Below are 144,179 nucleotides of genomic sequence, written 5' to 3' on the forward strand. Positions count from 1 at the left end.
CTGGGTAGATACCAAGGAACATGATTGCTAGATTGTACGGTAAGACTATGTTTAACTCTGTAAGAATCTGCCAGACTGTCTTCCAAAGTGGCTGTACCATTTTGCATCTTACCAGTGATGATAGTTCCTCCTCACATCTTCATAGCATTTGGCTGGTTGTGTTTTGGATTTCAGCTATTCCAATAGATATGTAATGGTATCTCATTGTTTAGATGTTGAATATGTTCTCACATGCTTTTGTGCCATCTGTATGTCTACTTGGTGAGATATCTGTTCTGATCCTTTGCCCATTTTAAAATTGGGTTTTTCTATTGTTAAGTTTAAAGAGTTCTTTGTATAGTTTGAATAGAAGTTTTCTATTGAATATGTTTTGCAAACATGTTTTCCAGTCTGTGGCTTGTCTTTACATTATCTTAACTATCTTTTGCAGAGCAAAAGTTTTTAATTTTAATGAAGTACAACTTACCAGTTTTCTTTCATGGGTTGTGGTTTTGGTGCTGCATCTAAAAAGTAACTGCCAAACCCAGAATCACCTAGATGTTCTGTTATGTTGCTTTCTAAGAATCGTATAGCTTTGTGTTTCATATTTATGTCTATGATCCATTTTAAATTACTTTTTGTGAAAGGTGTAAGATGTGTCTGGATTCTTCTTCTTATTATTTTTTTTGCAAGTGTATCTCCCGTTGTTCCAGCACCATTTATTCAAAATTTGAATTGCCTTTTTCCTTTGTTAAATACTAGTTGACTGTATTTGTGTGGATCTATTTCTGGACTCTATTTTGTTCCATAGATCTATTTCTCTATTCTTTTGAGAATACTACAATATACTACGCTGTCTTTTTTTTTGTTTTGAGACAGAGTCTCACTCTATTACCCAGGCTGAAGTGCAGTGGTGTGATCTTAGTTCATTGCAACCTCTGCCTCCCAAGTTCAAGTGATTCTCCCCGGGTTTAAGCGATTCTTCTGCCTCAGCCTCCTGAGTAGCTGGGATTACAGGCGTGTGCCACCACGCTCAGCAAATTTTTGTATTTTTAGTAGAGATGGGTTTCACCATGTTGGCCAGGCTGGTCTCAAACTCCTGACCTCAGGTGATCCACCCACCTCGGCCTCCCAAAGTGCTGAGATTACAGGTGTGAGCCACCGTGCCCTGCCAGATTTAGGCATAATTTTCTACAAGAAACATTAGCATGTGTGTTCCTTCCACTTTGGGGAGAAATCATAAATATACTAATACTTTCACAATTCATATAGTATCTCTTGTATTTTTGTATAAATTGTATTTTTTATTAAGCAGTTGACATTTTAAGAATTTTAAAACTATGTAACTGTAAAATAATTTAATTGAAAATTATGTTGCAAACTGCACTAGCTTGTAATGGTAAATAAGAGTCCGTTAACAAGTAGAAGAAAAAAAAAAAACTATTAGGTACCTGAGAACAAAAGTAACAAAAAATGTACAGGATCCATGGATTAAAATTAATGGAGAAATGAATCATATTCATAAATGAGAAAAGATTAATATAAAGGCCTCAATTTTCCCTGAACTAATCGGTACATATAATGCAATTCCAGTTAAAATCTCAAAACGGTTTTTTTACTGAACTTGTTAAAATGACATTGAAATTCATATCAAAACTTAAGATCCAAGAAAAGTGCTGTAACTGGGGAGAGGAGGATGGGGACAAGTAAGATTAGGGAATATATTGGGAGGACCAACCCTACGAGGATGTATTGTATATCGGTTTAGGTATGGGCAAATAAACTACTAGAACATAATAAAGTCCCCGAACAAAGCCCACACACATATGAGAACTTTGTATATAACAAAAGTAGCATTAAAAATTAGTGAGAAAGTCCAGACTGATCAATGAACAGTAGTGGTACAGTTGCTTTTTGTATGAGAAAAAAATTTTGATGCCTCCCTCTTATTATGCATAAAAATTAATTTGGGGAAGATTAAAAACCTAAATGTTAAAAGCAAAACTTTAAAAATGTGCAAGAAATATCAATTATCAACCTAATCTACGGATTCAATTCTAATCACCCCAAGTTATGTTGTGGATATCAGCAAACCAGTTCTAATGTTTACATGCAAAGCCACAAAAGCCAGAATAGCCAATACAATATTAAAGAAAAATAAAGTCAGAAAACAGACTTGAAGACAGTATAGCTGGGTGCAGTGGCTCATGCCTGTAATCCCAGCACATTGGGAAGCTGAGGCAGGAGGTTCGCTTGAGCCCAGGAGTTCAAGGCCAGCCTGGGCAACACAGTGAGACCTCATCTCTCCAAAAAAAAAAATTAGCCAGGTGTGATGGTGCACACCTGTAGTCACAGCTACTCCGAGGCTGAGACAGGAGGATTGCCTAAGCCCAAGAGATTGAGGCTGCAGTGAGCCATGATGAAGTTACTGCACTCAAGCCTGGGCAACAGAATGAGACCTTGCCTAAAAAAAGAAAAAAAACAGTATATGTTCCAGTAATCAAGACAGTGTAGTATTGAGGCCAAGGCGAGTGGGTCATTTGGGGTCAGTAGTTTGAGACCAGCCTGGCCAACATGGTGAAACCCATCTCTACTAAAAATACAAAAATATGCTGGGCGTGGTGGCACACGCCTGTAATCCCAGCTACTTGGGAGGCTGAGGCAGGAGAATCGCTTAAACCCGGGAGGCGGAGGTTGCAGTGGGCCGAGATCGTGCCATTGCACTCCAGCCTGGACGACAGAGTGAGGCTCCGTCTCAAAAAAAACAAAAACAAAAACAAAAAACAAAAAAAACCCCACTAAATTTGAAAAATGTTAAATCAACTTCTTTGCTGTATTATAAAGCTCCATTTCCACCCCTCTTTTTAGTTTAGGAAGTTTACCGTTATCGGTGAAGTAATTATTTTGTGAATTACAAAGGTAAGTAGGTTCTTTCTGAACAATCAGGATATAAACTTAATGCTAGTGAAGTAATTAAACATTTTGAATGTTAATTAAACTCAGTCCAGTTAAGGGTTTTATTTACTACTAACAAACGTATTCACCATGTACTAAGTGCTGCAGGGAATCCCAGCCCGTTTTCCTCCATCAAAAAGGAAAATTAGGAGGCCCCAATACTTTACTTGTAGATTTTCCAGTTTCTACCATTCCCTGTAAGGCACTGAGAAGCAAGATTTCAAGGCCCACTCGGGGTACCCTGGCATGGACATCGAGTCGTTCTAGTGCTGAGCTTCAAAACTATTCCTTTCCTTCCCTTTCTTCTTCATACCAGACTCTAACCTGTTCTCCCTAGCTTCGAATTATTCTCTGTATGGTCGAACATCTTACTCCACAAATAACTTCTGAAGTGATGCAGTTGTCTTACCCAAATACCTGAACTCAGCTTGTCCCGATTACTGCGATCCCGTCTACTGCTAATGGGGAATATAGTTAACCCAACTAGTATGAGGTCCCCAGTACACAGCAGCTCCAAGATCAAGGCGACCGAGTAACACTGCTTGCCTAGACCCAGGCCAAGTTCGGAGAGTGATCCTGGGGTTATTTTAGAACGTGTCCCTTGCTTCCCAGAAAAATTCAGTCGTTAACTCGAGTCTGGATGCCCACGACCATTCGGATAAGGTGAGCTAAAGCTTCAATGCCTTGAGGGGCTTGGCAGGGCTCGGGCTCATCCAGGAGAAGCAGCCCCGCTTTCCAGACTAGCAGTTCCCAGGGATGGGTGTGTGCTAATCGCAGGCCAACAAGCCCAGCGCGGTACAGCGGTCCCATTGTGACGGGAGGCGAGAAACCCCGCCTCGGCCCCTGACGCAGCGCAGGCCCCGCCCCGCGCGTGACGCCAGCGTCAGGCCAGCCCCGGCATGCTCCGCGGCCGCCCGCGGTCCAGCGCCGACAACGGGAATTTTCCCCGAGAGCGGGCCGGGCTCAGTTCAGCTGCTGTCCAGACCCGGATCGGCGACAGTGCCGCCTCCAGACGTTCTCCTGCCGCTCGCCCGCCCGTCCCAGCGCCCCCAGCCCTCCCGCGAGGGCGCCCCGGGACGGAAGGATCCACCAGTCTGTCGGCGCCCGCCGTTCTCGTGGTCGCCGTCGCCGTCGTCGTGGTGGTAGTCTCCGCCGTCGCCTGGGCCATGGCCAATTACATCCACGTCCCTCCCGGCTCCCCGGAGGTGCCCAAGCTGAACGTCACCGTTCAGGATCAGGAGGAGCATCGGTGCCGGGAGGGGGCCCTGAGCCTCCTGCAACACCTGCGGCCTCACTGGGACCCCCAGGAGGTGACCCTGCAGGTAACGCCCACACCTCACCTCTGGGTCTCTTATGCCCCTCACGCGGCTCTGGGGGTCCTCACCACAATCGCCTCTGTCCCACGATGACCGAGGAGGACCTAGGGCAACATCTCCTTAAGTCTATTGGGAAGTGACCCTGTATTTCCCCTCACACCTAGGAAGGTCACTCCCCCTTCCCGTCGCAGTTGCTCTTTGAGAGTGACCTGAGGGTACATTTTCTCTTTCTAGAAGCGGCTGCGTAAGTGACGGACCCATCCACAGGGGAAGATTCCTGTTCATAGTTGCCCCTCCTCCCACTCCCCAGTCCACGGTCACTGCAAAATGAACCTTTCCACTCCCCTTGCACGGGGTCCTCGTCTACCTCCTCCCCTCCCACCAGTAATGCAGTCATTAATCCTCTCTGATCTTTTCCTTCCTCTCCCCTCCCCCTGCGCTGTGCTTTCATTGATGCCTCACACTGCGTTTTGTCTTCCCAAACCCTCGGATTGGCGAGCGTACTCTATTCCCAAAGTAATGACCACGACCAGGCATCGCTAGGTCGGTTCTTAGGTAGCACCACACACATTGTTTTGTTTGAGTCGATATTTCTGAATTATTAAAGTCGTCTTAGTGAAATTAATACCTGATACTAGAAGGAACAGTGGCTTGTGACTTTCCTTTTCGTGAGACACCGTGTTGATAGATAAGAGAAAAAATTGGGAGGAAAAAAATCCCTGAGACGCTAGGAGTTTTCTAATAAGTTGGAAGTTATGATTTCCACTACGTGATTATTTTTGAATACTAATTTGTTTTTAGCTTTAGTTTCAGGAACTAGATACGAAAATAGATCTCTTTCTCCTTTTCCCTTGCAAACAAAAAAAAAAACCCAGTAATTTTCAAGATTGGGATATTTGGGATTTGTTCTAAATCTGAGCAATAATATAAGAACGTTCATTTGAATTAGCCAAATCATCTGCCTCGTTTTGATGACTAATTTATTCACCAATATTTGTTGATTTATTTGCTAAATTCTTTGCTAAACTAGCCAGCCACCCATACAAAGATGAATAAAACATGAGCAGTGCCTAGGGCCCAGAATAGTTCCAGACACTTGGGTTTTCATGTGTTAGTTTCAGTTCTTATTACCTAGAAGAGTTTTTAAGCAGATTAAAAGGACCCGTCTATTTTGGAAAAGAAAATTGTTAGACAACAAATTTTGAAATTTAAGGGAGTATTTGTTAGCCGAGTATATAGGAAATAGTGAATCCAAAGTGATTTTTATGTCATTTAAAAAATATATTTCCTTTAAAGGAAATGTGTCTTCCAAATTGAAATTCAGTACTTGTTTAGTTTATCAATTTATTTGTATTTTATTATATAAGGCTCTAAAATTTATTAAGATGATTCATTTTCTGGCAGTCACTTATACATAAAACATTATTAATTAAAAAGTGCTACTTCCTGGTAAACTCTAGTGTTGGCAGATAAGTTGCTTTTAAGCAGTGACTTTAAAGTTTAAAGCTTTGAAGACTGGAATTTCCTTTGATGTATTTGTCTGTAGAATAGTAATGATAGCTACTGTGGGGTTAGGTAAATTGTATTTTTTTATCTTAGTCACCCAAACAACCATATTAGGTAGGCACTATCATTTTAGGTGAAACTCAGTGAAGTAAGCCAGGATGTAGGTAAAAAAGGGCAAAATGTAGTGACATTAAACTGTTTTTGCTTGTTGGAAAGTAACTATGTGTGATTAAATCTTGATTTCTTGTAGCAACTTTTAACCTAAAGACCTTTGGGTTTATAATCCGAATTTTTAATATTTATAAGTGCAGGTAAATACTACCATTTATTTTTCCCTAAGATGATTATTAGTTAGAAATACATTCCGTCCATGTGCAAGCAAAGCTTTGGTCTAGAAGCTGTCCTGAAAGCATCTGCTAAGCTGAATTGATGATTATTCACCTTTCAACTCAGCAGATCTGGCTCCTTGCATTCTAGGTCATTACAAACCCTACTTTCATAATGGTTCACAATTTCTTTAGTAAATCTCAATGGAAATATTTTCTTTTGAGATTTTATTGTATTTCCCTTGAAATAGATAAAAATCATACCTCACATTTCAGAGGAAGTATGTATTATATAGTCAACAGAATATAATGTAATTTTAGAGCAGTCAAGTATCAGTAATTTAGCCTGTTTTTTTTTCTCAGTTTTTTTCTAACATTTTTGTATGTTTAAGATATACTTTAAATGTACTTTAGAAACTTACTGTAGTAATACTTATCTGGTGATTGATTATTCCTGCAAGCTGAACTATCCAGAGCATATCAGAAAATAAAAAGAAAAAAACAAGCTAAAAAAGACTTACTAGAGTGAAAATTATAGAAGGCCCAGTCTTTGCTCAGAACTTGTAGGCAGATGGAATAATATATCTCATTTTAGACAGAATTCCTGTTCTTACTAGATTAAAAGAATAAATTATAAAGGAGATGGTGAGGTTTTCAGAGTATAGTAGCAGAATAGGCAGAGTAAATCTAAAACAACAATACGGCCACAGTGCTTTGTATTTAATAATCCTTTACTGTTTATGAAGCACTTTCACATACAGTCTCCCAACTATCCTGTGAGGTAGATGTAGACGGCACTGTTAATATGTATTATATAGTTAATGAAACTGAATTTGCCATTTACAAATGGCAGATCTGAGATGATAAACCATCTTTATTGTTCTTTGACCAAGAGTTTTGTTTGTATATTATGATTTAAGCAGGGAAGGTGCTTCTGTATAAAATTAATTTCTCTAAAGCTTTGGCTCATAAAAAGATTCTGCTTTAGAGTTCCCTTGAACATAAATTTGCCTTGCTTTTTTCATATGTGACACCATTTTAGGAAAAAGGGATCACTTCAGCTTTCCTTCACGAATGACTTTTGTTGTGTAACAACTCTCTAACTTATGTGAAGATTTGGATTTTTGATTTTTATACTTTGGATCGTCATTGTATAAAGGAATAAAGAATCAAGTCAGATCTCAGGTCCATAATAATTCTCAACGGACTCTTAAAATTGTTTTTCATTTTCTGAAGAGCTGATGAATTAGTGTTTGGAATATTCCAGTTATGCTGTCTCAGGGTCTTTCTGTTTGCAGTATTAAGCAATGTTGTTTTTCTCACTAACTTGTCACTGTGAATTTTTCCATTACTTGGGACTTATAGTAGATAATGGCAAAGGCTTCATTGGTAGGAATTAATACCGTAATTATTATTTAACATTACAAAACTAATATATTTATTCCTTTATTGGGTCTAAATGAGATTGCTTGCTATATGGTACCTTATAGCAACTTAGCTTTTCAATAACAGTATGTTACAGTGCTCAAGAGCATGGAGTTTGAACACAGTGCTAGTTTTGAGTCCAGATTCTGTACTTTACTAGCTTGGTCAAATCATTAAACTTCCTGTCTCAGTATCCTAAGCTGTAAAATTGATCCAGTAGTTATCCCTACCTCAATGGGTTATTGTGAGAGTAAAGTAAATGCTGTCTTTCATGATAATTATTATTGCTGCTGAGCACCTACTATATATTGGATACTTGAATCAAAAAACAAATATTTGCTCTTTGAAATTCCTAGTCCGATGGGGAAGACAAATAAGAAAATTATAACAACGTAATGTTTATGGAATGAACATTCAAATTTAGTTCACATGCAAAGATTACCCAAGAAGTTTAAAAAATGTACTGTTCTTTCTGCTTTACTACAGGTTTTTGCATGTTATTGAATGCATGTTTTAAAAAATCTTTTCTTTTTTTTAAGCATATGTATTCTATCATGGAAATTAATCTTTGTGTTAGGTTGTGTAGCTACACAGCAGTTTTCATATCCTTCCTCTTTCTAACAGTGTCGGAGGTAGTTAACTAAATAATCTATTAAAAATCTGTAACTCCTCTTAATATTGATAGTTAATATTTTATATTGGTCTTTGTTTTAAAGGGAGGAGAAAAAGCCAGATCTATACAATTGCTGTATTAAGTTCTGTCTCCATTAGTGTTCTAATATAATAATTGATTTTCTTTTCTGTTTTTAAAAAGATGAGTTTGTTCCTTTAAGCAGTAGCTTCTGAAAAGTCTTAGGTAAGCTAATATATTAAGTTACGGCTAATTTTTTAATATATTAAAAAAGTAAACAATGTATTGGTTTACTTTCCCTAAGATTATAGGAAATCTTGAGTCCTGTAGATACAAATAAGGAGTCATAGTTTATATTCAGTGTAACTTTTAGTATTAGTGGTTATATCCAGTTTCCTGTTTCCTATTCCCTCCCTGTCTTCAGCATTTTAGAATAATAAAGTATATAATGTTTAATAGACGCCCACCAAAAACATGAAATGTTTGTTAGGCTCCCATGTATTTTATTAAGATGTGACTATGAAGTCAGGAGCCTGAAGTGCTAGTTTGTTTTCATGTATAATAGCCATGTAACTTGGACTACGGAAACTGCGTCACGTCTTTTTGGGGACTGAGCATAATGTGGAAAGAGGATGGTTTTTGAATATTATTTTCAGCCATTTGCAACCTTTGGCAAGTTTTAAAGTCTCCATAAAATGGTAAAACCTTGGAAAATAGTCATGAGAATTCACTGAAATACCTACAATTACGCATCACATGTTTTGCTACTATGTTCCTCCACCTCACATTTCCAATTCTCCCATCCCAACTGAGAGAATTGTGAGCTCCTAAAATTCAGTAATTCTGACATGTGTCTTTTGTACTAGGTGTAATGCTAGTTTTCAGTAAGAGTCCTTGTACAACTAACTGTAGCACAAGGTAGGCATAGAAGAATGTAGTACAGAAGGCTTCATAGAGGTGGGGGTACCTGAGCTAAGCTTTGAAGGGTAGATGAGATCAGATTGAAAGGGGAAACATTTCTGAGCAAGGAAAACTATCTCACAAAGGCAATGAAGCTAGACTTTGAGTAGCTTACTCATCATTTAGGACGTCATGGGAAGCCACTGGATATTTTTCTTTTTGTATTTTATTTTATTTTATTTTTTTTGAGACAGAGTCTCGCTGTAGCCCAGGCTGGAGTGCAGTGGTGTGATCTCAGCTCACTGCAACCTCCATTTCCCGGGTTCAAGTGATTCTCGTGCCTCAGCCACCCAAGTAGGTTGGATTACAGATATGCGCCATCACGCTCAGCTAATTTTTGTATTTTTAGTAGAGTCGGGGTTTCACCATATTGGCCAGGCTGGTCTCGAATGCCTGACCTCAAGTGATCCACTCACCTCGGCCTCCCAAAATGCTGGGATTACAGGCATGAGCCACCGCACCTGGCCTGGATATTTTTAAGCAGGTAAATTATATCACGTATTAGAGAAGTGACAGGCAACAATGTAGAGAAGGGTTGTTTGAGGGAAATGTTTTAAACTGGGAAATAAGTGATCATTCAGGACATTGGTTTTGAAACTAGTGGTTACCATACATTAATAGGATGCCAAATCAGTATAGTGTCTTGAGACCACTACAGTTTAAAAAGATGAGTTAGAGTAAGTTATGGTAGAGGATACATCAGACAGAGCCTTGCAAGTAGTAAGGTAAGTACTCTTTTTTTTTTTTTTTTTTTTTTGAGATGGAGTTTTGCTCTTGTTGCCCAGGCTGGAGTGCAGTGGCGTGATCTCGGCTCACCGCAACCTCCGCCTCCCAGGTTCAAGCGATTCTCCTGCCTCAGCCTCCCGAGTAGCCGGGATTACGGGTGCCTGCCACCACGCCCAGCTAATTTTTGTATTTTTAGTAGAGACGGGGTTTCTTCATGTTGGTCAGGCTGGTCTCAAACTCCTGACCTCAGGTGATCCACCTTCCTCGACCTCCCAAAGTGCTGGGATTACAGGTGTGAGCCACTGCACCCGGTGGTAAGTATTCTTTTGTGAAGCGTGCTTTAGTTTTATACAAAAGTGTCTATGTACATATTATATCAAATGATAAATATATTTCTTCCTGTGTATTGCATTTAAAAAGTTTGAGAAAATAATTTGAAAGAGACTGTTGTGTTAGTCCAGACAAGAGGTGCTGGGGCCCAGATTAGGACAGATGAGATGGAAATAAGGTACAGATTTCACATTTCAGAAAATAAATGTGCAGGACTTGTCAATTGATTACAGGTTAGGGAAGAAAGAAGATTAAGGGTGTTTTTTGTAGGGGAAGGAGTGGATGACAAAGATAGGGAAGCAGTAGAAGACCTTTATTTAAGAAATCAGAGGTTATATTTCTCTTTATTTTGTTTTCTAAGGAGTTATTTTACTCTTTGGTATACCAGATTGGCTATAAATACATTTTTAACATTCTTTTAAAAATTGTAAAAAACAGCAAACATATAGAAAAATGGATGAATCATAAATTGTTGTAAAACATATACCCACCCCAACCCAGGAAAAGAAAATTAATTTCCAGCAACCGTGTCTTCATTTTCCTTCATAGTCTTGATCTCTCCCTCCCTCTAGTGGTAACCATAATAGCAGATTTTTTTTTTCCAATTAACAAAATAGAATGTTTTGAATTAGTTCTGTTTTGAAAGTAAGTACTCTGGGAAAATAATAAGTGCATGAAGGTCTTTGTACAGGAAACCATATGTACATGAAATAATTTAGTTTTACTAAAAGGTTGTACCACAATATTATATTAAAACTGAATAGGAGAAAAAAATCAGTTTCCTATCATCAATATTCTATTTACAATCGTTTTATTTTTATTACCTTCTACTTCTCCTAAACATCTTTTACATAGTTGCAATCATCTATATAATTTTATATTCTTTTTTCACTAGCCGTTTATAAACATTTTCCCATGTTTGAATGGTATTGACTAATTTTTGATAGTCACAAACCTAATATTTGATGATCATGTTAAGCATAATGTGACTTAGTTATTATTTATTATTTTTGAAATTTTTACTTTTTTTTTAAGAGATGGGGTCTCATACTATCATCCAGGCTAGAGTGCAGTGATGCTATCATAGCTCACTGCAGCCTTGTACTCCTGAGCTCACGCGATCCCTTCTACATCAGCGTCCAGAGTACCTGAGACTAAAGGTGCATGCCACCATGCCTGCCTAATTTTTAAATTTTTTGTAGTGATGTGGTCTTGCCGTGTTACCAGGCTGGTCTTGAACTCCTGGCCTCAAGTGATCCTCTTGCCTCAGCCTCCCAAAGTGCTGGGATTACAGGTGTGAGCCACTGTGCCTTGTATCAGTGTTTTTCCTCTTTTTGAATTTTATTTAATGGCATCATAAGAAATATGTGTTTTTTTAAAATTTTGGTTTGGCATATGCCCAGATTTTGAGAGATTTATTCATGTGTATATAGTTGTAGTTCTTTTCCATGACTGACTAGCATTCCATTTTAAGAATATACCTCAATTTATTTGTCTCCTACTGTTAATGGACACTTGGGTTGTTTTCATGTTTTGGCTATCACAAATTATGCTTCTTACAATTATACTTTTTTTGAACATGAATATCCATTTCTGTTAAGTGGATACCTAGAAGTAGAATTTCTGAGTCATCTAGTTTGTGTATTTTCAGCTTTGTTAGACACTTTCAGTTTTCTGAAGTGAGTGTCCCGGTTTATATTCCTAACAGCATTATGTGAGAGTTTCAGTTATGGTATATCTTTACCAGTAATTGCTATTGTCTGTCTTTCTTTTTTTCTTTCAACATGTTGGCCAGGCTGGTCTTGAACTCCTGGCCTCAAGCAATCCACCCGCCTTGGCCTCCCAAAGTGCTGGGATTACAGGCGCGAGCCACCACGCCCGGCCTATTCTTTTCTTTTGGTCTATTTTGTCCGTTACCGCAGCAGCACCACTCTGTGTGGATTACTCTCAGTCATTGCTACAGGACTTGGTATTTGACGTAGTTATTATAGGCTTTGGTGTAGGACTCCAGCTTTGTTCGTTTTTAAGATTGCCTTGACTATTCTTGACTTTTTAAGTTGCCATATAAGTTGTAGACTCAATTTTGGGATTCCCACAAAAGAAACTGGATAGGATTTTGATTATATTTTGTGGAATCAATAGATAAATTTGGGGAGAAGTGAATTCTTTTAACAATACTGAATCTTAAAATAAATTTTTAATTTCTCTCAAACTTTTGAAGTTTTCACTGTGGAGATCTCACATGTTTTGATTTATCCCTAGGTATTCATGCTTTTTGATATTATTGTAAAGGGTATCATTTAAAAAATTACTTTGTTGTTGGTATATAGGATTATAGTTAATTGTTGTATACTGAATTTTTTTCACACACTCTAAAGGTTTTTACGTAGATTATTTTGCATTGTCTCTATGTATAATCTGAAAATAATACATATTGCTGTCTCTCCTTCTGTCTTTTTGTCTTACTGCACTAGTAAGGACCTCTCTAACACACTTGAAAAAGAAGATAAAAGGTGATAGTGGTCATCCTTTATTTCCCAATCTTAGAACATTTTCAATAATTTATTGTTAGGTATGATATATGCTATAGATTTTCTTTAATGACTCTACCAGATTAAGCAAGTTTCTTTTTATTCTTAGTTTGTTAAGTATTTTCATCATGAATGATGAATTTGGCCAAATGTTTTTTCTGCATTTCATGATGATTATAAGACTTTTCTTAATTTTTCTCTTATTGAGGTGAATTACTTTGATTGAAAAAAAATTTGAATGCTAAGTAACCTTTGCATTCCTGGAGCAAACCCTATTTGGTTGTATATATTCTCTTTTTTATTATTGTATCAATTGCTAATATTTTGATTAGGATTTTTGCAGCTCTGCTTATGAAAGAGATTGGTCTGTAATTTTCCTTTCTTATAATGTCCTTGACAAGTTTTCGTACCAAGTTCGGAGGTGTTTCTTCTTTTTCTATTTTTGTAAGAGTTGCTTTTAATAATACATGTTTAAGATCTGTAGTGAAGTTCATTTCTTTATCATTTGTGTTGCTTTATTGTCTTCATACATTTTGCTAAGAAGTTATCAACTGTAGTAATCTTTTCAAAGACCAATTTTTGTTTTGAGGCAGGGTCTCACTCTGTTGCCCAGGATTGAGTGCAGTGGTGCGATCATGGCCCACTACAGCCTCGACCAGGTGCTCGCCCCATGCCCGGCTAATTTTTGTATTTATTTATTTATTTAATTTAATTAATTTATTTTTTTGTAGAGATGGGATTTCATCATGTTGCCCAGGCTGGTCTTGAACTCCTGAGTTCAGGTAATCTGCTCACCTTGGCCTCCCAAAGTGTTGGGATTACAGGCATGAGCCATCACATCTGGCCCAAATAACTTATTTGGCCCAAATAACTTATTTGGCCCAAATAATTTTGACTGTTGAGTTTTTCTATTTTATTGATAGTTTTGTCCTTCAGTATTTCCTTCCTAATCCTTTTTTGAAGGTTAATTGGCTGTTATTTTTCTAGCTTCTTGAGCTGGAAGCACTAATTTTTTGCCTTTTAAATTTCTATTATTCATTACATGTCTTTGTAAGTATCCACAAGTCTTGACATGTGTTGGAAAAGGCGGTCTCATGCACACAGCCTTTCCACCCCTTCTCACCAAATAAAAATGGGCCTTGGGCCTGAAACACTTTCTTACCAAGAGATAGAGTCCTCACAGCCTGTGCTGGACCTGTCACTCTGTGTGAAATATTTTTCCCTGTTTTACACTCAGTGTTTCTTCCTTTGCTCTGCTTCAGCATGTGTGTCATATGTCACCTGGCTTACCTACAGTATCTCCCCATTGGGGAGGGGATGGAGGGACGGGGTTGGTCGGCTGTAGCCCAAGAGGGGTGTGTGTAGACCAGTTGTTGGCATCAGCTGCTGGGAGGAACTTGCTCACCATGGGATACCAACACCTATTACTGAAGCTGATCTTGCTTTGTCTCCTCTCTGTGTGAGTAAAGCATTGTTCCATGCAGTGCTTGACTGTGCATCGTGTTTTCTTTGGTGACTATAATACCAAGATACAATGAACAGAAGTTCTAAGACTTCTACTCCTGATATTAGGTGACAGATACCACTCTTGACAATATGTGTTTATTATCATTCAGTTCAAAATGTTTTCTAATTGCCATTGTGGTAGTTTTTTCTTTATCTCACCCATTTTACATGTTTATTTGATTTATTTCCAATGAGTTGATGCATATTTAATTTTTTAAAAAAATTGTTATAAAAACATAAAAATTTATTATCTTAACCGGTTTTATTTGATGTGTGTGTTATTGATATCTAGCTCATATCCACTGTAGTTTGAGATGATACTCTAAGTGATTTTCATCCTTTGATATTTGTTGAGGCTTGCCTTATAATGAAGCCCATAGTCAATTTTGGTAATATTTTGTGTAGTCTTGAAAAGAATGTATGTTCTTGGCCGGGCACAGCCCAGAACTTTGGGAGCCTGAGGTGGGCAGACTGTTTGACTCCAGGAATTCAAGATTAGCCTGGCCAACATGGCAAAACCCTGTCTCTACAAAAAAATGCAAAAAATTAGTGGTGATGCACGCCTTAGTCCCAGCTACTCGGGTGGCTGAGGTGGGAGGATTGCTTCAGCCTGGGAGGTTGAGGCTGCAGTGAGCTGTGATTGTGTCACTGCACTGCAGCCTGGGTGAACAGAGTGGGACCCTCTCTCAAAAAAAGGTAAGAAAAAGAATATTCTGTTGTTGAGTATAGTGTTCTGTGTATGTCAGTTAAGTTGAATTTTTAATTTTGTTGTTTAGAGCTCTTATTACATAATGATTTTTCTCTGCTAAAAAAAAATGAGGTCTTGGAAAAAAATAGTGTCATCTATAAGCATTAAAAAATTAAAAATGAGGTCTTGAATGGTGTGATCAAATTTCCTACATTTATTATGGGATTTGTTTAATTCTGTAAATTTTTGCTCTATATCTTTTGAAGCTGTATTGTTGGATGCATGCACATTTAGAATTTTTATATCTTCTTGGTGGATCAATCCCTTAGTCATTATAAAATGTCCCTCATCTTTAATAATGTTACATTAAGGTCTATTTTATTTGACGTGAGATAGCTACCTCAGCTTTCTTCTCTATGTCTTTTGTAAGCAGCATATAGAGTTGTCCTTTCATATCCATGGCTTCTGCATCCATGGATTCAAGCAACTGCAGATTGAAAATATTGAGAAAAAAAAGATGGTTGTTTCTGTACTGAACACGTGCAGATATTTTTTCTTGTCATTATTCCTTAATACAGTATAACAACTATTTACATAACGTCTACATTGTATTAGGTATTATAAGTAATCTAGTGATGATTTAAAGTATATGGCAGAATATAAATGGGTTATGTGCAAATACTACATCATTCTATATAACAGGCTTTCAGAACGTGTAAAATAATATGAACAAAAAAATTTAAAACAAAATATAACAGGCTTGAGCGTTTGTAGATTTTGGCATTGTTGTGGGGGTGGGATCCTGGACCAAATCCCCCTCGGATACCAAGGGGATACAGTGGGGCCATTTGCAGATCCTCTAGAGTGCTCTCTCCTTTCTATCTCCCTGTCTTTCCGCTTTAATACTCTGTCCTGCATACTCTAGCTGTTTTGACATCCTCCGATGTTCAGTTTATCTCAATTAATGAAGTCCACACAAGCTCCATCTGGGTTCTCTTTCCCTTTGCTGGGACCTGAGAATTCTCTCAAGACATTAAGCTGGGGCAGTCATAGAGTTCATGTTGTATGTTTCCCATCTCTCAGGGATCACTGTTCTCTCTAAAGTCCATTGTCTTAAAAATTGTCATTTCTTATGTTTTGTGTGGTTTTTATTTGTGGGAGAGGGGTTGTTTCAAGTAAAAGGGTGAAATCCTGTCCCCATTACTTTGCCTTGGCCAAGAGTGAAAGTGGCCCATTAGAAGATTTTTATCAGTGATGTTCAACCTTTTCTATAGGGTTAGAATTCTTTGTTCAAGTAAAATCTTATCCCCAAGTGTCATGTATATGTGAAATAAATGAGGGCAAGATGGTGGTAGTGTAGTATATGTGCACATGTGCCTTTGTATGTGTTGGGGTTATAGCAGAGCTTTTTTGCTCACTTGGATTCCTATTCCCATTCCCTGTGGGCTTTATAGCCCAAGTTGAAAGTCACTAATATAGAGAGTACAAATAGGTATATAAAAAAGTAAGCAAATGAGAAAATAAGCCAGTTATTAGTTAAAGAGGAAACAAACTATCCAGGAAATGAAATTTACAGTATATCTCATGTTGGGGTTTGGAAGGATGTGTACAAAATAGTGTAATTGAAGACTGATAAAATAAAAAATCTAATATACTTATATTGGGTAAAGGAAGATAGGAGAAGTGACAGAGACAGCGAGAGAGAGTGTTTATGTGTGAAGGAAATAAGAAAGGTCAGTCTTATAAGAAGTCTCAGATAATGTGTAGACTTTACAGAAAAGCAGTTTAAGAATGGTATTTAAAAATAAGGAATTAAATAGCATGAGAGTTGAAAAGTAGTTTAGGGGGAGGTCTACTGTTGATTGATAAAAATAAAAATTACAAAAAAAAGCAGATGGTAGGTTTGGAAGTGGAAATAATTGAATACAAAATTCTCTTGCAAGAAATTTGGCAGAGAAGGGAAGGAGAAAGAAGTTGGCCTCTAGAAGTGGGTGGGCTACATGGCCACATAATCTATTTTTCCATCTCAAAACACTTGGACCTTTGGACCTTTTAACTTTTTTCCCCCTTTTTAACCTGTCTTTAAGGTGGGTTTTTTTTTTTTTTTTTTTTTGAGACGGAGTCTTGCTCTGTCTTCCAGGCTGGAGTGCAGTGGAGTGATCTTGGCTCACCGCAACCTTTGCCTCCTGGGTTTAAGTGATTCTCCTGCCTCAGCCTCCCGAGTAGGCGGAATTACAGGCATGCAACACCACACCCAGCTAATTTTTGTATTTTTAGTAGAGACAGTGTTTCACCATATTGACCAGGCTGGTCTTGAACTCCTGACCTCAAGTGATCAGCCTGCTTCGGCCTTCTAAAGTGCTGGGATCACAGGCATGAGCCATTATGTCTGGCCTGTCTTTAAGTTTTATCATTTATTTGTTTTGGAATCTGCTAGCAAGTGAATCTTACATACTTGTGCTATATTATATTATGTAATTCTCTAATAGACACTCTAGAATTTCTCATTGATGCTTTTATATTTTGTAATTCTCTAATAGAAGCTCTAGAGTTCCTCACTTATGCTTTGATTAGTTGTATCATGCAAGTTAAAAACTATAATTTGTAACATACTCAAATTGAGAGAATAAAATATTCATATATTATCCAGAATCCATATTTGCTTCATTTGTTTTTTAACCCCTTTAAAGTATTTTAAAGCAAGTCTCAGTCAGACCTTGTCATTGTCTTTGTGTATTTCAGTATAAATTTGTAAACATAAAAAGTTGTTTTTTTTGCATGATCACAGCACCATTATAACACTGAGCAAAATTAGCAGTAATGTCTAAGTACTGTTTAATACCCAGTTCATAATAAAATTTTACCTCAAAAAGTATTTTTATACATATTTGTTTGAGTTAGGAAACAAACTAGATCCATGCGTTTGTATAAGTTTCATAAGCCTCTTTAAACTAGACTGTATGCTATTGACTATTGGTGGGGCGTTTGTGTAAAAAGACCTACATTCTGGATTTGTATATTTTTTGTTGTTCTTCTTTGTGGTGTTTTTTTTTTTTTTTAATTTTTAATTTAATTTTTTTTTAGAGAAACGGGGTTTCACCACGTTGGCCAGGGTTGTCTTGAACTCCTGACCCCAAGTGATCCTCCTGGCTCCCAAAGGGTTGGGATTATAGGCATGAGCCACCGTGGCCAGCCATGTGGTGTTTCTTTAACCCGTATATTTTCTTAAGCATAGGAAGATCTGGCCAGGCGCTGTGGCTCACACATGTAATCCTAGTACTTTGGGAGGCCGAGGCGGGTGGATCACCTGAGATCAGGAGTTCTAGACCAGCCTGGCCAACATGGCGAAACCCAGTCTCTACTAAAAATACAAAAATTAGCCGGGCGTAGTGGCAGGCACCTGTAATCCCAGCTACTTGGGAGGCTGAGGCAGGAGAGTCACTTGAACCTGGGGGGCGGAGATTGCAGTGAGCTGAGATCGTGCCACTTCACTCCAACGTGGGCAAAGGAGTGAGACTCTGTCAAAAAAAAAAAAAAAGGAAGATCTAGAACTTGATTAGATTTCAAATCATGGGTAGTGCAGTGTATTTCATATTGCATCACATCAGAAGGTATAACATGTCAGGTTGTTTCGTGAAATCAGGAGGTGACAGATGACTCCTACCGTTATAAAGTTACCTATCAATCTTTCATCTAATGGTTTTATTCATTGAAGATTGTTTCCTGAATACTTTTTCTGTTGTATCTTCCACATTTGTCAACTGGAGTTCTTTGGTAGATAACTTTCTCTCATTAATTAGAGCGGTTTGGATATTATGAAATATGTTTTGTAGAAAATGTAGGATAAATGCTTAATTCTATTTTAATTGCCAATTTTCAGAGTAACAGTGATAACTTCACCAATATTAAGCAATTAAAAAGTAGACTCTTGGGGTGTTTGGAATTTGTTAAAGGGTAAGTTTAAATTGTATTTTTAACCAATATAGATGTTGTTTTTAAAAATCATGTGATGAGGTAAGGCAGAAAACAAATTGAGAATCCATTATTAATTTCCCTAGTGTTTAAAGCTGTGAATATTTAAACTAAAGATTAGAAGTGATTAGTAGCTAAATTTACTAGCTTAGTAGTATACATTTTAGGGATTAAAGTTTAACAGGATATAATTCGTCATGCAAAACCAAACGCATATAGGGTAGTACTAACTTGAGAGGGTAATGTTGAATGGCATTTCTAACTAAATTGAAAGCCTTTTTTTTTTTTAAGATGTGAAAGAGAATTTGCCCAGAAATGATATTTAACATTTAGCTATTTGGATTTAAGCTACTTTTAGAGACATATTGAAATTGTTGTTTTTAAATATTATTTAACATATATTTTGGTCTTAATTATTATTTTATAATTTCATCATTACTGTGCTGTTTTATATTGAAATTTAAATGTATCATTGGCTACATTTACAAGCTTACTGTGTGCCAAGCACTGTTCTGAGTACTTTTATGCATATTAACTTACTGATCTTCAGAACAATGCAAGAAGTAGATTCTAATATGCTGATTTTATATATGAGATAGAGACACACAGGGTAAGTGACTTGCCTAAGGTTACTTGGTTTGTATGTAACAAAGCTGGGATTCAAACTCAGACTCTGGCTCTGTAGCTCATCCTCTCAACTACTACTATCTGAAATACTTGACAAATAGTGCAGGATAAACCCCATTAAAAGGAGCTCACTAAGATTTATATTTTGTCTCTACTGAGGTGGAATTTTATATTTCTAGTATATATTTAATATAGTATACATAGCTAGAGTGTGTATAGTGTATTTTAATAGTATATTTTAGATGGTTCAGTACATTGAGTTACTTGTGGTTTATATATGAGGTGGGAACAATGCAAAAGTAAGAAGTATTACCTGTACATCTTTAAACTGAAGTCATTGTTCTCCAGCCAGAGACCAGTAGAAACTCAGATGTAGCTGAAGAAATTGGGTTTATTACTCACTGCAGTAAGGGAGAACTATATTGAGAATGGTGGGGATTTGTCTGGTGGAGGGTTTGTCTGGATTTGGGGGAGGGTTCGAGGTAACGGTATTCTCTGGATTGGATGGTGTCAGGAAGGAAGTGGGACAAGTCTATGACTTACGGGTATCTTAATAGTACCTAGAAGGCTGAAAAAATGAAGCAGGGCCAAAGTTTGACTGGAAAAGAGCAGCAGTCACTCATATTAGCCAGGATAAGGAGGTATTTGGTAATTTTTGTCATTTGGACAAAGTTCCTATTTTTTTCTACCTTCAGACATGATTACAGAGTGGTTTTGTTGTTTTCTTGATCCATTATGATCACAGAGTAACCCTGTCTAATGTTGAATGTTGATGTTCTGTAAAACTGTTTATGTTCAGCATGACTTCAAGGCCTAGTGAGTGCCAGGCCATTGTTTTGCTACTTATTTTTTCCACTAGTAAACCAGGTTCATTGCTGTAAAAATACAAGTTAGTAAACATACATAAGCCAAAAGAAAAAAGGTTAAATTACTTATATAGAAACAAGAAAATAAAGAAACAAGATTTAAACTACCTAGTATCTTTGTATACAAATAAATATTTATACATAAAATATTTTGATAAATGGGATTATATTATTCACATATCTTTTTATTCTAGCGGTTTCTTTGCCTATCATTTAATTTCCAATTAGGTAGCTGCTGCAATACAGAAAGTTAGGGCTAGGGTCATTGGAGTCGTGACACTGTGTCATCTTTATAAATGTTTAATTAGTGTTCAGTAATCTGTATTGAGTAATCATATTTGTCTCCAGCCCTTAAATGCACACATCTTTTTATGTTTGTACAAATAAATGTATAATATAGCATGGTCAATTTAGGGATATGTTTGATCATTATAGGCAAGAATAAGAGAATGCAATTTTTATAAGCTAGATGAAGACATTAATGTTGGTAACTATACGAGTTCTAGTGTTTAAGTATTAAGTACCTACTATTTGCTGTGAAGATTCAGAAAATGGAGATGATGATTTCTGGAGTTTGAGGAGCCTAGAGTTTCTTTCATTATGAGCATTTCACAATGTTAAAAGGTTTCTCGATCTTTATTGCCGTATTTGAAATATTTTATCTATGACATATGAAGAAGTTACAGAACAGCATGTGTGAATTGATAGTGGCATTGTGATAAGAAATAACATGTTTTTCAATGCAGATTTTAATAAAATTATGGTTATGATAAAAAATAGTCGTTTTAAGTATATATTCTTCCTGACAGTGTCTTTCATACAGTCTTTTTGAAATCTCGGTGGCAGGCAACACTAGTATGCACATTTTAAAAAAATGGGGATATTCAAAATAAGTCCCTTTATACTAGTTCATGAAGTTTTACTGCATTATGTGAATAAAGGTAACAGCTAAGCCCTATATATAATAAAAACCATTATATAAACACTGGTTAGTTGTATATTATTAATAGTTTCAGTAAATACTTTCACATCTTTTTTCATATGTCATTTAATATCATATCAATCTAATTGAAATAGAAATATTTACCCTCTTTCTTAAGCATTAGTTAAATGTATATACATACTTTTAAAACTTCTGTTCTTTTTTCCTATTCTTGCCCCATTGACATGAAAAAAATGTTCTGAATTCTTGCTTTCGCTTTCCTCTTTTCTCCCTTTGTTCCACTTGGGAGCCTTCCAAAGTTGTGAATTATAATGGAAGTGAAGTGTTAGTTCTAGTGTCAGATTAATACAGAGGAAAATGAAAATTACAATTTTTAATAGACTTTTATAACTAGTATTGCTAATCACCTGTTTCCTTTTGAAATACACCTTCTGTGCTCAGATCTTAAAAAGGATTTGAAGTACTTGACTTAAAGGTCTTGACAAGCCCCAAAAGTCTCATTTTAAAAATACCATAGAAATCTCTACTTACCTCTTTTTTCTTCCTGTAAGGTTGCGTTTTTGTTTATAGCCGAAGTGGCTAAATTATAATAGTCAAAACTGTTATACTCTGAGTGTATAACACAGTGTTTAATGCATGTTATGTTAGAAAATCTTTAAAATTAATATATAAAATTGAGTTTTTGGTAAGTTGGAGATTTGCCATAATAGATTGTATTTGTATATTTATTAACAAATCTATGAATGTTGTTAAGGACTTCTATAAGTAATGAACCATACTAGGAATAGGGCAGTGTTCCCATTCTCAGAGACTTTCCAATCTGTTGGACATAAGAGAGATTCCCTGTATGTGTACACACACACACACACACACACACACGTGCAAAGATTGTGATACAAGGCAGACTGTGAGAAATGGCAAGTATCAAAAAAGTTATATAGAAATATTGAAGACAGAATGGATAATTAACACTTTGGCTCAAGGAAGGCATGTTATAATGAATTAAGGGCGACATGTTAACATTGGTGGTCCTCTTTGTTTAAATATAGAATTTAAATTATAGATATTAGATAAAATTGTATTCAAAGATGGTTCTTTTATGTGAAGAAGTTGGTGTTTTCTTTAATTAGTATTTACCTCATGATTTTCAATTTATCTTCTGTTCTCTAAAGATAGGTAATTGCTTTTTTTTCCCATTTTTTTTTTTTTTTTTTAATTTTTGGCAGCTCTTCACAGATGGAATCACAAATAAACTTATTGGCTGTTACGTGGGAAACACCATGGAGGATGTAGTCCTGGTGAGAATTTATGGCAATAAGACTGAGTTATTAGTCGATCGAGATGAGGAAGTAAAGAGTTTTCGAGTGTTGCAGGCTCATGGGTGTGCACCACAACTCTACTGTACCTTCAATAATGGACTATGCTATGAATTTATACAAGGAGAAGCATTGGATCCAAAGCATGTCTGCAACCCAGCCATTTTCAGGTACATTTTCTTTTCTGAATTTTTCCTTTTGAAAAATGTGGGCATTTAAGTGCATTAAGGAAATATTTTTTAAAATTGCGTTGTCTTTGAGCAACTATTTGGTTAACTTAGAAACTTTCTTTAGCTGGGGTTTTTGTTTTTGTTCTTGTTTTCCCTAAAAAGAAAGAAGTAAATTTCTTTATATTTGCAGTTTATCATCATTGACTCTTTGCAAAGGAAAAACTACAAGAGCTTTTGGATTAACCGGCTGCAGAGGGTCAAGGCTTCTGCTTAGTTTTTTCTAGTTAGTGTTTGAGTTGAAGTGTTATACATTTCTTACTGCCAGTTGCTTATTACTTAATTGTTCATGTTTTCAGAGTTCTTGCCTATTAAAATTTTATTGATTTGGTTAACAATTATTTGTTCTTTAAGTTGTTCATTATTTAATTTAATATATTATGTTTTCTATAAAGAATAACGTCACATATGCTTGATCATTTTTCCAAAATTGCCAACTTTAAAAATTCTCTTTCTGCTCTTGAAAACTCTAGAAAATGTTCTGGATTTGAAAATAGCATTCATAGGTTAGACCAGCAGTTCGCAACCATTTTGGTCTCAAGACCTCTTTATAGCTCTTTGAGGCTGAGAGCCCAAAGAGCTTTGTTTTAATATTTGATTAATGTTTATCAATATTTACCATATTAGATATTAAAACAAATTTTTTAGAATACAAGAATATCAAGTACATGTCCTGTTAGCTATCATTGTGATGAAATTATCACATATCATGTAACCTCTTGAAAAGTACACTGTACACTTGTGAGAGAGTGAGAGTGAGAAAGGTAAATAATGTCTTGTGAAAATAGTTTCAACTTTACAAAGCTCCTGAAAGGATTTTTTTTTTTTTTTTTTTGAGACGGAGTCTTGCTCTGTCACCCAGGCTGGAGTGCAGTAGCCCGATCTCGGCTCACTGCAAGCTCCGCCTCCCGGGTTCACGCCATTCTCCTGCCTCAGCCTCTCCGAGTAGCTGGGACTACAGGCGCCCGCCACCACGCCCGGCTAATTTTTTGTATTTTTAGTAGAGACGGGGTTTCACTGTGGTCTCGATCTCCTGACCTCGTGATCCGCCCGCCTCGGCCTCCCAAAGTGCTGGGATTATAAGCGTGAGCCACCGCGCCCGGCCCCTGAAAGGATTTTGAATGGCCAGGGGCTCCCTGGATCGTAGGTTAAGACTTGCTAAGTTAATACACTGACAAAAATGGAATGTACCAGTATCACTTACCTATTGTAAACCTATATCAAATAATATATTAAAATATTTTGTCATAGAAATCTGTTCAAACCCTAATTTTTAGCCATCACATATATTTTCTTCTTTTACATGAGTCTAGTCTTTAGATGTATTAAAAGATTCTGATTAATACATTTGTGTTTACTGTGTGTCAATTGTTTCGTGGTCTTAGGCTTGCATATATTTATAAATCCTCAATCTTGTTCACAGTGGTTGACAAATACCTATATAACAGCATTAAAAATTAATAGATGCATAAATTGGATCCCCCCAAAGCTGGGTTTGTATATATACAAAAACATATTTCATGAAGTTCCTAGAGAAGGACCACATGAGTTGCCTTGTAACTAAAGCAGAGAGTAAAACATGATTGATCTATTTCAGTAAACTCAAATAGAAAAAGTAAAATAATTATAGTTTTTGATCAAGAACAGTGAAGGTTTGTCAAGGCTGACTTTGGTATTTGATACAATGTTATAAACATGTTTTCAGTAAAAATATCCTTTTCTATACTTTTTGGTTAGATCTACTTACTTATTATTTCTTTCCAAAATGCCAAAGCCTTTATTTTTTCTCTACTTAGATCTTTTTAAAAATATATTTTTTATTGATATATCATAGTTGTACATATTTTTGTGGTACATGTGATATTTTGATACATGAATATACTGTATAATGATCAAGTTAGAGTAATTGGTGTATCTATCATCTCAAACATTTTTCTTTGTGTTGGGACATTACAGTTCTTCTTTTCTAGCTATTTTGAAATATGCAATAAATTATTGTTAACTATAATTTCCTTGCTGTATTATTGAATGCTAGAACTTATTCCTTTGATTTAGCTGTACTTTCATACCCATTAACCAACTTCTTTTCATTGCTCCCCTTCCTAGATTTACTCAGAATATGTGTAAGTGATACTCATGTAGGCATATACACATTTCATAAAAAGAATATACTGTGTTAGAAACCAAACATCAATACTCTGAATTCTTTGACAGCTGACTTGTAATAAGTGATACATTGAATTGCCCCACAATTTTGCAGAGGAGAAGCAGAGTGGAGGCTGAGAAAGTAAGCAAAAGAAGATGACACTGAAGAACCCTGTATGATAGGATATTGTTAGTTGGCCTTATGAATAGTAACATTTGCTATTTAATTTGTTTTGCTGTTAAATTTATTTCAGATTGTATTCTAATTCCTATGGCATTTCTTATTGTTAAGCAGGTCTTAGTCACTATAAAACAGAAAATACGAAAAGAAAAGCTAAGGGAGGGAAAAGCAAGTTTTGATTAACAAAACATCTGAATTACACATGATTTTAAATAGGAGTGTGGTTTTATTGTTTTCAAATATGTACAGTGAAATACTTCTAAAATACCAAGTAAGCAAATCAGTAGATGATGGTCTGGAGCCCCAAGAAGAGGTTAAAGATGTAAATTTGGGATGATGTGCTTATTTAGCCCCTTTTAAATGAATTTTATATTCTATGGTTAAAAAGAATCTTTGATTTTAATTTAATAGGGACTTATTGACAATTTGGGGTTAGTTGTCACATTTTGATTAATCCTTATGAGCTTTAATGTTTGAATATAATCATAAACTTTTAAGACACTATTGATTGTTAGGTCAGCCTAATAATATGCATGCAGTGATCTGGACTGATTAATCAGTAAATGTTGATTAGCGCTTTAGATCAAAGTCGACAGTACTTCCTTGAATTGGCTCATTCAACCATAGCTGTATGCTTATATTATGATTATGACGAAGGTATCTCATTTGAATGCAAAAGGCTTATGTTTATGTTTGGACTAGTCTGGGGGAGGAAGAAGAATCTAAACTGTCCTTGCTGTCTTAGTAATTTACCATTTGTGACACAGTAACCTTGGGGGAAATATGACCTAAATATTGTACAAAGAAGAACAGAAAAGGCTTTCAGAGAAAGTACAGGTAGTAGATTTTGAGCGTACATAGGAAATTAGTATGTTTCACTGTGATCACATTTGAACTGAACTTTAAAGGACAAGACAGCCTGTAGGAGGTGAGGAATGGTATAGGTAAAGACAATGAGCTGTAGTGCCTGACGGGTAATTCCACTTATGGAAATTTATCATTCTCTGTTTTATTTGAACTTTTTTGTAGCAATCAGTTATTACGGACACCTTCAGAAAATTTTGTAAAATTCAAAACTGTTTAGAAATTTTTTCAAATTTCTCATCAGATATTTCTTAGAAATTTGCCTCTTGTCAAGAACCTGGCTGAAGTTTAATGACAAACCACCCAGTGACAGACATAATGGAAGAAATGCAGTTTCAAATCAATTGTTTCAAGTTTATCGAAGAGCATACTGAGGGTACTGTAGTGGAACTGGCACCTTGTGGGTTGTGTGCATGTAAAATTGGTAGTGTTTTCTTTTGGAAATCAAAAGGACAATATATAATAACTCAAAAGAAAGTTACATGCTATATTTCTGGCAGCAACAATTAGAAGTCTCTTATATTCAGATATAACTAAGGTACCTCAACACAAAGGAGAATTATGCTACTGTTGAAATGTAACTTTTTGACTATTGTCTAATACAGGCAAAATGGCCGATGCAGGGCCAACAGGAAAAAATCAGCTTAAAAAATAGCTTAACTGTGGCTACAATTAGGCAGTAATTTGCTCATGCAAAAACTCAAAGGGGATATATAAAAATGAAATACTATGGGATGGTAAGATTAAAGATTATTTTTCAGTTTCAAAATATTTTTGTTATTGTTAGAATATATTAAATTTTTTAAAAGCTTTCAAGAGAAGTAACAATTAGTGTTAGTGAATATTTGAGGAATTCTCTGAAGCCTTGAGGGTTTGAAACATTTGGCTTTAATGAGTGTGGAATTTTAAAGCTGCATTTGACTTGATGTTGCTGTAGTAAAACCTCGCTTACTGAGACAAGGTAGGAGAAGGACCAATATATGATAGTGAAAATCAGATATCTTTTAAAGAGTTTTAATTACCTTATATATACAAAACATAAATTAATGGTTATTAAATAATGCTAAGTTATCTGAAAGAAGAGATTTTCCTTTTAAAGATTTTAGTTTTTTAGTGCATTTTTGATTCACAACAAAACTGAGGGGAAGGTACAGAGATTTCCCAGATCCCCTCCTTCCTCCACAGATAACCTCCCCCATTATCAATATCAGAGTGGTACTTTTGTTATAATACATACACCTATATTGATACACCATTATCACCCAAAGTCCACAGTTTACATTAGCGTACACTCTTGGTGATGTACATTCTGTGGGTTTGGGCAAATATATAATGCATGTATCCACTGTTAGTAGTATCATACAGAGGAGTTTCATTTTCTAAAAAAATCCTCTGTGCTCTGCCTATTCATCCCTCTTTTCCCCTTAACCAGTGGCAACCACTGATCTTTTTACTGCTTCCACAGTTTTGCCTTTTTGAGAATGTCATATATTTAGAGTCATTTAATTAAGTAGCCTCATTAGATTGGCTTCTTTGACTTATACTTCCATGTCTTTTTATGGCTTATTGGCAGATGTGTTTTTAGGGTGCTGAATAATGTTTCATTGGATATACACCAAATCTATTTTGTTCATTCAACTGCTGAAGGACATTTTGGTTGCTTCCAAGTTTTAGCAATTATGAATTAAGCTGCTATAAGAATCCCTGTGCAGATTTTAATGTAGACATAACAAATTTTTAACTCCTTTGGGTAAATGCTGACGAGCATGATTGCTGGATTGTATGGTAAGAGTATGTTTAGTTTTGTAATAAACTGCCGAACTGTTTCCCAGAATGGCTGTGCCATTTTACATTTCCACTAGCAATGAATGAGAGTTGCTGTTGCTCCACATCCTCACCAGCATTTGGTGTTGTAAGTGTTTTGGATTTTGGCCATTCTAATAGATGTATAGTGGTATCTTATTGTTTTTGTTTGCATTTCCCTGATATGTGATATGGAATATCTTTTCATATGCTTATTTACCCATCTGTGTATCTTTGATGAAATGTCTGATAAGGTATTTGGTCCATTTTTAAATTGGGTTGTTTGTGTTCTTATTGCTGAATTTTAAGAGCTATTTGTGTATTTTGGATAATAATCCATTACTGGATACGGGTTTTGCAAATATTTTCTTCCAGTCTGTGCTTTATCTTTTTATTCTCTTGACAGTGTCTTTTGCAGGGGAGAAAGTTTAAATTTTAATGAAGTCCAGCTTATCTGTTCTTCCTTTCATGGATCATGCCTTTGGTGTCATTTTTAAAAAGTCAATTTATTGAAAAGTCTATCTTTTCTCCATTATATTTCCTTTGCTCCTTTTCAAAAATCAGTTGACTGATTTATGTGGGTTTATTTCTGGGTTCTCTATTCTGTTTCTTCATCTGTTTGTCTAATCTTTTGCAGATGTCACACTCCCTTAATAACTATAGCTTTATAGTAAGTCTTGAAATCAGGTAGCATTAGTCCTCCAACTTGTTCTTCTCTTTCAATATTGTGTTGGCTATTCTGGGCCTTTTGCTTCTCCCTATAAACTTCATTTTTTACATTTTAAAATTGACTTTTTAAGAATTAATTTTTAATTGACAAATAGTAATTGTGTATATTTGGGATACAGTATACATGTAAACTTTAGAATCAGTTTTTCAATATCACAAAATAACTTGCTGGAATTTTGATAGGAATTGCACTGAATCTGTGTATCAAATTGGGAAGAACTGACATCTTGGCAGTATTGAGTCTTTTTATCCGTGAACATGGAATATCTCTTATTTAGTTATTTGGTTTATCAGAGTTTTATAGTCTTCCTCATATAGATCTTGTACATAGTTTGTTAGATTTATACCTAAGGATTTTATTTTTGGGGGTGCTACTATAAAAGGAGTGCATTTTATTTTCAGTTTTCACTTATTCATTACTGGTATGTAGGAAAGCAATTGACTTTCATATTTTTTTTATCCTGCAAGCTTGCTATAATTGCTTATTCCGGGAGGTTTTTTTGGTCCATTCTTTTGGATTTTCTCCATAGAAAATCATGTTGTTTGTGAACAAAGACAGTTTTATTTTTTTCTTACCTCTTATTTTTTTTCTTGTCTTAATGCGTTAGCTAGGACTTTCAGTACAGTGTTTAAGAAGGATTGGTGAAAAATGATGTTCTTTCTTTATTCCTGATCTTAATGGGAAATCTTCAAATTACTTGTCATTAAGTAGGATGTTAGCTGTAGTTTTTTTGTAGATATTCTTTATCAGATTGAAGATATTCTCTCTTTATTCCTAGTTTGCTGAGTTTTTATGAGTGCTAGATTTCGCAAAATGCTTTTTCTCACATGTCGATAGGTTCATGTGATTTTTCTTTTTTAGTCTGTTAATGTAATGGATTACATTAATTAATTTCAAATATTGACCCAGCCTTGTATACCTGAGATAATCCCACTTGGTCACAGTGTATAACTTCTTTTTATATATTGTTGGATTTGATTTGCTTATGTTTTGTGTCAGCAAATATATTATATAAAAAATAAACATTTAAAAATAATCTTTTAAATAAATAGGAAATATAAAAATATACCGTTTTCTGTTGTATATAATATTTGCTGATAGAAAACAATTGAGGTATACTTGATTAAGTGTTTTTAAGAACTCTTTTCTTTTTCAATGAGCATTTTGTTTAGTTAATAAAAATTTGATTTGTTTATAGTTGTTCTGAAAAAATTTGATTATGGTAAATACTACATAAAATTTACCATTGAAGCAGCATTTTTATCTGGGGTAATACCTGAGGTTGGTTGTCCCACAACTACAGAAAACTAGGATGCAGACAACCAGAGTGAGGTTAAGAGCGGAAGTTTAATAGGCAAAAGAAAGAGAAGAGCTCTCTGTGCAGAGAGGGGTCAGAGAAAATGGGTTGCCAGTTCTGTGGTGAAATGCACAGGGTTTTATAGATTAACTTGAGGAGGCAGTGTTTGATTTGCAGAGGGCACGAAAGATTGGTCGGACCAGGCGTGCCTTTTGCATAAAGCGTGTAGAAGCTGGTGGCCCCACTTTAATCTTTTATTATGCGGATGGTTCTCTACTTGGCCAGTGCCATATTGCCTGCTTCTTTTACTGGACACATGGTGACAAAGAAAAGGGAAGATGGAGGCTCCATTTTGAACATACCTGGCTTCCAGGTAGCCCTTTTCTATTGGCACAGCTGCCAGCATTCACTCATGCAAGCTTCTAGCTTGCTTATATATATCTGCAGCTTGAATTTTCAGGCTGCTCTTTGTTAGAAGTGATTTGGGGGCTGCTTTCTATTAAAAGGGAGCCCTTACTGAGAACTCCTTTACCCTCACTATCTGCCTAAATAATTTCTTTCTGGCTCCAGTGTCACCATCTTAACCATTTTTTAAAACGTACAGCTCAATAGTGTTATTGCATTCACATGGTTGTGCAACTAATTTCCTAAAATTTTTTTTTATCTTGTAAAACTATAATTCTATCCTTTTTTTTTTTTTTTTTTTTTTGAGACAGAGCCTCGCCATGTCACCCAGGCTGGCGTGCAGTGGTGCCATCTTGGCTCACTGCAACCTCTGCCTCCCAGGTTCAAGCGATTCTCCTGCATCAGCCTCCCGAGTAGCTGGGACTACAGGTGCCCACCACCTTGCCCTGCCAATTTTTGTATTTTTTAGTAGAGACAGGTTTCACCATGTTGGCCAGGCTGGTCTCGAACTCTAGACCTCGGGTGATCTGCCCACCTCGGCCTCCCAAAGTGCTGGGATTACAGGCATGAGCCACCACGCCTGGCCAATTCTATGCTTTTTAAACAACAAATCTTCCTTCCTTCCTCTAGTCCCTGGCAACCATCATCTACTTTCTATCCCTAGGAATTTGACTACTTAGGTACATCATGTTAGTGGAATCATGTAATATTTGTCTTTTTGTGACTGGCTTATTTCACTTAGCATGAACATGTCAAGGTTCACCTTTGTTGTATAGCATGTGTCAGAATTTGTTTTTCTTTCAAGGCTTAATAATATTCCTTTGTATTTATATACTACATTTTGTTTATTCATCCATGGATGTATACTTGGGCTATAGTCACTTTTGGCTATTGTGAATAATGTTGCTGTGAACATGGATATGTAAATATGTTTTTGATACCCTGCTTTCAGTTCTTTTGAATGAATGCCCAGAAGTGGAATTGCTAGATCATAATGGTAATTCTGGTTTTAATTATTTGAGGAACCGCCATACTGCTTTCTGTAATAGCTTCACCATTTTATATTCCCATCAACACTGCACAAGGGCACCAATTTCTTTACATTCTTACCAACAGTTATTTTATTTTTGTAGTAACCATTCTAATGGATATGAGGTGATATCACATTGTGCTTTTGAATTACATTTGCCTGATGAGTAGTAATGTTGAACATACGCTTATTGACCATTTGTTTACTTTTTCTAGAGAAACACCTATTCAAGTCCTTTGCCTATTTTCTCATGGGGTTGTTATTTTTTGTTGTTGAGTTGTGGGAGTTTGTTGTATGTTCTGAATATTAACTCCTTGTTAAATATATGATTTCCAAATATTTCATCTCATTCTGCAGGTTGCTTTTTCAGTCTGTTGATTGTGTCCTTTGGTGCGTAGTTTTTAATTTTGATGCGGTAGAGTTTATTTTTACTTTTGTTGCCTGTGCTTTTGGTGTCATATCCAAGAAATCATTGCCAAGTATCCAGTGTCATGAAGCTTTCCCCCTATGTTTTCTCATGAGAGTTTTAATAGTTTTAGTTCTTACATTTAGATCTTTGGTCCATCTTGAGTTAGTTTTCGTATATGGTGTAAGGAAACGGTCCAGCTTCATTCTTTTGGATGTGGATATCTAGTTTTCCCGGTGCATTTTGTTGTCCTTTTCCTCATTGTTCTTCTCTTCCCATTGTTGTCCTTTCCTCATTTAAGGTTCTTGGCACCCTTGTTGAATACTGTTTGTATAATTCTGGGTTTGTTTCTGGGTTCTCTGCTCTATTCCATTTATCTGTATGTTTTTCTTTGTGACAGCACCACAATATTTTGATTACAGTAGCTTTGTGTAATAAGTTTTGAAATCAGGAAGTGAAAGACTTCCAACTTTGCTCTTCTTTTTCAATGTTATTTTAGCTACTCGGGTCCCTTGAGAGTCCATGAATTTTAGGATAGCTTTTTCTTTTTCTGCAAAAATTGCCTTTGGGATTTTGATAGGGATTGCACTGAATCTGTGGATCACTTTTGGTGGTATTGACATATTAACAATACTGTTTTCCAATCCATGAACATGGGGTGTCTTTCTGTTTATTTGTGTATTTAACTTTTTTCAGCAATGTTTTATTATTTTCAGTTTACAAGTCTTTCACCTCCTCAATTACGGTTATTCCTGAGTATGTATTTCTTTTCGATGCTATTGTAAATGGAATTGTTTTCTTAATTTCCTTTCTAGATTGTTCATTGTTAGCGTAGAAGTGCAACTGATTTTTGCGTGTTGATTTTCTGTTCTGCAACTTTGCTGAATTCGATTTTTAGTAAAAAACTAAATTTTCTTAAAATCATTCTTTACAAATTTCATGCTTTGTTCAATCCTTATTTATCAAAAATTTTAGATGAGTATGGAACTTGTAATTAGGCCATGGTTAATTTTTTAAATCTCTTCACAAAGTCTAGTTTTTAAGTATATAGGTGGCTGCCATGGTTACAATTGAAGTATACTTATTTCCATGAGAAGATTTGTGTTGTAAATGAACTTCCTTCCTTTCTGCTATGATCTGAATATTTGTGTCCCCTCAAAAACCTTTTGTTCAGACCTGATTCCAGTGAAATAGTATTAAGAGGTGTGTCCCTTTGGCAGTATTAGTCATGGGGGTGGAGCGCTCATGAATGGCATTAATGCCCTTATAAAAGAGGCCCAAAGAAATTTGCTTGCCCCTTCTACCATGTGAAAATGCAGCAAGATGGTTCCATCTGTGAGGAACAGAACTGTGAGAAAGAAATTTATGTCATTTATAAGCTACCTTGTTTATGGCATTTTTGTTAAAGCAGCCTGAAAGGACTAAGACACTTTACATGTTAATTTTGTTATATAAAAGATAAAAAAGACCAGTAATTCTGAGACCGGTAGATACTGGCTTGAATTCTGGAGTGTGAGAAAAAGATGATGTGGCCTTATTATCAAAGAATCGACAGTATTTTAAATGGATGCTCATTTGGTTTTTGTATAAGAAAACATTACTTTTGTTACAATTATTAGTACATGAGGTTATTAAAAATCCAAAATAGATTTTAATCCACCTGACAATAAACCTAATAGTGGAAGACTTCTCTGGTCTTATGGTGAATTTTGTAAATGTATTCCAGGTCTGTTGCTAAGATAACTGACTCTAATTTAGAAAATACCTGTTAAGTACCTCCTCTAAGTTCTGACCACAAGAACAGATCAGAGAATAAGACATAGTCTTTGTCCCTTGAAGGATATCTTAGTGGTTGTATTTATCAATTGTATTAATAAAGCAATCTTTATTATTATTATTGCTATTCTCTTTTGAATTGTATAGGAAGATGCTGACTAACATTTTAAATAACAACAATATATCATCTTATGTGGCAGATGTTTTAAAATTATATAAAAGTAATTCTCATTTTATCTAATTTTAGAAATTTGTTCAAAGGAATAATTGTATTTGATACATTTTTAATAAAAATCACTGTAGTTGGAAAAATTTTACCTCTGTCACTCCATGACTTGTGTGCATTTAATCTTTCTATTGTCACTTGTAGAAAGTTTTTGTTTTTGAAACGTGGTTTCACTCTTGTTGCCCAGGTTGGAGTACAATGGTGAGATCTCAGCTCACTGAACCTCCGCCTTGGGTTCAAGTGATTCTCCTGCCTCAGCCTCTCTAGTAGCTGGGATTACAGGTGTGTGCCATCACGTCTGACTAATTTTTTTTATTTTTAGTAGCGGTGGGGTTTCACCATGTTGGCTAGGCTGGTCTCGAACTCCTTACCTCAGGTGATTCACCCACCTTGGCCTCCCAAAGTGCTGGGATTACAGGCGTGAGCCACCACGCCTGGCCAACTTGTAGCAAGTTAGTGTGAAATGGGAAGTTAGTCTGTAGGATATTTGGGGTTTTTTATTTTTATTTTTTATTTTTTTATTTTTTATTTTTATTTTTTTGAGATGGAGTCTCGCTCTTGTTGCCCAGGCTGGAGTGCAGTGGCATGATATCAGCTCACTACAACCTCCACCTCCTGGGTTCAAGCAATTCTTCTGCCTCAGCCTCCTGAGTAGCTGGGATTACAGGCATGTACCACCACACCAGGCTACTTTTTGTACTTTTAGTAGAGACAGGGTTTCGCCATGTTGGCCAGGCTGGTCTCAAACTCCTGACCTCAGGTGATCAGCCTGCCTCGGCCTCCGAAAGTGCTGGGATTACAGGCGTGAGCCACCATGCCTAGCCTCTAGGATAGTTGTATATGAATCTGAATGTGAAGTTCATATTGTCATTATTGAATTTTAAAGTTTAAATAGATCAAATTTTTTGTAGATGTTAATTTTTTTTTCCTGGTGTTTGGGGACATATGACATTAGATCTGAAAGATAACTTCAAAACTATATAACAGGCCAAATATTTTGCTTTTCTTGTAAGGAACCCAAAAACCAGATGAATTATTTGTTTAAGTTCACAATGCAAATACAGTGGCAAAGTCACAATGACAACCCAACTAATTTTGTGCAGCGTTATAGGGGTATTCGATAGTGATACAACTTGGCCTTTGCATCACATTATCAGTTCAAATCCTAGCTTAGCTCGTTAGGTACCTTCTTGCTAGAAAAGGCAAGACTTTCAAAATTAGTTAATACTTCTCTTCTAACTGCTATTGATGTTCAACAAATTTCATTAACCTGTAAATGCCCCTTGGAGTTGTGGCCATACTGTTTTATTCATTTTTTAAGTATTTACAGTAGAATTGTCATTTCAGTTACTATAAGCTAAGTAACTGGAAAGCTTCTAAGATTACATTTTTTTAATACACAGAAAATTCAAGTAATTTAAAAACTGCTTTAGATTCATCTTGAAATATATATTTGCTCTGGAATGACCATATTGCAGCATGATTCTCATGAACTTCAAAATACTTTATTTCAAAAACAACTTGAGGCAGCAAAAGTATTATAGTTGTCTGACTTTATCCATCTGATGTGCAGGGCCTCCTTGTCTTCTGATCTCAGTAAGCTTACACTGATTGTTTCAGATCAGAAGAGCAGAAACGGCTTAGTTCTAAAGAGACTGTTTGGAAAACATTTCCAAATAACTGCAGCACTTGGATGACTACTTCCCTAAGTTTTGCTTATTCACTGAAAGCAGAACTACTGTGCCGAGCCCTTCAGTGACATGGGCCTTCTGCTCTCCCAGACGTTTGCCTCTCTTCATACCTGTTCTGAATCCAGCATGGAGCAGACGAGAAGTCATGGAGTTCTGACAGTTCCAGCACGTGTGTCCCCTTTACAAAGGGAAAAATTATGTTTTGTGAGAGACCCCAAATCAGAGTCTCATATAAACCCTGGGGTAAAACTATTAAAATGACATTATTGTTCATTTATTTTAAAAAACCACAGCAAATAAAATGTGTTAGAGTTAAATACATGTGACCCCCTCCTAAATCATCTGTTTCATTTCAGTAAATATTTCTAAGATATAATATTGTGTTGACATAGATCGCCCCTTGTGTTTCTTGTAACACAGATTGCATCTTTCTTTGAGCTTTTTATTTCCCCCTCTTTGAAGTTTTAAAACCAGTTTTAACTGGCTTACTGTGTGTGTGTGTGTGTGTGTATGTCTGTGTGTGCATGTGTGTACGTGCATGCATTTGCACTTTCCTTTGTTTTGATTTTATCACCACCTGGCCTTTTCATCAAGTTGCCTGGTGCTTAAGTACCACAGTTCATCTGGGCTTAGCTTTCTGTGTATATATGAGACTGACGTAAAAATAGATTTGTTTTCTGTATTCTTGTGGACATGAGTGTATGGTCTTAGGGAGGGTCATTCAAAATGACTTAGTTTGTAAAAATAAATGTTTATTTACTCATTTGTTTGAGAGGTATGAACCAAAGTACACTTATGTAAAAAGGTTATGGATTTTAATATTTTAATGTATTAGATTGAAGATGAGGCTAATACTGTTGCTTGAGGATGATAATTTGACAATTTACAGTGACATAAAGGAGAAAGAATTTATTGATACTTGTAATTGAGAATACTGAGTTCAAACATGGGGTAAATCCAGGGACTGTAACAATGTCATTAGGAATATCACTTTATTCTGTTTATTCTTTTACCTTTTTTTTCTTTTTCTCACAAACTTTCCTTAGGACTATCCATAATAATAATCAGTAGGTTTCTCTAACTGGTTTAACCACCCCAAGGGGAAAATTTTCTTAATTTTCTAATAGCTTCAAACAAAGTTGATAGCTTCAACAAAATTAGGATTAAGTCTCTGGCTTAACTTGGGTAATATGTGCTGAACCAGTCACTGTGGCCTGAATGATAGAATGCTCTGAGCAAGTCAGGGTCATATGTTCACTTAATACTGAAGTGAGTGATGCACATGGGATGCAGTTAGGATTGAGATCAACTCTGTAATAATGACATGAACTAAAAGTAAGAGGGATAGAAGTTTCTCCAAAGGAAAATCAGGACTCTTTAGTTACTAGGAATGAGATAAAAACAAGAATATTCACAATAGTATAGAAATGTAATAATAAAAATGTGTTATTTAAGGATTGATACAACTAGATTCTCTATGGGCCTTACTTAAGTGGTTTTCAAATGTTTTTGCATATTAAAATCACTTGGGAAGGTTTTAAATATCTCAGTGTCCTGGCTGCACACCAGGCCAGTTAAATCAGAGTTTCGTTAGTACCTAAGCCTGTATAATTTGTTTTGAAGTTCCTTAGGAAAATCGTGCTAACAAGAACTAGGTAGACAGAGCTGGTAGAGTCAAGGTTCAAAAAGAGGGATTTCAGGGGACAGAGAAGTTCACATGGGAGAAGCAGGATCCAATGGAGAGAACAGAGGGGCTTCAAAGAGAGACAGAAAGAAGGACCTCCAGCCTAGGAGGTACATTTCAAAAGAAGCCTGGGACTCCAATCTACTTTCAGAGAGTACACTCAATCTTAAGTATCAGAGTTCTTGCCAGCTTCAATGGATGTTCAGTGGTTCAGGAATCTGACTCACCAGTGGATCCCTATTAATCAGTCAGAGGTGAATTCAAAGGTGCAAACATAGGGTCCTGGGTCCAGTGATGAATCTGATTCTGAGTCACAGCACCATAACTGTTAAAGAAAAAATTATTCAGTGATACTTGTTAAAGCATGATAAGGCTGAGTTTCTTCAGAATCATTGAGATATAGGTATAGGGACCACAGCAGTGGGATTTTGGAATTGGAGAAGAGAGACTGGGCCCAACTCCAAATACAGTATGAGCAAGTGGGAACATATACCCAAGGAGCAGGGTCAGGGTTGGCGGATAGCAAATTAAGAGTAATATCAGAGTAAGGGGTTTCTGGGTAAAACAACCTAATGGTTCTTGCTGAAGATGGCCAGAGTAATCAGAGTAATTAATTTGGGGAATGGTGAAGGATAAGGAACCTGATCAGATATCAAGGGTGGGGATACTCTTGCTAAACTGACTCAGCAGGGTTCTTGCTAAAACTGGTTTTTACAAGAGAGAGCACAGGTAGGTCTACAAGAAGATTCAGGAGACTGACTAAAGTTTCATCAAGAATCTTTGTCAGGAGACATGACCTTTATGATACTTAAGTTTTTCTTTTTATGCGGTTTTGTTTTAAACAGGCTAATAGCTCGTCAGCTTGCTAAAATCCATGCTATTCATGCACACAATGGCTGGATCCCCAAATCTAATCTTTGGCTAAAGATGGGAAAGTATTTCTCTCTCATTCCCACAGGATTTGCAGATGAAGACATTAATAAAAGGTAAAATTATTTTTACATTTGAAATTATGTTTTACATTGCTTTGCTCTATGATAGGGTTTCAAAGGTAATTGTAAAGTTTCATTGTATAAAATCTGGTTTTCTTTCTTTGCATTGAAGTAAAATAAGCATTGATTCTTTGGCTGTCAGATAGCACTACAGAAATAACTGCCTCTGCATCCCCCTCAATGTCCCCTCCCAAAAAATATGCCCTACAACAGCAAGGGGCAGAGGTGGAAGTAGGGGAACACCACTTAAAAATAAAGAGGTAGGTGGTAATGGTGAAGCAAGATTTTTCTTGACTTTTTAAGGTACTGCAGAGTTGAGAGACAAGTCTAGTATTATATAGAATAAGAGCACAAGAGCCTAGAGCCCAACTGAGATTAAATCTCAGTCCTGCTAGTTAACATTTCTGTTGTGTAACTCACTCAACTAGGGAACTTAACCTAACTGTTTTCTTATCTATAAAATGGAAATTACAATAGCAGTATATTAGCCATATAGAGTTTTTGTGAGGATTGAGATAGTATATGTAAAGTTCTTTAAAACAGTGCCTGGTCATCACTTATGTGTTGAGGTAGCTGCTGTTTTAAAAATTACTATTGTTATTCAAAGAAGGTTATTTGGGTTATATTTTTTCCCTAGGCTCTCCAAGGTATACTTTAAATCCTTGAGGTTAATGATTCTTTGGAAAAGCTGGAGGTGTACTATGGTAAATAATAGGAGGAAAACCCTTGCCCCAATAGAAAATAATACAACTAGAACATAAAACACAATTAAAATATTAAATAGATTTTATGTTTCTTTTATTCCATTTTGTTTGTTCATGATTATAAGTTTTATAATCCTTTGAATCCCACAATTTTCATTTGACACTACCTTTAAAAAAAACAAACAAACAAAAAAAACACCGCATTTTTGACCAGTCATACCATTTTGAAAAGAGCATTATGAGGATTACTTATGGAAGTTGTATGTAGAGAAGAATACAGTAGTGGGGAAAATATAGGTAGAAACCACCTGAACAGGCAAATTAAGTAATGTAAAAAGAATCTGTATTATACTGTTAATGGAGAAGCAAGGAGTAATTTGAGAGACTTTGGAGAAAGAATCAAGAGGTCATGACTTAAAGTATTAAGGGAAGGAGGGAAGGAGTATAGCCGTTTTGTAAGCCTGATTGGTGTTATTGAGGAATTAGTGGTAGTAGCCCAATTTTGTTTCCTTTGATTTTTTAATCAAATTAATACAAGTATAGATAATAATCGATATAGATGAGGATAGGACAAAAAGCTTCGATTTCTAGTCCAGCTTACCATGCTGTCTCCCACCCTTCACAGTCTCACTACTGTGTGGCAATTTCTATAATAGTTCTGTTTTTAACATAACTGGATTATATAAGGATAACTTTACTTTTTATCAACTGTAGACAGTAATCTTTTGACTTTTCTGAGAATTTAGATTTATATTGCATTCACCCTTTCAATCTTGAAGTACGTATTTTTAATTTTTAAAATAGTTTTTGTAACTTTAAATAATATACTTAAACCTCTGTTTATTAAATGCTTTGTGTCTTAGTTTTGTCATCTATAAAATTGACATAAATGTAAATTACTTAGAATAGTACTTAGTAATTGTTAGGTATTACCTATATATATTACTTAGAAACCCAAGTTTTTAGTGAGTTTTTTGACTTTTGTCCTACATTATAATTACTGCTCAGTTTCTTTTATTCATATCTAAACTTACTATATAGGTTTTCTTTATTCTAACTTTTGAAATAGAATAATTGGTCTGTTGTTTGAATTCAGCAGTATGTGCGATTAAATTGAAGGGATTTATTCAAAATAGATTTTAATCCTTAATCAAACTTGAAAAAAAAGTCACACAAGATATAACTCTTCTTTTAAAACTAAAAGGTTCCTAAGTGATATCCCAAGCTCTCAGATTCTCCAGGAAGAGATGACTTGGATGAAGGAGATTCTTTCCAACCTGGGCTCACCTGTTGTGCTTTGCCATAATGACCTATTGTGTAAGAATATAATCTACAATGAGAAACAAGGTAGGTATTTGACCTTAGCAGTAAGTAAAATTGATTTCTTTCATGTTCTTAATGGTCATTTTATCTCTATATCAATAAAATAAATTTAAATGCAAGGAGTAAGATCGTGCATGAAACCTTTAAAGATTTTCTTTTAGTTTATCAAGTTAAGGTAAATGTGAAATTTAGGATATATATTCTTTTTATATTTGTATAAAATATATTTTTTAGAATTGGTTAGAAACAGTTTGTGATTTCTGTGGGATTTTAAAATATAAAATGATGAAATGATTTGTTTATAAATTTAATTGCAAAACTTACTTGGTTATTCATGAGTTGAACACGTACCTGCTTGTAACGGGGGATATGGAAAATCAACAAATTGACATTAAATTGCTTTATAAATAGAAAAATTGTCTCACAGTGTTGGGAAGGACAACAGTATTAAAAACAAATGTGTCTCCAGGTTTCTTATTATCTAGTTATTATGTTGATTTGTTAGACATTTTGATACTAAGGAGAGAGCTACAGATAGAGGAGAAATTATTTGTAGTTGCTCAAATTTATATCTACTAAAGTAATCAAGAAACCTTGGTAAATAATTTCAACATTTTTTGAGGTAGACTGATACTTTTTGGTGAAATGTTTTTGTGTTCATATTTGTACACTGTATTCAATTTCTGTTTTCATATTTAAGAACCACTTGGTTGTATTATATTACTGGGTAAAGTGGTTTGAGGTTTGGTTGCTAAATGATAGATGCCCTTCAATGCTAAATTGAAATTCAAAAATAAAATTTTGGTTGAAGGATTCTTACTAACTTAAAAAATGTTTTTGAAACTGTGTTTTCATTTTATAGGAAACTAGTTTTTTTCCCTTTTTTTTTTTTTCTTTTTTGAGACAGAGTTTCGCTCTTGTCACCCAGGCTGGAGTGCAATGGCATAATCTCAGCTCACTGCAACTTCCGCCTCCCAAGTTCGAGTGATTCTCCTGCCTCAGCCTCCTGAATAGTTGGGATTACAGGTGCACATCACCATGCTCGGCTAGTTTTTGTCTCTCTTTTTTTTTTTTTAGAAGAGATAAGAGTTTCGCCATGTTGGCCAGGCTGGTGTCGAACTCCTGGCCTCAGGTGATCCGCCCACCTCGGCCTCCCAAAGTGCTGGGATTACAGGCGTGAGCCACCGCGCCCGGCCTTCCCTTTTTTTTTTTTTTTTAAGTGACTGGATCTCAGTATGTCACCCAGGCCTGGAATGCAATGGTGTAATCATGGCTCACTGCAGCTTCAACTCCTGGGCTCAAGCAGTCCTCCTGTCCCAGTCCCCTGAGTAGCTGCCACCATGCTTGACTAATTTCAAAATTTGTTTTTGTGGAGATGGAATCTTGCTCTGTTGCCCAGGCTGGTTTTGAATTTGTGGCCTCAAGTGGTCCTCCTGCCTTGGCCTCCTAAAGTGCTGGGATTACTGGCATGAGCCACTGTGCCTGGCCTGGAAACCAGTTTTTGAAGATAGTTATTACAGTTGGAAGAGCCGATTTTGAATCAAAATTGTGCTGTTGTAAATATACTAAAGCCTAAGAATTCACATTAGCATGGTCATAATTATATTAAATTACTGTTTATGACCCTTCTTAGAGTGTAAGGCGGGACTATTCAAATACAAAGGTTGATAGATATAGCTGACTTTCACTTTAAGAATACCAAAGGTACACTGTCAAGAGTGGTAGGCTTAAGCACATATTGCCAAAAATATATTTGAGAATTTTTTATGTTTGATATTTCAATGTCGATTAGAGATTCTATTTTTCAAAAACATACTGAGCTAACATTTTTGTTTTGAATCATCTTGAAATGCTTGTGTGGAATGATTTTAAAAATTTCGAGTGTACCCTAAAACATTAAGTACTTGACAGTGTCCTTGAATGTCTTATTGTCTGTTATATATAATTATCATAGTACATATGCACTAGATTATATACTGGTAACCAAATCTCAATGCCATTTGTGAGACTAGAGCATTAGTTACGCATTAAAGCAGTGTATGAGCTTGTAAATTCAGTGCAGGACCTAATAACACATTTTATATAATGGAATTTCAAGTGAGGGACTTCATCTTACATTTGAAGTGGACACTCAGCTTTATTTTTAACTGCAAGTTGATCAAAGAGAATCTGTTATTTCCTTTAGAATATAATTTTAAACTTTCATATTTTTATTTTTGTAAGTTTCTTTTGCATATTCATTTCACAGAACAAAACTTGTTTATAAAACCAAAAAATAAGGGACCAAAAAAATCAGATTACTTTGTCTTGGGTATTAAAAAATACATTTTCACTTTTTATTTAAATGGTCACTTATCTCTAAACTGTTGATCAGTTATGTGAAAAGTTCCCATGTTTTCACATAAAATCTTTATTCAGTTTGGCTTTAAGAATGCAAGGTTGTCATTTGTTTTTGTGCCAAGTTACTTGAATCATACTTTTGTGTCTAATTTTCCTTTCACAGAAAAATTTTACAGCTGTACAGATGAACTATTTTGATACATTTTTTAGAATTTGCCTTTTTTATTGAAGTCTAGTTTGTATCATTTGTTTTTTCTTTGTCTTTGTGGTTATGTATGTGTCTTAGTTACAGAAATGTTCTGTTTTTTTTTTTTCTCTCCTTACCAGTGGTTTTATAATGTTCATTAGGAAGGCTAGTTTTGATCTCATGGTATCCGTTTAAAAAAGTAATTTCTATGTGATTAGTTCAAACATAAGCATTAAGAAATATGGTTAGAATGTTCAAATAAAAATCTAAAACTAAAGTATGACAAGAACCTTACTTAACCTAGTCTTTAGTATTACGTTTCAAATTAGGAGCTAATGGTTTTAAGGTAATTTAACTATATGACATATTTCAGTGTTTACTATAAGTAGAAGATGCCATGCCTTATACTTAAAAAGTATGGATTATATTATTTAATAAATTTAATAGTCAAAAATAGTCAATATTGAGTAAATTTAATATGCAAACTAGTTATGTTTGCATTTAATATGCATATAATGTAATATGCATATAATATAACTAGTAGATATGTTTGCATATTAAATGCAGGCATATAACTAGTAGATATAGGACTTACTTAACAGATATGACATGACGATTCAGTTCACTAAAAGTGGAACTTTTAGTTTCTATCTTAACTATAACTTGAGAGATTAATTTAGATTAATTTAGAATTAAAATGTGTATGTATATGGATATATGTATAAGTAACATATTTATTCACAAGGCACACATACTATGAGCACCCTGCAATTTGTAGGCATTTTTACATGTGAATGTTATTGGAACTGATAGGCATCACAGGAAGAAATTTTATGTATTTGAGATTGTAGCATAGCATTAACACTTATGGCAGCAATTTTGGAAAGGTTAATTAAATATACAGACTGCAGTTATTTACCTTCTTTTGTTGCCTTATTATAGCATATAAATGCCATGTTGAGTCTTTTGAGATTAAGATAATTTCCATATAGAATAAATGATTAAGCTGCATATTCACAAACATGTTTGATTTGTTATTACTTCTTAAGTCATTCATATGACTTGAGCTCCAGGTTTCATTATTGTGTACCCAACTTTGAGATACCAATAGATAAAACTTAATAGGATGAAAGCCAAGGGACTGGCCTTGAAATCATCAAGCTCAGTATTTGTCTGCAGTATGTTTCAGACCCTTAATTTCTCAGAAGTACAAATTTTAGGCAAATTTCTTAAATTTATACTGGATTATCTTGATGTCTCTGCGTATATGTTTAAACCATAGTAACTTAGATTTTGTACTAGAAAATCTCTAACTCTTAAAAGCAGATACATTTATAGCTTAGTTACTACCAAGAGAAGTCAGAAAGAATATAGATTTTGGAACTAAGCACATTTGAGTTTAGATCCCTACCCAATTACTTACAGAAATAAGTAGTATTAGACATATTTTATCTCTTTATGTCTTTATGTCAACACAGACTGTTCTTGACAATTTACATCAGAATCACCTATGGTACTTGGGAAAAAATTTGGATTTCTGGGCCCCACCCATGACCAATTATACAGTAATTTTTATAGATAGGCTTAGAAATTTTGTGTTTAACAGATTTTGAGGCAGTTTTTGTACTATTGATAGTCTAGAACTTTAGTTTGCTTTATTTGTAACTTAGAGACAATATCTACTTCAGATGGATGCTAACAAGATTTTAGATCATGCATATAAAATATATAGCACTGGACCAAGGACTTACCAGCTCTTAGTTGTAGCTATTACACTAACAGGGGTTGGCAAACATTTTCTATAAGGGGCTATGTAGTACAACTTTTAGGCATTGTGGGCTAGATAGTCTCCATTGCAACTTTTCAGCTGTATGTTGAGGCATGAACACAGCCATAGACAATACATACCTAAATGAGTGTAGCTGTGTTCCAATAAAACTTTATTTCCAAAAATAGGTGGTGGGTTGGATTTGGGCTGAAGGTACGTGGTTCACCAATCCTGTATTATGTTTATAGCATTTGTTTTACAAAATGTATCTGATTCTGAAAAAATGAAAAATGGTTACTATAGGCTAGAAGGTAGGTAGTTAAGTCCTGTAACTACTAGTAGGTAGTTACAGGGCTTAATTAACAGATAGATATGATGTGACAATTCAGTTTGTCTTTAAGTGCAACTTTCAGTTTCTATCTTAACTATAACTTGAGAGATTAATTTAGAATTACAAATGTGTGTGTATATATATATGGGTATATGTATACATAACATATTTATACACAAGGCACACATACTGTGAGCACCCTGCAGTTTGTAGGCATTTTTACATGCGAATGTTATTGGAACTGATAGGCATCACAGGAAGAAATTTTGCCTCTACCTGCTCTCACCATGTCAGTTGACAGGACTCAGGACATGGGAGAAGAGTGAGCTTCCTTTCTGAAGTTGATGGTAGCTGTCAAGATTTTTGAAAAGTTAGTGCCAGGAATTAGGTGATTGGTAAGCAGCGGCCCATTCCTTGCCTTCAGTGAAATGACATCCTAAAAAGGTAAGAAAAGAATACTTAATGATACGGTGATAGAATTTGATATATAATAAGGAAACCAAAGCAGCAGTTCTTGCTCCAGAACTATAGGAATTATCAGTCATCTTTTAAATCAATCATTAATTTAATAGACTTTATATTAAGTAGAACAAATTGTAATATTGCCTATGACTAACTTCAAATCTAATATTTTAATTTCAACTAATCATTTAATTACTGACGTCAAGAAATTACTAAAGCTGTTGAGATTTCTATCTCATGTCTTGATGCTCTCTCAGAATGTTTATTGGTCTCATGACTTTTGGTGACTTTCATTTCTCCTCCTGTCCCCCATTTCTTCATAAAAGCTCATGTAAATACCTAATATTTAACTTTAAATTTCAGTAATGGCAATCATTGTTTATTTTCTCTGTCAGCAAAATACAAGAAGCTGATTTACAGCTATTTAAGGAAATACAAATGAGTGGAAGAAAAGGAAAGCTTTTTCTGGGAATTAAAGAGTAAATCAGGTTTTGTTTTATTTTGCTTTGTTTTAAGAGTTCTATACAATATAAATAGAAGATGGGTGAGTCCCCGTAGTCACTTGTTTGGCTCTAAATCTTATCCACTCTATTATTACTCCTGAGAAAGCTTTGTAGTTGTCATGTTATTCATGTTTTAATGACTGAGAAGAGTTTTTTCATTGGTAGTTAAAAATATAAATAAATACAAATTGATTTTTGTGTTTGGTAAACTATGTTTTCTAGGGTGGTGTTTTTAAATGTAGTTTAATCCTTAACTCTGTTTTAATTTGTATTCTCAACCACTAGTTAGCAGAAAATAAAATATCTGTAAGTCAGATAATAAAAAACTTAAATGAACTGTAAAAACCTGAAGTTATTAAGAAAGAGTGACCTAATATAGGTACTAGTTTGTTTGTTTTTTTTTCATTCATGCATTCTGGCCCACTGTGTTCAGTCTTGTACTTGAATAAAAATGTCAGAAACACCACACTTTTTTCTTCAGTTTTTCATGCTTTTTTGTCTTTTCCCCTCCCCCAGCAAATGTGTTATTGTGTGTCAGCATTTTCTGCAAACTTCTGTTTTTTTCTACTAGCATTTAAATATTTCCTGTATCCTAGGGATTGCTCTGTGGATTGCAGGATGAAAGAGGAAAGGGACCCTACTGCCCCTCCAGGAGGCTGTGTATCTTGTAGCGGAGGAGTCCAGTCACTGAACAGATACTTACATTTAGAATGATGAGTGCTCTGGTGAAGGGGTACAGAGTGCTACAGGACACCAGCGTGAGGACTGAAGGGAAAGTGTTTCAGACGAGAATACTCCCTGTCTTTTTCTGTATAAAATAGAAAACATTTTGCTAACAATAGTAGGATTATAGTTACTTTTCGTATTGTTCTCTTCGAACCTGCCTAACATTGCAGAGCAAGTAGGGTGAGTTGGAAAGATTTTTCAGGTTCTCATATTGACTATTTTGCTTTGCATTTTTATTCCTTTCTCCTAACAACAAAATAAAGGAATTCAGACAAACATGTCATGTGATAATTATATAGCCTTGGGTAATACATTATTATTTTTTGGTTTTAAAGTACTTTAAAAATTGGCAGACTGTTTTTAGTATACTAAGATTTGAACAGTTTAACCAATAGTGTGGGGATTTGATTACTCTGATAAAGATATGCAAGAAATAAAGTAATAAAAGACAAAATGTAGGTTTGGAAAATTTAAATTGTAGTTTTATCCATGAATCATATACGTTACCCATTATGTGCTTGTCATTGTGATAATTACATAAAGATAAATAAAATAACACTCCTAGCCCTTAAAGTAGTGGTTCTTTACTTTTTAAAGGTCAGGGGTCCCTTGAGAATCTGAAAAATTGAGAATCTCTTCCTAAGAAAGTGCACATACACATAAAATTTTAGGGAATATTCTAATTGTCTTTTCATCCTTGAAACCCCAATTAAAAATTCATGTCTTAAAGAACTGACAAGATGATCATGCTATATGAGCTAGTTAATTATTAATGCTGATGTGGATATTCGTTTAAATAAAGGGAAATTTTAGAAATCAGAAGTTAAATTTATAGAAGGAAAAAATGTATTTTCTGTTGTTAGGAAAGCATTTTCCAGTAATTTGATTTTTCTGGCACCCTAACTAAGGGAAGTTGGCTTTTTAAATTTTACTTTGTTGCAGAAGATTAAATTTAAGGTTGAGTTCCACTTTGTTTGCAATAGTTTGAAAAAGAATAGTTAATGCAGATTTTTTTTTAAATTTTTTTCCTTTTAAGCTTTGTGTCTTGTACAATGTGAGTTTGCCAAATTTTCTTCATCTGCTACAGATTAGGTATGCCATTGTTGCTGCCATGTGGCGGCGCACCCCGTGCTTCTTAAACGCACTGACTGGAGGTTTATCGCATCACTTGTTCACATGCACGGAGCCTGGTAACAGCCTCATCTGTATCTTGTTAGCTTCATTTTCTTATTTTTAAAATTTCATTATTTATAAACTCAACATAGCTTTTAAAAATAAAGGCTAGTTTTAATTAATTAATGTTACTACAAAAAGTCATTGCTAAAATTTTCATAGTGAAACAGATTTTAACTTTTGTTAAAATGTGCTATGCTTTAATTAAATTGTATTTACTCTACAAGCAGGCATGTTTTACCTGCCATTTTAACTGTATTTGCCAAATTCTAAATATAATTTTGAAAATTGAAATTGAAGCTTATGTTTATGTGGCAAAAGTAAGCTTCAGGACTGGGCTGTGTATTTTTATTGGCATGTAACAGTTAATATGAGCTCTACAAGACTTTGTTTTTAAAGAGCTAAAGCTATCAACAGCTGCAGATTTAAAACATTATATATTAAAACTGTTAGGTTAGCTCAGTTGTACAACTTAGTGAATCTTGTATCCTGAGTTTCTGAAGGCTGGTGGATAGATATCTCCGAAATCATTGTGTTTTATTCTTTTTATTGATAGTTTTGTATAGGGAATTCATCTTATTCTCTTTTAAAATAACTATTTTCCTCTAATTTATTTCTATTACTTATCGTACATAAATTTTAAAATAACAAAAATAAAAGAAAAAAGTCACTTGTCTATCACCTGTTAATAGTTTAAACATTTTGGTTTATTTCCATTCATCCTTCCCCCCATGCATTATTTACATATATATTTTTTCTCTGTAGGCATATTTTAATTTGGATCACATTTTACTTCTTAGTATCTCCTTTTCATATGACATTTGTAATTTCCCTGGTCATTATTTTTGAAAATGAGATTTCTTCATGGTTTTATTTCATTTTATTTTCATGCCTGTGAGTATTTTATCATGATGGTTGTCTTCACTCTCCTACTCCCAATGATTCCTAGAAAAGAAACTTTAAAACATGTTTCTACTTCCCATTCTGCAGTTTAGTAAAATGATTTGGTTAACTCTAAGACTTTTCGTGGAATAATGTTCTGTGAATTCAAGTATACAAGGCAGGAGGATCACTTCAGGCCAGGAGTTCAATACCAGCCTGGGCAACATAGCAAGACCCCGTCTCTACAAAAAACAAAAAGAGAAAAAAATATATAATACTTGAGGTAGTTGAATTGCCATGATTTATTGTCACCAATATTTTTAAATCTTATATTTATTATAATAATACACATTACATTTTAATAACTGGGTTATAACATTGATTATTCTCACTTATTTTATTCTAGATGTGACATATTTAAGTAAGTTTAGAATTATATATTAAATACAATTATATTAAAAAAATTTTTGCTTTTATGTAAAACACTATTTGCCATGACATTTTTTGTCATATAATTTTGTTTTTCTTTGTGTTTGAATATGATCAAATACTTCCCAAAATTGAACTTACAAATGTATATCAACGTATTATAATTCAAAAGCTGTTCTTATTTGGGAAATAAATAACAATGTGTAAAGACCGAGAATTTGTTCTCCTACCTAAGCCTGATGATTAAAAGACAGTGTAACTATGCAGATGTTAAACATTTTCTATATTCTTACAGCCATCTCTGTTCATATATCCATTTTAACTCCACGCCCCTGTAAGCCTTTGAGTTGTGATCCCTGGTGAAGACAGTGACCCACATTGATATATATATTTTTTAAGGTTTCTCTCTCTCTGTTTTGCTTTTTCTCTTGAATATAGAACCTATATCTTTGTTAAGGCAAATCCTTTATAATATTCATTACTCAAAAGTTAAAAGTTCCTGAGTAGTAGTATGAAAGAACTAGATTATCTTTGGAGAGTTGTAATGACATGCCTATATATGGAGCAGTAATTTAGAATAGGCATCTATTTAGCTTATGTGAAAATTTCTCACATTTATAAACGTTAAAAGAAACCATACTTTTGCTTTTTATAAGGTAAAACCACTACCTTAATGCTGCTCAGATATGGAAACCTTAGTTAGGTAGTATTACAGGAAAGTATAAGCGTATGATAGCAACTAACTTCTTGTTAGTGATCTTACATTGCTCAGCAAGTATAGCATTATTGCAAGATTTACAGAATTCAGGTCTTTAAAAGTTTATATTTTCCATATGTAGACAAGCTTGTCAGTTTACTGTTGGAGTATCATGGATAAAGTTTTTGTTAAAATTACACAGATTATTAGCAATTTCCAAAGATAAAAATTATGTTTCTAATTAAACTTGAATTTTTAAGTAACTGATGCCCCCATGTGGCAAAAGATGTATTTTGCTTTTGCTTAAACTTGGAGAATGACTGTCTTTTCATTTTTCTTTAAAAAAGTGGGCATTAGTGTTTACAAAGAAGCTGTTGACCAAGAGACATAATTTGAATTTTGTAAAGCTCATTGCCATAAAATTCACAGCCCCTTACCCTGTATTGTCTCAGAAGTGCATGTAATCAAGCACGTACAATGAGACAAAATATTGGAAGCTATTTAATTACAAATAGCATAGGGATTTTCTGATCTTATATGTGATTTCTTAATGTCTTTGTTTTTGTGTCTCACATAGGTGATGTACAGTTCATTGATTATGAATATTCTGGATACAACTACCTGGCATATGATATTGGAAATCATTTCAATGAATTTGCAGGTATAACTAATGGAGTAACTTATTTAGCTTTGAAACGATATTTTCAGAATATTTTATTCTTTTTTTAAAGTAGATAAACCGTGAGCAGGAGCAACGTTTTCCCACGTGTTGTGGACCGTTTTTCTTTGCTTTTGTTTGTCACTGGCGGAAAGCAGAGATGACCAAAATTTCTTCCTTAATTGCTATCAGAAAGTAATAGATAGGAGAAAAATAATGATTGTGGCTTCTGTTGAGACCAGACATAGCATAAGGTGCTTCATAAATCTTACCTCATTTTTTTCTCCACAGCAGCCCTACAAGGTAATACTTCCAGTTTACCTATCAGGAAAGAAATTCACCAAGGTCACAGTAAAATAGAGAGAACTAAGATTTGAAGCTAATTTTTAAGCATTTAAAAAGCCTTTACTGTTTCCATTGTAAACTGAGGCTTTTGGAATATTAGTTCACTAAAAAGTTCAATAACCTTTTTTGACTTTGTGTATGAATATTGAAAAGTTGCTCATTTTTACCCCTATTAATTTATAATTACTTAAATTAAAATTACTAGTTTTTTAAATGTAAGTGGGAAGAATTTAAAATCCATTTTATCACTGTTTATTTAGAAACGTGAAATGCTCTAAAAACTAAAGATTAGAACATAACCCTGAATGGCTTATATCTAGTAGGAATTTTTTATTGTTGAATTTATATTTGTATAAATTTATGTATTTATATATTTTTATATACTTCAGGTTACCAGACTGGGAAATACTCTGGGAAAAAATTTTAATTTGATGTTTCCAGTTGTTTTGGACTACCAAGCTTATTATATACGTATAAGCTGTACATATTTTTACGTATCTCATCTATGGAAGGGGAGCTAGCTGTGCATATAATAAAATATTACCATGTTAGTAATATAGACGGTCACTGCTGTGGATATGAAATAGAAAGCTCCAGTGATTTTCTAATGATTTGGTGGACAAAAAAAGTGAGCTAAACCTTGTGAGTTAGGGAGAGGTTGGATGTGCAAACTAAAGAGAAGGAAAGGGGAAAAAACTTTAAGATGAACTACTTACTTTTATAGGATATAAAATTCATGAAGGAGACTACAAAGATATAGGACTAGTGAGGTAGATTTAGACCAACTTCTAAAGAACCTTGGATGACAAAATAGTATGAACTTTGTCTTCCTGGTTAGTATTTTCCAAACTATAGATCATGAAATTAAATTTGTGGGGTAATGACTTTTTTTTTTTTTTTTTGCAAGGAATGGAAAAGAGAAACAAAATCTCAGAGTTGGAAAATGTTGTTGGGATAAATACTGTTTTGTGAAATTTAGTATCAGCTGGTTCTGTGTATAAGGTCTCAAAGAAAATGTATTCTTGGTTGCAGTGAGCCGAAATCATGCCACTGCACTCCAGCCTGGGTGACTGAATGAGATTCCGTCTCCAAAAAAAAAAGTATTCTTACCATGAGTCATGGTTTAAAAAGTTTTATAGCCACACTTTGAGGTAGTGCTCCAAATGTCAGCATGCTTAAGAATTTCCTGGGTTGCTTCCTAAAATGCATAGTTTGGGTTTGTGATGCACCTGGTTCAAGCTACACACTTTGAGGAAAAATTGAAGCTATGAGAATTGATTTGGTGATCAACAGTAATGTGCCTTAGCGTTTAAGCCGAAATACAGAATGATCGGTTTATTATTTTAATAAATGCTATTTACTTAACATGCAGTATTCCAGCCAAAATGGAACTTTTCATTTTTTATGAAAAAATGGTGGTTTTAGGGATTATTAAGGTATGCAGAAGAGTTTCTGTTTTAAAATTTTTGAGCGTATTTTTTTTTTCTTCTAAAGGTGTGAGTGATGTAGACTATAGTCTGTATCCAGATAGAGAACTACAGAGTCAGTGGCTGCGTGCTTACCTTGAAGCCTACAAAGAATTTAAGGGCTTTGGGACTGAAGTTACTGAAAAGGAGGTAGAAATACTCTTCATTCAAGTCAATCAGTTTGCATTGGTAAGTTTAAATGTACACAATTAATGAAAGGTTCTTACTGTAATTTAAAATGCTTCTAAATTTTCGTCATCTTAGACAATTTCCTATTTTAAGTTTTGTGAATTTTGTTCAAAATAATGAAAATACATGACCATTTACAGTATGCATTACCCCATTGCATTGGTTTTAAGGACAAAAATTTTGTTTCATTTCCTGCTATATCTCCACCCCCTAGAACAATGCCTGGCCATATGATAGGTACTCAGTAATTATTTGTTTAATGAGTAGATTCTTATTAGGGTTAGGATTGATGCATAAAACAATTTCTTAGTCTATTCCTTTCTTTACATCAAAGTCAAATTTTACAGAAGAGGAGCTTTTCCACAACACATTTTATGGTTAGATCTTATGTGATAAAAGTAGGTTGGAAGAACCTGTAGGATTATGTTTTTTATGACTTATCCAGTGTTTTGTCTTCTTGACCTTCATTTGATAAGCAGTTATTTCCAGCTTTATTGGTGTCTTAAAGCTTTATTATTAAGACCTACTTCTCTTTACATGCATTTATATTTTAAAAATTAGCTCATTATCTTTTGAGAATAGTATGATACATTAGAATGATCTTCCACTAAGGTGTTAGATAATTAAATGGAATAATAAGCCAAAGCTATTTTAGCTGCTGCTTTTTAGTTTTAATATAATTTTGTATAGTTGACATGGGAAATACTTGTTATGTTGTCTGTACAGATAGACCCTAGTGGTATACAGGTATACCATTTTTATAGTCTTAAAAGTACCATATGCCCAGAGTTACTCAGAATACATCCCAAGTAAGAAGGTGTCCTGAAATGTTCCTTTACCTGCTGTTCTTTTATCTATTTTCAGTACAATTACTGGTTCAATTAATGACATGCTCTACAGCTGGTCCTAGGAGGCCTGCTTTTCTATTTATTGTATTTAAGCATGATCTTAGAGAATGTAGGGTTTTCTTTCTCATTCGGTGATTTAATGAATTTCAGAATCAACCTAATATTCCATTTATGCACTGAATTAGTTAATTTCCACGTAAAGTACACATAGCTCATCAATTCTTAACCATCAATCCCATTGTTTGCTATTAGAAAGCTGACTTGGATTTCCTTGCAAACTTTTGATGACATTTAACATTTTTGGAGGATACTGTGACTGTATCCGTACATGGCATTGAAAAATACCTTTGCTTCTGATTTGATCAATTGTTTATAAATATTCGTCAATCAGATACTAAGTACTTATTGTTATTCTAGGTCAGTAGATTGGAAAAATAAAAAAAAAAAATGCATTCTTTTAAATGCTTGTAATTTAGAAGGCCAAATAAGATGTACAGAATAATTCTTTTGGTGGTAAAAGTTGACACTCATTTCTTTTTAAATTGATTTTATTTTAATATTTACTTTTATTTTTATTTTGAGACAGTCTTTGCTCTGTCATCCAGGCCTGGAGTATACTGATATGATCACAGCTCATTGCAGTCTCAACCTCCCGGGCTTAAGCAGTCCTCCCACTTGAGCCTGCCGAGTAGCAAGCGTCACCATGCCTGGCTAATTTTTTAATTTTTTTGTGGAGATGAGGTCTCTCTATATTGCCCAGGCTGGTCTTGATCTCCTGGGCCTAAGTGATTCTTCCCGGCTCAGCCTCCCAAAGTGCTGGGAATTTATAGGTATGAGCCATCATGCCAGACCTATTTTTTATTAGATACAAGGTCTTGCTCTGTCATGCAGGCTGGAATGCAGTGGTACGATCATAGCTCACTGCAACCTCAAACTCCTGAGCACAAGGGGTTCTCCCAACTCAGCCTCCCAAGTAGCTAGGACTACAGGTACACGCCACCATGCCTGGCTGATTTTTTAAAACTTTTTGGAGAGACAAGGTCTTGTTATGTTGCTCAGGCTGGCCTTGAACTCCTGGCTTCATGCAGTCCTCCAGCCTCAGCCTCCCAGGGTATTGGGACTACAGGCATGAGCCCTATGCCCAGCCATAACACCCATTTTGGTGTAAAATTATTAGTAAATTGGAATTAGAAGGAAACTTACTTACTCTGATTTAAAATGAAAAAGAATATCTTCATGAAATGAACAACAGATATATTAATAAATGTCATACATTCAGTAGAAGGTCTGATTGAAAAAAAGATAAAGTACAATTAATAGAGGCATAAAACTTCAGTACCTTTTAAATAACATTTCTGAATAATTTAATATGTCCTCTGAACTTACATATACTAAGTTTTTTCATAAGGGCATATAGTAAGTGTTATACTCTGGGATTCTGATACCAATTTCTAGTTCTTCCTCATTAAGAAACATTAAAAGCCCTTTATTTATTTCAATTAAAAAATTTTTTTATTATTATACTTTAAGTTCTGGGGTACATATGCAGAACGTGCAGGTTTGTTACACAGGTATGCATGTGCCATGGTGGTTTGCTGCACCCATCAACCTGTCATGCACATTAGGTATTTCTTCTAATGCTTTCCCTTCCCTAGCCCCCCACCCACTGACAGGCCCCGGTGTGTGATGTTCCCCTCCCTGTGTCCATGTGCTCTCATTATTCAACTCCCACTTATGAGTGAGAAAATGTGGTGTTTGGTTTTCTGTCCTGTGTTAGTTTGTTGAGAATGATGGTTTCCAGCTTCATCCATGTTCTGCAAAGGACATGAACTCATCCTTTTTGATGGCTGCTTAGTATTCCATGGTGTATATGTGCCACATTTTCTTTATCCAGTCCATCATTGATGGGCATTTCGGTTGGTTCCAGGTCTTTGCTATTGTGAATAGTGCCTCAATAAACATACGTGTGCATGTGTCTTTATATTAGAATGATTTGTAATCCTTTGGGTATATACCCAGTAATGGGATTCCTGGGTCAAATGGTATTTCTGGTTCTGGATTCTTGAGGAATTGCCACACTGTCTTCCACAATGGTTGAACTAATTTACACTCCCACCAAGACCGTAAAAGCATTTCTGTTTCTCCACATCCTCTGCAGCATCTGTTGTTTTCTGACTTTTTAATGATCACCATTTTAACTGGCATGAAATGGTATCTATCTCATTGTGGTTTTGATTTGCATTTCTCTAATGACCAGTGATGATGAGCTTTTTTTCATATGTTTGTTGACTGTATAAATGTCCTCTTTTGAGAAGCATCTGTTCATATCCTTTGCCTACGTTTTGATGGGGTTGTTTTTTTCTTTTAAATTTAAGTTCCTTGTAGATTCTGGATATTAGCCCTTTGTCAGATGGATAGATTGCAAAAATTTTCTCCCATTCTGTAGGTTGCCTGTTCACTCTGATGATAGTTTCTTTTGCTGTGCAGAAGCTCTTTAGTTTAATTAGATCCTATTACAGCTTTGGCTTTGGTTTTGGCTTTGGTTGCCAAAACCAAATTTAATGAATTTCAGAATCAACCTAATATTCCATTGCTTTTGGTGTTTGTAGTCATGAAGTCTTTGCCCGTGCCTGTGTCCTGAATGGTATTGCCTAGGTTTTCTTCTAGGGTTTTTATGGTTTTAGGTCTTATGTTTAAGTCTTTAATCCATCTTGAGTTAATTTTTGTATAAGGTGTAAGGAAGGGTCCAGTTTCAGTTTTCTGCATATGGCTAGCCAGTTTTCCCAACACCATTTATTAAATAGGGAATTTTTTCCCCATTGCTTGTTTTTCTCAGGTTTGTCAAAGATCAGATGGTTGTAGATGTGTGGTGTTATTTCTGAGGCCTCTGTTCTGTTCCATTGATCTATATATCTGTTTTGGTAGCAGTACTATGCTGTTTTGATTACTGTAGCCTTGTAGTATAGTTTGAAGTCAGGTAGCATGATGCCTCCAGCTTTGTTCTTTTTGCTTAGGATTGTCTTGGCTATGCAGGGTCTTTTTTGGTTCCATATGAAATTTAAAGTAGTTTTCTGTAATTCTGTGAAGAAAGTCAATGGAAGCTTGATGGGAATAGCATTGAATCTATAAATTACTTTGGGCACTATTGCCATTTTCACGATGTTTATTCTTCCTATTCATGAGCATGGAATGTTTTTCCCTTTATGCATGTCCTCTTATTTCGTTGATCAGTGGTTTGTAATTCTCCTTGAAGAGGTCTTTCACATCCCTTGTTCGTTGTATTCCTGGGCATTTAATTCTCTTTGCAGCAATTGTGAATGGGAGTTCACTTATGATTTGGCTCTCTGTCTGTTATTGGTGTATAGGAATGCTTGTGATTTTTGTAAATTGATTTTTTTTTCCTGAGACTTTGCTGAAGTTGCTTTTCAGCTTAAGGAAATTTTGAAAAGCCCTTTATTTATCAAGTCAGTTTTTGTTTTGATTCCTGTTCTTATTTTATCAGAATTTTGCTGATTGTCTGTTGTGTGCTTTTCCTGCCCTTCTGGGATGTCACAACTTTCTTGCATCAGGGCCTCTGTTGCTATCTTCTTTGGACATATCTTCTTTTCTTTTTCAAGACTTTCTGTAGCTTCTTTTTAGCTAGCCATTTACCTTCCTTTCTTACCAACTCTTAATTTCCTCCGACTGTTTATTAAGTATGTGCTTCTCACATCTCAAGCATTTGAATGAATCAATAATTGTGATTGCAATGTGAAATAAAAGGAACCCCTCAGTCTTACTCCCTTATCCTTCATGCATTTCTCAGACACCGCAATCTGCCTTTTCCCTCACTACTATAAAAAGGAAATCAGGTAAGGCTTACCAATCGTGACATAATTGCCAAGTCCAATGTGAATTTTTCAGTCCTTATCTTACTTGATCTGTCAGTAGCATTTGACAGTATTTACCATTGATTTAAAAAATGTTCTCTTGTTGACTTTTGTGATAGTTTTACGTATGGTGAAAATAAGGAAATGATCAAAGTCTGGTTTCATGAATTACACACTTTATTGCCATACAAAGATTATTTTTTCCCCTTAGGTTCACAATGCTTAAAGAGAGGAAGAACAACCTGAACAAATCTCACAGGGAATATACTCAATAGATGAGGAACATTAACTACATAATGAGTGAGTTCCAAATTGTTAAGAGTCTAGTCCAATTAGGATGAAAGCAGGAGAGGATTGAGCGGTACCTTTTTACGATTAGTTTCTCGGGCTTGACCAACATAGGAGAGATCCATGAAAACACTTGAAGTTCCTGGACACAAGAAGTTGGACGTCAGTGTTGTCATGACGAGACTTCAAAGCTCCAAGGCCTAGAGAGGCCTGAACTCTGCTTTTGGAGAAGTAGCTGACAGAGTGCAGTCTGTCACAGACTAAGTGTTCAGAGTGTCAAACTGTTAGGTTTATATGTATTTTGAAGTCCACTAGTTAAGGTCAGTTATTCACATGGGGTCCGATAAAGTGTAATGTAACATTCCCAAGAAGAGAAGGAGTTCACCCCAAGTACTCACATATGGAGTTTGTATTAGCGTTCTCCAGAGGGACAGAACTAATAGGATATGTGTATATGTGGAAGGAAGTTTATTAGGGAGAATTGGCTCACCTGATCACAAGGTGAAGTCTCACAATAGGCCGTCTGCACGCTGAGGAAGAAAGAAGCCAGTAGTGGCTCAGTACAAGTTTGCAAGCCTCAAAACCAGAAGAGCCGACAGTGCTGCCTTCCATCTGTGGCCAAAGGCCCAGGAGCCCCCTGGCAAACCACTGGCGTAAGTCCAAGTGTCCAAATGCTGAAGAACTTGGATTCTGATGTCCAAGGGCAGGAGGAGCAGGAGAAAGCATCCAACATGGGGAAAAAGAAGGAAGCCAGAAAACCCAGCAAGCAAAGTTATTCTACCTTCTTCTGCCTGCTTTGTTTTTGCCATGCTAGCAGCCAATTGGATGATACCAGCCCACATTGAGGGTGGGTCTTCCTCTCCCAGTCCACAGACTCAAATGTCATCTCCTCTGGCAACACCCTCACAGACACACCCAGAAACAATACTTTCCTAGCCAACTAGGCGTCCCTCAATCCAATCAAGTTGACACCTAATATTAACCATCATAGGGTCTGATGAGACTTCGCATTCTCCTAGGGAGTGGGAGTAGTTGCATTTTACACATGCAATCTGATAGTTCTCATATTCGTGTTTTTTTTTTTTTTTGATATGGAGTCTCTATAGCCCAGCCTTGAGTGCAGTGGCGCAATCTTGGCTCACTGCAACCTCTGCCTCCTGGGTTCAAGCAGTTCTCTGGCCTCAGTAGCTAGGAGTACAGACGTTTGCTGCCACACCCAGCTGATTTTTGTATTTTTGGTAAAGACGGGGTTTCACCATATCAGCTAGGCTGGTTTCGAACTCCTGACCTCAAATGATTCACCCACCTCGGCCTCCCCGAGTGTTGGGATTACAGGTGTGAGCCACCTCACTTGGCCATATTCTTGAAGGGTGGGGGAATACATCATTTTAAAGCTGTGTGACAAATTCTCTTTTTGTACTGTCTTGCTCAGTCTCTTAATCTGGCTCCTCTTTCCTCCTCTTCTCCCAGCCCTCTTACATTTTAACAGTATTCCCTAGTGTTCTGATTTGGGTCTACCCCTTCCAAGTTCTGTTCTTGGTTCCTAAAATGTTCTTGATTTCAGCCCCTTCTCCTTTTATTTTCGACTTTTGATTGAGGACTGAATCTCTTACCAACATTAGCCTTTACTGGTCTCTTTGCCTTCAGTTTTTTGTTGTTGTTGTTGTTTTGTTTTTCCTGTCTTTAATTTATTCTGCATATTTAAAAAGTGATCCTTTCTAGTAATTAGAATTTAATTAATTAGATTGTGTCACTTTTCTATTTTATGGCTCCCTGTGACCTACAGAATGAAATCCAAATGACAGCATCTGCAAACTCTTATTTCCCACTACTTCACACCTCCTACTTCGGCTCTAGCAGAGTCATTTTGTGCTGGTATACTCCATGATGTTTCATGTCTGTGTACTTAGAAGCTTATTCCTTCTACCTGGAATGCCCTTTTCCCTGCATCTCTTGGCAGATTTCTCTTATTCCTTATGGATGTGTCTTAAGTGCTGTTTCCTTCTTAGATAGTTTATGAAGCTGCTTTGATAAAAAGAAAAGCAGATCTGAATAATAAGATCAGGGTATACATGTTTTGAAATATTATAAATGGTTAGTAAATGTTGATTGCTCAGGCCATGATACAGACTTCTAAAGATTATAAGACTTCACTTGTCATTGATTGTTTAATGTTGAGATGGTGGCAAACAAAAGTAGGTATATGCATTATAAAACCAAACAGAGTATACGTAATGGCTTTGTGGAGCTTTTCTTTTTTTTCCCGCCATTATATGCATACTGGGGATTTATTTTAGTTATTTATTTACCATATAAAGCTTTGAATATTTCTTTGCAACAGGAGTAAGTAGTCTAGAAATTAAAATACCCTTTAACAGAGAGACTTCCATATCCATAACTTCCAAATGTGAAAGAGATAGTATAGTTACAGAATTTATTATTTTTTTGGATGTACTTGTATTATGGGGGAATGCAAATGATGAATGGGCTGTTTTCTGCCTTTGTTTCTCATCCATTTAGAATCTACTGTTATATATTAATTTATCACTTTTCCCCCTATAAAAATGGTTGCCTACACAAATGAGATTTCAGTGAGGTTTTATGGATAATGCTTCTCTAGTGTAGAATCATTTAGTTAATTTATATAAGTATATGAATAAAAACTGATTGAGAAATATAGTTACCATCTCTGCTTGACAGTGGTGAGAAGAGCTAAGTTGGTATGTTTTTAAAATGCAGAATGATTCTTGATTTCTCAGTCTTTTCCACTACAGAGCAAATTTAGTAGGAAGAAGAGATTAGGATACCATCTATAGGTGATTTTATATCAGCGTAAAATATGCAAGGCGATTTAGACTAGTGGTTCTCAAATTTTTCAATCTTAGGACCCCTTCCTACTTAAAATGTTTTTGAAGACCTCTACAAGCTTCTGTTTTTGTGAAATAATTAACAGTATTTACCATATTAGAAGTCAAAATTCAAACATTTAAGTGTATATATATATATATATATATTTAAAATAAACTCATTACATTAACGCAAATACCATAAATAGAATAAGTATTTTTCAAAACAAAAAACAATTTAGTGAGAAGAATGGCATTATTTTACACTTCTGCAAATTTCTTTTATGTCTGGTTTAATAGAATACAGCGGGATTCCCGTATCTGCTTCTGCATTACATCTTTTGTGATGAATTGTTTCATTTCAAGTATATGAAAAAAAGTTTCACACATGCATGTTGGGAAAGAGGAGTATTTTGCCTTTTCAGATAATTGTGGATATTATTTTTTGATACTAGACCAAAACTCAACAAGTGATAGTTTCTTAAAGGTTAGTTGCCATGAATAATCTGAATGTATCAATTAACTTTTTACTCTATTACATTAAAATCTACTGGTTTATCTTGCACATTGAATGATTCTTTTACCTGTATGTGATTTTATAATTTTAACTTATTAGTTATTTGGAAAATAATTGATTCATTGAGTTGTATAGATCTTCCAAATGTTGACACATCTCATTATAAGATAGCTAAAGATCACATGTGTTGATATCACCACGAGTGTCATCAGAAAAACTTATAGTACTATATTGAGAAGCTGTTAAGCTCACAGAATCACATACAACTTTTCTCATGTTCTAATTTTAGGGTGAAAACTTGAATTTTATCATTGGCAACAAATACTGTCAGTTATTTTCACTGAAATGACAAGTTATCTTTTTTATAGTTGAGAAAATGTCTGCCAAATACCCAAGTCTGATAACTCTAGTTTGATAACTCTAGTTTGTATATTAGTCATTTTTTTGAAGTAAAAATTGTGTTCCATTAAAAATGTGCACATTCAACTCAAAAGTCAGTTACCCAAGTGTTTTTCCTGAGACAACCATTGTACTTTGGATATGCAGTAGACATGCTTTATGTGTGCTGCCTATTTCCTCCCACAGAATACTAGAGCATGTACTCCAGGGTAGAGATTTAATAAAATTAATAGTTTTAATGGCTTCCCAAAGGACATTCTTTAGTGATATTGGCTTTTTACTGTTACTGTGTGTTGGTGAAGCATAAGACTATTACACTAGTGTGATTTGCTACCACTGCCTTGACTTAAGGTAATAGTAGTTTCACCCTCACTGCTTTTGAACCATTGGTGCAAATGTTAACATAGTCAAAAAGGCACGTAACATATCAGTGTAATTATGAAAGTAATTTCGGGCCTCCGAAACCTCCCATGGATTCATCGACCACTTTAAGAACCTCTGACGTAGACTTTGACAAGAAGGAAGTCCTCTAATTTCATAATTTCATTTCTCAATACCTGATATGCTTTTTTAGATAGAAGACCATTTTTGAAAATTTTTATCATTTTTAATCATTCTGGTTTCATATAGTAAGAATAGCTAGCATTCTATTGAATGTTTGTTATATGCCAGGTATAGGTACTATTTTGACCTACATTTTACAGATGAGGAAATTAAGGCACTACGTTAAGTGCTTAAAGCCACATGCCAGAGCCCAGCTTGTTTTTTTAACTTTTATGCTTCATGTGCAAGTGACTTTAGTTGTTTAGTCTTTGCTACATTGTTTATTCTTTTCTATCCCTATATCAGGTAAGAAATTATATTCCTGTTCTTTTTTTTTTTTTTTTAAGAGACAGGGTCTCACTCTGTTGCCCAAGCTGGAGTGCAGTGGCATGCTCCTCACTGCAGCCTTGAACTCCTGAGCTCTAGCGATCACCAGCCTCCTGAATAGCTGAATAGTTAGTGGTATTTTTTTGAGGAAGCCAAAAACAAAATGCAGTGTGCTTTTTAAATAGAGATCTTTAGGTTGAAAATTTTTTTTTTTCATATATTATTTCCTTTAGTCTTTAAAAGAATCCTGTGTAGAATACAGAATGGCTAATATTCCCATCTTGTAAATGATAGATCTGACACTAAAGTTTGTGACTTATTAAAGGTTGCAAAGGTACTCAGAGATAGAGTCTGGACTGGAACCTCTACATCTTGTAATTCAAATTAAGAATTCTTTTTGGTATACTGTGCTGCTAGACCTTGGTATTTTTAAATGCCAGGGTTTGTTGAATACTTTTTTGTTAGAGCCCCTTTGTTACTGTTGCTGTAATGAATTTAGCTGAAACAAAAACCTTGTCTTTAATACTTTTTCTACTTAGAATATTTCTAGTTAGAATATAGTATTTCTGGGGAAGTGAAATCTTGTTCAGATTTTAAAATATTACCATGTTTAACTGAAAATAGATTGTAAAGCACACATAATTATTTTACAGTTACTAAATACATGCTAATTTCCCTGTAAGTCCAAAACCCATATTTTTCCTGACATAAGTTGTGTTACTTTATGTTGTGGTCTGTTATGCAGAATTAAGCCAATAAGATCATTTTCAGATGTTTGTCACCCTTAGAACATTTTTCACATTTAAATATATTTATTGCTGGTGAGATTTGGATTTTCTTTTGTGTTTATATTTTTATGTCAAGAAACAAAGGCCTTTGATATACTAATGTGTAAGCCTGTTAGCAATTATAACCATTAAAAACACTAACATCTATCAGTGCTGATGGTAAACTTTGCTTTATAAATAAGCACGTCACAAGAACTGGCCTCTGTTTTTCAAGTGATTATAATTTACCATAACCTCCTTTGGTGTTGACGAAAGTGATCTGTAGCCATCTAGTAGGTGTAGACGTCAGTAGGATCTAGGTTTTATATGCTTTATATAAAAAGAACAGCAAGAAAGTGTGGTGCATGGAGTTGATTTAGAGGATAGAATTAGCAATTAATGTGTGTTTTACAGAGAAATTCATTATCATAATTTTTTATTTCTCCTTCCTTCTTTTAAGGCTTCTCATTTCTTTTGGGGATTGTGGGCTTTGATTCAAGCCAAATACTCCACTATTGAGTTCGATTTCCTTGGGTAAGTTAAATTTTATTATATGATTACATTGGTCTCTGCTTTTGTTTGGATTAACATTTAGAATTCACAGGGAATATTGTAGTTATTTGCAATCAATTATAAAAGTTGTATACATTTAGTAATTGGTCTGTGAAGAAATTGCTATAAGCTGTTAAGTGCTCACAGGATTAGAAACGTGTCCAGTAGGTGGTGCAATAAACTAAAAATATGTCCTTTGAAAATCTTAAACTTTAAGAAAACCAGCTTAGAGGACTGAGTGAAAATAAGGGAAGCACCAAGTTTTTCAGCTTTGACTAATTTTTTTGTTGTTCTCTTTTCTCACTAGGTATGCAATTGTTCGTTTTAACCAATACTTTAAAATGAAGCCTGAGGTTACTGCATTAAAAGTGCCTGAGTAAAGAAGAGATTTAATTATTTTCCAGTAGCTGAGCAATGCTTGTGAATCTTTTCTTAAGAAATCCCAAAAAGCCAATGTTAGTTAAAATTCTGTTATTTCATTTGGTTATCTTGCTTTATAAATTATGCCTCTAAACAATCAAATCTATTTTTGAAATAGACTGAATGATGTCAAGAAATATACCTACTGCTATCCGTATGTGGTGGATTAGAAATGTGTTAAATCTGCAAAAGGTATAAAGATGTCGGTTTAAGCATTTCTTTGATAATTTAACCTATGTTGTATGTGAATTATTTATTATAAACTTAACACGATTCTGTGACTGTTTTTCTGTTTCATGTTCGTTGAGTGTAAGCAATGAAAATGTCCCAAATACATTTTTTTAAGTTTTACTTTAATAAGATTAATTTCAGTAAACATTCTAGTTGTTCAATGTAACCTTTTTATCTTGATGCATTGTTAGTAAAATGAATCATTTACTCTTGAAATGCCAGTCATTGACTGATGTAGATAATTTAGGATTTTCATATAAAAATGTCTGTTTAGGAAGGTGAAATACATTCACTGTCTCTGTTGGTGGTACATCTTGTTGAATTCAATATTGGAAAGTATTTCTTTTTGAGGTAATATAACTTAGAATTAAATCCCTGTTTCTCTATGTAGTCTGGCAGTATAAATATAAATATTTACCATATAATCTTGGAATAAGTATGAGTTAATGTTACCAAAATCTGTATTAAATAATGTTTTCAAATGCTAAATACGGTCAAGTTACTATTTTCAGTTTTAAAAATTTTATAGTATCAAATTGTTTCTAACCAAAAATTTCCTTTTACTTCTAGAGATGCTTTATGTTTTTGATTATTAAATAGTCACTAGTATTGCTAATTTTTGAAACAAATATACAAAATTTATCATATGTAGAAATAAGAAAATATTGTTTAGGTTAATTATTTTTTACCTATCCAGAGTCATTCCTTAGATTTCAGTTTCATGTTTTAGTTTCATGTTTCATTCCTTACATTTTAGTTTCATGTTTTAGTTTGATTCTATGTTTTTAGACTGATAGCAAATGATTACTTGATACATGTAAGTTCAGCGTTATATGTTGAGGCAGTTATATAATTAAATAAGGAACACTTAGGGCATTGATCTTGTACACTTAAAATCTGACAAATGACAAAATGTGAATTAAGCATAAATAGTCATGGCAGGAGGGCTTTTGTGTATTTCTCTTGTTTTTGTTTAACTGTATTTTTAATTTTGTTTGGTTGTAAGAGGGAGGTAATTATTGTATGGAAAGAAGTTAGATCTTTCAGATAGATAAATAGGCTTCAGGTTTTGAAGTCTGCTGTGTGTAGTTGAGCAGTCATGGTTAACTTTGCTTAGAAAATTAGTCTGACAAGCTTTGCACTTCGGTCACATAAGTGCCCATGTACAAAGTTGGCTTACTGGATCTGCATATTCAAAATATGCAACTACAAATTTGTCCTCTGAGAAATCTTCTGAGGAGTCTAATGTATTCCAAATGGCTTAATATTCTCAGACAAATGCTTTAAAATACTTGGATTATCTCAAGATTTTTGAAGCTAATAAAGTAAATAGAAACACAGGCCATTTTAAATGGTAAATTCTAGTTACATAAGTAGAATCTTAAAATATGTTTGTATCTATAACAGTGTTAGACCAGATTTGGTTTCTACCTCCCCAATGTTATAAATGTTCACTTTTGTTTTTATAAACCATATTACTGTAAGATCAATAGAACTTTGCCTAGTTGATTAAGTGAATGGAACCAATTAAACAACTAGTAGCTTTTTATAATGTTAGTGTGAACTTGAAGAATTGTTTTTGGTGGAATTTTTGTCTATGGTTAGAACATTTTCATAAAACAGATAAAGAATGTGTAATACTCTTGATTTTTTTTTTTTTTTTTTTTTGCTTTCTGCCTTCTAAAGTGCAACAGTATATATCTTGTAGAACTGTGAGAGGAGAGAAGATAATTTTTCTACCTTACTCCATATTCTTACTTCAAACTATTTTGAATAGAGGTTCACTGAGCCATTGCTGATAGACTGTGCATAGCTATTAGCTGTCACACTATTGTAGGTTTTTTGGAGAGATTCATAGGGAAGTGAATGTAACCAGGAATAAAGGCTCTCACTTTAGCTCTCGGCATATGCAGTGGATCTTGGGAACAAAATAAGATATTTAATCTATTTTCCCTACTCTGGCTAGATTTTGGTTGTTGTGATGCTCCTACTTCATGTATAGATTTTTGGGATTGTGGTGCAGGCTAATAATAGGGTTCAGAATTGCTTCCCTTTTATATCGATCATGTAAGGGATTCTAAAGGAGGGTAAATCTCAAAGTGCTCTAAAATCATCCCTCTAAAATTTGTCCTGTGGTGTGCTGAGATGTCTGTTGCCTTTTTGTGTTAAGCTAAGGAACTTGAATGCCTTACCTAATAACTCAACTAGTAGTAAGCTCATTTTGTAAATAAGAAAATGGCTGTAAGAAGTGGCATTCATGTATATTCAATGTTAGTCAATAGACCATAGTGGCCTGGATGCTTTAACAAGCAAAATTCTGCAACTTTTTTTCGTTTTTTTCCCCTTCATACTTGTATGATCTCACCTGACCAGTGATTTCTTTTCCTCCTAACCCCATGCTACCACCATTTTCTGGAAATCAAAGAGATGTGGTAGTAAATCATACAATACACATGATCATCTGAGATCAATATGAGCACAAAACTCATCAAGTAGGTCTGCCTGGAATGTATATAAAATAATGTAAATAAAAATTTGTAAATTAGTGTGAATTGTATCTTGCATATGAGATTGTGTATTGTTTTGCATTCTCTTCCCTTTTGTAGAAATTTTTCTGTAAGGAAATGATTCAGCTTGTTGGTTTTAGAGTAAAAATAGCCAACAGTTATGGCTACACAGTGAGATCACAGGAACTGGAAATAGGGTTTGTCGGCTTTGGTTCAATGTCAGTACTTCTTTATTTAGCCTCTCAGTGCTTAATAAGACTTTTCTTTATTTTTTAGTTAGCCGTTAGGTTTTGTGAGGTTAGATTCCTGGAAGCAGTGAATTTATACACTGTTACATTAATAGAGCTCCATTCTTTGAGTTATGATTCCAAGCTAAAGGAAATTAAAAATGTAATTTAATAATTACCTATTTTTAGGGTTGTTGATTTTTTTCTACAAAAAGCCTTGAAATTTTAGATATCCCAATGTGAATCTAAGTTCCATATATACAGAAATTAGACAAATGATAAGTCTTTAGTTCAACTTAAGCATATCTCAAATGACTTCTCTAAATTTAAAGTTGATCATGATAGGATCATAAAAGACAGAAAAGACATAAGTAATCTTGTAATGACAATTATTTCCATTTTTGCTGAACTAAAAATATTTAACTTCATAAATATATGTTACTACAGCTTCCAGATTTAAAGAAAAAAAGTTTCCCCCAAACACTCTCAATTAAAAGTTAGAACCCTCCACTTTTAAAATTATACAAATATTTCTTTTTTACATTACACAGAAGCCGCCTGTACCATTTTACGAATTTCATAATATAAGTGAAAATACTGTCATTTCGATTTTCTGCTTTAAATTGCTTTTAATAAGCATTCCAAAGTGACACAGACTTAAGCTTTTAATCAATCAGTCATTCAGTTGATAGACAAAGTTAGCGATGCTTTATGCCAGGAAACTTGTTGACAGTAACTTGTGCGACTTTATGCAGAAGACAAATGCTAGTAATTATTATGCACAGAGGAAAAATAATTTTAAGTATGTGGTAAAGCAGCTTCATCTTTCAAAATTGATTTGCTCTGGTTTTTCTTTAGTCCATTAGGTTGCAGAATGTCCTTTTACTGGGAATTTAGTTGTGTATTAAGATAACCTGTTTTCAGTTCTTTTTGAAAAGAAGACATTATTAGTTATATTGAACCACCTTATTTTAAAATTTTTAACTTTCATATACCACTTGTGTGATTCCAGTGTCACGTCTTGGGTTTGATGTTGTTGGACAGAAAAGTGTATCAATTATTTTAAATGAATTTTTTCCCCATGTTTGAGGCTTAGTCTGTAAATGTGTTGCTGTAACAGAAAATACTTGGGTATGCATTACTTGAATACTTGAAAACTGAAATTAATAAGATGTATTACATAATGAATTAGATTTTTCTGAACAGTTTTTACACTGAAAATCTTCATTTCTGAATTGCAATTTGAAATGGAATGAAGGCCTGAATTATTTGGGTAGAAAAAATTATGATAGTGCTTATAAGAACTGTAAACTCTTTTAAACTCTTTTGTGTTTGACGCATCAAACTTCAAGTTTTTTATAAGTTTCTCTCCTGAAATTTTCTTTCTCTTCTGTACTTTATGCACTTACTATACTACTGATGTAATAAACGGGCAGGGTTAAAAATATTGTATCTGTATTCATTGTGAATCCTATAGCTTTTCTAGTTAACAAAAAATCGCTTTCTAAAATACTCTTAATCCCATTGTTTTGGTTAACATCTTACCCGTTTGTGGTATTTCAAATGCCATTAATCATTTTAGTACAACACCTATGTTTATAAAAATTTGAAACATTACATATTGTGTTTGAAACTGATTAGTGAAGAGTAAGAAAAAAACTAGCCAACAGAATTGTAGGTGATGCATTAGTTAAATTTCAAAACTCAAAATAAAGGAACTTTCAGAGATCTGTTGAAATCCAGTGGTATCCCTGTAAATTAGCTCCTGTGACTGGAAAAGACCCCAAAAAGGCAGTGGAGGAGATTAGTGTTCACTTGCTGTGGTTGTGGTGTGCTGCTACTTAATTATAGGTAGTGACACACTGAAATTCTTACTGTCCAATAATCCGAAGTAGTTTCCTGTATTTATCTGTACTAAATTGACTATAAATTGAGTCTGCAAAGGAAACTTTTTGACTCTACTGTATTTAGGAGCCTTTGTACAGCTTGGTCAAATCTCCATGATATGAAGTATTTGAGTTTTAAAATATACTGTTATTAAAAGGAAAAAGACATGGCCATTATTCCATGTGCTTAAATGATAATTTCCTTATTCAGTTTCAGAAGAAAAAGAATGAAATTGGGTAACTGTCATTGCGTTAGCTGTATGTTGAATTGGGAAATTGTGGCATAAAGCTTAAATTCGTGTTTCTCAAATGTGAACCATAGTAGTATAATGCTGCTTTGTATATAATGTAAGTGCTACAAATAGTCTCAGCACTGAAAAATGTATTGATACCTCTTAAATGAATGCAACTTTTGATGTAGGTGTTTTGATATGCCTCAGAAAATATCTGAGTGTCTGAGAATTTGTTAATCTGTTTGGTAATGAAGATACTTCCTGTTTTTTTTGTTTCATATTTTCATGTTTAAAATTTAAGTTTTACATTTTTACTACTGGTTAATTTAAATAAAATTTGTTCTGTGGATAAAATGAGGTTGGCAGTGAAGAAAATTAAAAACAGCCTCATTCATGTAACTGGTTAAGTAAAAATACGTTTTCACTATGTGTTCATAAACTTTTAATGAAGCTGTTTGTCTTTCAGTTCAAATATAAGTGATGTTTAGGCTTTATTTCTGTTAATAAGGCTTTTTACCATTGATTAAATGAAGGAATGTATCTTTTTGAAGAGATTTATATTCTGTAAATAAAAATTGGTTGTAACAATAAAGTTGAGTTCTAACTACAGTGTATTCATAAATTTTATTGTTACTTCAACTTATTGTTGAGGTTTTCCTTGTGAATATCTGCAAACAAGACTTTCCAAAGTTAGTGTATAAATGTATATGTGGAGTGATTCTTTAAATTCTAGTTTTTTGTTTTTTTAGTTTTATATAGATTAAAAAGTTTTGAAAAAATGTTTACTTTTGGAAAAATTTGATTGAGATGAGACTATGGAATTTACATAACTTATAAACATTTCTGTTTACCTAGTTTAAAAATTCATTATTCTTCTAACTATTATGCTTTGTGTCTTCACTATTCTTTGGAACCAGAGTTGGGAAACATAGAGGAATAAAGACACTGTCTGAGACGTAGCATCTTATGGTCTAGGCAGGGATTATCCATTTAAACAACAAACTCTTAAAATTATCAGATAGTGTGATAGATGATCTCTGCCTTCAGGTAATGTTTATTTGCCATGAGGATCAGTTGTCCATAACAAAAATAGTCACTAATTTGTCTTTGTGTGTGTGGTTTTGGTGGAATGTTTTCCAGTTTGGGTTTGTCTGAGACTTTCTGATGATTAGTTTGCAGTTATGTATCCCCAACTGGGGATAATATCAACAAGTTCCTCATCTCACATACGATACCTTAACAAGTGATATGTCCTTGTTAAGGTATCACATGTGAGATGAGGAACTTGTTGACGTTAACTTTGACCACCTGGTTAAAGTATTGTTCTGTGTCTTCACTGTATATTTCCCCCTTGCAACAAATAGGCAATCTGTGGGAAAGTGCTTTAGATTGAGTATTTTGTTCCCCTACAAACATCCCGTTTTCCTCCCCTGATTTAGCAATACTTGATGATTCTTACCCAATCCAGTCTTTATTATGATGATTGTAAGATGGTGTTTTAAAAATATTGCTATGTTCTCCTTTTCTCAGCATTTTACTGAAAGGAATTGTCCTCTTATTGGCATCTATCTACCTACCTACCTGCCTATCAATCATCTATCATCTGTTTGTATTTTAAGTATAGACTCGTAGATTTCTGTTTTATTCTGTGCATTATAATCTGCTATTAATACTGTATTTATTCGTGTTGTTGTTAAAATTGTCTGAGATTGGTCTTGAGGGAGCCCCTCAAATCTGGTTCCTTTTGCTATGCTCCCAACATGTTTTGAGCACTTACTTTCTGGCAAAAGAAGTCATTCTAGATTCATCTTGTACCTTTTCTGCCTCAGCCCTGGAATCAGCCATTTCTCCAAAGAACCTAAAGGTTCCATGTAGGAGGAATGGTGTTTAGAAACTAAGATCTGAGATCTTGGTGTGCTTATTGGCTCCTGAGATATTACTGATCCATCCTAGGTTCTTTTGGCTGGCAGAGCAAGAAAGCGCACGCACACACACATTTATGTACAAATCTCTTTTTTAGAGATTGTGAGTTCATACTGTTACCTCCAATTTCTACACTTGATCTTAGCCAAAAGGTCAAGTTATACCTCCAGCTTCTAACTAGAATTTTTCCTTGCCTCTCATTCATATTTGTTTCTCCCTTTACCCACTATGATTACATTTGTGTGTGTTTTTAAGAATTCCACATAATTGATGTGCTTGTTTAGAATGTGTCACATTGTGTCCGAAATTGGTGGGTTCTTGGTCTCACTGACTTCAAGAATGAAGCCACGGACCCTCGCGGTGAGTGTTACAGTTCTTAAAGATGGTGTGTCCGGGGTTTGTTCCTTCTGATGTTCGGATGTGTTTGGAGTTTCTTCCTTCTGGTGAGTTCGTGGTCTCACCAGCTTCAGGAGTGAAGCAGCAGACCTTCCTGCTGAGTGTTACAGCTCATAAACGCAGTGCTGACCCAAAGAGTGAGCAGCAGCAAGATTTATTGCAAAAAGTGAAAGCACAAAGCTTCCACAGTGGGGAAAGGGAGCCAAGCAGGTTGTGGTTGCTGGCTCAGGCAGCCTGCTTTTATTCTCATATCTGACTCCACCCACATCCTGCTGATTGGCCCATTTTACAGAGAGCTGATTGGTCCGCTTTGCCAGGGTGCCGACTGGTGTGTTTATAAACCTTGAGCTAGACACGGAGTGCTCATTGATGTATTTACAATCCTTTAGCTAGACACAAAAGTTCTCCAAGTCCCCACTAGATTAGCTAGACACAGCACCAATTGGTGCGTTTACAAACTTTGAGCTAGACACGGAGTGCTGATTGGTGCATTTACAAACCTTGAGCTAGACACAAAGTGCTGATTGGTGCATTTACAAACCTTTAGCTAGACATAAAAGTTCTCGAAGTCCCCACCCAACTCCGGAGCCCAGCTGGCTTTGCCTAGTGGATCCCTCGCTGGGGCTGCCGGCGGAGCTGCCCTCCAGTCCTATGGTGCACGGCCACACTCTTCAGCCCTTGGGCGGTGGCTGGGACCGGGCACCGTGGAGCAGGGGGCGGCGCCTGTCGGGGAGGCTCGGGCTGCGCGGGAGCCCATGGGGGTTGGGGAGAGACGGGCATGGCGGACGGCAGGTCCGGAGCCCTGCCCTGCGGGGAGGCGGCTGGAGGCCCAGTGAGAATTTGAGCATGGCACAGGAAGGCCGGCAGTGCTGGGGGACCCAGCATACCCTCCACAGCTGCTGGCCCAGGTGCTAAGCTCCTCACTGCCCGGGGCTGGCGGCGCTGGCCAGCCTCTCCGAGTGTGGAGCCGCTGAGCCCACACCCACCTGGAACTTGCGCTGGCCTGCGAGGGCCACGCGGGCCACGCACGGCCTCGGTTCCCACCTGTGCTTCTCCTTCCACACCTCCCTGCAAGCAGAGGGAGCCAGCTCCGGCCAGCCCAGAGAGGGGTTCCCACAGTGCAGCAGCTGAAAGGCTCCTTAAGCGTGGCCAGAGTGGGCACTGAGACCAAGGAGGCGCCGAGAGCGAGCTAGGGCTGCCAGCATGCTGTCACCTCTCAATATGAGAGTGTATAAGGTGTACAAATTACTCGTTTTTGTAAACTTTAATCATTTGATTAAAGTGGTATCTGCTGGATTCCTCCCAATTCTGCCTCTCCCTCATCCCTCCTTTTTTCCCCCCGTTTTTCCCTTTTAATTAATATCCTGTGTGCGTGTGTTGAGGGGGATACTTTGAAACTATGCAAATCTTTTGCCATTAATTTTAGCATCCATTGGTGGGTTTTGTTTGAAACAATTAGGTGTTTGTCTAACATTGATTTTCTATTTCCCTCTTCTACATTTGGAAATGGGAATTTTGCTGGAATGAGGAGTGATACCTTTTTTTACACTTATTTACTTAACTATATCAGTAAGGACTCAGATACTTAATTCACTGGCCTATAATCCACTACAGTAATTTTTTTGGCCAAGTTTTTGATCGAAAAATAATTTTATTGCTCAAGTTTTTCGTTTTGGCAATTGGGAACTTTTTCAACTTGGCTTCTGTATCCTTTCAACATGCCTATGGTACAGGAATTGAGAAGAAATTACTGATGCAGATAGTGAGGGTATGGAAGTCCTCAGTAAGGTTTTCCTTTTAACCTGGTGGCTCACGCCTGTAATCCTAGTACTTTGGGAGGCCAAGGTGGGTGGATTGCCTGAGCTCAGGAGTTCGAGACCAGCCTGGGCAACACAGTGAAACCTTATATCTACTAAAATACAAAAAAATTAGCCAAGTGTGGCGGTGTATGTTTGTAGTTCCAGCTACTCGGGAGGCTGAGGCAGGAGAATTGCTTGAATCCAGGAGGCGGAAGTTGCGGTGAGCTGAGACTGGGCCGCTGCTCTCCAGCTTGGGCAACAGAGCAAGACTCTGTCTCAAAAAAAAGAAAAGGCAAGCAGCCCCAAATCATTTTCCCTTCTAACAAAGAGCAGCCTGTAAAATTGAGCTGCAGACATAGATGCCGGCAGTTGTGCCAATCATGTTCAAATCATGTTCAGAATGGCGGTCGGTCTTCCCTTCTTTGCCAGCCATGTGTACAGTAAGGAGCAGATAAGATGGTGCCGGCCAAGGGGAAAGTTCATTTGCTTAATAAGCTTAGGGTGGGGCGTCCAGCTTTCCCAGGCAATATGATGGAACCAATCTATTAGCCCAATCTGTGAGCCCTACATAAATCAGACACTGCCTCCTCAAGCCAGTTTTATAAAATCCAGACATAGGTGGTTGGCTGGCCTTTTCCTCTCCAAAGTCCCTTCTCTCTCACTAGATAGCTGTTTTCCTTTCTCTTTCTTTTGCCTATTAAACCTCTGCTCCTAACCTCCTTCTGTATGTCTGTGTCCGAAATTTTTATGGCAGGAGATGACAAACCCCAGGTATTTACCCCAGACAATGTAGCCACTTTATCTACATAATTATTTTATGTATTTATTATTTCTTAACCTCTAGCACTTGCAATGTAAGCCTACATAATTTTTTGAGCACTTCTTTTTCTAACAACATGAGGTGTTTCAGGCTCATCTTGTACCTTCCCTGCCCCAACCCTCAATTCAACTATTTCTTCAAGGAGTTCTGATCTCTCTCTTTTTTTTTCTATTTATTAGAGAATGGTATTTAGAAACCAAGACTGGGTGCCAGGTGTGCTTATTACTACTGAGTTCTTCCTACTTCTTTTTTTTTTTTTTTTTTTGAGATGGAGTCTTGCTCTGTCACCAGGCCGGAGTGCAGTGGTGTGATCTCAGCTCACTGCATCCCCCACCCCCCAGGTTCAAGCAATTCTCCTGCCTCAGCCTCCTGAGTAGCTGGGAGTACAGGCATACGCCACCACACCCAGCTAATTTTTCTATTTTTAATAGAGATGGGGTTTCACCCTGTTGGCCAGGATGGTCTTGATCTCTTGATTTTGTGATCCACCCGCCTCAGCTTCCCAAAGTGCTGGGATTACAGGTGTGAGCCACCACGCCTGGTCTGAGTTCTTGCTACTTCTACATTCCATCAGTGGACATTTAGAAAATAAATATGCGTAGACTGATATACACACACATGCCTCTATACTTTTTCATCCATGTTTGTAACTTTTTATTTTGAACTCATTTCAAATACACAGAAAAGTCACAAGAATCATTTAGTGAACTATTTTTTCCCATGTCCTCCAATAAGTATTTGTTTTATCATTTTCTCTCTACATCTATATTTTTGTGAATTATTTGAGAGCAAATTGCACACATAAATTTCCTTTATTCCTCAATTCTTGTATTTTCTAAAAACACTATTTTGACCCCCATTGTTTCTGATGAGCAGTTGATCATTCAAATGAATGTCACTCTGTATATAGTGTGTTATTTTTTAGTGACTACTTTCAAGATTTTCTTTTTTTTTTTTGAGACAGAGTCTCGCTGTCACCCAGGCTGGAGTGCAGTGGCGCGATCTCGGCTCACTGCAGGCTCCGCCCCCTAGGGTTCACGCCATTCTCCTGCGTCAGCCTCCCGAGTAGCTGGGACTACAGGTGCCCGCCACCTCGCCCAGCTAATTTTTTGTATTTTTAGTAGAGACGGGGTTTCACTGTGTTAGCCAGGATGGTCTCAATCTCCTGACCTCCTGATCTGCCCTCGTCGGCCTCCCAAAGTGCTGGGATTACAGGCGTGAGCCACCGCGCCTGGCCAAGATTTTCTTTTTTCATTTGGTTTTCAGTAATTTGATTATGGTATGCTTTGGTGCAATTTACTTTGTATTTATTATCTTGCTTGGGTTTTGAACCACTTGGATCTATAAATTTATGTCTTTTATGAAATTTGGGAAATGTCATTCTCATTTTTTTGTCCCTATGATACGTTAAAGTTTGATATGTTGAAGTTCCTGATCGTTATGTGATTCTGTCAATTTCACCTTGTATCTCTTGTAGTTTCTGCTTCATATAGGTTGTTGCTGTGTTATTTGGTGCATAAATAGACATAATAGATGTTCATTGTAAATTGTGGCTTTTACCATTGTGAGGTTTCACTCTTCATCTCGTTTAATAGTTTTTGGTCTGAATTCTACTTTGACATTAGGATCATAACCCTCCTTTCTTATTTCTAATTACCTGGTTTATATTTGTTCATCCCTTTAACTTTTTTGAGTTACTGTTTTAATGTGTCTCTTATATACAATATATAATTGGATTTTAGCCTATGAGTCAATTTGAAAATCTTTTCATGTTAATGTACCCATTCATATTTTTTGCATGACTGATATGTTTGGACTCAACTCTGGCCATGTTAGTCTGTGTTAAAATTACTATGTATTGTTAAGATTTGTTATTTTTTCTGTATCTAGTTTGTCTTTTTTGTTATTTTGCTATTTGTATTCAGGAAGGTTTGTATTTTTGTTCCAGTGGTTTTCTTTATATAATTTTTATAGGGGCCTTTTCTCTTATTTAGCTTTTCCTGTCTTGCCTGTCAGTTTTAAATTCTATCCTCTGACTCCAACTTATTTATTGAACAGTCAGTGATGTTACTCTACTTCTCTCTCTCTCTTTTCTTCTCCCATTTTATTTAATTAACATTCTTTGAATGTTAGAACATATAACATTTCCATACAGTCAAATAATGTCCCTATCCTTGTTTGATTCTTACCTCTACAATTATATACATTAAATTCATTTTTTATTGTTGTTATTCATACTTTTCTTCTAATGCTCTTGACCAGGTTAACTCTTACTCTGTTAAAACTTTTAAAAACTGTTTTGGAGGTAAGACTTTCAGAGAGCCATCTTTCTGCTTCGTCAGCTGTCTCTTTTGCCCCCATCCCCTTCTCAGTGCAGTGCTGTAGGAACACATTCCACAAAGACACAAAGATAGGATTTGATTTTGGAAAGAGATAAAAACTGGAAATAATTGTCCAGAATAGTTTTTTTCTGAGTTGATATGATGCTCTCAAATCTGCTGCATTGAAGAACCTATACTTCAGTACTTTGGAAGTTGTGAATTCATTTTTTTTAACCACATATTTCTACATGGTTTGGTTTTAATTTATTTAGTTGAGCCTGAATTGAGGGAAGTATTTAAATACTTTGTAAACTGCCATTGATTTCCTAGAGGTGACTAGAATTCAGTCTTCTTAGAATCTAGCATCCCAGCAGCTTTTGAAGTCCCACCAGTGTGTAGTCTTAAAAATGTGTGTCCAGCCGGGCGCGGTGGCTCACGCTTGTAATCCCAGCACTTTGGGAGGCCGAGGCGGGCGGATCACGAGGTCAGGAGGTCGAGACCAAGGTGAAACCCCGTCTCTACTAAAAAAAAATACAAAAAATTAGCGGGGCGTGATGGAGGGCGCCTGTAGTCCCAGCTACTCGGTGAGGCTGAGGCAGGAGAATGGCGTGAACCCGGGAGGCGGAGCTTGCAGTGAGCCGAGATTGCGCCACTGCACTCCAGCCTGGGTGACAGAGCATGACTCCGTCTCAAAAAAAAAAAAAAAAAAAAAAAAATGTGTGTCCATAACATTGAAACAAGCTTTAAACGATTTTCTCTCTCTAGATGAGTTTCAGCCAAAGCCTATAATTGTTTTTCTCAGACTATTGCATAAAAGTCAATAAAACCCAAGCCAAGCATTATTGACTTTTGATACCAAAACTTTATTTTTAAAAATGGCTGTCATTAAGATTTGGCGGTTGCATTGCTTTATCTCCTCTGACCCCTTCTGTCAATGAGATTATCACAAAAGAAGAATCAGCCTAAAACTCTTCTTTGACATATCAGGTATTTTTACTGTATTATTTTAATTCAACACAACATCATGAATCAAACATTCTGGTTTCTACTGCGATTTCTCTAGTTGGTTTTCTCAACTATATTATGATTCTTAATAGTTGAAAAATTATTTAGACTTATAAAAATATATATTCGGTAATCAGTTGATAAGGATTGCCATTTTAATCTTCTTACCACATTTCAAGAAGCTAACTAAAACTGTTCTCTTTTTTTTCTAGTTTTGTAACACTTGGAAAGAATTTAAAATGTTATTGTGCTTCTTGCAGGTTTTCTTTTTTCTTTTCCACATGGAAACAGAAGGCTGTGTAGGTGCCTTGTAAAAGTCTGTCTTGGTGACATCCCTAACAAGAACCTAAAGCAATCTTGCTAAAAAATATTTCTGAGTTACAGCTTTGAAATATTCTAAAACAGAAAATTCATTAACTAGGAAGAAAATGTAACCATTTGACCACATTTGCCAGTGAATTTCCTTCCTTGGTTAGAGGAGGAGAATTCTTTGTCTTAAATTACCTGGTAATTTTATTGACAATATCAGCTCATTTACCTTTGCAATACAAATGAAGGATGAGAGGGGGGTTGCTAATTGCACCAGTCTTTGTAAAGTTTGAATGGAGTTTAGTTTTTCTCTTGTTTATCCTTGTCAACCCTGAGTATCTCACTGGAGACAGAAAGTAGAGGTAAAGTGTTACATAGTAGAAAGGCCCTGTTCAGGTGGCAAGAAGTCCCATTAATGACCATGGGTTTTCTGGGCTTCATATTCCCATTTATAAAATGATCAGATTAAATAAGATTACCTCTAGAGTCTGTTCTATTTCTAAAATGCTAAGATATGGTAACCGAAATGTTACCAGAAAGGGATCCCAATCCGGAGCCCAAGAGAGTGTTCTTGGACCTCACGCAAGAAGGAATTTGAGGTGAGTCTATAAAGTGAAAGCAAGTTTATTAAGAAAGTAAGAGAATAAAGAATGGTTATTTCACAGGCAGAGCAGTGGTATAGGCCGCCTGACTGAGTATATAGACAGTTATTTCTCGATCATATGCTAAACAAGGGGTGGATTATTCATGAGTTTTCTGGAAAAGAGGTGGGCAATTACCACAACTGAGGGTTCCTCTTGCTTTTAGACCACACGCGATAACTTCTGGACATTGCCATGGCATTTGTAAACTGTCATGGCACTGGTGGGAGTATCTCTTAGCATGCTAATACATTATAATTAGCGTATAATGAGCAGTGAGGATGACCAGAGGTCACTTTTGTTGCCATCTTGGGTTTGGTGGGTTTTAGCTGGCTTCCTTTTCGCTTGGTGTTTTAGCAGCAAGGTCTTTGTGAACTGTATCTTGTGCTGACCTCCTAACTCATCCTGTGACTAAGAATGCCTAACCTCCTGGGAATGTAGCCCAGTAGATCTCAGCCTTGTTTTACCCAGCCCCTATTCAAGATGGAGTCACTCTGGTTCAAACACCTCTGACAAAAATACTTCTAAAAATCTTTAATACAGAAATTGAGATCTTCTAATATTTTTCTATTACTGTGGTATATCACTTCTTTCCCTTTGTGCACCCTGCTTAAAATTTCAACTCACTCAGAAGATACAGGAGCTGACTGTCCCTGTAGCTCTGCTGTATCGGAACACTGCCTACCTTAAGGAAAGAACTTTGGCGGTCTCAGGCTTTGAATTTTATTTCCTGTAGTTTTTTCTCTCTGAAATCTTATATAGGCTTTTCCTGAGTAAGGGTCATTTTCACTTAGCTTTTTGATGGTATAATGGACTGAATGTTTGTGTCCCCCCTCTAAGTTCAAATGTTGAAGCCCTAACCCTCCTTGTGGCTGTACTTGGAGATGGGAGCCTCTTAGGAAGCAATTAAGGTTGGATGAGGTCCTAAGGGTGGAGCCCTGATAGGATTAGCATCTGTATAAAAAGAGACACCTGAGAGCTTCGCCTACACGCTTCCCCACTGAGGGAAGACCGTGTGACTACACAACAGGAAGGTGATTGTTTGCAAGCCAGGAAGAGAGACCTCACCAGAAACCAAATTGGCGGGCACCTTGATCATGGACTCCTGGGCTCCAGAACTGTAGGAAAATACATTTGTGTTGTGGAAGCCACCCGGCCCATGGTATTTCGTTATGGCAGCCTGAGCAGAGGTGGTAGCTATGTGGACTGTTTTTGGACTTCTCTATTGTAAGTACCTGAGGGAAATGTGTGTATGTTGAGGGTGGTGTTTAGGGATGCAGTAGAAAAATATTTTACAAAGTACTTCCCTTTCTTTCTTGCTTTAGCTGAGAACAGTGTTTCTCCTGAGGATACCACTTAGTCACAGTCCCCAAAGGCTGTTCATTCTTTCATTAATCATTTTTCTAGGGCTCAGAGGCTTGTGGATATTTTCTTAGCCTCCCACTGCTATCTCTTGCCAATGAACACTTGCCCTATGCGAAGTTCATGAGATATGGCTATGTCACACCCGACTTGTCTTTCCTATTGGTCATTTCCTATTCTGGTCGCTCTTTCTTCCTCATGAAGAGCTTTAGTATCTCTGAATCCCATTCTCCCACTGCTGCTGTCACCACAGGCAGCTTACTTGAGAATGACCCCTCCAGCAACTCAGGCTGAAAGCGCCTGGGCCTCTTCAAATTTTAGTATTATTCATTTCCATTTTATCTCAACATCCCATGTGGATAGTCATAATCTGTGCCTAACTCCTGACCTGAAAAATGCATCACCACTGAAATGTAAAAACTAATATTAATCTTTGGCTATGCTTTTCTGTTCATCCAGCGTTTTTCTTTTTTTTTTTCTTTTCACTTCACCTTTTCTTTTACCTTGTAAAACCTCCAGACTTTGGACCGTATTCATTTCTGTCCAAATATCCCCCTTTTGGCCTATTATTATCTAGGCTAGACTCCTGCCAGCGTCTTTTTTTTTTTTTTTTTTTTTTTTTTGAGACGGAGTCTCGCTCTGTCGCCCAGGCTGGAGTGCAGTGGCACAATCTCGGCTCACTGCAAGCTCTGCCTCCCGGGTTCAGGCCATTCTCCTGCCTCAGCCTCTCCGAGTAGCTGGGACTACAGGCGCCCGCCACCACGCCCGGCTAATTTTTTTTGTATTTTTAGTAGAGACGGGGTTTCACTGTGGTCTCGATCTCCTGACCTCGTGATCTGCCTGCCTCGGCCTCCCAAAGTGCTGGGATTACAAGCGTGAGCCACCTGCCAGCGTCTTTAACTACTGGCCATCACCATTTTTCTCTCACCAATATCCAGCCAATTCTTAGACTTGGATATATCCAACCACTCCTGCCTCTGGGGCTGGCCCTGCCCCGTGACAATTTTGCTAGTTGATGCTGTTGTACCCGAGCGAGTTAGAAAAATGCCACACTTTGAGACGAATTAAGAGTCCTTTATTAGCTGGCGACCGAGAGACGGCTAACGCTCAAAATTCTCTCGGCCCCGAGGAAGGGGCTTGATTAACTTTTATAACTTGGTTTAGGAAGGAGAGGTGGGGGGGGTCTAGTTGAAACAATTTTACACAAGTATAGCAGTCAAAAAGTTAAAAGGATAAATGGCTACAGGAGAGTAAACAGTTCCAGGTGCAGGGGCTTTAAGACTATTACAAGGTGATAGACCCAGGGCTTTGGGCGTTATCAATCGGACAAATTCCTGGCACCTGCGGATATAGCTTGCCGCAGTATCTTATCAGTTAATTGCATTCTTGGATGTGCTGGGAGTCAGCTTGTACAAGTTAAGTCCTTGAGGAAGGGGCTGCCAGTGAAAGCCAAGATGGAGTCTGTCTGGCTCTCTTAGCTAAGGGAGAGTCAATTCAGGTGGAAACAAGGCTAGGTGATTAAAGGAAAGGGAGAGTCTAAAAACAGAGTTAGTAAAAACCGGGTTGGGCACTACAATGCTCCCAAATTCCAGAGTCTCCATTGTAGACTGCACCTTTAAGAGCAATTGACTTCAGGAGTAGAGCTGAGTTAATCATACTCTTCTGTTAAAGCCATGTTAACATTGTTTGTCCTTGCAAAGCACTTCTAGTCAGTTTTCTCTCTAATTTATTAATTCATTTCCCTTTTACCCATGCCTTCCACTCTTATTCCACTGCTCCTAATAAGCAGCCATTTTATTGTATATATTTTTAAATTTGAATGTAGTTTTACAATATGTGTATAATTTTATGGCCATTTAAATTCACATAACATTAGTTTAGTCATTGCATTCTTATTCTCACTTTTTTCACCAAGCACTATATTTTCAAGATGAATTTTTGTAGCTCTGTGAATATGTATTTCTAAGGTATTGTTTCTGTTAGCTGCACAACTATTTAGTTTCCATGGAAAACATTTCACCTGTCCTTTCTCCCAGTGATGGACACTCAGCTTGCCTGTAACTTTTGACACCACAAACAATAATGTATGTCCTCATCGTATATCTCCTAATGGACATAAGTTATAATTTTACTGGGACATAATTTTTTTATTATCATTGTATAATGTTACTAAATATATCTGTTATCATTATTTCATAAGGAATGTACCACATAACAATGTTTTGGTTAACGATGGACAACGTATATAATGGTGGTCCCATAAGATTATAATGGAGCTGAAACATTCGTATGGCTTAGTCTGGATAATCTTGACCCTGTGTAGGCCTAGGCTAATGTGTGTGTTTGTGTTTTAGTTTTTAACAAAAAAGTTAAAAAAAATTTTTTAAGTAGAAAAAAACATATAGAATAAGGATATAAAGAAAAAATATTTGTGTACAATTGCACAATATGATTGTGTTTTAAGTATTATAAAAGAGTCAAAAAGTTAAAAGAATTAAAAAGGTTATTCTGTAAAAACGTTACACTAGGCTAAAGTTAATTTATGATTGAAGAAAGAAATATATTTTAAAATACATTTAGTGTAGCCTAAGTCTACAGTGTTTATAAAGTCTACAGCAGTATACAGTAATGTCATAGGCCTTCATATTCACTCACCACTCATTCACTGACACCCAGAATGACTTCCAGTCCTGAAAGCTCCATTCATGGAAAGTACCTTATACAGGTGTATTACTTTGTATCTTTTGTGCCATATTTTTACTGTAGGTTTTTATGTTTAGATATATATACAGATACCACTGTGTTCCAATTGTCTACGGTATTCAGTATAGTAACCTGCTGTACATGTTTGTAATCCAAGAGCAATAGGCTGTACCACATAGCCTAGGTGTGTAGTAGGCCGTGTCATCTAGGTTTCTGTAGTTACACTTTATGATGTGCACACAATGATGAGATTGCCTAACAGCACATTTCTCAGTACGTATCCTCGTAGTTAAGCAACACGTGACCTACTTTCACTAACGATGAACTAGGATGGTGTGCTAGTGGATTGAAATCCACTGGTGTAGTGTGATTATTCAGGAATTTGAAATGAATAAGGGGAATGATAAATATAAAGATAATTGAATTGTTGTTATAAATTGCACTGATAACCTGTACGTGGATGAAGAAAAGCTGAGGTCAATTAGCAAACAATTGAAAACTAAATAACAGCTGGTCTCTTTGGTAACTTACAATGAATTTATTGAGTTGATGGTACTCTCTTGGGATATGCAATGTAATATTCTGGTAAGGGCTCCAGGGGATGATGCAAACTTGCTACAAGGGAAAAAAATGATGGCCCACATGAATGAGGCTGAAATTCCCGAATTGCCATAACATACATTAGAAAAAGATACATATAATATTGTATATATAAGGCCAGAAGACACATCAGAAGGTTATGTTTTATAGGGAGGCACAGAGGACACATCATTCACCAAGGCCATCAGGAATAAGCTGATGAAAGAGCCACCAGCCAGGAGGTTCAGTGACAGTTCTCTGTAAGCCAGTGCTGTAGGTAGCAGAGGCTATCACAGAACTTTTCTCATTGGTAGCATTGGAAATGATAGTGCCCTGAAGCGTAGAGGCCAGATGGTGGTGCTTAACTGCCAGAAATGAGGGGTCATGATTATCAACACAATCAACAAGCTTGAAGTAACAGCCTAGGGAGCTTGACCAGTTGAGAATTATGGAGACTATTATCACCATTAGTTGTGAGCACATAGAGCCCCCGCAGTGGTCCCCGTGCTTTGCTGTACTATCTTGGTAATTTTAAAAGTCTCTTTATGGTACTGTGACCAGCTGAGATTGGGACTGCCATCCAGGTGGGATGCTCAAGACGAGCAGACCAAGACCCTCGTGAGTTCTGGTTCTCATTTCTCCCTTTTGACCCACTAAACTGCATGGGGAGTCAACCATATGCCAAGGCTTTGTTAACATCATCATGATGTGTCATAATATAGTCCAAATAGATCTAGACCATCTGGATACCCCAGAAATCATCATACCAATCCATTACATCAGCGACATCCTGCTGATCAGGCAGGATGAACAAGAGGTAGCTAACATGCTAGAGGCCTTGGCAAAACACATATGTGAAAATCCTTAAGATTTAGGGACCTGCGACTTAAAAAAATCAGGGGTTCAGTGGTGAAGATCATGCTGGGACATCCCCTCCAAAGTAAAAGACAAAGTGTTTTATATTGCATCTTTGCCTACAAAGAAGAAATCATAGTGCCTAGGAAATCTCTTTGAATTGCAGAGGCAACATATCCTACACCTAGGAATACTGTTTCACCCCATATTGTTAATGATATGGAAGACCGTCAGATTTGAGTGGGGCTTGGAGCTGATAAGATCTTTTCAACAAGTCAAGGCTATGGTGAAAGTAGCCTGGCCACTTAAACTATACGGTTGGTAGCCCGTATGGATGTTGGAGATATCAATGGTGGAAAAAGATGTAATACGGAATTTCTCCCAGTGGAGGAATGTCAAATCAGGCCCCTTAGGCTTTGGAGTAGTCTTGCCATCTGCAGCATAGAATTAATTGCCTTCTGAAAAATAGCTGTTGGTGTGCTACTGGACCCCAAATAATCAAGAGATGGAGCACTTGATTATGGGCCCCCAATTATTATGCATCTTGAACTGGCCATCATAATCTGGATTCTGTTGGTCCTACCAGATTAAAAACTCAGATGGGCCCAGTGGCAATTCATTTTAAATTTAAAATAGGAAATTGGGGACTAGACATGAACAGGACAGAAGATAAAAGCAGGTTGAATGGGTGGTTAACCCATCCCCCCATGCTGTTCATCATATTGGCACCATCACCCCTCCCCAACTTTATATATGGGAGGTCTTACGTGACCAGCTGAAGGTAAAGGAGAAAGCCTGGGCTTGCTTTATAAACAGGTGGCTTCATACAAGCGTAAGCTGGATGTGGATAGTAGTTGAATTACTGCTTCACTCAGGATGGTCTTGAACGACAGTAGTGAAGGAAAATATTCCCAGTGGACAGAGTTTTGGGTGGTTTATTAGGCTATCCAGTTTGTGTGGAAGGAGGTTATGTTATACAAGGACTCATGGGCAATGATGAGCTGGTCAGAGATGGAAGGAAAGAAGATGTGAAGGTTAGTGACAAGATCTGGGAGAGAGACATAGAGTTAGACATACGGGAGTAGGCACAAAGTTTAAGGATCTTTCTGTCATACACTAACATGCCCCAAACACGGAATCCACCGTGGACGAGCCACTAAACAACTAAGTAGACAAAACGGCTTGGCCATTTCATATTAGCCAGCTTTCATCAGTGGCCACCCTAGGGCTAACATGATGAGCACATGAATGAAGTGGACACGTTAGCAGGGATGGAGGCTATTTGTAGGCTCTATTTGAGTTCCTACCTACCAAGCCTCATCTGCTGCCTCTGAAGCTCTGACCAGTTAAAAATAGAAGGCAAACTGAGCCCCTCATAAGGCACAATTCCTCTTTCATAGGTGTTACTCCCTGATAAACTTTTGTACTCTCTACCCCTTTTCAGACTCTGCTTCCCAGAGAACACCACCTGGGACAACACATATTTCTCAAGAAGACATTTTCTGCTGCGTTTTTCCCAAAAACGTGATACTTCTAAAACCACTGTCTGACCCTCGTACCCCTCTCTCCCTAGCATTTGATCTTGCCTCTAATTTCACAATCAATTAAAATGTCCCATTGCATTCCATCCTCAAAACTAAAAATATTATGGATCCTCCTCATCTACTTTTCTTCAACCTCAGAAGTAAAAATGCTCTTTAGCCCATTCAATACTAGTGACTTCCTTTGTGTCCTCTCTTCCTTGTTCAATTATTTTCCTCTTAATAATGTTCCCCATAAAACAGGAAATGCAAATGTCTCTTCTTAAAACAAACATAAAAATAAATATTTTCCATTACCTGCACCCTTTTCAACATCATAGCTGAAGTTCATGAAAACTCAGTGTACTCTTGGTATCTCCATTTGTTTATCTTCAGCAAAGATCTGTTATGGTTTTAGTGAATTTTTTTGGTCTGAACAAAATAATTCTCCACACAACTATTTTATATTTATTTATATTTATTCTAATGAGACCAGAGGTTGTGTTAAATATTTAATTTGTAAATCAGTCAGTGGAAGTTTTTTGATGAAATCTAAACGCAAATTTCTAAGCACTTGGAAAGAATCAATCTGTCCTCTAGTTAGGGGAGAGGAAGTCCAAGGCTGGAGGTGTAGATCCAGATAGAGGGGTGGGCGTATGGCATAGATATTCTTCTTGTGCTACTTCCACAGATATCCTTCTTTTCTCCATGAAGAAGGGAAGTCTTTAGTATTCTCCAAGTCCCTGTAGTAAGAGTGGAGGTCTAGTGGTGGGGTGGGGTGGGGCAACAAAAGGAAGAAGGGTTATGTGAATAGTGTGACCCATAATATTGACAGATATCACCTCTTCCCCCTACCTCCCTCCTCTCCAAATAATTTCCATTCACTGACATTGACCTCAAGTACATATTGATTTGAGGACTTGACACTAAGGCACATATAACCAATTGGCTTAACCTTCTGTAAAACTCCATAGGTCTTTCTGTTATTAAGATTCAGATGCTTTTTTAAATTCAGGTGAGCTTCCTATAGTCTCCTGGCTTGATGGCCTTAGGGACTTAGCAGCCTCCTTTCTTTTCTTCTTCCTCTTCTCTTAAAAATGTGACCTTTATTACCTCCTTCTCCCCCTTATTATTACAAAAGTGATACTTGTTCACTGGAGAAAAATCAAACTACAGAGAAACCAAAAATTAAATTATTTATAACCCTATTTTCATTTTGGTATAAGTATTTTCCAGCCTTTCATTATGCTGGCTGTTTGTGTATGAATGTCGTGTACGTACATAAGTTTATTGCATTAGGCCATGAGAGAAATGAACGCACATGCACATACAGATGCATACTAAAAAACTGACCACAGTTGTTTTATAACTTTTTTTTGCTTTTCAGAAAAATGTTCATTTCATTTTTAATAGCTGCCTGAGTTTTATTATACGTTATACCATGATTAACTTTGGTAAGTGCCTATTCTGGACATTTTAGGTTTTAGTTTTTTTTTTCATCATATTAACACTGCTGTGAAAAACAGTATTATATTCAAATATTTGTGCCCATTGTCAATTTCACTTCCTACAAGTGTAATTATGGGTCAAATGATATGCATATTTTTTATATATTTTGTTGTACTTACTTCTGAAAGACTTAAACAAATTTTTACTCTTACCTGAACTTTGAGAACCCTTGCTAACAGTAGCTAATCATCATTAAAAAATACCTGCCCAATGTGCTAAGCCACAAATGGTATCTCCTTCTTTTTTTTTTTTTTTTTTCTGAGAGAGTTTTGCTCTTTCACCCAGGCTGGAGTGCAGTGGCACAATCTCAGCTCACTGTAACGTCTGCCTCCCAGGCTCAAGCAATTCTCATGCCTCAGCCTCCCTAGTAGCTGGGATTATAGATGTGCACCACCACACCCAACTAATTTTTTGTATTTTTAGTAGAGATGGGGTTTTACCACGTTAGCCAGGCTGGTCTCAAACTCCTGGTCTCATGTTGATCTGCCTGCCTAGGCCTCTCAAAGTGTTGGGATTACAGGCGTGAGCCACTGCGCCCGGTCGGGTATCACCTTTTCTTCATTAAAGCTCTGGCCACCTGTATCTTGTGGAGATCAAATTCCTTCAAACAACGGCAGAGTAGAAGGCAGCCAATCTTCCTTATATACCCATGCCTTACTGGGCACTGTGCTTGGTTCTGGGACTGCTGAAATAAATACGGCACAGTTCAGTCTCTACCCTGCATTGGAGTTTTGGGAGCTGGGGGTCGGGGTTTATAGAGAGACCAGTAAATGCATCATTACAATACAGGGAGTTAAGTGTAATCGTGTGGGAATGCTGTGGGAATACTCGGTCGGGGAGTGAGCCGAGTCATGAGTGTTAAGTCTGAGTTAAGACTAATCAAGATTAGGAGTTAACCAGGCATAAAAGTTGGTTTTCAGACAGGGATACAGCTTGTACCAACACAAGGAAGTAGGTAGTATGCGGTGGCCTAGTTGGGAACAGCAAGGCCTGGTTTGACTGCAGCAGCCTGTGTAAGTTGGGGGAACAGCAGTGAATGATCCTAGAAAGCAGCAGGAGTTGTATTAAGAAGTTGGCTGTTAGCATTTAGTATTCTTTTCTTGTGGGTGTTAAGAAGTGCTGGAAGATACTAAGTGGAAAGTCACATGATCCCATGTGCATTTTGGAGAAGTCACTGGTGCAGTGTGGAGGGTCAGTTGGAGGGGCTCAGGACTGGAAGTAGAGGGGCTTGCTAGGAGTCTAGTGCATCAATCCATGCCAGAGATGAGGACTGCAGGGGCTCACACAGAAGGAGAGGACAGGAGGGTGAATTTAAAAGATAATACGGGAAAATGGTAACAGCATTTGGGTTACTTGGACTGTTGAGTATAAGAAAGATAGAATGTCCTGGCTTGGATCATCTGGCTGAATAGCGGGGCCATTACAGCCATAGATTCCTTTTGGTTCGACAGTCTGATCCTTTCCTGTCTTACGGTGCCACATTATATGACTATATTATGCTGCTTTGTCACATGCTGTAAGAAAAGTAACTGCTATGGAGTTGAGAAGGTACGAGAAAGGTGAGTAGAATGCTCAAAAATATAAGAGTCAGAAATTATAAGATCAGTCAGGCAGGAGATACAATGGTAAAGGGCGACAGAGCAAGACTTCATTTCGAAAAAAATACCATAAAGCCAAAGGCAAGAAAGTATTAAGTATTTTTAGTAGAGACAGGGTTTCACCATGTTGACCAGGATGGTCTCGATTTCTTGACCTCATGATCCGCCCACCTCGGCCTCCCAAAGTGCTAGGATTAGAGGCGTGAGCCACCACGTGGTGATGGGCACCTGTAGTCCTAGCTGCTTGGGAGGCTGAGGCAGGAAAATCGCTTGAACCTGGGAGGTGGAGGTGGCAGTGAGTGGAGATCATGCCACTGCACTCCAGCCTGCTGACAGAGCAAGACTCCATCTCAAAAAAAAAAAAAAAGAAAAAAAAAGAAATCATTAAGTATTTGTACAAGGTGAATAAGAATTTGTTAATTGTTAATTAAAAAATTCTTTGTTAATTTGTTAATAAAGTCTTGAAATACCAAATTGGAAGCTAACCCTGAATATATAAAGGGAGAAATTTGGGACAATGAAGCATAGAAATATTAAGACCTTGTAACAAGTGGGGGTAGAGTCTGAAAATATTAGAAGAGTCAAAAAAGTTTATATCACAAATGAGAAATCTCCAATCTGAAGCTTAGACATGGCCTTTAACTAAATTACACCTGGTTCAAGCATAGGGACGATACCCCCACAAATGCCTACAGGTGTGAAAAAACATCATCGTTTGAGTATTTCGAGGCAATATCCTAAAAGACCACAAGGTGGTAATGTAATTTCACGTCTGTTTTTGAGTCTTTAAATTTGTGTTGCTTTCACTCTTATAGTACCCTCTTTTTCTGTTCGTGTTTATGCCTTTATCTCTCTGTGTTTTGTCTTTTACATTTTTCTGCTGTTGTCTAATTTATGTATCCCTCTTTTGAAACTTTTTCTCTCCGTCACTTCTCATGTTATCTCCTTAACTGGCCATCACCAGAACTAGTGGAATTTTTCCATTATTCACTGAATAGAATTTAGTTTTGTCACTACATTAAACAGAATTTATTACAGAAAAATTAAAACCTATATGAAAGTGCACAGAATAGTATAATAAATCTTTTGAACCTATCATAAGAACCAATCACAGCCTTCACCATAGGTCAATCATCCAGATCGAAGGTCATAAGTTCATGGCCCCTCTTATTTCCCCTGTATTCCACTCACTTTCCTGCTTCATATTTTATCTGGAAGGAAGTTCCAGTTCAGTAACAAGTCCATCTGTAAATATGTCTGTATATGTCTGTCATTCGTGAGGATTCTTGAACCTAATCATGATGCCAGTATTGCTCCTAAAGCTAGTAACAATTTCTTAGTATCACAAAATCCAGTTAATGTTCCAATTTCCAACTGCCCCTTAATGTCAATTAAAAATAATTTTATAATGTGTCCATCGGAATCAGCATTCAAATGCAGTTCAATCTGTGGTTGGTTTGTTTTTCTCTTAATATTTTTTATTCTACAGGTTTCCACTTTCTGTCTCTTTTTTTCAACTTGCAATTTATTTGTTGAGGGAACGGTTATTTTTCTGTAGTTTCCTTCTGTCTGGATTTTTCTGATTGCTGTCAACTTTTAAAATGGGTAGTGAAGCATTTTGTAATTTTCCAAAAAAACTTAAGATGAAGCTAACAACTTGCTTTCTTTGTTCCTGTTGCTGGGCTTCTGAACATTGCAGAAAAAAAAATTATATACCTGTACAATTTGTGGCACTAGTATTTAGCCTCAGGTGAACTATCAGTATGGGTTAGATCATCATTTTTCTTGCCTTTAATAAATTTTATATTTTTCTGTTTCAAACATTTACCATGCTTTTAAAACTCTGAGGTGCATTTTGTTTTTCTATCTCCTCCTGCACCATACTCCATCTTTTCTCATTATCTTAGATTGACTTCACTGGTCCTGGCATTCTGGTCTCACTATTTTAAACGAATTCCTTGTCTGAATCTTAGCAAGGGCCATGCATGATTTTGGGCAGCCTACACTCTGCGCAAAGGAACTCAGCTCGAGGGGAGGGGGTGCTCCACCTGTCAGTCTCTGTGCCTTTGTGCCTCTGCCAGGAAGGGGTGTTTTTCTCTAATTGGCACACATGGGTTAGTGAGCTGGTGGTAGCCCTCTTCCTGCCTTCTCTGTAACTTTCAACAATTCACATTCAGTCCTCCCCTCCATACCACACAATGTCCTCTATAAAGATTGTAGTGATCATCTAGTTTCTAAATACAGATGGTCTATTTTCTATCTTCTTTCTCTTTTACCTGTGTGTAGTCAATAGCACATCTGACTGTCCCCAAATACACTGGGTTCTGCTTTTCAGAACGCTTTCCTCTGGTGTTTTCAGGAACACCCTTCTTTCCCAGTTCTCTTATCTTTCTCATTGTTTCTTCCTTGTTTCTTTTGCTGGCTTCTCCTATCTCATAAATGTTGTATTTGCTCATAGTTTTTCTACTCCTCTCCCCTGTTCTCCTTGTAGGCTCTGTCTGGTTTTTTCTGCTTCCATAGCTTCAGCACCATCTCTAACTCTATACTGATGATCCCCAAATCTCTGAAACCAGTCTCCACCTTTCTCTTGTGCTGCAGTCCCAAACTTCAAACAGCTTTCCGCATATGTCAATCTGGAATCCTGTAGATACTTCAAAACCTTTCTGTCTTGTATTCTTGATTTCTGTCATGATCCATCCAGTTTCCCAGGCTAGAAATTTTATAGTAATCTGTCAGTCACTCCAGTCTCTCGTGTATTAAATCCACCCAACCCCTAAACTCCTTTTAGTTTACTTCATTTATGGAGGTTCTGTAAGGCAATGTCCTCAACACTAAGAACTCAGCAAAAATCCCTACTCATGGGACATACAATTTTGTGGGAGACAGAAAATAAACAAATCAATAAATAAATACATGCTATAAAATATGGTGATACGTCCATTGGAGACACTTTGACATGTACCTTGTCTGGTGTTTCCTTTCCACCTGCTTTCACTGTTGTCCTGGACTGCAAACAGGTGTCTCTGCTTCTGGCCTTTCTCTCTACCATACTTCCACTTGGTTAGTATTCCTTTAAAACCCCCCAAAAGTCAGGCTTCATAATGCAATGCTTTTGCTCAGAAACAATGTGTGCCCTTACCTGAAAAATACTATCTAGACTCGTAAGCATTGCCACTAGGGCCTAACCTAACCTTTTCCATTGCCTGTCACTCTCCTCTTCTTCCTCCTTTTCCTCTTCCTGCCTCTATTGCCGCTATTACAGTCAGATCAAGCTTCTTGCCTTTCCTAGCACGTGCCCTTTTCTAACTGTGCTTTGGTGCAGCACCTGTTCCTCTTTGAATACACTTCTATCACGTTCACGGCTTGAAGGTCACTCCTCTGGGGAGTATTTCTTCAATCTTCTAGGCTGAGTTCATATCTGCATCCTCCATGCTGGACTGTGTCTCTGTTCTTAGCTCTGTAATAGGTTTTAACCTGTTTTTATTGGAATATAAGCCCCAGGTGGGGGTGGAGCAGAACTATCGTCTTATGCATCCATGTGACTCATCATCCACGTGACTCCAGGGCCTACCGTGGGCTTCACCAAAGTTGGTGAAAGAGAAGGCAGTCATCAGTGAGGACAGCCCAGGCTTTGGGGCCGGGCAGACCAGGGGCTGACCCGCTCTTGGCACTCGCTAGCTTTGGACAGGTTACTTACACTGTAGTGCCTCAGTCTCCTCGTGTTTAAATGGATGTTGGTAATTGAACATATCTCCAAGAATTGTTGTAAAGACTGGTAGAAATAATGTATATAAATTGCTTCACACAGTGCATGGTAGCCATAAATGCTCAGTAATCCTGGCTTTACCAGATGCTTATAAAACGAATAGAATTAGTATGACCTGTATTCTTGTGATCCCCTGTTAAATGATTATCCTGTAAGCTAGTATCCCCAAGGGAAAAAGAAAAGATTGCTCACCACTGGTTTAGAAAATTCAGAGGGAGTAATTCCATGAAGTACAGTTAAGGGAATCTGGGAATACTTTGATATTGTATTAAATAAAATGGCCCATGCCATTTTATTTTTATTTTATTTTACTTTTTAGTTTTTGAGACGGAGTTTCCCTCTTGTCACCCAGGCTGGAATGCAGTGGCACAATCTCAGCTCACTGCAACCTCCACCTTCTGGGTTCAAGCGATTCTCCTGCCTCAGCCTCCCAAGTAGCTGGGATTACAGACAGGCACCACCATGCCCAGCTAATTTTTGTATTTTTAGTAGAGACCACCATGTTAGCCAGGTTGGTCTTGAACTCCTGACCTCAGGTGCTCTGCCCGCCTCAGCCTCCCGAAGTTCTCGGATTACAGGCGTGAGTCACCATGCCTGGCCCTCATGCCATTTTATACCTCCATCTGGGTCTAACCTGTACCCTTTAGTGGGAGGCAAAGTCTCAGTGTCAGTTTCTTTAGGGCATCATCATGGCTGTTATGAATTGGGGCAAAGAGTTTGTTTTAGAGGAATAATGGAGGTAGAGACTCTGAGGGGACAATTAACTAGCCCAGCTGCCATTTCAGATGCAAGAAGGAGCAGGTTCACAGCATGTGCCACTCAGGGAGGGAAGAGAAAATGTCAAGGATTGTACTGGGAAGGTGTGGGAACATTTTGTGTGAATGTGGATATTTGGATGAAATGCTTCTAAGGCCTCAAGATGACACCACAGGCTGTAAATAGACAAGGGAGAAAGACAACAGAGAGGGATGCGCTTCTTTATGACGAGCACATAGGTTGTATATGGCTCAAATGGTGCAAGGATCCCTGATATAAAAAATGTTAGCGAAAGCTCTGTTTTCAAAACAGCGTCACGGAATAGCTACAATTCTGGATTTGTGGTTTAATTCTGCCGCTGCTCCTGATGCTTCTAGAATGACTAAAAATGGCTGAGTTAATGAATTCTGTTTCACAACATTCAGGAGGTCTGATACACTTGTTAAAACCTCTGGTTCTAGTGCAAAACAGAATTCCTATGGATGTTCTAAATATTAATTGGAAATGCTTCATTAGTATGAAGAGTATCAGCGTGTATGTTTTCTTAGGTTGATTAGTAGCTGACTTATGCCATCATGTGGGGAGAATATCTGTCAGCATCTCCCCCAGACCTTAGATACCTACTATTAATCACTTGTGTTGATGTCACCCACTGGTGCGCAGCCTGGAAGGCTCTGCAAAAGGTTAATCTTTCCTAGTTTCTTGGGATTTGGAGGGCAGCATTCTGAAAACCTAGTTTTAATTTTGATAAATGAATTTAGCAAGTAGTTAATCCCTGAAAAGATTCAAGATTTACAAGTCAGTCAAGAGATGAAGTTAGCAATTTATTATTCAAGCGGGGCTCTCCAGTCACAAGATAACCCCTAAGCCCTTTGACAAATCAAATGAGAAAGAATCGAACGCCATGTATAGAGACAAATTCATTACTAGGATTTGCCCCTCCTCTCTGCAGAGCTATAGTCTGTCTTCCCTTCATCAGGAGACCTTTTTCTGCAAACCCTGCTGCGCACGGTTCACTCCCTCATTTTGACCTCTTCTGGTTCTTAGTTTACTACTTAAAATAATGCAGATGATCCATGTGAAAAGTTTTGCTCAGAGTCTCTCTGGAATGTTGGTTCTTCCCCTAAACAATTCTATCCTGTGGACCCGGTGTCTTTGTAACTGACCAAGTCTCTTGTACCCCTTTGACTTCAAAAAAATTTAAGAATATTTTATCCTAAGTGGAAACCATAAGTGAAGATACAGTATACATTTTGGTGTGCTAACCTTCTCCCCTAAATTTTATTCCCTTCTGCATTTTGACCTTTGCCCTCTCTCAACTGCTTTTTCAAAAACCATGCATGTACTTTTGTGGCATGTTAGAAGAAGACAGGTATATGACTATTTTTCTGGTTATAAGCTTTGTCTCTGGGTATAGAATAGATGCCCAGCAATTGTTTTTCAAATTAAAGAATTTCTAAGTGCATGGCATAGTATCTTGAGGGCAGCTTCTGGAGTTATTTTTGTCGCACGCTCCCCTTCCATCCCACAAATACGTGTTCAAGTGGAACCTCCCTCTTTCTCCTTCTTACTGCCCCCTAGAGCCGTCTTTCTAAAGTGCAGATCTGACCATTTCATTCTGACATTTTTGTTCTTAAAAACCTTCAGGCCCCTCATTGGTTTCTAACTGTTGCTGGGATGAAGGTCACATTCCATATGTGGTTTGTAAAGTCCTCTGTGATTCAGCCTTTATTTCTCTAGCTTTCTCCTACTCATGGCCACCTGTCACTTTATGCTGCAGGCATTTTAAGTAAGTTGCGGTTTCTGGCTTAATTAAGGTCTCTAGTCAGTGGAATGTGTGTTAATCAAAAGGGATATCCTAGGAGGGCCTGACCTAATCAGGTGAGCTCTTAAATGAAGTTAGAGAGATCTGAAGCATGAGAGAGATTCTCCTGCTGTCTTTGAGGAAGTAAGCTGCATCTTGTAGGAGGGTTAGGACCTGAGGGCAGTCTCTAGGAGCTGAGAGTTACTCCTAGCCAACACCAAACAAGCATATTGGACCCTTAGTCCTATTGATGAAAGAAACTAAATTCTGACAACAATCTGAATAAGTTGGGAAGGGAACTCTGGGTCACAGATGACATCAGAGCACTGGCTGACAGCTTACTTTCAGCTTGGTGAGACCCTGAACAGAGGACCCAGTTAATCTGTTACTGGCCTCCTGACTCACGGACATTGGGAAATACTAATTTGGTTTTGTATTGTTAAGAGTTTTTGTTGTTGTTGTGTTTTTAGGGATGGGGTCTGTCTTTTTTTTTTTTTTTTTTTTTTTGAGACGGAGTCTCGCTCGGTCGCCCAGGCTGGAGTGCAGTGGCGCAATCTCGGCTCACTGCAAGCTCCGCCTCCCGGGTTCACGCCATTCTCCTGCCTCAGCCTCTCCGAGTAGCTGGGACTACAGGCGCCCGCCACCACGCCCGGCTAATTTTTTGTATTTTTAGTAGAGACGGGGTTTCACCGTGGTCTCGATCTCCTGACCTCGTGATCCGCCCGCCTCGGCCTCCCAAAGTGCTGGGATTACAAGCGTGAGCCACCACGCCCGGCCTCAGGGATGGGGTCTTTCTATGTTGTCCAGGCTGGCCTCAAACTCCTGGGCTCTAACGATCCTCCCACATCAGCCTTCTGAGTAGCTGGGAGTAAAGATGTGCACCACTGCACCCAGATAAGTTTTTTGTAATTTGTTACGTAATATTAGAAAACTAGTACAGAAGGACAGAGAGAAAGGATAGAAGGAGGAGAGAAAGAAAATGAAAGGAAAAGGAAGGAGCAGAGGGAGGAAGGAAGAAAGGAAGGAAGGAAAGAAGAAAGGAGAGGAGGGAGAAAAAAACATTCGGTTAGGATTTTGTCTCCCTTCCTGTCTTTCCGAGGACAGAAAGGCATACTTAGCCATAATTCATACTTTTTTTTGGTAGAGTAATAAATAAGTCTTCATGAAGTCGTGTGTGGTTTGTAAGCTTCTAGATTATAATTTATTGGAGATTTGCAAATTTACCACAGTATATCATAAGCACGTGCCACTTTTGTTTTAGCTTGATTCCTTTTAGGTTGAGGGCCACTAAAAATGTTAATTTTCCTAAAGGAGTTTGTGTATTTCTTTCCTCCTGGATAAGCTTTTTAGATTTTTCATCCTTTTATCCTTCTGCACTTGCCCATTTTTTGCTGTAGGGTTGTTTGTCTTTTTCTCAAGGATTTATAAGAGTACTTTATAAAATATGGATATTAATCTGTTTTCAGTTATACGAGTTGAAAATAACTCTTTCCAGATTGTGGGATAATCTTTGATTCTCTTGATGCCATCTTTTGTTGAATAGCCGTTTTAAATTTTAATGTAATAAAATTGATCAGTCTTTTTCTTTGAGTTATACCTTTTTGCTATTAAAAACTTTCTATTTTATAAAGATATTTAAAAGACATTCTCTTACCTTTTTCTTAAAAGTTTTAAAGTTTTGTCTTCAATGTTTTCTTTTCCATATGGATAACCAATTTTCCTCACACCATTTACTGAATAGTCTATCCTTTTTCCAGTGATCTCTAATGTCGGATCTGATATAAAGTAGGTTTTTATAGATGCCTGGTCTGTATCGTATTCTGTTGATTCAGTTGTCTGTTCTCACACTAATACCACACTGTCTTAATAACTTTCATTCAGAGTTTTCCCATGTGGTAAAGCACTTTGTTCTTCCTTTTTAGGAGCATCTGGGCTTTTCTTAGCTATTGGCTTTTCCAAATGATTTCCCCCCCACCAAAACATTTTGTTGTTAAAAGTCCAAAAGTAGAGTTAAAAGGATTTTACAGTAAACAAACACTCATGAACCCACCACCTAGATTCTATAATTAACATTTTATTATTTTTCCTTGTCACATAACCGTCTTTCTGTCTGTCCATTAATTCTACATGAGATTTTTTAAAATTAGCTTTTAATGTCCCTTAAAAACCTTATTGGACTGTGACTGAAATTAAATTGAATGTATAGAATAATTAGGGGTAATTGACATTGCTATAATACATACCCATTCATGTAATTCATGAACATGGTATGTCTCTAATTTATGTAAGTTATCTTTCATACCTTCCAGTAAGGTATTATGTTTTTCTTCATAGAAATCTTGGAAAGCTTTTGTTAAGTTTATTCACACAACTTTCTTTTATTGTTGGATTTTAAGTGGTATTTTAAAAAGTTATTTACATATATTTTTGAGATGGAGTCATAGTCTATTATCTGGGCTGGAGTACAGTGGCGTGACCTCAGCTCCCTTCAAGCTCCACCTCCCAGGCTCAAGCAATTATCATGCCTCAGTCTCCTGAGTAGCTGGGACTACAGGAGTATGCCAGTGCACCTATCTAATTTTTATATTTTTAGTAGAGACAGTGTTTCACCATGTTGGCCAGGCTGGTCTTGAACGCCTGGCCTCAACTGATCTGCCTGTCTTGGCCTCCTAGAGTGCTGGGATTGCACACATAAGTCACCACACCTGGCCCTAAAATTTATACATTCTAAAGGTCTGTTTCTGGTATATAAAACTATAATTGTACTTCTTACCTGGGTAATAAAATAATCGGTACACCAAACCCCCATGACACAAGTTTAGCTATACAAGAAACCTGCTCATGTAGCCCTGAACCTAAAATAAAAGTTTTTTTAAAAACTTAAAAAAATAAAAAAAAAAATGCAGTTGGCTTTTTAATATTGATCTTCACACCAGTAATCTTAAACCAGGCTATTTAAAATTTTTTATGGTTCCAACATTATATATTCTTTCTAGATTTCTATATATATATAGCCATATAGTCTGTAAATAATAGTAGTTGTTGGTTTTTCTTTTCCAGTTATCATACTTTTTTTTTTTTTTTTTTTTTTTTTTTGAGACTGAATTTCACTCTGTTGCCCAGGCCGGAGTGCAATGGCGTGATCTTGGCTCACTGCATCCTCCACCTCCCGGGTTCAAGAGATTTACCTGCCTCAGCCTCCTGAGTAGCTGGGATTACAGGCATGCGCCACTACACCTGGCTAATTTTGTATTTTTAGTAGAGACGGGGTTTCACCATGTTGGTCAGGCTGGTCTCTAACTCCTGACCTCAGAAGATCCGCTTGCCTCGGCCTCCCAAAGTGTTGGGATTACAGATGTGAGCCACTGCGCCCAGCCCTGTTATCACACTTTTGACTTCTTTTTTTCTTTGCTTTTTTTACTGGCTCTGATATCTTGTATAAAGTGAACATAAATAGCGATAGCAGGAATTTTTGTCTTAGTTCTAATTTTAAAGTTAATGCTTTTACTTTTTTAGCATTGAGTAAATGTTTGCCGTAGAATTTATTTTTGTGGGGGGGGTAGATGTTTTTGTTTGTTAGCAAATTTGACGTTTATTTTTGAAACAGATTATGAGTTCCCATGCAGATCTGAGTGGTTTGGAGTTTGAAACTATGAGTTTCTGTTAGAATGAGAATAAAATTTCTCAGGGGAAGGTCTGTGTCATATTTTTATTTTTAGCCACTCCTCAAACCCCCACTCCCAAGTGCCACCTTTCTCTAAGCCTAATATTGTATAAGCACTCAATAAACACCCATTGATTGACACCTAGGTTTTTTTTTTTTTTTTTAGACAGAGTCTCACTCTGTTGCCCAGGCTGGAGTGCAGTGGCGCGGTCTCCGCTCACTGCAAGCTCCGCCTCCTGGGTTCACGCCATTCTCCTGACTCAGCTTCCCGAGGAGCTGGGACTACAGGCGCCCGCCACCACGCCCGGCTAATTTTTTATATTTTTAGTAGAGACGGGGTTCCACCTTGTTAGCCAGGATGGTCTTGATTTCCTGACCTCGTGATCCGCCCACCTTGGCCTCCCAAAGTGCTGGGATTACAGGCGTGAGCCACCGCAGCTGGCCAATGCCTAGGTTTTCATATGCTTCTAGTCCTGGGAGTTGATAGTACATTTTGCATAAAAATCCCTTGTCAGCTTAACATTGTTCATCCCGAAGCTGACCTATTATAGATGTCCATTTGTTTGTCTTTACATCTCAGATGAAGCAAGCACCCACAAAAAGGTTCGTGTGTGTGTGTGTTTGTGTTTGTGAGTGTGTGTAAACTTTTAGCTCTTTTAGTAATTCAGAGCTTCTGTGAGTTACTCTTAGAACTCTTTTTCAAATAAAATCCTTAACTTCCAGCAGTGAGCACAGGTTAGAGCTAAGGTATCTAAACTGAGACAAATAAGCAGTATGAAAGAAAACTGGGAATATGAGGATTTTTAAATTTATTTCAGCCTTTGTGATAAGCAGACATTCTTTCTCTTTGTCTAGACCTTCGTATTAGCCATTGCTAAAATAATGCCGTATACCAAACTGTCCAGAACTCAGTGGCTTACCACAAGCATTAATTTTCTTGGTTCCTGGGCCTGCAAGTGTCTGCGGGCAGATCTGCTTCGGGATGCCATTGCTGAGCCTTCATTGTCCTTGTCCAGCACCAATCTCAGGAATGCAAGATGACAAGTCAAATGACACAATTTACAAAATTAGAAAAAAGACTTTACTCTTGTATTTGTGTGACATGTGTTAACATCCCATTGATCAATGCTAGTCACGTGGTCAAGCCCAACATCAATGGGGTGGAGAAATGTACTCTGCCCACTACAGTGCGTCAGAAAGTTACATGGCAGAAAAAGGGAGTGAGTGAAGACCCGAGAGCAATAATCTAATCTACCACAGCCTTTCATATATGATGATTAAATGAGATAACATTATTATAAAGTGCTTAAAACATAGCAAATGCGCAGTAGGGTTCTTTGTTACTATTGTTATTATTTTATGTAAGATGAATGTATTAAACTAGTTGATTTTTAGAATCCTCGATATATTTACATTTTTATGATTTTGTTTTTCAGTTTACCATTTAAGATTTCTTCTATTTTTCCTTCTTTGTCCCTCCTTTTCTTTTCTATTATAATATAAACAATAATAACTTCAGCTTATACTTCCAGATTTTGGCTTTAATTAACAAATCTCTTTGGTATTTGTATGATTACATTCTTGTAGTCTTTAATACCCTTAGAATCTTTAACTGCTGTAAAATTCAGTGCTGTGCCTGGTTGAAGAAACATGGGTTGTTTATTTACTCTTCCGTGTCTGCACTGGTTGAATGTTATCTTGTGCAGAAAACTGCTTTTGATTCAAACAGTCAACATGATTTCAGACCTAATTACTACAGAAGTAATTGCTCCTTGGCAAATGGGGCCTGCCAGTCTGCCCAGACTTTGAATGTCAAAGAGCCAACTGGAATACAGGGCATGTTCAGATCCTCTAATGGAAATCCATTGACCGTCTTGGTGTGACAGTCCAAAGGACTAGGGCTTTAGCTATCAAAATGTAAAATGGGACACTCCAAATCCCTGTTTCATCTAAGACCTCAAGACAATAGTTGCACCATGTAACATTTTGAGAAGATGGTGCTATAAACTGATTTTGCAGATCACCTACCTTCAATCTGTGAGAGAAATGGAAGAGATCAAAATATATTGGTTGGAGATTAAAGAAAAAAATTTAGAGAGAGTTTTTAGTATGCTGCTGATACCCTGCCTTCATGGCTATGGAGTAAGAGGAAGGGGCTTCCTCCTCACCTAAAGTCAAGTAAAATAGGCTTCACAGGGATAAATTGAGGATTCCCTGCCATTTGGGGGATACAGTGGACTGGTATCTGACACATGGTTAAAGAACCTAAAAGCAAGATGCTCTGGCCAAAGCTTCCTGCTTTGTTGGTGTGACAGGGAATGACACATGAGTCTTTTTCATGGATCAGATGTGGGCAGCAAGTGAGAGAGAAAGCTACCCTTGAACTGCCTTAAGCCCTGCCCATATACCTGGTAGAGGGAAGGCAAGGAGACCTCAATAGAAAAGGCTGAAGGTGTACAGTGAAAGTCAGGTGATCAGGGAATTGTGAATCACCAGCTAGAGGAAATGAATCCACCTAGTTCTGTAGGTGAGACGTCTCCAGCGATCACAGGAGCTCTTCAAAGAACCCTTAATGCATCTCATGAGCAAGAATTAGCCAGCCAGGGGGAAGGAGGGTCAGGTTGCATCAATATTGGTCAGGTAAGACCTTTCTCTCTGTAATCTTACCTCTTTTCCTTTCCTACCCCACCCCGTAGTCCCACCTTCAATCTTGCATGGGGGACAGGACGCTTTTTGAGTGAGGGAGAGGAGGTGGAGGAGCAGGAGGGGAAACTAAGAAGAGGTTGAATGTGTAGGCCCAAACTGGGGGAGCAGATCCCCAGTCGGAGAGGAGAGAAATTTTAACTTTAAACTCCATGGTTTGTGACTTGACTTTTAATTGTAACATGAGACTCTTTCAGGCAAAATGATTTTATTATCTGAAAATGCCAGGAAAAACCAGTTTCAGCTTCTCAGAATTTCTTCCAGGAGCAGAGAAAGAACTTGCCCCATAGAATGAACCAGGGTTGAGGTGGGTGGTGATAACAGTTGTTTTATATTTGCACCCAACGAGTTCACACTATCAGAGCAAGAGCGTTTTGTTTTGTTTTGCTTCATTTCTCTCCAGGCAGTTCCCTGATTGTCCATTCCAAAGGCAGTGGTTTTCAATTCCTACTCACCCCGTGTACTATATTCCCTCTCCAGTAGGAAGCATGGAAGAAACTTGGAGGTAGGAGCAGAGGATGTATGAAAATTGAAAAGTTACCCAACCGATAACTTCCATTTCTAGCACCAGCACCTCATTTGAAAATTTCTCCTACGGGTAGACCATTAAAGATCCCTTTAAATAGTTCCCCAATGTGACCATCAGAATCACTTGGAAAGATTTTTTTTAAATGACATATTTCCCTTTCTAGTGGTGACTACCTATCCATGAGAACATGCCTCTCACAAAAGATCCCTTTTATCCCTCTCCAGAAGAGGAAACACAGGAGTGCCTGATGCAGAGCCCCAGGCACTTCATGGATATGAAATGCCCAGGATGCTGTAAAATCACCACGGTCTTTAGCCAGGCACAAACAGTAGTTTTATGTGTTGGTGGCTCCACTGTTCTCTGCCAGCCTACAGGAGAAAAAGCAAGCCTTACAGAACAATGTTCCTTCAGGAGGAAGCAGCATTAAAAGCACCGTCTATCAAGATGAATGGGAACCATCTTTATAAGCATATTTTGTATTTAAAAAGAATTAGAGATTACGATGCTGCACCCTGGATCCACTGACGGAGAATCTCTGGGAAGTTTAGGAAATGTCTTCTAAATCTTTTGAACATTTGTGGCCAACTGAGCTACAAGTTGGGCATTTGGGAAGATGGGTGGGACATTTTGAGGGTGCTGGAATCTGCGGTAAATTTATGGCTCTGAAAAGACCATGTATTCAGGTGAAAGGAGTCAGGCTTAAAGAGTTTTTGCTATGTTTTCTATTTTTTTCCCTTCATGTTTAGAACATTTAGATTGCTATTTTAAGTCACTGGATGGATGTTAGAGTGTTTACTGGATTGGTCTTTTTCCACTGTATTGGAACATTACTTCTGTTCTAATGGCTTTTTGGCCATCTGGTAATTCTGTGGATGGGAGCAAAAATGGAAAACAGAGGGCACTATTAGCCCGCAACTCCAAAACATAACAGTTGTCTGACTTTCCACCAATCCTGCCAAAACTAGGCCAATGACAATATTGTTTCTAACCCACATGCCTCCCTCAGGCCAATTTGGAAACCCATCCCTTGTAGCAGAACAAGTCTGTCACTAATGGAAAAGGATCAATAGGTTAAAAAATAAAGATTAGGTCCAGGAGTTTTGCCAGCATCAAGAAATATGCTCCATCAGGAAAGCTGGGTGTAGGATAATAATAATTCTCATTTTCTTTGTCTTTTTCTTTGGAACTCTTTGCAGTTGTTGAATAAGGACCAAATGAAATGCAATGCACTGCTTTATTAGTGTTCTCTTAGCCAGTATACTAATTATTTTTCCTGACAAATGTCTGTGAAGAGGGTGTTAGAGTAGCCTGATTTATGGCTACTTTGCTTTGCAAGTCATATGCTCATGTTAGGAAAGCACAAATAGAAGAATATTTTAAGTGCCAAAAATATGAAATGTTAAACTTTATTTTTGAGTGACTTTATTTTTGTTCTTGATTTAGAAGCATTAATATATTTTTTTGACAACTGAACAGTGAGGGAGATCTTTTGGCTGGTGTGAATTCTTATAGGCTAGAGAGACATACATTTATCTACTTCGTGAGTTTTGAGTAGGTTGCTGAGAACTTTTAGATAACGCACCTTCTGTACCCACTTAAACACTGGGAGATAAGGGGACTGGGGAATGGCATTTTATTGTACCCAGGTTGAAGGACAAGAATTGGTTTGTTTGAGGGGTGAAGGAAAGAAGGTGATAATTATTCTTAAATGACTGAAGGGATGTCATAGGAAAGACTTTTGCGATGCTCCAGGGGACAGAACTACAACCTTCTCCTTTACTCCCCATGCTGAGTTGATAACTAGATACTGATGAGAATCTTATTTCATATCTCCTGGATCTGTTGATTCATCCACATCCTTACTTCTGCTACCTTAGCCTAGAGATATTTTCTCTTGTGGGAGGAGGGAACGGAGAGAGGGCAGGAGGAAGAGTGGGGAAGAAACTAATACACTGTTTACAAGTATCCTCTTGTTCTTTCTTATGTTTTCTCTTTTCTCTGATTCATTCTCTTTACTTCGCTCAGAATAATTTTTCAAACCAGAAAGCGAATCATGTCACTTGCTCACATAATATTTTCTACTGATTCCCCATTGTGATGTACAAGTCTCTTCTTAATATGCATCTTATAGATTTTTGCCCGTCTTAGCATCTATTCCACAACTTTAATTTTGGACATACAGAGCTACTAGAGGTTTCCTAAATGTCCTGCTCTTCTATGCTTCTGTGCTTGTATCCATACTCTTCCTGGTACCTGGAATGTTGTTTCTCTTTTGATTCCTATTCATCTTTTAGGGCATCCTCCTCCAGTTTCTGAAAACATTCTGTACATTGGCATTTATTAATTGTCATCAGACCCTCTGTCCCTACCTCCAGGACACTGTGAGTTCCCTGAAGGCAGCTGTGTCTCTATCCCTAGCTCTTAGCACAGTGCGTTTCTGCAGGGAGCTCTGTTGGAGCTACTTACAGGAGGATTTCGTGTTAATGTGAGTTAGAAGTTTTAAACAATTATGATTGTTTAAAAATTGAAGAGGCTGTCTGATAGGAGGTGCTTAGCAAATAAGTAGAATATTGAATGAGCTGTGAACACTTGAATTTTCCTATCACCAGGAAGTACTCAAGTCAACTTTGACAGGCTTATTGAAACACTATAAGAAGTGTTTCATGATGAACCATTGAAAAATTTCCACCGAGTTATTGCACTGTACTTTTACTATATATGTGTGTAAAATACACACAAACATGTATGCATTTTGAGCTATATAGATCAGATTATATAAGAAGTATAGAATAATATATATTTTATGTTATATATAATTTTATATATAAAATAACTGATTTTTTTCCAGGTCATAATTCTTTCTCTTTTTCTTGCTGTAAGAACAGTCAACTGTGAATATTATTTAAGACATTATTTTTCTTACTTTCAGCACTAGGGCTGTTCATACCTTTTTAGTTCCCTTGAACAAGTCTTCAGGGTAATTCTGGCTGCTATAGACAACTAAAGTACCTACGTGATGGGAGCAGATTGGAAAAAGTAAATAGTTTGGAGAGGAAAAAAAATCCCATATTTTCTCCTCAAAATTAGAGAAAAAGAAAATTATGCAAAAAGGGAAAATATGTAAGTCTCATAATCTTTAAGACTAACATATATGACAATTTATAAAATTATCTCTTTGAATATAGCACATTATGTCGCTTTATTGTTTATCCAACTTATCAAAACATCACAAGTTATATAGGAAAGGTACTACCAATTATTATGATGTATCCCTCAGTATAGGCAAATACAAACCTTGACATGTAGTGGTAATCTTGATACTATCTTTGAGATAAACCATATGTCCCGAAAGAAACTTGTCTATACAAGGTCAGGATAGTATTACATAGAGGCACAATGGAGGTGTAGTTAGAGACAGATGAGGTGACAAAAATTACAAAGTCTCAAGCAAGACAAGTTTATTTCTCCATCACATAAGAGGGTGGAGACAGTCCTGGGAGAGTAGGTGACTGCTCCAAAAACATATTCAGCTAACCGTATTCCAGCTGATACTTTGCAGTCTGTGCCTGGATCACCTGGAGGGTTTTTCTTTTGAAACAGAGTGCTAGGCCCCAACTCCAGAGTTCCTGATTGAACAGTTCAGGGGTGGGGCTTGAGAATTTGCATTCTCAAGTTTTCGGGGGAAGCTGTTGCTGCCGGTCAGGGAAGTACACTTGATAATGCACTACCCTATGGTGCTGTCCTCATCTGGACCAGCCCATGGGAAAAGAAAAACAGAGAAAAAGATATGACCTGGAGATAATGCACACTTTTTTGCTGAGATTCTTTTAGGCAGATTGGAGTCAAATGGCCTCACTTATCTCCAAGAAAAATAAAAATGCAGCAGCTTCCATTATTAAAGGGAAGAAGGAATCATTCCAATATTGAGTCTTCTGACCTGTGAACAAGACATAGCTCTCCAGTTACTCGGGTTTTCTGTAATTCTCCCAGCAATGTTTTGTGGTTTTCGGGTACGCGTCTTTCACATCTTTTATCAGATTTATTTTTAAGTATTTCATAGTTTTGGTGTTATACGTGGTATTTTAAATTTTTGAATGTTTCTTACACATATAGAAATACAATTCAATTGTCATTCTCTTTAAATTGATCTAAAGATTTAATACAAACCCAATAAAAGCTTAGCAGGTTTCTTTTTGGGTCAAAATTGACAAGCTGATTCTAAAATTCACGTGGAAAGGCAAAGGACCCTAGAATAGTCAACATGAAGAAAATTGGAAGGCTATAATAAATCTCGATTTCACCTGATGTCGAGATTTATTATAAAGTACTCAGTTATGGAGATGGAATATGTAGTAAAAGCACTGTTGGATTGAAGTAGAAATTGTCACTATTACTACATCTTTCCTTCTTACCCTACCCTCAGACTCTCAGGGCATGAATAGTATATGGTTTTATGGACTGAGTGTTGGTGTCCCCACCCCCACACCTCCATTTACATGTTGAGGCCCAAAGAGTGGGGTCCTATGATGAGATTAGTGCCCTTATAAGAAGAGGCACCAGAGAGCTTGTTCTTTCTCTCTCTGCCATGTGAGAATATCATGAGAAGCTTTTCCAACTCAGGAAAAGAGACTTCACCAGAAACTGACCATGCTGGCATCCTTGTCTCAGGCTTCTGGCCTCCAGAAATGTAAGAAAATAACTTTCTCTTGTTTAAGCCACACAGTCTATGGTGTTTTGTTATGGCAGCCTGAGCTAACTAAGACAGTGGTAAAGACATAAGGATAGACAAATAGGTCAATGAAACAGAACGCAGTACAGAAATAGACCCACATATACATGGACAACTGATTTTTCACAAAGGTGCAGAGACAATTCAGTGGGGGAAAGGATAGTCTTTTCAACAAATGGTGCTGGAACAATTGGACATCTACATGCAAAAGAAACCAAACAAACATCAATCCAAACCTTGAACTATATATAAAAATTAACTCAGAATCCCAAATTGAATCATAAACCTAAATGTAAAGCCTAAAACCCTAAAACTTGTAAAAGAAAACATAAGTAAAATCTTTGTGACCTTGGTTAGGCAAAGAGTTCTTAGATACAACACCAAAGGTTTGGTCTATAAAACAAAAAGACGGATAAATTAGATCTCATCAAAATTAAAAACTTCTGCTTGCCAAAGGATATTAAGAGAAAGCAAAGACAAGCCAGAGACTGAAAGAAAACACTCGCAAAGAATGTATCTGCTAGAGAACATGTATCCATTATATACATAGAACTCTCAAAAGTCAATAATATAAAAATAACACAACCAAAAATGGGCAGCAGATAGACTTAACCAAAGAAGATATGTGGATTTGAAACAAGCACATGAACAGGTGCTTAATATCATTATTCATTAGGGAAATACAAATTAAAACCATAATGAGATACCACTACACACTTGTTAGCACTGCTAAAGTTAGACTGATATACCAAGGGTTGACCAGAATGTGAAGGAATAGGAATTCTCATACTATGGTGTTGGGAATGTAAATTGGCATAGCCAGCTTGGAAATGTTTGGCAGTTTCTTAAAAAGGTAAACATACCTTCTCGTAAGACCTACTAGCCATTCCACTCTGAGGTATTAAAATCATATGTCAATAGATACCCTTTGGCCTGATTGTTCACAGTAGCTTTATTTATAATAGCATCAGACTGGAAAAAATCAAAAGCCCATCAATAAGTGAATGAATAAGCAAATTGTGTCATATTCGTATAATGAGATGCTACTCAGCAACACACTGGGAGGAACTACTGGTAATACAACAACATGGCGATATCTTGAGATTATTATGCTGAATGAAAGAGGTCAGACATAGAGTACATATTGTATGAGTCTATGCTTATAAAACATTAAAAATGAAAATTTATTTCATTGACAGAAGGTAGATCAGTTGTTTCCTGGGGTGAATGTGTGGTAAGGGGTAGACGAGAGGAATTACAAAGGGCGTGAGGAATTTTGGATATGTGGAACATACCACATCCGTGCCCCTCCACATCCATGAATTCTGCATCAGTGAATTCAACCAACTGTGGACTAAAAATATTTGGAAAAAATTTGTGTCCATACTTAACATGTACAGACCTTTTTTTGTCATTATTCCCCAAACAACATAGCACAACAATTATTTATGTAGTATTTACATTGTATTAGGTATTATGAGTAATCTAGAGATGATTTAAAGTATATGGGAGGATGTGCATAGGTTATACGCAAATACTACAGCATTTTATATAAGGGAATGGAGCATTTGAGGACTTTGGTACCTGAGGGAGATTCTGGAACCAATCCCCCAATGATACTGAGGGATGACTCTATTGACTCTCTGAAGTGTGGTAATTATTTTATGGGTTTATACATATATCAAAACATCAGATTGTATACTTACTGTGTTTATAGTATGCCTATTTTATTATACCACAGTAAAGCTGGAAAAAGAGAAAATATATAAGAAGATAATGGCATATGAAGTTATCACAGATTATATATATATATTTTTAATGCTAGAATTCACATGAACTAAATCGATATCTGACTATTTTCAACTATTTTTTTTAAACAAATTCATGTGCATAAAAGCCTAAGTATGGATGTGGCTCAAGGGATGTTTTAGTTATGTTATCTTCCTGTTAGCAAATGGGAAACACGTATCTAGAGTAAGAATGATTGAGAGGAAGATATCAGAAGACCAGGATTTTAGTTCTAATTTCCCGAAATGCATGGGGAAATGTATCTGACCATTCTAATTTTACCACTTGTTAAAATGGCCAAAATAATACTTAACGCAGAGGACGTAATGGAAAAGGGAGAAGAAATATCTGGTAAAAGTACTGTCACATTGTTTGAAAAAGGAATTATTACTATCACTACATGTTCTTTTCTCCTGCCTTCTCCTTAGTTTTACCACTCCCTGGAAATCTTTTACCATTCAGCTTCAGTTGGCATCTTTCCTATTTAAAGCAAAATGTGTTGAGTCGGCAGATTTGACTAACTTCTAAAGCCTCCAGTGACTTGAAGCTGACAAACTCTTAACTCTTTTTGGCCCAGAACCTGAAGCTAAGGGATTTGTCAGTTTCAAGTTGCTTTTGAGGCTACTGTGGCTTTTCCCCAAGCTTGGTCTTGCCATAGTGGCAGATTGATTGAAGAGTGAATTAGTGTTTATGTCTAAGCTGAAGCTTTGAGTAAAACTTAGCTACCGTAAGAAGATTAGGAGGGGAGGACTGAAATGCATTCCTTCACAGATGGGGATGTTAGGATTTTCCAGAGGTGTCTATTTAGGGTGAGCCATTTTGGCTGTCTGTCAGTGCCCAGCACAGGGACTGCCCACCCATGAGACGCTTGCATGGGTGCTTCAGAAAAATAGCATCGGCATGTCCCTAAGTAACAACATTACTGTAGCATTATTACCAAGCATGAGGGTATAATGAGCAGCCTGTGAGGCCGACCGAACATAGAGGATTATGGGCATTTGTAAAATGCCTCCCCGGTGATGACCTCTCCCTTTCTTACAGGATGGGGGAGCGCTTCAACCAGCGGTATACTGGTAAATGTTTAACCACTGGCTCTGGGGAGTGGGGAGAGCCCTGATTTTTAGTGTTTGCCAATCTCCATGGTTTAAATATTATCGCTATGGCCAATTTTAAGCTTCCAACATATTGTCAGTTGGCTCACAAAATTCCTGAAGATTTAGGTTGGCTCTCAAAAGCTGGTGAAAGCTGGCTGCAGAGCAATACTGGATCCAACAAACCAGCGGGCGAGGCCCACCCATTAAGTAAAGGATAGAGCCATTCTCTATATCTTGCTCCCAGCTCTACCCTGGACACTCAGGGTATGAAGAAATGCCTGTTACAGTTCATGAATTGCCTAAGGTAACACAAGCTCTCAGAGATAGAAATGAAACTTTAAAAATGAAAGCATGGATGTGATACTGTCTTCTTCCTTCTCATCCTTTTTGATTGGCCATCAGTGTGTCTTGTACAGTTTGAGTCACACCAAAGATTTCTCAAAGTTCTTTTTAAAGAGTTGATTTTTTTTTTTTTCTGGAGCTAAAATGGTCTCCCCAGCTGCTAAGAAAAGAGGAAACTGTGGTGTTTTCTCTGGAACTTTCCCCAAGCACTCTAGTTTTCAGTGGGGTCAGTGTGATACCATTCCCTAAGAATGTTTTGGAAATTCACTGGGAAGATGTTTAATCATCCCAGTGATTTTAGGTTTCACAATGGCCTGGCTATTAACAGTAGCATGAGAGAAGGCAGGAATGCTAAGGATCTTGTGCAGCACAGGACAGTCTCACACAAAGAAATGTCCTGTGTTCTGCACAACTTCACATGTTCCCCCCCAGCCATTCTTGTAGGTGAAAAAAGCCACTTACAATTTTCTAAGCTTGGAATGTAACTTTATTTTACCTATGGACATGAAGTAAGCTTGTACCGCCTAAACATACATGAAATTTTTAAAGAATGCAGCTGCCGGCCGGGCGCGGTGGCTCACGCTTGTAATCCCAGCACTTTGGGAGGCCGAGGCGGGCAGATCACGAGGTCAGGAGATCGAGACCACGGTGAAACCCCGTCTCTACTAAAAATACAAAAAAATTAGCCGGGCGTGGTGGCGGGTGCCTGTAGTCCCAGCTACTCGGAGAGGCTGAGGCAGGAGAATGGCGTGAACCCGGGAGGCGGAGCTTGCAGTGAGCCATGCACTCCAGCCTGGGCGACAGAGCGAGACTCTGTCTCAAAAAAAAAAAAAAAAAAAAAAGAAGAATGCAGCTGCCATGTAAACTGAAGGGAAACTACCTGACGCTTAGTTGAGAACATTATTGAGCATGACATCATGTTTCAGGGTTATCCCACAGTTTGGAAAAGCATATCATTGCCAATAAGATGACCCAGCATTGGTAGCTGTTACACATTCAAGGTGATTTTAAGTAATAGGAATATAGTTATTAATTACCCTTTGTTTAAAAATGTCAAATATAAATTTAAAAATGTCTCTTAAATGCAAACATTGATTACAAATAAGTGCAAGCACGTGACTGCTTCCTTACGTCTTTGGACATAATTGTGTTTGAATATTTTCCTTTTGAAATACATATAATGTTATTATATGTAATTGGTTTACTATCTGCTCAAACTACTCAGGAAATCCTCAACCTCTCTCTCCTCCTTACTCCTCAGGGTCATTCATTTGAGTTCTGTTGGTTCCATTTCCTAATTTCCCCTTCTCCTGTTTATACCAATGCTACCTTAGTTCAGGCTCATACTCTTTCTTGCTTGACTATTCCAAAGTCTACCCTCGTTGTACAATTCCTCACTGTACAGTCTTTTATCATCCCGGCCCATTCTCCATATAAATGTTAAAGTGATCTTCCTAAAACACAAGTCAGGGAGTGTTATTTCCTCACTGAAAACATCACTGGGTCCTAGCTGAATAGAGGATGAAACCCAGACTTCTCAGAATGGCACATATGACAATCACTGTTGATCTTCATCTGTCCTCGAGCCATGCATCAGCCACAGTGACCAGACCACCCATGCCATTTCATTTGTCCAGGTTTGAGCATGCTATTGTCTTTGTTTGAGGAATCTTTCTCCTCCCTCCTGCCAGCTTGGAGAATTTCATTCATTCTTTCTGACTCAATCCAAGTTCCTATTCCAAACCTCAGCGACTTGAATGGTTTCAAGTGATCTGTCTAGTCATCTTTATTATGATGCTTTAGTGTACTCTATTAGAACAGGCCTATGACCACCAGGCACAACCTGAGCCCATTCCCCACCCCTAATTTGTCTATATGAGAAGACTGGGAAGTGGGGGAAAGAAAGACACCAGGATCCTTTGCCTCAAGGGGAGGGCTTGGAATGTAACTTCATTTTACCTATGGACACGATAGGCCCTTGCTTTCCCAGCATGTCAAAGACAAATGAGGAGAGGGATCCAAGAGGACTTCTTGGAAGAAGAGGGCCACCTGCATCTTGACCTCTGCCTGGATGCTTGCTGCACAACAGAATCCATAAGGTCACTGGGTTGTTTTGTAGTAAAGTGTGCCAAGAGATTTCTTCCAGAACAGCAGTAATAAATACCATTCATCAAGAGGTTATTGTCTACCAGCAATATGCTGGTACACAATTTATGACCCACAAAAAAACCTTCTGTGGTAGATATGATGTTCTGTTTTGTAGAGATGAGAAAGCTGATGCTTTGTGAAGCTAAGTCACTCTTGGTGACCAACCTGTAAATGGCAAAGGAGATCAATCTGTTCTAGGGCTGCTGATGTAAACTTCATCCACTTTCTACTATGCCAGGCCACAGAGTTTAGAGGGTAGGAGGAAAAAGACCTGGTAATTTTTAAAGATAGGCCAATTATATCAAAGTAATGAAATTAAAACTGAGACTAAATAGGCAATCCGGAATTATTACCTTTGGCAATTTTTAAAGCCATTCTATAGCAGGTGCAGCAGTATTTCTGTTTCTAGTCTTAGAAAGGACAGTAACTAAATAATATGTTGCTAATGTTGTTATTTTAGTTTGTTTTAAATATTTGATTTCTTTCTGGCATGTTATAAGAATTTTTAATTTCTCCACCATTTCTAGAAAACAGAATATTTGTGTTTTTGAACTAAAAATCATATTCCTCTTCATTTTTTTGGAGATTTCAGAGCACATATACAAATATTTGCTAATTTGTTCCTCACAATCGCACTATGCTGGAGAGAGGTGGCTATCAGTATCTTATTTTGCACATGAGATTCCGGGTGCAAATCAGAGATATTCAGCAACTCCCTCAAGGTCACACAGTGATCCAAAATAGAGTTGAGAGTCAATCTTACATCTTCCCTCTCAAAACCCTCCTTGTCCTGCCTCACTAGCAACAGATATTTTTTATTTACTGAATAAGTATATTTCATGTAGCTATTTATCAGAATTTAGAAGCTGGAAGCTGAGGGTATGCACAAGTTATTTCTGAAATTCCACTTATAAAAATGTAATATAAATTACAGTTGCATTACATGGTTGCCATAGCTAAAAGCTATGAGGTTTTCTTATGTTTAAATTTTTGAATAATTAAATGAACAGCAGCACGTACAATGTAAATTCCTTAAATTTAATTAAATGATACCCTTATATAAAGGACTATTGTGAAATGTATGTGTAATGATTAAAGGGTTTAGTACATACAGAGTAATTTTCCCTAGTGCTTAAAAGGTCACCAGAAAGAAAAAAGTGACAAATATGCTGTTTTAAGCTTTTTTTTTTTTTTGCCACTTTAAAAATGTCACAGTGAGTGAAAGGAAAAAGCTGCCCGATAGCAGATGAATGGGTATTGACAGCTGCACCAGTGTTAAATGCTGCATGGCAGAAAAATCTAGTGAAGAAAAAACAAACTGTATTCACGTTTCCATATTGCTTTTTATTAAATTTAAGTAAAGCAACTTTAACTTTGATTTATATCTGAATTTGGTAATGAAGGCAATTTGTTAGACAAATCTATGTACACACAGAAAAGATAGGTATATAATATAGGACATTTTAATCATGCACTAAATATAAAATTATCTTGACAACACATGTGATATTTTATGGTGTCCATATGGTATTGCATATGCAGTTTATAATATACAACTGGTATCTGGATAACATATGATATAGATATAAAGCACACCCTACAAGCTTAGAATTCTATGATTACACGTACACACACACACACACACACACACACACAGAGACGCAATATTCATGGTTTCTCTGCTTTAAATATACATTTAACCTCTGCACCCATGTATTCATATTATGAAGGGCTCGAGTTACTTCTGGGGGTGTGTGAGATTTCTTTTGGCTTGAACAATTCTTTCCCCAGAAGCCTGGAAAATTCATCATATTGGATAGCCAGGTGTTCTCCATTTGCAAATATTATTACCTTATAGGATTAGAAAAAGATTTAATTATGAGAAAGGGAAAATAAACAATGCAGTAGGCAGAAAATGTCACCATGCTCCGTAGTCAGGCAGCATCCTATAGATGGCATTGTCTTTGGGCATTCATCATGCATGGGGGTAGGGGGTAACTTTTAAGCTGGAGACCACAGAGTTTCTGCTGGCAGTCTCTAATGCTGTCAGGCTGCCACGCAGGAGCTCTGAAACTAGACTTTTTGCCCTTTGTCATTCTTAAACATGACCATCTTCCTCTGAGGCAGGCCTGACGAATGTTTTTCCTGAATAATCATCGTTCCCAGGAGAAAGTCATCTTCAACATGCAATCTTAATCACCACAAGCAAATCTCTTGTGTATGTGTCTACCCCACTAGACAAGAGCAAAGATCCGTCCTGTTTATTCTTGGATCCCTACCACCACAGTACATTACATGTAATCTAGTAGGTGTTCAACAGATTAATTCAATGAATGAATGAATGATTGCAATAGTATTTCTACCTAAAGTGGAATACCTTTCTGGAGTTCTTTAGTACTGGAGGTAATTTGTTGTACTTTTGTTGCCAGAATCACAAATAAATGAAGCCTGTCTTCAATTTTCATGAGTTTCTCAACTTTAGGAGTCTATTTTTGAAATAACTCTTTCATACTCTGCTGTCACTGTTGGCTCTGGTAACAGTACTCCTGCAAAGATGATGTTTCTCCTTGTGCTTGGGGCATCTAGTTAGGCAGATTAAGAAAAAGACTTGAAGAATGAACAAACGTCACCTTAAGCTACATAGTTATAATCCATAAGGAAATAGTGAATAGTGCTAATGGAAAACACCTGAACTTTGGAGTTTGAATTTGTTTTAACTTTGCAAACATCTGCAGTGTAAACTAATATCAAAAAAATTACATGAACAAAATTACTTTGTTGTATAATTAGAATATCCTACCAGCATACATAAATTTTGAAGTGAATGCTGTCATTTTTTGTTTTTAAAAATATATCTTGTGATGGATGAATAATAATCACACCTGGAAACAGTTTTATAAATAAAAAATTAAATTGCATAAAATTATATTCAAAGGTGCTAATGGGTATCAGAATTGGTTAGAAAAGATTATTATTTAGACCCTAAATACGTGCTTATGTGTTTACTAGATGTATTTATTTTTTCACAGCCAAATATGCCGTAATTTAAATGCGTGGAAATGGTATTAATGCATTCTGAGCTATGGTCATTTTTATTGTTTTCCATGACAGTAATGCCTCTAACCCTATTACCAAATAAATCTCCCCCTAGATTTCGTAGATCTCTTGAGCTATGTGCTGACACCAAAACAAGCATATGAAAAACCAAAACCCTATCAATCTATTAATGGCTATGTGATGTCAACCCATAGCCTCAACTCATTTTTCCTCACTGAATCAACTGATTTTTCAAATGGAATCAAACAAATATCCAACTATTTAGTTTCCTATTACACACTTGTAAGACTGAGGATGGCTGAAAAATTATCTAGTCCATGGCTTCCCATTCCAAGTTTTAATGGAGACTGGTGGTCTACTACATGTATTTACCTTACTGGCCCAGCCACTTGATGTCATGGTGGTCTGCACCCTTATCTACCCACGACGTTCTTAGGAAAAAAGTAAAGATCATATTTCTGAGTTAGGTAAAATAATGAAATTGTTTGGTGTTTTCTAACCTCCACTTCTGGACCAGTAAGGCAAATGTCTGTTTCCAAGGGGAGTAACAGCAAGGCTAATTATTTATTATCTCTTCTTCCAGAAGGAGTCGAAACTCAACAGCTTTGCTCCCTATACTTCCCCTTCTCTCTGTCACAACTGGAATGGTCTATAGAGAAATTAGGCGGCTGTAAATGAACATCTGTCAATGTTCTGTTCATTTGATCCTGCCAATGGACTAAAGACACATCCCTTTCTAAAAAGGCTTAAAATATGTAGATTTATATTGTTGAGTGTATGATAGTTGAAGAGGCTTATTCACACCCATGAAGACTTCTGTGTTGTTGAGTTAGACCAGGGAGAGTTTATTTTGGGGAGATTTCCCACAAGGGAAGCTTGTGGTTGGGAGAAGCATATTAGCTCAGGGCGGTTGTCCTTTGGGAGTAGGCCACTTAATCTGAAGGAATTTGGGAAGGGTAGACTATAAATCCATAAATTAGAATTTGGCTGGAATACTGGGACCAATACCTCTCTTTTTAATAAAATTACTAAGGGACTGTTAATAATCCCTGAAGTCTGACCAAGAGCCAGACTTATAGAGCACTTATTACTTACTAAAACTCTGACTACATAAAACCAATAAGTGAACCATTCTTTATTTAATTGGCTTTGCTTGCCAATCATAATGGCCATTTGGACTAGCCACATGGTAAATAGGTTCTGTCTTTAATCTGAATATTTCAGATTGACCCTTTTCCACTCTTTTGTCTTTAAGCAAATGAACACAGTGGCCTAAGAGTGACTTTCACTTGTTTAGTTGGATTTTCCAAGTGGCCTAAATTATTTGTCAATAAATTGATTAGCACTATTGGGAGTCACAGGAACTCTTGAGTGATGAGGAGACTATATGGTTTCTGGAAGCCATAACCTGAGCCCAGGGAATAAATGAAGTTCTGAGAGTAATTTAGGAGCTAAGAAAATTTAGTATATCAGATAATAACTTACTAAATAGTACCCTGGAGGTTTGAAGAGTTAATGTAATTTCTGAACCTGTGTAAGTTATTGCCAGAGAGTAGCTTCACATGGATGGAAGAGAATTCAATGTACCATCATAATCTTTCACAGTATCTGGGTTCACCTTTGACATCTATTTTGGACTTGCTTCATCTCTGATTTTAAGTTTATGAAATGTGAGCTTCTTGGTAGCATTTTTAATCACCTCACCACCTTAGAAATTCTTTCCCATTCATACTATCTTCTCAGAATTTATAAAATAGATTTCAGAATTCACTGTAATAAATTCCTTGCTCTAAATTTTGTTTGGATTCTAATTATTTTCCAAGTAGAAATGGTCACTGGTTTTTAGTCATATCAACTGTCTCTGAAAAGTTTCCTTTGAAATATCTCATTTTTAGAAGCAATTTTAAGAATATATTTTAAAAGATATATGAGACACATGAGTTACATGAGATATGCAAGTTTTGTGTATTCCCAATCTGTATTTTAATACTACATATACTTCATATATATATACTATGTGTATATACTACTATGTATTTTTATACTGCATATATAGTAGATGGAGTGTACATCAAAACACATAGTAACTTTTTTTTCTGGTGAGAAAGCAAGGAGAATTGGACTAGTATGGGAAATAGAAGGAACTTTAAATATATGTGGAAGGTTTTATTTCTTTCAAAAAATTATCACAAACTTAGCATTTATTAAAACTGTTTAGTATATATATGTGTTTATAATATCATTCTTTGCACTTCTCTATATTCTTAAGCAATTTTCAGTAGAAGAAAATGATTTAGAATGTCTTCCTTGATGATGATGCATTCTTAATGAACTCTTTCTTGGAATTAATTTTTGTTTAAATTCTTAAATTTTTCACCTTTTTCTTCTTTAAAATCAGAAAGTTACTTTGGCATTGTTTAAAGAATGATGAAAATCTCATTTAGATCTGGGTTGAAAAATCCTTTCTAATTCATCAAAGCATTTATATTTTTTTAAACATTAATTTAAGTCTGTCCCTCAGACTGTCACATCTTTCTTAAGGGGTTTCTCATAGTCTTTTGACTACTCCATCTGCTCTTCTAAAAGGAGAACATCAAACTAGTTTGTTTGACGTGACACAATTAGATCTCAGATGCTCAGTTGCCTGACCATTTGTAAAAGCATTTTCTGGAAATTAGGAATAGACCAAAGAACTTCTGACTTTCTCTAAGGCCTTTGTTTAGTTGATTTTCCAACACTTTGGTTTGTATTTCTATTCAACATCTTCAGCTGAAAACAAATAATTTATGTTCAGGGTCGTTTTTCCCAAATAGCACTCCCATTGGTAATTAATCAGTGGTTATTTCTCCTCCTTTCCCACCATTTTCTTTATCTTTTTGTTGAATTGTGTACTTTAGCATTAATGGCATCTAGCCCATAGTCAAAAGATGTGCTTCCTGAGTTTTAAAAATTGTGTTGGCTTGGAAAAACAATGCATGAAAAAAATGAACACACATATATTTAGTTAGACACATAATAGCTATGTAATCTAGAGAGGTGAGGAGGTCAGCCACCTTCCCAACAGAGTCTCAGGAAGGCAATACTTTGGTGTGGTTACTACATTTTAGGTCGAATAACTCAACTTTGACAGCTTTGTCATATGAACACACTTGATTTATTCCAACTCACAAAACACTGATGTATAAGCCAGATGCCAATTTATTAATTTATTCTGAGAAAGCTATGAAGTGATGCCAATGGTTCCTTCATTCCTTTCTTGTAGGGAAAAAAAGAAAACACAAAAAATAAGGCCATGGGCCGGGTGCGGTGGCTTACTCCTGTAATCCCAGCACTTTGGGAGGCCGAGGAAGGTGGATCACCTAGGTCAGGAGTTCAAGACCAGCTTGACCAATGTGGTAAAACTCTTGTCTCTACTAAAAATACAAAACAGCCGGGCATGGTGGCGAGTGCCTTAATTCCAGCTACTCGGGAGGCTGAGGCAGGAGAATTGCTTGAACTCGGGAGGCGGAGGTTGCAGTTTGCACTCCAGCCTGGGCAACAAGAGTGAAACTCTTTCTCAAAATAAACAAACAAAAACTAATAAACAAAAATAAGACCATGACCAGGAAACTTGGTAATTATGGTATCAGAGCAAGAGGGGTTGGTTGAATGGCCTTGATCTGAAACATGTCTCTCTGAGACCAAGCGGTTTGGACGGCACACACCATTTGGCCAGAGTGCTGTCTCCCCTGGACTATCCTAAGTAAACCTTAAGAAATCCTTCCTCTTTCTAGGCTTTTTTTTTTTTTTTTTTTTTTTTTTTTTGAAACGGAGTCTCGCTCTGTCGCCCAGGCTGGAGTGCAGTGGCGCGATCTTGGCTCACTGCAAGCTCTGCCTCACGGGTTCACACCATTCTCCTGCCTCAGCCTCCCGAGTAGCTGGGACTACAGGCGCCCGCCACCTGGCTAATTTTTTGTATTTTTAGTAGAGACGGGGTTTCACTGTGTTAGCCAGGATGGTCTAAATCTCCTAACCTTGTGATCTGCCCGCTTCGGCCTCCCATCTAGGCTTCTTGATGTTGTTTTTTCAGACTGGCTGAAATAGAACTGAGCATGACCATTTGTTTATGTTAATAGTTTAGATGATGGATATGAAACACTCAGCTTAGCATCAGGTATCGAGGAATAAATGTTGCTTGCTGGTGCTAGGCAGTCTACATCTTAGTGGTAAAAGCTTGGGCTCTGCAGACAAAGCTCAGATTTGAATTCCAGTTCTTCCCCTTCAAGTTGTATGGCCTCGAACAAGTTACTTACCCTGTTTATGCTTTACTTAGGGACAAAATGGGGAAAATGATTGGACCAATCTTATAGGATTGTTGAAGATTAAAAGAGACAAAGCATAGTGGCACTGAGCGTACATTTAATATTGCTAATTTTTATTGAGATTACACTAGTCAGTCATCATTGGTTTTGTTTCTTTCAAAACTCAGCTATCACTCATAGTTTTTGGTAATTACGCATCCATCTTGTCATGCATTTCTGTTGATGCTGAAAATATTTTTTTCCTCTGGATTTGCTAAGTTCCGGTATGGAGATGTTAAAAAATAAACTTAGGCACATTAAAATTTTAACAGGTTTATTTGAGCATTCAGTGACTTATACGAACCGAGCAGTGCCAGACTGCGAACAGTTCAGTGCTTCACTGGGTGGGTGGAGGTGGGCAAGAGAGAAAACTTTTACAAGGTGTTTGCCAAACCAAGACAAAGAAAATACATTTATTGGTGAAAGTGGAAAGTCCCTAGCTGGAGGTTAGTTGGCAGTTTCTGGTTAGTTCAGCTTAAGTGTTGTTTTACTATTTACATTGGGGTTTGATTTGGTTTGCTCCTATAAGAACCCAACGCATTGGAGCTGTCTCAGCCTAATGGCCTCCCAATTAATTTTTTTTTCTAACAGCAACATACCAACTATATATTCTATAGGTTATTGTTGTAATAAAATAAGACTCCCAGCAAGGTAACTTGACTCATTTAATGTTATGAATACTCCTTATTATAAAGCAGGATAATTGGGAAAATGCTTAGAAGCTTCAACATGAGACAATCATTTAAATGGTTTTTACAGAGCCAGATGGATAACCTCATTCGTTCTCTAGAAGTTAATGAATAGCATCGATATTTTCCTGAGGCAATATATGTTTTCATCCTCATTGTTATTGTCTATATACCCATATAGATTTAAAGATAAACATTCTTTCTTTTTTTTTGCTTTCTTTTTTTTTTTTTTTTTGAGATGGAGTCTCGCTCTCTCACCCAGGCTGGAGAGCAGTGGTGCAATCTCAGCTCCTGGCAACCTCTGCCTCTTGGGCTCAAGCGATTCTCCTGCCTCAGCCTCCTGAGTAGCTGGGATTACAGGCATGTGCCACTGCAGCTGGCTAATTTTGGTATTTTTAGTAGAGATGAGGTTTCATCATGTTGGCCAGGCTGGTCTTGAACTCTGGGCCTCCAGTGATCCGCCCGCCTCGGCCTCCCAAAGTGCTGGGATTACAGGCCTGAGCAACCATGCCCGTCCTTAAAGATAAACATTCTAGATCAAAATGAGCTGGAATCCACTTGCCCTTTTTGGCCTTCCTGCATTCTGCCCCCTGCAGTCCTCTCCTGTGGGTCCTCTTCTCTCAAAGGTCCCTTCCCATACTGTAGAGTCGCACAGCTCCAGGGACACCTTTCACATTGCATTCTATGTTTATAATGCTCCCTGGAGCTGCTGTGCCTCAGAGTTGCCCTGAGGGTGGCAGCTCAGTGGCGAGTGCATCCTGCTTTCCGCTTCCCATCTTTCTACCTACCTCTTGATTGGCACCTGAGGCTTGTGGTCCAAGCCCTGGAGCTGTCGCTGACAATCTGAGCTACTGTAGGAAAAGGGGAGACATGAAGCAATTAAACATCACATCTCTGGTGAAGAGTGAGAAACTGGACATAGCCACAGTTTCTGCGTGCCTCACCTGACCCTCCCCGTCCCCAGCCCATACCTTGAACTCTGGTCTTTAAGTTTTTTGTGTTTGTGTAAATTTGAGCTCAAAAGATAATTTTAGGGGCTAAAATGAGAGATTTACCTAACTCTGGGCCAGTAGCCTACTTGAATAGATTCAGTCACTCTGACCCTGAAACAATCAATATTTTCAAAAAGGGGCAATGTATCTGACAGCATCTTGAGCTTCATTGGTATGACGGCCATGGTGAAGAATGATGAACCCAGGCACAGGGGAGGGGGCAGGCGAGGTAGGAACCATCTTTGTGTCTTCAGTGTTTGCAAGTCTTGGAGCAGAGGGGGAGGGATTAGCCTTAAGGAGTGGGTAGAGTGAGGGAGAGGGAAAGGGGCAGCCAATTGGTGTGATCTGTGATGCCTCAATCTATGATGCTTGAACAGTCTCTTTCAAACTTCTGAGTTCTTGGGGAGTTGGTCTCCTGTCGTTGTAGCCAAGGTCTCTCTCCTTTAGAACATGAGGATCCTCAAGATGGTGCCAGAAGGGAGGCATCTCATCCAGCCTCATAAAGCCATGAGGATGGCTATAACATGACATCACGGGTAAGAAGACAGCCCTGTTCCCTACATATTTCTCCCGCTTTGCTCACTGATTCTTGAAACTTTTTTTTTTTTTTTTAACAAAAGCAAAGGCTTTCACTTTCTAGAGTGAAAAGGGAAAGGGACCGTGGACATGTTCCTTGAATGGTTAATCACCCTGCCCCCAACTGATGCCTGTGTGGCCCAAGCTTTCCTCCTTCCTTGATAGTCACTTGCCCCAAGACTTCTACACATCAACTCCCCACTCTGGAGTTTCCTCTGTTGTCACAAACCACTGGGTTGTTCAGAATCTTGGTTCTCAAAACATGGTCCATGAACCAGCAGTATTAGCATCACCTATGAATTTGCGTCCAACCTAGACTACTGAGTCAGCATCTTCATTGTAACATGATATGCAGATGATTTGTTATTTGTATGAACATTAGAACATTAACGTTTGAGAAGCTCTGGCCTGAAATACTTCTTCATATCTAGACTTAACTGAAATCTGATCTATAATGGTAATCATGATTTATAATGATACCATGATTTATAGTGGGAGTAATCATCACTATACTTTTAAATAGTACATGTGTTAGTTAATTTTATCATGTTTTCAGCAAGCGCCTACTGTATTCCAGGTACTACAAGTGCTGCAAGTTGGGGATATAAGAATAGTATCTCCACAGAGCTCACAGTGTAGCAGGCTTATAAAAACAAAACAAAACACTCAAACAAACAAAAAAAAAATCACAAAATTGTATTTCAAGCTGTACAAAGCTATGCCCTCTAATTAATGCTGTATTTCTCTCTTCACGTCTTTCACTTTTCTCCCAGAATCCATGTACTCTGTGAGATAAAAATCTGACTTGAAATGTTACCCTCTTTCCACTTCTTTTCCATTTCAGTGCTGTTGTTGCATTGCTGGCACAAGCCTCTAGAAGTAGTACTCTCAGGCCCAATTGGAAAGGCAAATAAACAATTTTTGAAAAATTGGATTTTAAGAGATCATTTGTGTTCCATTTTCTCAGATGACTTTCTATGTATGTATCTCATCTTCAATTAGCAAGGCTTCTGCCATTATTACAGGGCATATTCTAGAATTTTTCTTGTTTTGGTTTTGTTTCTGTTGTGGGGTAGGGAGAAAAGGAATGATTGAACATGTTTGTTAAATGCAGCCAAGCCTGTTTAGGTTTTGGAGATACCAGAAGGTTATGTTTTATAAAATATAATTGACACTAGCATCACAGGGCATGGGCTCCAAGGATAACATTACATCAGGACCTTAGTGTGTTTACATGAGCATAAAAGAGCTGGTTCTGGTGAATCAGGAAATGATTTGGAAAGAGTAGTGCAAAGAGGCTAAATCTTCCACGGGAAGATGCTGCTGCTTCTGTTGCCAGGGCTGCTGCAGTTCTTCGAAGTCAAAATCTATAACTGATTTGAGTTTAAGTCTCTTGATCAATATCAGATGATACAAAAAACCTGATTTTCTTATCTTATGGGAATTTATGGCATCTCCCCTAGTCTTGAGATCACTTCCTAGCATGTATTTCAAGACAGTTTTTTTGTATATGATGTTATACCATTTTGTATATGATCTTATTCCACCATTTTGCTTTTCCTAGAACTGAATACTGATACAGTTACTAACACGGCACTCAATGAAATTTCCAATATTTTGGCTTCTCTTCAGTAGTTTTTGCCTTCTTTGACTTTTACTGCCTTTGTTGGCTAGAGTTTTAGCTGGTACCGTGCTGACCCAGCAGGTCACTTCAGTTTGGAAAAGAGTGAGTAGCATTTGCGTTGCTTACTCAGCATGTTATTTCTCTTTGGAGCAAAGTGCACTGGCTTCTCGTCAATTTTTGAATTGATTTTAGGATGGTTTTAATGATTTATAAAGCAGCATTTAATCCTATACATCTAGGCTTTGTTTGCCTCATGAAATCAGCTACTACATGAAATTGTCTAAGGTTATATAGTTCATCCCCTAAAAACAAACACACAAAATTACTCCTTGGAGAAGAGTTGATGTCAATTTCTGCTTATAATCAAAGCTTCATATGTGGTCATTTGACTTTTCAAAAATTGAATTTCAGGCATTTCATCTTTCAAAAATAATATATTTCAAAAGATGAAAAATATAACTTACATAAGTACAAAATGAACATGCATCAAACAAATCACTTGTGTTTCTGCTGAATATAAATCTGTGAGTTAGCATGTAACTTCACGTGGGTTATAATCAATGGCAAATAGTAAGTCAAGCACAAACACATTCTTGCAGAGAATAAATAGGTTTTGGGTGGACCTATTAGACAATGCTAGGATGTGACAGTAAAAAGATTAGCTGTCATTCTTTTGCTTTATTTTCAAGTTTTGGATAATTTTTCTTAACAGTCCTCCTTTCTCCCAATAATAAATAATACCTGAAGATTATTCTTGATCATATGAAAGGTTAGTTACATTGTGTTTTGTCCCTGTTCATTTATATTGATGCAGCAAGATATGAGAATTTGCATATATAGGCCTCTTTGGAGTATAGTCAACAAATCTAGAGCCATGTGGTATTGAGAGAATTAACTTCTATCTGGTCACCTCTGGGTCTCCAGTTACACGTATTTCTACAATTCGATATTGTTCTACAAGTTCTTGAGGCTTTACTTTTTTTCCCAATCTTTTATTCTCTTACTGCTTCACATTGAGTAATTTCTGTTGTCTGTCTTCTAAGTTTGCTGATTCTGTTTGTAAAAAATAGTTAAGGGCATAAAAATTCAGCACAAAGTAGATAAAGTTATTTTGGTGAGATACAGAATCCTGTTACCTGGGCAGATAACATGAAGAATACTTTTTTACTGTCTCTTATTAAGAGCAGACCAATTAAGAATAATTTTTCATTTTCAAAGTGAGAAACCTAATTCTTAGCCTTTCATTAAAGCATTATATTTGGAGTTAGCGTATCAAACTAAGCAAACTTTGCTGATTTTCTTTTTACATATTGCATTTCTTCTTTTTAATCTAATTTTTTAAAACTATAGATTCGGGGTGTACATGTGCAGATTTGTTGCATGGGTATATTGTGTAATGGTGGGGTTTGGTCCTCTAGTGAACCCATTGCCCAAATAGTGAACATGGTACCCAACAGGTAGTTTTTCAACCCTAACCTCTCTCCTTCCTCTCCCCATTTTGGATTCCCCTGTGTCTATTATTTCCATCATTATGTCCATGTGTACCCAGTGTTGAGCTCTCACTTATAAGCAAAACATTTGGTATTTGGTTTTCTGTTTCTGCATTATTTCACTTAGGATAATGACCTTTAGCTTCATTCATGTTGTTGCAAAGGACGCGATTTCATTCTTTTTTTAAATGGCTGTGTATATGTATACATATGTATGGTGCATATATGCCACATTTTATTTATCCAATCCACTGTTGATGGACATGATTTTGATATTGTGAATAGGGCTGTGATAAGCATATGAGTGCAGATGTCTTTTTGATAAAATGATTTCTTTTCCTTTGGGTAGATACTCAGTAGTGGGATTGCTGAGGTCAGTGGTGGTTCTATTTTTAGTTCTTTGAGAAATCTCCACACTGTTTTCCACAGTGGTTGAACTAATTTATATTCCCACCAACACTGTATAAGTGTGTTTCCTTTTCTCTTCATCCTTGCCAACATCTGTTATTTTTTGACTTCTTAATAATAGCCATTCTAACTGGTGAGATGGTATCTCATTGTGGTTTTAATTTGCGTTTTTCTGATGATTAGTGATGTTGAGCATTTTTTCATGTTTGTTGGCCTTGTGTATGTCTTTTGAGAAGTGTCTGTTAATTTCATTTGTCTACTTCTTAATGGGGTTGTTTTTTATTGATTTTTTTATAGATTCTGAATATTAGTTCTTTATCAGAGGCATAGCTCGCAAATATTTTCTCCCATTCTGTAGGTTGTCTGTTTACTCTGTTGATTGTTTATTTTGCTGGCAGAAGCTCTTTAATTTAAAAGTCCTATTTGCCTATTTTTAATTTTGTTGCATTTGCATTGGCTGTCTTAGTCATAAATTCTTTGCCTAGGCCAGTGTCCAGAATAGTTTTTCCTAGGGTTTCTGCTAGGATTTTTTTTATAATTTCAGGTCTTAAACTTAAGTCTTTAACCCATCTCGAGTTAATTTTTGTGTTCAGTGACAGGTAGGAATCCAGTTTCATTCTTCTGGATATGGCTACCTAGTTTTTCCAATACCATTTATTGACTAGGGCGTCTTTTCCTCATTGTTTATTTTTGTCGACTTTGTTGAAGATCAGTTGGTTGTAGGTGTGTGGGTTTACTTCTGAGTTCTCTGGCCTGTTCCATTGATCTGTGTGTCTATTTTTGTACTGGTGCAATGCTGTTTTTGCATTTCTTCTTTTTAGACATTTTTTACAGGTATTCAAAACCAAAGCAAATAACATTCACTTTCTGTAGCCTTCTACAACTTTATATCCATTTAAGTTTTGTCTTTCATTAATTTCTTCCAGATTCTCAAACAAGACACTTTACTTCAAAACAAAACCATTTTCCTTTTCTTTTGAAAAAAAATCTCTCTCACACACACACGTCTCATTTTCTTTTGCATTTGTACTTCTCTTCCATATTATTCTAGTATAGCATCAACGATTCAGCATTAACAAAGCAACTAACTCCTATTAATCAGAAAAACATTGAAGGTAGGTAAATGTCAACTGTCTGTTATATACAAGTACTATGGCAAACTACAAAATGCATGAGTACATGCAACCTCTACAGCTACACACTCCCTTTTATACCTTCTTAAAGTAGCGCAAATGAATACATTTGTTGACAGAGCTCAGAGGCATAGATTGCCTAAAATGTGTAAAAATAAGAAACAAAAGTATATACTGTGTATTAAAACTATGCTTACTTAGAAACTGTGAAGATATACAAGAATTTTCCATTAATTAACTCAATTTATTATTAGTATTTTTGTCTAAAACTTTAAAAATGATCAGTTTTTTAAGGAAACTGATTTAGAGAAACTAAAAAGGAATTTAGGGAAACTGATTAAGGAAACTACTAACTGATTAAGGAAACTAAAATTAAGGAAAACTAAAATTAAGGAAACTAAAATTGATTAACTGATTAAGGAAACTAAAAAGGAATTTAATTTCCTGATTTAAGGAAACTGATTTAAGGAAACTGATTTAAGTTTTAAAACTTAAAAAATGATCAGTTTTTTAAGGAAACTGATTTAAGGAAAATCAGTTTTTTAAGGAAACTGATTTAAGGAAAATCAGTTTTTTAAGGAAACTGATTTAAGGAAAATCAGTTTTAACTGACACAGTACAGGACATAATAACTCTTGATACAAAATGCTTATCAGAATTATAATTCTGTTTCACTGAACATATAATTTTATATTTTCCTAAATTAAAAAATGTATGAGAGGAATAGTAGCTTATCTGAACTTATAAAGCAGTTAAAAAGTCTAGGAACTTCAGATTCCTAGTTTCTTAGTGAGCAGCAAATACAATTAAAAAAGTATTTTTTTATTATTCTCCACATTGATAAAATTAGGAAAAAGATGCAAAGCTCTTTTTAAGCAAGATCATGAAAATTCATTTTGATTTGTCCAATGATATTCACATTTGTTACATGAACTTGGATGCTTATATAAAAATGCTTCTGAGTTGGCAGTTTCTGTAAAAGGTTTTGTTTTTGTTTTTTAAAGGCTAACACACTCAGGACTAGAAGTTCAGTTTCTTTATTTTATAAGAATTCTGGAAACATTAAATTTATGCGGTTCTTATTGTTCTCTACGAACCAAGCAGAGCAGAGCTTCTTTAATTTAAGAGGTTTTATAGCTTAATGTATTAATACCCTCCAGAGGTAGGAAATATTTCATGCACACACAATAAAAAGGAAATGCCTTTCTCAATTATTGACACAGAGACACACGGAGAGCTTGCTGCTTCGATTCTACAACTACAGACAAAGGTCTAAAGTAAACAGAAAAATGAAATCTACTAGTAATCTCAAACAAATTTTCTCCTTTCCAGTGGGTATAAAGTTTTTCCTAACTAGGTTAAGCTCACAAAAAGCCAAAGCAACAAACCAAAAAGTGGAACAATGTAGATGATCTTTCATATCTTACCAGACCAAGAATGGGTTCTCATTATATTGAAAAAGGTTGTCAAATAGTCATACCATAACATCAGATTTCCAATCGTTGTTTGTTTCAATGGGTAATAACTTATGAGCCATGTATAGACCAGACTCATGTGTACACAAGGTGTTCTATATACTACCTAAGGATTCATTATTTACTAATAATCCCTGGCCTTGATGGCAGAAAAAGTCATGGCTAAAACCATAAATTAGATGAAATACAGACAACAACAACAGCAACCAGACTTGGCCAAGAACAAAAAACAAAAATAAAAACATGGCCGGGCGCGGTGGCTCAGGCTTGTAATCCCAGCACTTTGGGAGGCCGAGGCGGGCAGATGAGGAGGTCAGGAGATCGAGACCACGGTGAAACCCCGTCTCTACTAAAAACACAAAAAAATTAGCCGGGCGTGGTGACGGGCGCCTGTAGTCCCAGCTACTCTGAAGGCTGAGGCAGGAGAATGGCGTGAGCCCGGGAGGCGGAGCTTGCAGTGAGCCGAGATTGCGCCACTGCACTCCAGCCTGGGCGACAGAGCAAGACTCCGTCTCAAAAAAAGAAAAAAAATAAAAAATAAAAATAAAAACATAAAATCATAAGAATAAAAAACAGAGATTCAATGAAGGAAAAGTTATATTGCCCTTAAGATTCACTCCAAGATCCCCATAACGTTCTCAGGAGGAAACAGCTTATAATGTGTACTTCTTGGACAATACATTAGAATAGACTGCAGCAGACAAGTCTATCTTAGTGGGAAAACCCCCACAAAGCTGGGCCCAGGGGTTCATGCCTGCAATCCCAGCACTTTGGGAGGCTGAGGTGGGTAGATTAAGGTCAAGAGTTCAAGACTAGCCTGGGCAACACGGAGAAACCTCATCTCTACCAAAAATACACAGATTAGCTAAGTGTGGTGGCATATGCCTGTGGTCCCAGCTACTCTGGAGGCTGGAAAGTAAAGGCTGCAATGAGTTGTGTTTATGCCACTGCACTGCAGCCTGCATGACACAGCAAGACCCTGTTTCAAAAAATAAAAATAAAATGAAATTATTAAATTATTAAAGCATACTTTTCAAAAAATTATAAATATGGCATTATTCTCATACAAATATAAAGTAAGATGTCAAAGATTTATTTACCTCATGAATGAGGTATGCAGCTGGAAGTAAAGCTGGTCTAAAGAATAATTTGAGGGACAAAGATTTATATAGTCACCCATGAATAGTGTGATGAAATAAACTTATTAAATTGAGAAAAGACAAGTTATGGCTTATGCAGCTATAAAATTATGAGTTAGGATCATTTTTTCTATTGGAGAGAAATCATCACTTAAGACAAAAATCTGCAAATAAACATGTATCTTCATAGAGCCTTGGGCTGTAGTGAACAGTAAATAATCAGTCAAACAAAGATATATTTCCCTAGAAAATTAAACCTTGGGAAGACCTATTAGACCAGTGGTCCCCAACCTTTCCAGCACCAAGAATTGATTTTGTGGAAAACAATTTTTCCACTGACAATTTTTTCATGGTCCTCCCCCAACATCCATGGAAAAATTTGAGCATGCAACCTAGATCCCTTTCATACACAGTTTATGATAGGTTTCGCAGTCCTATGAGAATTTAATGCTGCCACTGATCTGACAGGAGGCAGAGCTCAGGCACTAATGGGAGTGATGGGGAGCGGCTATAAACACAGATGAAGCTTCGTGCTTACCTGCCACTCACCTCCTGCTGTGTGTCTTGGTTCCTAACAGGCCATGGACAGGTACCGATCTGTGGCCTGGGGGGTGTGGGACCTCAATGTTAGATAATGCTCTAGTATAACATTGAAAAGTAATTCTGGCATCTTTTGCCTTATTTCCAAGTTTTGGATAATTTTTTCAAACAGTTCTAACTTCTTTGAGTCCTAATAACATTAGCCAGTGTTTCTCAGTCTTACAAAGGCTTATTAGAGAAATGTTTAAATAACATTCATTTGCCACATCATGAAACGTTTTTACATCTTTGAAATCCTTTGTTAAATTAATTTACAGAGAAAGTCCCAGAATTGGGTAAGGCTTAATTTGGTTAAGGCTTATGTTGGTTAAGGGAGACCCATTATTTATTTGTACTGTTCGAAATTTCATTGGTGATTTTTGGAAACGTTCCCAAATTCTTTGACACTTCTTTCACTCCAAGAAATGAAGGTAAATTCTTCTCCTCTTGTGGGTGGGCTGGACATAGCAACTTGCTTATAACAAATTGAATGTGGTGGAAGTAATGGTATAGAGCAAATAAGATGAGATCATAGAAGACATTTGGCTTCCTCCTTATTCTACCTTAAATCACTTGTTCTGAGAAAAGTCAGAAACCATGTTGTGAGGACGTTCAAGCAGCCTAAACGGTGAGAAATGGAAGCCTCTTGCCAATAGCTGTAAGGAACTGAGGCTTCTAGCCAACAGCCGTATAAATCAGTCATCTTAGAAGGAGATACTCCAGCTCCAGTCAAGCTTTCAGATAATTACAGTTCTTACTGACATATTTTCTTGAATTTTCACCAGAGACCTTACCATAACACTCAGCTAAGCTGCTACTGAATTCCTGAGCCATAGAAAGTATGAAATAATAGATTTTTGTTTTCTAAGCTACTAAGTTTTGGAGTAATTTGTTGCATAGCAATTAATATTTAATATAAGCACTCAGAGAAATTGTCCTCTCTTTTGAAAGGTGGAAAAGTAAAAATTTTTTCCCAACTCTTAAATAAACCGATTTTCTCATGCACTAGAGATAAGGAGACTTATATTTTGTGTGGTTCCAAACTACTGTTTGGTTCTTAGGTGATCTTGAGTATGGCTTCTTCTTGGTTACCACTTGCTCACTGGACATTGCTCAAAACATGTCTAAGATGGACTTCTGAGTCTACATCTAGAGAATATATAGGCTGAGCAGTTGAACACTATATTGAGAAAACCCTCTATGGTGATTACCTTCTATGTCATGGAACATAAAACCTAAACACCAAAGCTGGGTTTGATTCCCTTGTCTGAGGGTTGAGCCCTATATTTGTTTGGATAGCTTCTCTCTCCCCATCTCCCATTGCTAATAGGCTGGGACATGTATCCATTTATTATGTGTGATATGTTGAGACTTGTAGAAATACATTTTTGGGCAAATTATAAACTTAGATTCAGATTTTTCATTTATTTATTAGACTGGGAAAAATCTTTTAATGTGGTAGAAAAATAAAGATAAATTTCTGACAAGATAGTGAACCAACATGTGTTGCTGTCTCCCCCCAGAATTTAAACCTAGAGAGCCACATAAAGAAGAAACAGTGTCCAGATCCATAAAGTAATGACTATAAGAAACATTCAAGAAGAGTCCCAGCGTGGTGGCTTACGTCTAATCCTAGCGTTAAGGGAGGCCAAGGCGGGTGGATCACTTGAGGTCAGGAGTTTGAGACCAACCTGGCCAAGATGGTGAAACCCCGTCTCTACTAAAAATACAAAAATTAGCCGAGTCCCAGCTATTCAAGATACTGAGGCAGAAGAATCGCTTGAACCCAGGAGGCGGGGGTTGCAGTGCGCTGAGATGATGACACTGCACTCCAGCCTGGGTGACAGAGTGAGACTCGGTCTCAAAAAGCAAACAAACAAAAAAATAAACACTTAACACGGTGAAACCCCGTCTCGACTAAAAATTCAAAAAATTAGCCGGGCGTGGTGGCGGGCGCCTGTAGTTCCAGCTACTCAGGAGGCTGAGGCACGAGAATCGCTCGAACCTGGGAGGCGGAGAGGTCATAGTGAGCTGAGATTGTGCCACTGCACTCCAGCCTGGTGACAGAGCGAGACTCCGTCTCAAAAAAAAAAAAAAAAAGAAGAGGGAAGTTGTGTGTGTGTGTGTGTGTGTGTGTGTGTGTGTGTGTGTGTCTGAACTGAACTGGGAAATGAGTTGGGAGAGAACTTCTGAGTTGTATACTTTTCCTTCTGGATATATTGCCCTGGATTGATTAACGTTTGCTCACATGTAACTGTGGAAGAGGGAAAATGGTAGAGCCAGCCTAGTGCCTTGAGGGCTTTTGTGGCAACAGAAGGGCAATTCCAGAGACTGGCCTGAGTGAGGAGCAAATAACAGCAGATAAAGAATGACTTGCTGCCCCCCAAGCATTTCCTCCTGCTCCTTTCCATACCCCTTCGTGCCCCAAGTTATGCCAATATGCCGAGGAAGAAAAGTCCTCTGAAGAGAGCAGTTTCAAAGTTAGAAGAAGAATAATCCCCCAAGGAACAGGGTCAGTAGGAGAGAGGGCAATAAAAAGGACTGGGGAAGACCCTGGGCTCCTGGGCCTAGGATTGATTACACCTCATAAACCTATGAAGAGAGCAGAAGTTGTGTGTGAGCTTTGCATATTTCAGCTAAGACTGATAATTCTTTTTTTTTTTTTTTTTTGGAGATGGAGTTTCACACTTGTTGTCCAGGCTGGAGTGCAATGGCACGATCTCAGCTCTTTTTGGGGATAGAGTTTTGCCCTTGTTGTCCAGGCTGGAGTGCAGTGGTGCAATCTTGGCTCACCGCAACCTTCACCTCCCGGGTTCAAGCAATTCTGCTGCCTCGGCCTCCCGAGTAGCTGGGATTACAGGCATGCACCACTATGACCGGCTAATTTTGTGTTTTTATTAGAGATGGGGTTTCTCCATGTTGGTCAGGCTGGTCTTGAACCCCCGACCTCAGGTGGTCCACCCGCCTTGGCCTCCCAAAGTGCTGGGATTACAGGCATGAGCCACCACACTGGGCCTGATAATTCTTTTAGGGGAAAATAAGCTTCAATTGGCAGCAATAGCCAGATAGCTGAGAAGTACAACATGCCTAAAGAGAGACAACAAACTAGGCTGTCTATAATAGATAGATCAGAACTAATGAAACAGATACAGAGTTTAGAATAAATATAATACATGTCCTCAAAGAGATGAGAGAATTTTGGTTATATGAAACATGAAGGAGCAGTTATAATGAAAAGCCGAATGGAAACAATGAGTATAAAAATTATAACAATTAAAATCAAGAATTTCAGTGAGGGATAAGTAGCATGGAGGTTATAGGCAAAGAATAAACTAGTAAACCGTAAAACAACTCTAAGAATATTTTGCAGAAGACACAAAGAATGAATAAAAAATAAAAAAAAGAAAAAGTAATGGTAAGAAGGATAAATAAGAAGTGCTAGTGTATCCATGGTGTGGTCTCAAAAAGATAGAAAAAAGTATAATAGAGGTGAGGAAACAAAATAATAACCAAGGATTTTCCAGAATTAAGTAAAGATGAATGTCTTAGTTTATTTTCTGTTGCCTATAACAGAATACCTGAAACTGTGTAATATATAAAGAAATGACATATGCACATGAATGTTCGTTGCAGCACTATTCACAATAACAGACATGGAATCAACCTAATATTCATCAGTGACAGATTGGATAAAAAAAAATTGGTACATATACACTATGGAATACTATGCAGCCACAAAAAAGAACGAGATCATGTCTTTTGTGGAAACATGGATGGAGCTGGAGGCTATTATCCTTAGCAAACTAACGCAGGAACAGAAAACCAAATACTGCATGTTTTCGTTTATAAGAAAGAGCTAAATAATGAGAGCTCATGAATATAAAGAAGGGAACAACAGACACTGGAGTCTACTTGAGAGTGGAAGGTGGGAGGAGGGAGAGGACCAGAAAAAATGAGTACTCGACTTAATACCTGGGTGATGAAATAATCTGTACAACAACCCTACTGTGACATGAGTTTACCTACATAACAAACCTGCACGTGTACCCCTAACCTAAAATAAAAGTTAAAAAGATAAAAAGAAAACAAATATATTTCTTACAATTCTGCAGCCTGGGAAGTCCAGGGGCATGGCTTGGTGTCTGATGAGAGTCATCTTCCTTGTAGGGACTCTGTACAGAGTGCTGAGGCAGTGCAGGGTGTCACATGACAAAGGGGCTGAATATGGTACTTGCTTGTTCAGGTTTCTCTTCCGCTCCTTATAAAGCCACCAGTTTCATTCCCATGATAACCTATTAAGCCATTAATCCTTAAACCATTAATCCACAAGTGAATTAATCCATTCATGAAGGCAGAGCTCTTGTGATCCAATTACCTCTTAAAGATCCCACCTTTCAATATTGCCACACTGGGGATTAAGTTTCCAACAGATGAAATCTGAGAAACACATTTACTCCGTAACAATGAGTAATAGTTATATGAAAGAGTTTATGTGGTACCAAATAGGATAAATAAGAAAAATCTCACACCTAGAGATGGGAAATTTAAGAACATCAAAGAGAAAATTCTGAAAGCTTCTAGATATAAAGAGATGATTCACAAAATTAAATCAGATTGAAATTAAACTTCTCATTAGCAATACTGGAGGCGAAAAGACAGTGGAGCAATAATGCCAACATGTTAAAGGAAAATAACTTGAAACTATAGTGTTTTATATTTTCTAGTAGCTACCATTTATTGAGAACCTGCTACATTCTAACTACTTTGCACACATCACCAATTGCCCTGGCAACGCTGCAGAGTAGATACTAGCATTCTTTCATTACAGATGAGAAAAGTGAGGCTCACGATGTTAAGCAACTCACTCAGTGTAATACAGACAGTGGTAGAATGGGCATGAAAACCCAGATCTCTAATTCCAAAGTCTGTTTATAGTTTTATATTAGGTTTAACTATCTTGTCAATGGAGAATCCCAATACAAATATTGTTGGTAATGACATGGTCTTAGAGTTTTGACACATAAAGACCATATTTGAAAATTTTCTTGGAAGAAGTGCCCAGGAAGAAGACAAATAAATCCAAGAGGACGCTTTCATTGATATATGAAGTACAGGTTATAAATAATGTAGGAAAGCTTATTATGATCCAAACAAGAAATGTCTCCTCATAAAGAAGCAGAAGTGTATTATTATAATTCAGAACTAAACTATAGTATATACCAACATGGCCACAGATGGGAGGTAGGGTACAGCAACTACAGGGAGAGTATTATGAGTTGAATATTCGTGTTCCCTATCCCCCTGAATTTGTTTGTTGAAACTTAATTCTCAATGTGATGGTGTTTGGAGGAGGGGCTTTTTAGAGATAATTAGTTTGTAAGGATAGAGCCCTCAAGAATGGGATTAGTGCTTTTATAAGAAGAGGCCAGGCGTAGTGGCCCACGCCTGTAATCCCAGCACTGTGGGAGGCCAAGGCGGGTGGATCACCTGAGGTCAGGAGTTCGAGACCAGCCTGTCCAACATGGCGAAACCCCACCTCTACTAAAAATACAAAAATTAGCCAGGTGTGGTGGCGGGCGCTTGTAACCCCAGTTACTCAGGAGGCTGAGGCAGGAGAATTGCTTGAACCCAAGAGGCGGAGATTGCAGTGAGTCAAGATTGCACTGCTGCACGCCAGCCTGGGTGACAGAGTAAGACTCTGTCTCAAAAGGAAAAAGAAGAAGAAGAGGAGGAAGAAGAAGGAGAAGGAAGAAGAAAGAAAGAAGAAAGAAGAAAGAAGAAGAAGCCAGAGAGCTAGCTGACTCTCCCATGTGAAGATACAAGGGGAAGTGGGCGGTCTGCAAATGGAAGAGGCCCTCACCAGAACCCAACCCTGCCAGCACTGTGATCTCAGACTTCCAGCTACCAGAACTGTAAGAAATAAACTTCTGTTGTTTATAAGCCACCCAGTCTGTGGTACTTTGTTATAAAAGCCCAGACAGACTAAGACAGGGAGTGTGATAAAAATACTTTTTCCTTTTGGAGGAAAATATTCTGAAGTATTAGAAATTTAGTATATTGATAGGGACGAACGGACATTAATACGGGCCTTTAACATCTGCCAGAGAATCCAAATAAAATTCTTAAAATTTTCTTCAGTAGAAGAAATTTTGATTTCCTGAATAGGAGATAGAAAAGCATGGGAAAAAGTATAAATAAGTGAATAGAAAATATGAAATGAGATAGCAGGAATATCTTAGAATATATTAAAATACAATAACATATTGTCTATAAGACATAGAAATTTTAAAGAAATGAAAATATTTGCTAGGTAAATACGAGCTAGAAACGATTTTAATATCAGACAAATAGAATTTAAGGCCAAAGTCATAAAGAATGAAGAGAGACATTATACATGGCAAAAAAGGAAAACAGATAAAAAGATATAATAAACACACACACACACACACACACACATATATTTAACAATATAGGTTCAAAATATACAAAGCAATGACAGATATATGAGGTGAGATAAATGGCTTAATAATCATGATTATAATTTTAATTCACTTTTCTTAGAAAACTAAATCAAAGAGGTAACAAAACTTTGTAGAAAATTTGAATGGTATAATTAATTTGCTTAAACCTATACATATAATATATTATTGGATATAAAGTTTTATTGATGTCATATATTATTTATATACTGTAAATCTATATGTCAACATAGATTTCTTCAATAGCATGAAATATACACTTTTTTTTGGAGACGGATTCTCACTGTTGTCTAGGCTGGAGTGCAATGCTGCTCTCTCGGCTCACTGCACTCTCCACCTCCTGCGTTTAACCAATTCTCATGCTTCAGTCTCCCAAGTATCTGGGATTCCAGGTGTGCACCACCACACCCAGCTAATTTTTGTATTTTTAGTAGAGACCAGGATGCAACATGTCGACCAGGCTGGTCTTGAACTCCCAACCTCAGGTGATTCGCCCACCTAAGCCTTCGAAAGTGCTGGGATTACAGGTGTAAGCCACTGTGCCTGGCTTAGGAAATACACACATTTAAAAAGAATGCAAGAAACATACACAAAAACTGTGACTTGTAAAGGAAGTTCTAATAAATTCTAAAGAATCAAGATCATGCTGACTATATCTTCAGTCTACCAGCCAATAATAAAATGATAACTTTAAAATCTCCTAAAGCTGGGCCAGGTGTGGTGGCTCACACCTGTAATCCTAGTACTTTGGGAGGTAGAGATGGGAGGATCGCTTGAGCCCAGGAGTTCAAGACCAGCCTGGACAACATAGCGAGACTCCATCTCTTTAAAAAAAAAATCACTTAAATCTAGAAACCAATATTGCTATAAAAACCATTATAGTAAATATAAAATATTAAGTAAATTGAAAAAGAATTGGAGAATAGTGAAAAATTACATGATATAATGTGTATAACAGTTAAAGTACTCATCGCTTCTCGGCCTTTTGGCTAAGATCAAGTGTAACAGTTAAAGTACTCATACTTTTTTTATACAGGGCTAAACACTCAGCTCAAGAAGTTCAAAAGATACTAATAGAAAAGGCCCAAAGGAAAAAGAATAAAATAAAGAGCATAATGACAGAAATCAATGAAATAGATGACAATAAATAGTAATAGAACTCAAAAAGTTTTTCTATGAAAAGATTGATAAGGTACATAAGTCTTTGGCAAGACTAATCAAGAAAATTAAAGTGAAAGTGTAAATAAATAAAAATGAAGACATTGTTCTAGATATGGGATTTAAAAAATATGAGCAACTATATGCCAATAAATTTGATGACAATGTAGATACATTTCTGAAAAAATATAAAATGCCAAAAATGAAATAACAAGTAAATAACTGGAAAATTGAAATTGAAATCATGTATCTTCTCTCTCAAAATCTTCTGCCTCAGACAATTTTTCAGATAGGTTTTATCAAAATTTTAAGTATCTGATAATCTCTCTCTTATTGTTCCATAACAGAAAACAGTTTAGAGCTGCCATGCTTCCTTTACACAACTAGAATAACCTTAATCTCAAAACTGCATAGTGAAGTACTCTCACTCACTACATATATAGATATGGTGTGTGTGTATATGTGTGTGTGTGTGTGTGTATATATGTGTGTATATATGTATATATATACACAGTGTATGTATGTGTATATATATACGTACACAGTTTTTTATATATATGTGTATGTGTGCATATGTATGTGTATGTGTGTATATATATATACACACACCCATTTAGTGTATGCACATAGATGTAAAAATCCTAAATAATATACTAGCTAGTTGAATCTAACAATTCATTATTAATATTTTATCCCAGGAATGCCAGAATGATTTAACAATGGAAAAACAGTCAGTATAATTTACCAGATATATGAAACAAAGAAGAAAAATTTTATCTTAATAGATGCAGAAAAAGCATTTAACTATGTTCAGTATCAATATATAATTTTTAGAAATCTTAGAAACTAGTAATGGAAGATATTTTCTTAGCTTTATGAGTAATATATACTGAAAACCTTTAAAAATATTATATATAGAGGAGAAAATTTAGCTACATGTCCATTAAGGTCAAGAACAAGACAAAGATAACTACTATCACTACAACCATGTAACATGTTTTTGGAAGTCATGTTTAATGTGATAAGACAACAAAAATGTATGCTATATAAGATTTGAAAGGAAATTACTATTTGCATATGATATGATGATCTTCATAGAAAATCCAACATGACCAACAAAAAATGCTACTAGAAATAATGCTAATAACTGTTCAGCAAATTTACCAGGTAAAAGATCTAAGGGAAAATCAATAGTGTTTCTCTATATTAGCAAAAATCAACTAAAAATGTTATAGAATATAAGATAACATACACATCACAACAAAGTCTATGCTATATCTAGGAATCAAACTCTCAAGAATGCATAATAATTTAGTATAGATAATTTTGTAATCTTATTAAATGCATGGAATAATACATGGAACAATATTTCATAACTGGTGGGTGAGAGAATTTATCAAAGTAAAGGTGTCAATTCTCCCCCAGTTAATCTACAAACTTAATGCTAGACTCCGACTGAATTTTTGAGAAACTTGGAAAACGCATCCTAAGATATATAATAAAGTTAACAAATGGCTACATCAAATTTTAAAAAGAAGAACAAAATGAAGATTCCTGCCCTACGAAAGATCTGAGAAATACCAGAAGAAAGATAGATGTGATTCAGTAGGTGTGAGGACTAAAAAGAAAGTTGTTTGAAAAAGATGAGAAGTCTAAAACATGAAAGTTAGGTAATGCAATGTCAGGTAAAAATCAATGAGGGAGGAAAGGAGTGTCTTAAATCCACAATAGCATAAGAGTGCCTAAATGCTCCAAGTTTTAAAGAACTTATACAAGTGAAAAAAACAAAAAAACAAAAAAATAATGTTGGCCGGCATGAACCTATGAGAAGAAATAGAATAGCCTGTCACCCAATGTGGTGATATCGTCTCCCTGAAGAGCTTTTTAGTTTGGGAGGAATGCTGGACTACATTACTTTAGTGTCAGTCAGAATACCAGCAGGAGTAGATGGTATGCTCAACTAGATAAAGGAGAAGAGATTAATAAGGAAACTCTCACAACCATTTAGGAAAGGAGCAGGAAAGATGTAGGCCCTCAAGGTTAGTAATAGCAGCAGGCTGTTATTATTCCCAGGTCTGGAGAGGCAAGGGATGGAATGAACACTAAGCCCAGAGGGAGATGGTATGGAAAAGACTGCTTGGCAGGAAATGTGGCCTTTACTAAAGGGCCAAACAGCACAACGACCCAGCAATGAGGAATCCAGGGAAATCAACACCCCATTTCATTTTCCTCCCTTCCTCTTATCTTCTGCTGGTGACTCCCATTGACCAAATCACACTGGAAGCCAGAAGGCAAGGAAATCTGTGGACACGGCTTGGAGTGTCAGCCTCCTGTGGAGCAGATAAGGATGGCGGATAGATCTGGAGGGGAAAAAATGGAACATATGTCCCCTTCAACTCAGACATTCCACTACTTCATGATACTATTTAGTATCACCCGTTCTCAACCTGGCAAAGCAGATCAGGCCATGCAAAACATGAAGCTCCAACAGCTCTGTAGCTGCAATTACTTCCTAATTTCCCCTTTCAACATGGACATACCTTGTTTTCTTTCACTCTCCTGCCTGCAGTCTTCACTGCTCTGACTTCACTCCCTGTCAGAGAGCTACTTTCCCTGATCTATTTGCATGAAGATTCTTCCTCCTGGCTCAGATCTTGGCAGAGCTGCACTCTGCTAATGGATCCCTCTTAGCCTAACTTGCATGTTTTAGAACTTCTCATTTCTTTCAAACAATTTTCCCTTTAGTCCTTATGCCTATTGAATCACATTTATCATTCTTCTGACATTTCTCAAATCTGCTTTTCTCAAGTATGCTGTACTGAGAAAGGAAAAAGCAGCTCCTGACAGCTAGGAATTGACCTGGCACTCTCAGCTAGGCCGTAGTGTTCTCTTGTAAAATGTAAACAACCCTACAGAACAGTAACATTAGACACCTCTACTCTGTGACCGTGATGGATCAAGCCAAAAATAAGACCACTTCACAATCATGTCCAAACATAGCAAAAACATGAGCATTTTCCAAAGTCACAAAAATGCCCAAACATCTCTTAATTCTGGCCAGTATGAGTGACAACTGCTTCTTTTTGAATCACAACTTTAGACTCTGTTCTTTTCACCTTATAGATTCAAATTAAGGTATCCAATCGCAAGAATTACCTTTATGTACTGAGAGAATTGAATTCAGAGAAAAGCTTCACTTCCTTGAATCCTCCCCAAAAGCACCTAAGACAAGGTCAAATTCTATAACACACTCAAACACCTTCTTACTGAGATGCCCCACTGTCTTCTAGGGTATGTGTTCTCCTGCATTGCAATATGTCAATAAACTCAACTTTGTTTACCCGCAAGTGTGTTTCTGGTGGTCTGAGGGTAGAGTGGTAGCCAACCGGAATGGAGATGACCTTAGGCCTATTCTACCCAGAAAGAAGAATCCAAAAAGATAGACCATAGATAGTACATATCTGACTATTCCTAGCATTCATTCTTTTTTATTTTCTGGATTCCAAGAAGACATATAATTTTCCTATAAGATTTCCCTTATTAATTCACTGATGGGAATTAAGCCTAGAGAGATGTTCCCTTTATTGCCTCCTTAACATGTGAGTGAAAATCCTTCTAAGTGATAAAATGGCAAGATTAAGCTCAATCAATGTTCTAGAACTTAGGCTACTAATGCTTTCAGCTTTGTGTAAGGGGGCCCTTTCCAAAGCTTTTCTCCCTTTACTGACCCTTCCCCAAAGGCTCCTATTCCCTAGCTTTCATCCCTCCTTGACATCTCCCAATAAGTGTGCCGTACTGAGGGATACTTGTGTTTAGAAGGTAATTACCACCAAAACTCTGTATTAAACACCAAAAGAAGAAAAAGGTAAAGGAAGGTTGGGATGTGGGTAGAGGTGAGGGCTGAGAGGTGATAATGAGGTCAACAGCCTCATGCTGAACTTCATACATATAGCTAGTCATCTCTGTGCTTTACCACAAGGAAATTTAATTTGAACCTTATCCTATTGAGACTCTAAATCATCTTGCTAATACCATGAATGTATCTGTTCCAATCAACTAATAGGAAGGTGCTGTACTTGTTTTAGGTAACGTTCATTTTTACTAGATTTGTTTGGTTTCAATGTCTCTATTATGTTTCTCACTTAGTATCTCTAAAGGTAGAATTTTGGGCCAGGAATGGTGGCTCATGACTGTGATCTCAACACTTTGGGAGGGTGAGGCGGAGGGATCACTCAGGGCCAGGAGTTCAAGACTAGCCTGGGCAACATGAGAAGACCCCATCTCTACTTCTAAAAAGGTAGAATTTTGGACTGTGGGGGAGATTTGGAAAATATCAAAAAGTATAAAGCTGCCTTATCACCCCATAGTTAGGGCAGACCCAGATTATTGACTACGTGAAGATATGGAGAAGGAATAGTGAAGAGAGGCAGCTGTGACAACGCTCACCTCTGCTCTTATCCCCCAGTCTTGGCTTTCCTCAATTTCTCTTCAAGCATTTATGCATGTTTACTCCAAGGGACCTCAAATGTTTCCCACTTACTCCACCCAAGAAAGTGCTGGCAAGAGATGTGGCCAAAGATATGATTAGTCCATGGTGCAAAGCGATGGAGGTATCCATGTGTTCAGGAAATAAATAAAAACCTTTTGTTTTTGTTTGGTGTAATCTCTTGACCTTTCTCATTTCTCCACTCTTAGGCTCCTCTTTTTGGATTCTCCTTTCTAGGTAGAATAGGCCTAATGTCATCTCTACTCAGGTTGGCTATCACTGTACCTTAGCAAACCAGTCACCAAGAGATTAAGGGTAAACGCTGGTATAAGACCAATGATAATGTCTCCTTGTCTAGACCAGGGTTTGGATTCTGACCCATGAGCCAAATGTGGCCTAATATTTGTTTTTGTAACTAAAATTTTATTAGAAAACAGTCATTGCCCTTCACTCACATATTGTTTATGACTGATTTTGTGCTACGGTAGTAGAGTTGATTGTGATATAAATTGTACAGTCTGCAAAACCGTCAATGTTTACTATCCGGCCATGCTATGGTCTAAATGTTTGTTTCCCCCCAACATTCCTATGTGAAAATCTTAATCCTCAAGGTGATGATATCAGGAGGTGTGGCCTTTGTGAGGTGATTAGGTCTTGTGGGCTGAGACCTCATGAATGGCATTAGTGCCCTGATAAAAGGGACCCCAGAGAGACCCCTCACCCCTTCTGCCATGTGAAGACATAGCCAGTGGGGAAGGGGGGCACTGTCTATGAGTAAGTGGGCTCTCACCAGACTCCAAATCTGTCAGCTCCTTGACCTTGGACTTCCCAGTCTCCAGAACTGTGAGAAATAAACACAATGTTTGTTTTTTCTAAGTAATCCAGTTTGTGGTATTTTTTTTCTAGCAGCATCAACAGATTAAGACAGGTCCTTTACAAAATAAGTTTTCTGACACCAAGTCTAAAACATTGTTTCATGAAGTAAGATACACTAATTCCAAGACACAGTAAAGATTATTACACAAAAATGAGTTCTATGGTTAAGTCTGGGAAATACTGTGGTCAAAAAATTCAAACACATCTCTTAATAGTAAATCTTTGGTGCCTTGAATATATATAATCAATATATACTTATTTGTGTGAATTGATACAGACATCTACATAACTATATACATATATGTAATAACCAATAGTAATTATTTAATAATTTAAATAAAATAAACGTATAAAGTATGATTTATGATTCTCTGAGAGATGGTAACAGTATTCAAAATTTTCCAAAGGCTCTTGCCCATATGATCCTTTTTGATGTGGATTATTCTATAAGACTAGTGATCCATAGACTATTCTTTGGCAAATGTTAATCTAGATTGCTTAGACTTCTTATTATCCAAGAAAAAGTATTCCTCTCTGCTTACATCAGTTCACCAGGATCAAGCTTTCCATGCACTTGTTTAGGACCTAATCCCTAGCTAGTAATTAATAAGTAATGTATTTTCCTGATTTCCTCTATGTTTGCTTTTTTTTTTTTTTTTTCTCGGATGTAGTAGGTGTGGCTGTGGATGCTCTAGTGTTGAATACGGGTCTCCTGCACTGTTCCCAGGTTCTCTTTTACAGCAGAAAAGATCCTGGGTCTGGCCTTAGCTTAAACATGAATTTCTCTAGGGAGGTTCTTCCCGACACCCTCCCCTCCACAGCTCAGACTAGGCTAGTGACTATTCCATAATATTATATTATAGCACTTTTCATACTTTAGCTAGTGACTTTTCTTGTTTTCTTTTCTTTTGAGACGGTGCCCCCTGTTCACCAGGCGTTGCATCAGGACACTCGGTCCAGACCCCCTCCGGTTCACCCTTTTTCTGTCAGTGTGGTCTCGATCTCCTGACCTCGTGATCCGCCCGCCTCGGCCTCCCAAAGTGCTGGGATTACAAGCGTGAGCCACCGCGACCGGCCCTTTTCTTGTTTTCTTCACTCATCTGTGAACTCTATGATGGCTGAAACCCTAGTTTTTGCAATGTACATTGTGTACTTATTAAATGGCTGTTGAGTGGTTGTTGATTATACCTCTGCAGACCAGTTGGCCCCAGAGATCCTCCTGCAATTTTTTTTTTTTTTTGAAACAGAGTCTCGCTCTTGTCAGGCAGGCTGGAGTGCAATGGCGCAATCTCAGCTCGCTGCAACCTTCGCCTCCCAGGTTCAAGGGATTCTTTTGCCTCAGCCTCCCGAGTAGCTAGGATTATAAGCACCCACCACTATGCCCAGCTAATTTTTGTATGCAATTTGCTTTTCTCCTGTATGTTTCAGTGCCCAGGCCTAGGCTAATGCTTTTTTTTTTTTCTTTTAAATCTTATCTTACAGCCTCTTCCGGAGGTTCTGGGTCCTGCTTTAGAACCTCAGGAAGGTAATAAGGGTAATAAGGCTATTGCTGTTTTTGCTGTGTATGGACTTCTTTCCTCCCTCCCGGTGGCTACAACTTAAATAGATAGATGGTCTTACATGAGAAATGGTTGCACTTGAAACTTCCAAATATCAATGGTCTTTTGGATTCCATGTCTCTGTGCTGGGACCTTGCTACCATCTGTTGCAACCCTTGTGCTGACAGTTTCCTAAATCAAGACGGAATTTGCCACTCTTTCTGGACATTTGCCTTGCTTGACTGCTGGAGCCCCTGCTGTTGGCTGGGTTCGTGTCTTGGCCCTGGTAGGTTGGTGTTGTACAAAGTCCTGGCTTTCTCACTCTCCTATTTTACTCAAGAAACCACTGTTTGTCCATCTGTAGTTTACCCCTAAAAGGATTCAGACTTCCTAAATTTCTTGCTGCTGCCTTAATAGAATTTTCTTTACTGCTCACTCCTCAAGGTCATGACTCTCAGGATCAGCTACTATATTTACTATTATTATTCATGTAATTCTTATGAATTCAGTAAAAGCAAGTTTTAAAAAAATTCTGCTTTATCATTAGGAAATTGAATCACAAAGATACAGTCTTGGGTTAGAAACACAGAGAGACTGTAATTTAGGAAACAAATGAACAGGGGGCCTGAAAGGGTTTAGATTAGAGGCTGGGAGGGATTAGATTAACTTTTATTTTCCATGCAATATCTGTAAAACAAACAAGTGAAGTGTAGAATTAGAGAAAAATTGGAGTAATTCAATTAAACTGTGTGTTATTGAAAAAAAATAAGAGGG

At 36.9% G+C, this 144,179-nt stretch overlaps 2 protein-coding genes across 3 annotated transcripts; both read left to right on the top strand.

Moving 5' to 3' along the window:
* The first annotated feature begins 3,829 nt into the window (after positions 1-3,829).
* ETNK1 (ethanolamine kinase 1) lies at positions 3,830-69,312 on the top strand. 2 transcript variants are annotated; one of them, XM_032159821.2, is made up of 8 exons: positions 3,830-4,256; positions 22,514-22,773; positions 37,914-38,054; positions 39,969-40,111; positions 50,163-50,246; positions 52,083-52,243; positions 63,108-63,181; positions 63,507-69,312. In XM_032159821.2, the coding sequence occupies exons 1-8, from the start codon at positions 3,834-3,836 to the stop codon at positions 63,577-63,579; spliced, it is 1,359 nt and encodes a 452-aa protein (XP_032015712.1). In that variant the 5' UTR covers positions 3,830-3,833; the 3' UTR covers positions 63,580-69,312. The 2 variants fall into 2 exon arrangements, with proteins under 2 accessions (XP_032015712.1, XP_032015713.1); XM_032159822.2 differs by lacking the exons at positions 37,914-38,054; positions 39,969-40,111; positions 50,163-50,246; ... (1 more) ...; positions 63,108-63,181; positions 63,507-69,312 and adding an exon at positions 22,964-23,490.
* Positions 69,313-101,452: 32,140 nt separating this feature from the next.
* Positions 101,453-101,692, top strand: LOC116472777 (small ribosomal subunit protein eS27-like). Its single transcript, XM_032159823.1, has one exon. It carries the CDS (start codon positions 101,453-101,455, stop codon positions 101,690-101,692), a length of 240 nt encoding a protein of 79 aa, XP_032015714.1.
* Positions 101,693-144,179: the final 42,487 nt, after the last annotated feature.

This window comes from Hylobates moloch, unplaced genomic scaffold (assembly GCF_009828535.3).
Source record: "Hylobates moloch isolate HMO894 unplaced genomic scaffold, HMol_V3 SCAFFOLD_8, whole genome shotgun sequence".
Taxonomy (NCBI): domain Eukaryota; kingdom Metazoa; phylum Chordata; class Mammalia; order Primates; family Hylobatidae; genus Hylobates; species Hylobates moloch.

Excerpts from the sequence above, each read along its gene's own strand:
- ETNK1 (XM_032159821.2), top strand. The coding sequence starts at position 3,834 with ATGCTCCGCGGCCGCCCGCGGTCCAGCGCCGACAACGGGAATTTTCCC. Across the intron at positions 4,257-22,513 it reads CCCAGGAGGTGACCCTGCAG|CTCTTCACAGATGGAATCAC; the intron begins GTAACGCCCACA and ends AATTTTTGGCAG. Across the intron at positions 63,182-63,506 it reads ATTGAGTTCGATTTCCTTGG|GTATGCAATTGTTCGTTTTA; the intron begins GTAAGTTAAATT and ends TTTTCTCACTAG.
- LOC116472777 (XM_032159823.1), top strand. The coding sequence starts at position 101,453 with ATGCCTCTCACAAAAGATCCCTTTTATCCCTCTCCAGAAGAGGAAACA.